The sequence below is a fragment of the Pelophylax lessonae genome (assembly GCF_965119305.1).
Source record: "Pelophylax lessonae genome assembly, chromosome: 13".
Lineage (NCBI taxonomy): Eukaryota > Metazoa > Chordata > Amphibia > Anura > Ranidae > Pelophylax > Pelophylax lessonae.
Window position 1 is genome coordinate 26,299,908 of NC_138780.1, and position 144,179 is coordinate 26,444,086.

The following is a 144,179-nucleotide window of genomic DNA, read 5'->3' on the forward strand; positions in this document are numbered from 1 at the left end:
GATGTATAGTTTCCCTAGATTTTAGGTCCTGCCTTACCTGGGGCTTTTATATACTTTAGGCACATTTTACATTCTAATCATAGGAGTGCGCAGCCTATTGTATTTGCGTGTGCACTCCAAAGCCCAAACACAGATGCGTGTGTGTATATATATATATATATATAATGATTGCAGAGTATTTTTTATTTCATTGGTCTTATTTTTTGTGCAGCCCAATTTGCTGCTAAATAGGAAATTATGAGCACAAATCAGGGATTTGGTTTTGGCCCAGACGGCTCAGCAGGAAAAATAGATGAACTGGGCTTTTTTTTTCACAGTTGATCTATAGTTACAAAGACCTTGACAATTGTCCATAATCACCTGTTTAGTGAATAAACCCCATTGGTGACAATCTAAAGCAGTGGTCTTTTCCTTGCCTTTATCCGGCCCTCAGGGCACTTCTCCCACTATTAGGACACTATTCTGCCAACTGACAACAATGGGAAACCATTTCACCCAATGGCACCAACAATGGGGCGCTATTCCTCCCCCTAATACCAATCATGGCGATGTTTACTCTCACTGATGCCAGGAAATATTCCAATCCCACTGGACACAGTCTGGCCCCACTAATGTCTGAAGGATGATAAACTGGCCCTTTGTTTAGAAAGTTTGGAGACCCCTGATCTACAGACTAGGCGGGTAACAAAGGTCAGATGTTGCAGTGATAATACCGGCACTGTATCTGCATGAATTTGAATACAGGTTGGAAGGGACAACGGGGGGTAAAAGATCTGGGATTCATACCCCATCATCATTTTCTTACCACTCTTTGCAGAAGTCCCGTGATACTGGCTTTCCAACCAATCAGGGAGCTTGGCGTATGGTCACATGAGCTCCTGCCAGCTGTCCTGATTGGTTTTAAAGCCAGTACCACTCATTGACGGTCAAAAAGGAGATCTTTCCCTGCCAGCATATTATGTCCCTGCCTGCAGATTTAGGGTATGGTCCTGGCCACCATGCTGCAGCTCAGTTTCGGGGTCTTGGCAATCTTCTTATAGCCTAGGCCATCATTATGTAGATCCCTAGAGAGTTCTTTGCCACAAGGGGCCATGTTGAGAGTGATAACACCAAATTTAACACACCTTCTCCCCATTCACACCTGTAACACTAACGAGTCACATGACACCGGGGAGGGAAAATGGCTAATTGGGCCCAATTTGGACATTTTCACTTAGGGGGTGTACTCATTTTGTTGCCAGCAGTTTAGACATTAATGGCTGTGTGTTGAGTTATTTTGAGGGGACAGCAAATTTACACTGTTATACAAGCTGTACACTCACTACTTTACATTGCAGCAAAGTGTCATTTCTTCAGTGTTGTCACATGAAAAGATATAATAAAATAATTACAAAAATGTGCGGGGTGTACTCACTTTTGTGAAATACTGAAGCACTGGGATTGTTATTTTTCTGCTCCTCAGGGTAGCGCTGTACCATTACAGTTTATTTAATATGGCTTCCTATGGGACACATTCCCATCTATGCTTTTTTCAGCCGCTGCATTTGTAAAATACAAAACGGTGCTTTTTTGGATCAATAGATGCCAATAGAGAAGCTGTGAAAAGCATGTAATGCATTTTGCTGCGATTTTCATTTTTAATCTGCTCGACAAATTGGCCAAAAAAAGCTTAAAAAAAATGCTAATCGCAGTAAAATCAGGTGTGCAAAAACGTAAAACAAAAAGCACTGCAGAAATGGATCAAAACCAAACTACAAAGATATAAACCGAGCCACACCTATGCATTTTCTGGTACTTTTTGCAAAAACTCACTACAGTTCATTTAACATGGTTTCCTATGGGACACGTTCACATCTATGCTTTTTTCAGCCGCTTTGTCTTTGGAAAGTGTCAGGGACTTTTTTAAATGCAAATTGGTGCTTTTTTGGTTTAATAAACTTCAATAAAGAGGCTGCAGAAAAGCAAGTAGAGAGTTTCTTCACATGCAAATTTATTGCGATTTGCGTATTTTTTAATCTGCCCAACAAATTGGCCAAAAAAATGTAAAAAATGTAAAAAATGTAAAACGCAAATTGCGGTAAAATTGCATGTGCAAAAATGCAAAAAACACCACACAAATCACTGCAGAAAAAGATCAAAAGCAACCTGCATAGATGGTAAACAAGCCTAACAGTTGCTTTCCCTCGGTCACTAAGGGGTTAACTAGCTGTATTCGTGTCATTGTGGCAGCAGAGGCCATAAAAAGTGGGTGGAGCCTATGTGACCAGTAAATGGGGCGGAGCCTATGTGACCAGTAAAGAGGGAGGAGCCTATGTGACCAGTAAAGGGGCGGAGCCTGGAAAGCCAGTAAAGGGGGTGGAGCCTTTGGTTCTATAAAAAGAGGCGGCACCAGGGCGCAGTGTGGGAGTTAGGAGTTGGATTTGAGAAGTAAACATCTTTGTTTCTTCTCTGTGATTTATTCGTGTTGTCCATAGTGTGATTTAGAGATTTACTAGATTTTTGCGATCTGGTAATTTTCTCTATAATTACAGGATATCGAATTTAGCTTGCCAGGAATATTAACATCTTTTTCCAGGCAAAATGGTGAAATTAGATCGCACCGCCTACCTGCGTGTAGGAGAAAGCGGCCCGTATCAACGCCGCAATACCCAAAAACATCAAGAGGTATATTGCCAGGAATCTTTACATCTCCTTCCAGGCAAAATGGTGAAATTAGATCACACCACCTACCAGCGTGTAGGAGAAAGCGGCCCATATCAACGCCACAATAACATAAGGCATCAAGAACGCCAGGCTCAGCCTTCTAAGAAGTAAGTATCAGATATTTTGGATCAATAACCAGTAGGGGGATCAATACAAACTGACAGCATATAAAACAGAATTTATTTATAAGTGATCAGCTAATCATTAGATTTTGTATCTCTCAGTAATGTGAAATACAGATCATACTATTGTCCATTTCACAGTCTGTTATATAACCGACCCGACGAGTCTGCTGTCTGTAGCTAAAAATAGACCAACTGTCAAATAGACCAACTGTCTAGCTAACGGACACAATCTGATCAGTGAGTTGGCTTTAATAATTGTGCAGACTAATAATGACAGATGTATAGTTTCCCTAGATTTTAGGACCTGCCTCACCTGGGGCTTTTATATACTTTAGGCACATTTTACATTCTAATCATAGGAGTGCGCAGCCTATTGCATTTGCGTGTGCACTCCAAAGCCCAAACACACATGCGTGTGTGTATATATATATATATATATATATATATATATAATGATTGCAGAGTATTTTTTGTTTCATTGGTCTTATTTTTCGTGCAACCCAATTTGCTGCTAAATAGGAAATTATGAGCACAAATCAGGGATTTGCTTTTGGCCCAGACGGCTCAGCAGGAAAAATAGATGAACTGGGCTTTTTCTTTCACAGTTGATCTATAGTTACAAAGACCTTGACAATTGTCCATAATCACCTGTTTAGTGAATAAACCCCATTGGTGACAATCTAAAGCAGTGGTCTTTTCCTTGCCTTTATCCGGCCCTCAGGGCACTTCTCCCACTGATAGAACACTATTCTGCCAACTGACAACAATGGGAAACCATTTCTCCCACTGGCACCAACAATGGGGCGCTATTCCTCCCCCTAATACCAATCATGGCGATGTTTACTCTCACTGATGCCAGGAAATATTCCAATCCCACTGGACACAGTCTGGCCCCACTAATGTCTGAAGGATGATAAACTGGCCCTTTGTTTAGAAAGGTTGGAGACCCCTGATCTACAGACTAGGCAGGTAACAAAGGTCAGATGTTGCAGTGATAATACCGGCACTGTATCGGCATTAATTTGAATACAGGTTGGAACAGCTTGGAAGGGAAAACTGGGGGTAAAAGATCTGGGATTCATACCCCATCATCATTTTCGTACCACTCTTTGCAGACATCCCGTGATACTGGCTTTCCAACCAATCAGGGAGCTTGGTGTATGGTCACATGAGCTCCCGCCAGCTGTCCTGATTGGTTTTAAAGCCAATACCACTCATTGACGGTCAAAAAGTAGATCTTTCCCTGCCAGCATATTATGTCCCTGCCTGCAGATTTAGAGTAAAAGAGAAGTGCTGCCTTCCACACTTGACTTCTAAGCGGAGTTGCTCAGTGGGAGATCGTTCCCATCTCCCCGCTGCCCCACAAAGCAATAATGCTAATGCAGACAGGGTGTGCCCAGGCACATCTGGCACACCCTGTGTGCACTCCTATGATTTTCATACAGGTCTATGGGAATGCAGGACCATCTTGAAGTAGGTCATCTGCAGATCTAATGCACCCGTTAATGAATTCTGAATGATCCCAGAAGCATCTCAAACTGATATCAATCTGATACCACTGAAACAAGCCCAGAGCCCTTCAGCACAGGTCCTTACTTTGTCTCTGGTTGGTTCTCAGGGGTGGGAATCGTCATTGTTACTAAAAGACCATATTAACTTTTGATTTCCCTTTCAAACATGGGACCAATCTCCTGATCAGGGTATCATGTTGGGGGAGGATTTTAGGATTAGGGATGTGATCCTCCTATTGAATGTGATCCATATTTTGATTTGTATCTCTTGAAACTGAATAAATATTATTGAAAGACAATAATCCATCACTTAAAGCTTTGAATAGTCCATGCTAACAAATATCTTCTTTCTTTTCAGTATCAGAAATGAGCCTGCCAAGGCCGCTAAGCCTGCCAAGGCTACTAAGCCGGCCAAGGCCGCTAAGCCTGCCAAGGCTACTAAGCCGGCCAAGGCCGCTAAGCCGGCCACTGCACCGAAGACACCGACCAGGGCCGCTAAGCCGGCCACTGCACCGAAGACACTGACCAGGGCCGCTAAGCCGGCCACTGCACCGAAGCCACCGACCAGCCAGCCACAACATCAGCTGACTACAGAGTTGGTTTCCAGCTTTTCCAAAGCTACGGGAATGTACCCAAGCTGGGCCGAACAGTAAGTTTTTCTAACATTTTTTGGGGTTCTTTCATATTTACAATGGAAAGCATTGTCATAAAATTAAAAAGTCCTCAAACCCAGATAAACTTGTGACTGGGTCACTAAATGAAATGAGGCTTTGTTCATAAAGCTTTATCACCAGGATAAATATACGTCTTTTCAAAATTGACGTTATTTCAGATAAGGCCAATGAGGTTTGAACATTACAGTCATATGGCTGAAAAAAAAAAAGAGTTCAGATGTTAAAGCTTTGTGAAATGTCAATAAAAATGTAAATATAAAGTCAAGCCATTGCCAGAAGCGACATGTTAAAAAGCAGTATATAAAAGATTTACAACCTTCATAAAGAAAATGAAAAATCTACGCAGTTCCTTATCACTGAATGAAGGCTTCCTGTCAGCTCTATCCCACAATGTATAGCCATAAGGCAATTATAGAAAATAAGGACGATTGGATCTTAATTAGAACAAATATATTTAAAATATTGATGTTTCTGAAGGCAGCCTGAATTATGCAGGAAACATCATATGAAGACAATGTTTTTTATTAACCACTTTACCACCGGAGGATTTTGCTGTCTTCCGTCCAGACCACTTTTTGTGCTTCGGCACTGTGCGACTTTAACTGACAATTGTGCGGTCATGCAATGTGGTACCCAAACGAAATTTACGTCCTTTTTTTCCCACAAACAGAGCTTTCTTTTGGTGGTATTTGATCACCTCTGCGCTTTTTATTTTTTGCGATATTAATAAAAAAAGAGCGAAAATTTTGCAAAAAAATGACATTTTCAACTTTGTCTTTTAAAAAATATCCAATATACTCAATTTATGTCATTTTTTTTGGCCAAAATATATTTAGCTACATGTCTTTGACAAAAAAAAATTCAATGAGCGTATTTTTATTGGTTTGCGCAAAAGTTATAGCGTCTACAAACTATGGTGTAAATACTGAAATTTTACGCAGCTTTAATTTCTGACTGCCTATCTCAATTCATGAAGTGCTAAAATGGCGGGGCAGTACAAGACCCCCCCAAATTACCACTTTTTGGAAAGTAGACATCCTAAGGAATGTTCTGAGAGGCATGTTGAGCTCATTGAATATTTAATTTTTTTGTCACAGGTGTTTGAAAAATGAATAAAAAAAAAAATTTTTTAACACAAAGTTGTCACTAAAAGATAAATTTCTCACACATGCCATGGGTATATGTGTAATTACACCCCAAAATATATTCTGCTGCTTCTCCTGAGTACAGGGATACCACATATGTGAGACTTTTAGGGAGCCTAGCTGTGTACGGGACCCCGAAAATCAATCTCCATCTTTAGGTTTTCTAATGGCGTAAATTTTTGATTTTACTCCTCACTACCCATCACAGTTTCGGAGGCCCTGAAATTTCAAGATAGCACAAAACCCCCCAAATGACCCCATTTTGCAAAGTAGACACCCCAAGCTATTTGCTGAGAGGCATGGTGAGTCCATGGAATATTTTATATTTTGCCACAAGTTTTGGGAAAATTACAATTTATTTATTTATTTTTTTTTAACACAAAGTTGTCACTAAAAGATAAATTTCTCACACATGACATGGGTATATGTGGAATGACACCCCAAAATACATTCTGCCGCTTCTCCTCAGTATGGGGATACCCCATGTGTGAGACTTTTTGGGAGCCTAGCTGTGTACGGGACCCCGAAAATTAATCTCCATCTTTAGGTTTTCTAATGGCGTAAATTGTTGATTTCACTCCTGACTACCCATCACAGTTTCGGAGGCCCTGAAATTTCAACATAGCACAAAACCCCCCCAAATGACCCCATTTTGCAAAGTAGACACCACAAGCTATTTGCTGAGAGGCATGGTGAGTCCATGGAATATTTTATATTTTGCCACAAGTTCCGGGAAATATATTATTATTATTTTTTTTTTTTGTTTTTTTACACAAAGTTGTCACTAAATGATATATTGCTCACACATGCCATGGGTATATGTGAAATGACACCCCAAAATACATTCTGCTGCTTCTCCTGAGTACAGGGATACCACATGTGTGAGACTTTTTTGCAGTCTAGCCGAGTACAGGTCCTCGAAAGCCAACCCCCACTTTCAGGCTTTCCAAGGGCGTAAATTGTTGATTTCACTCCCGACTACCTATCACAGTTTCGGAGGCCATGAAATGCCAAGACAGCACAACCCCCCCCCCCCCCCCAAATGACCCCTTTTCGGAAAGTAGACACCCTAAGCTATTTGCAGAGAGGCATGTTGGATGTTTTGCAGATCTCACTTTTTGTCACAAAGTTTTGGAAATTGAAAAAAGAGAAAAAAAAAAGCATTTTCCTGTTTTTTCTTCATTTTCCAAAAAAAATGAGAGATGCAAAATACTCACCATGCCTCTCAGCAAATAGATTGGAGTGTCTACTTTGCAAAATGGGGTAATTTGGGGGGGTTTTGTGCCATCTTGGCGTTTCATGGCCTTCAAAAGTGTGATAGGTAGTAAGGAGTGAGATCAACAATTTACGCCCTTAGAAAGCCTGAAGGTGGGGAGTGGTTTTCCAGGACCTGTACGCGGCTAGACTGCAAAAAAGTCTCACACATGGGGTATCCTTGTACTCAGGAGAAGCAGCAGAATGTATTTTGGGGTGTCATTTCACATATACCCATGGCATGTGTGAGCATTATATCATTTACTGACAACTTTGTGTAAAAAAAAAAAAAAAAATAATAATTTTCCTGAAACTTGTGGCAAAATATAACATATTCCATGGACTCATCATGCCTCTCATCTAATAGCTTGGAGTGTCTACTTTGCAAAATGGGGTCATTTGGGGGGGTTTTGTGCCATTTTGGCATTTCATGGCCTTCAAAAGTGTGATAGGTAGTAAGGAGTGAGATCAACAATTTACGCCCTTAGAAAGCCAGAAGGTGCGGATTGGTTTTCCGGGTCCTGTATGCGGCTAGACTGACAAAAAGTCTCACACATGGGGTATCCCTGTACTCCGGAGAAGCAGCAGAATGTATTTTGGGGTGTCATTTCACATATACCCATGGCATGCGTGAGCAATATATTATTTAGTGACAACTTTGTGTAAAAAAAAAAAAAAAACAAAACAAATTGTCATTTTCCTGAAACTTAGGGCAAAATATAAAATACTCCATGGACTCAATATGCCTCTCAGCAAATAGCTTTGGGTGTCTACTTTCCAAAAAGTGGTAATTTGGGGGGTGTTTGAACAGTCCTGGCATTTTATGCTCAATTTTAGCAACACATCACCCACTCTTCTAACCACTTGAAAACCAAGCCTTTTCTGTGAGTTTTTGTTTACATGAAAAAAAATTTTTTTTTTCACAAGAAAATTACTTTGAACCCCCAAACATTATATATTTTTTTAAAGCAGAGGCCCTACAGAACAAAATGGTGGATGTTGCAATTTTTTTTGTTACACGGTATTTGCGCACACATTTTCCAAACGCAATTTTTGCGTAAAAAAAACACTTTTTTTATTTTTAATGCAGAAATACACTATATAATTCCAAATTGTTTGGTAAAATTTAAAAGATGATCTTATGCCGAGTTCATAGACACCTAACATGACATGCTTTAAAAATTGCGAACGCCCGTGCCGCGGCAACAAACTACGTACGGTTTTAAAAGCCTTTAAAAGTCTTTACAGGTTACCACTTTGGACTTACAGAGGAGGTCTACCACAAGAATTACTGCCCTCGACCTGGCGTTCACGGCGATACCTCACATGCATGCTGAAATTGCGGTTTACATATGACACTAGACCAACGCTTGTTGGTCTAGTGTCATATGTAACGCAAGCACGGGGGGACAGGGGGGCTTGATTTTTTTTTTTTTTTTAATTTGCTTTCTTATGTTATTTTGACACCTTTTCTTTCATTTTTTTTTTCTTTAATCATTTTTATTGTTATCACGGTGAATTTAAATTTCCTCTATGATAGCAATCTGTAGTGACAGGTACTCTTTTTAAAAAAAATTGGGGTCTTTTAGACTCTAGATCTTTCCGCTGACCTTAACGCACCTGACCATACCAAAATTGGTGTGATAAAATACTTTCCCAATTTCCCAATGGCGCTGTTTATTTCTGGCGAAACAGAAGTCATGAAATGCTCGTAGCCTCCGGCATCTTAGGCCATAGAGATGATTGGAGCCATTCTCATCTCCAATCAGCTCTATGGTTAGATAACTGAACCACCGGCTGCACTCTCGGGTTAACCGGTGGGACAGGAGAGCCCGAGAAAAACCGTGGAAGGCAGCGGAAGGCGGCAGGAGGGGGGGGGAGTCCCCTCCCACTGCATGTAAAAGCAGTCTAGCGGCCAATTATCCGCTAGGATTGCTTTTACATGTAAGCCGACCGCTTGCTGTAAAAAACGATACCAAGATGATGCCTAAATCTGCAGGCATCATCCTGGTATAACCACTCAAAGTCCAGCAACGTACCAGTACATTGCTGGTCTTTGTTTGGCATATAGGTTTTTTTTTTTCATGCAGCCTATGGGCTGAACGAAAAAAAAGAGAACCTATCAGAAATCAGCACAGGAATAATGCGTAGTATTACTCATCATTAACCGCCCAAACAACCACCCACTGAATTTAATGATGGGTATACACGACACTATCCACGTATACCAAAATAGGATTTTAACTGCAGTGCTGAAATCAGAAAATCACCACAGCTGCTATCAGCAAAGGTATCCATATATGCTGAGCGCAAACGCTGTTTGTGTCAGAATATATAAAATCAATGCATGGTAGCCGACGAGTACCTGCAAGAGAAACAGGTCACAAAAGAATGAAAAAACAAACAAAGTACATTAAAAAAAAGTACATTAGGAAGAGTAGGACATAAAAAATGACTGACACAACAAAAGTTTTTGGATTCTCATCATTAACCGCCCAAACAACCACCCACTGAATTTAATGATGGGTATACACGGCACTATCCACGTATACCAAAATAGGATTTTAACTGCAGTGCTGAAATCAGAAAATCACCACAGCTGCTATCAGCAAAGGTATCCATGTATGCTGAGCGCAAACACTGTTTGTGTCAGAATATATAAAATCAATGTGGCAGCCGACGAGTACCTGCAAGAGAAACAGGTCACAAAAGAATGAAAAACAAACAAAGTACATTAAAAGTACATAGGAAGTGTAGAAGAACATAAAAAATGACTAAGACGACAACTATTTTTGGCTTTTATGTATTTTTTTTTTTTTTTTCTTCAAACGTCGAGTTCCAGGTTCCAGGTTCGGGTCTCTCAAAATGACGATAGCCATCGAACATCTTTTGAGACCCTGTGTAAATGTGCCCTAAACTGTGCCGTGCTGTACCCTATGCTAATAATCCACTAGTGTGTGGTAGCGACGGAAACAGTAGGACAGTCGGGACAATAATTCCGGGTGTCACGCCTAAATCCGCGCTTGCTGCAGACACGGCATCTTTTTTGGGGGTATCGTTTGGTAGGGGTACTCGGGAGGTATTTCGGAAAATGCCTCTCATGCAGCCGGCTCACTGCATCTGGTTGGGGAAGTTGGGCAGGAGCACCAGCTGAATACAGAAGGGCTCTGATTATCTCTTCTTGGAATTGAAAGAAGGATAATGTTCCAGCAGACGCTTTGTATAAGACAAAAGCGTTGTAAACAGCCAATTGAAATAGGTATACAGACACTTTTTTGTACCAGCGTCTGGCCTTACGGGCAATTAAGTACGGTCCCATCATCTGGTCGTTGAAGTCCACCCCTCCCATTTTACGGTTATAGTCGTGGACACAGAGGGGTTTCTCAACAACAACACCGGTGACTGTAGTAATTTGGACTGCCGTGTCTGGGTGAATGGAGGACAGCACGTAAACGTTTTGTTTGTCCCTCCACTTCACTGCAAGCAATTCCTCGCACCTCAAGCAGGCTCTCTCCCCCGAGCTCAGTGGGGCATTCACTAGCCGTTGGGGGAAGCCCGGCGATTAGATCGCACGGTGCCACAAGCGCCAATTTGCAATTGATAGAGGTGTCTAAAAAGTGGCACGCTTGAATAGAAATTGTCCACGTACAAGTGGTACCCCTTTCCGAATAAGGGTGAAACCAAGTCCCAAACTATCTTGCCGCTGCTCCCTATGTAGCCTGGGAAGTCGGGGGGCTCCACAGTGCTATCTTTTCCCTCATAGACACGGAAATTAACTGTATAGCCTGTGGCCCTGTCACAAAGCTTATACAACTTGACCCCGTATCTGGCACGCTTGCTGGGGAGGTACTGTTTGATAGCAAGGCGACCAGTAAACTTAATCAGGGACTCATCAACGCAGACATCTTGTTGGGGGGTAAACAAGGCTGCGAACCGCTGATTGAAGTGGTCTATGAGGGGCCGAATTTTGTGGAGCCGATCATATTCAGGGTCTCCCCGAGGACGACAGAGTTCATTGTCGTTGAAATGCATGAACCGAAATATTTGTTGGTATCGAGCCCTGGACATAACAGCAGAGAACACGTACATTTGATGAATTGGGTCAGTGGACCAATATAACCGCAATTCATTCTTTCTTGTAATGCCCGTGTTGAAGGAAAGGCCCAGATAGGTTTTAAACTCCTGAATCGTAATAGGATTCCAGGCGAATGGTCTGGCAAGGGGTGAATTTGGGTTGGCGGCGATGAATTGTTGAGCGTACAAATTTGATTGGTCCACAATAGATCTGAAAAGATCTTCAGTGAAAAACAGCTCAAAAAAGTTTATGGGATTAAAACCAGCTGTTTCCACTTGGATTCCGGGTTGGGCGGTGAATGGGGGAAGTACTGGCGCTGTGGAATCTGTGGGCTGCCAATTAGGATATGCCAGCGCTTCAGGGAGGACACTATGGGCTCTACGGGCCTGTCTTCGGATACGCGGTGGCTGCGGGCCACTACTCGTGCTAGCCACCGCACCAGCTTCAACTGCACTCAGGTGACTCGCCACGTCACCAGGTGATACTGCAGTGCTGGTTGAAGGTCCAGGGTGTACTAGGCCGCTCGTGCTTGCCAGTTCACGAGAAGTGTGAGCGGCACTAGTACTGGCACTCTGCTGCATACCAGAAACCTCCAGTTCTTGCAAGTCAACAACTCCAGAATGGGGTCGGGTACGCCTGACCCTAGCAGGGACCCCTCTGTCGGAGCTATCTGTCAGGGAGCCGCTGCTGTCATCTGGTTCGTATACTGACCCTGATTCTGACAGTGAGGCTTCCCCATCGCTCTCACGTGCCGCGGTCAGCATTTCGTAGACCTCTTCACCACTGTACCAACGTTTTGTCATTTTAGTAACTAAATTTACCGGTACAGTAGTGCGACTACTAGGTAATAAAAGCACCTGGTTGTCGAGGACTATTTGGTCGCTACAAAGAAAAACTGCTAGTGCTAACAGAGATCAGGCCTGACTCTGCTAACGCAGCGGTTTTGTGTGATGTGTTTTTTGGAAGTGTCAGTAATCTATTGATTACTACACTTGCCTGGGTAAGGTGGGCTGGGCAGGGGGGCTAAACGCAGGTGCTAGCAGGAATCAGTGCTGATTGTGCAAACACTGCGTTTGGGGAACACTAAATTATGAGGACGCTAGTATAGTTCTGATCAGATCAGATATTGATCTGTTCAAACACTATACTAGTAACGGTGGTGTGTGTGTGTGTTAGTGTACTTGACTCTAACTGACGCTAAGTAACGGTGGTGTAGTGGGACCCTGACGCTAACTAGCTAGCCTAAGTTGTGTCACCCGTGACGCTAATACAGTGATCGGTAATCACTGTATATAGTGAACACTGTGACAGGGAAGTGAAGGGGTTAAACTGGGGGAGATCAAGGGGTTAAACCTTTATAGAGGATAGATGGCGGGTGGCCTAAACCTATTCGGGCCTAGCGCAAGCGCAAATTATGGTCACCAGTGACACTAAATACAGTGATCAGTAGTTATCTGATATACTGTATATATTAGTGCACTGTTTTATATGGAGTGAAGGGGTTAACTGGGGAAGATCAAGCGGTTAAAAGTTTATTAGGGAATAGGTGGCGGGTGCCCTAACCCTATATGGGCTTAGCGCAAGCGCAAATTAGGGTCACTAGTGACACTAAATACAGTGATCAGTATTTACCTATATACTGTATTTAGTGCACAGAGTAATAGGTAGTGAAGGGGTTAACTGGGGCTGATCAAGGGGTAAAATTTATTAGGGGATAGGTGGCGGGTACCCTAACCCTATTTGGGCCTAACGCAGGCGCAAACTACGCTCACAAGTGACACTTATACAGTGATCAGTAAAATATCTGTATACCACTGTATATAGTGTTCACTGTGAGGGGTTTGGGGGTGATCAGGGGGTGATCAGAGATGATGAAGGGGTTAAATGTGCCTATGTGAGGTGTGTCAGTGTAGTGTTGGTGGAAACTCACGTTTTTGGTGTGTCTCTTTCTCTCCTGGAACCGAAAGGACTTCAGGAGGGACAGTGACATCACTTCCCCTGTCTGTGTTTACATTACACAGACAGGGGACAGATTGCCATTGGTGGGGACCGATCTACAGACACTGACCAAAAATCATTGGTCAGTATCTGGTGATTGATCGGTTCCCTACCGAATGCCATCGGTATCGGGACCCGCGGCGCGCGGGAGCGCACTCTGGAGCCGCGATCGCGCATGACGTTAATACTACGTGGCTGAGCGGTATCGTGCCGCACTGCCGCAGTAGTATTACCGCGCGGTCCTAAAGTGGTTAACATTTACCTTAAAAAAAGACAATGTCTCCAAAGTTTAGAGGGGTCCTATAGTCTACTCTTGGCCTGCAGTGTCCTGATTTGTTCTCTGGATTCCCCCGTCATCCACATCAATATGGCCACCATTTTGGAGTTTGCCCTCAGTTCTACAACATATTCCGTCCCGTGTCTTTTAGCCTTACTAGAGCAGAATTGAGAAGATGTAGCCTGGTTGAAGAATTTGGTCTGATCACTTTAGGGAAATTCCATCACTAGAATCTCTGTTGTAGGATGGACTTCTCTTTAGAGCTGAATCCACCCAGAACTGCATTTCTCTTTTGGTCCCTTGTGGTTTAGATGGAACCTTTTATGAAATGTAAATTCTTTGTGGATTTAACAGGGCTTCTGGCAATGAATGGGAGGAATTTCACATTCCATTACATATATTCCGAATGTGTTGGGTTTTCGAAACGATATAAATGACTTTCTTTACTTATCCTATTGTTATATTCTCTGTGCCTTTTCTTACCAATATTTTTTTTTTCCAGGTGTCTCAGGCAAAACAATGATGACTACATTCAAGCCATGGTCATCTTCCAGAAGATGAAGGCTGAAGGGAAAATCCCCAGCCATTTCTTTTTCATGGACTCTAACCATGATGAACTCCGGGCCAAGTTCATTGAAGTCACCGGAATGTTTGAAGAATACGCAGACAAGTAAGTTTCTGTTAAATCCCTTGGAACTCTCAGTTTCTGGGGAATGGTTTTCACACACATTTTTGTTTTCCATTCTTTAACATCTAGGACTGACAAGTTCTTATATGAGACTGTCAGTCCCATTTAGCTTTAACAATATGAACATGTGGAAACCCAGCAAATGGTTTACCTGTAATACTTATTTAAATGGGTCCATATGTTATTTATTTTTTACTTTCATCAAAATCAAATATTCTCTATTATGTCTTCTACAACCCGTCCTAACCTCCATATTTCTTTACAGGTGTCTTCGGGAGAACAACTGGGACTGGATAAAGTCTTGGAATGATTTCAACTCCCTGAATTCAGAAGGCCAAATTCCACCACAATGCTTTTACAGGCATGAGGGACAGAACATCTTCCCAACAAACAAAAACTTGATGGTCTTTGAATTTGCCAGCAAGAGCAACATGCGCCCTCAGTGGGCAGAAAAGTAAGTCTGGGTTTCTATTTCTATTTTATTGTTTTTTATGGGATTAACCACTTAAGCCCCAGAAGATTTTACCCCCTTCCTGACCAGGGCCTATTTTGCGATTCAGCACTGCGTGACTTTAATGGACAATTGCGCGGTCGTGCGACGCTGTACCTAAACTAATTTGACATCCTTTTTTTCCCACAAACAGAGCTTTCTTTTGGTGGTATTTGATCCCCTGTGCGATTTTTACTTTTTGCGCTATAAACAAAAAAGCGCGACAATTTTGCAAAAATAACAATATTTTACACATTTTTTATATGAAATTCCCCAAAAAAAAAAAAGTAAAAATCAAAATGTTTTAACATTTTAGGCCAATTTGTTTTATGCTACATATGTTTGGTAAAAAAAATCGCAAAAAGCGTATTTTCATTGGTTTGCGCAAAAGTTATTGCGTTTACCAACAAAGGGAAAGATTTTTGTCATTTTTGTTGTTTTTTTTTTTAACGCATAATGGCGGCGATCTGCGTTTTTTTTGCGGGACTGCGACATTGCGGCGAACAGATCGGCCCCTTGACTGACATTTTTTACACTTTTGGGGTTACCAGTGACATTACTACAGTAATCAATGCTATACATATGCACTGTTACTGTAAAATGACACTGGCAGGGAAGGGGTTAACTTTTTTTGAGAGGGAGGGGTTATGTGTGTCCCTAGGGGCGTGATTCTAACTGTGATTGGCTGTGGCTTGAGGTGTAGGAACAGTGATCAACGGTCCTACATAGTAGAACCGTATGATCACCATTCATACAGAGGGGAGAATGACAGGCGGCTTGTTTACATTAGCCGCCTGCCTTTCTCCCGCTCTAACGGATGATCGCGAGTGACCGGCGGAGATCGGGTCCGCCGGGCACACGCGCGGGTGGTCCGTGACCACGTGGGAGCGCGCCTCCGGCGGCACACGCTCGCTCGCTCCCTAGACCCTCACAGGCTAGCGACGTAGCCCTACATTGCTTTGCCTGTGAGGGACTGACCGTAAATAGTCGTGCGGGTGGTTGGCAAGTAGTTAAAGGTGGGCATATACTAGAGGAATTTCATCAGGAGCCAGCTGAAATTTGCTCCATGTGTGGCCCCCCTCCACCCTCCTGCCTGACATTCTTTGATTAAAAATGTTTGGACCAATAACGACTGAATGCAGCTGCTGTTTGGGTATTCTGAAGGCCATCACCAGCAGCAGTCAGAATCCACTAAGAGCAGAAGAATGGATGGAGGAAACTATTCAATTTTATTATTATTCCACAGAATTACTCTAGTGATCTCCAAGTTTGTATTTTTTATTGAGAGACTTTTGTTCACTTCAGATGGATTCTGCATTCACAAACAAGTCAGTAGGAATGCAAAAACGTATGAAGGAGTCCAAATGCAGGTCATATACACCTGTGAATTAATTCTGAATCCTTTCAGAAATCTCTTCAACTAATATCACACTGATGTCATAGGGCACAAACCCAAAATCTGTCTACACAAGCACTTTGACAACAGTTTTCCTTTTCTATCAGCCTAGTATTTCTTGGTGGTACAAAACCTTTATTGTACTTGTCCATGGTAGAATTGTCTCCTGCTCAGAGCAGAGTGTAGTCCTTTACTGCTCTTCTGTATGAAGTCTAGGCTGTTTACAATATCATCGCCCCTTACCAATGACATAATCCATTCGCTGGATCTCTGACAAAATGGAGATGACCCAGGAAGTCAGAGGGAAATTCTGTGCTTACCATTGTTCCCACTACATACCGTATTTTTCGCCATATAAGACGCACCGGCATATAAGACGCACCCAATTTTAAAGGAGGAAAATCTAGAAAAAAAAGATTCGGAACCAAATACTGCAGTAAAATATTTTATATCAACAGGTGAGGGTATAGGCATGGCACAGGTGATGGTATAGGCATGGTACAGGCATGGCACAGGTGAGGGTATAGGCATGGCACAGGTGATGGTACAGGCATGGCACGGGTGAGGGTATAGGCATGGCACAGGTGATGGTACAAGCATGGCACAGGTGAGGGGTATAGGCATGGCACAGGTGAGGGTATAGGCATGGCACAGGTGATAGTACAGGCATGGCACAGGTGAGGGTATAGGCATGGCACAGGTGAGGGTATAGGCATGGCACAAGTGAGGGTATAGGCATGGCACAGGTGATGTTTTAGGCATGGCACAGGTGAGGGTATAGGCATGGCACAGGTGATGTTTTAGGCATGGCACAGGTGATAGTACAGGCATGGCACAGGTGAGGGTATAGGCATGGCACAGGTGAGGGTATAGGCATGGCACAGGTGAGGGTATAGGCATGGCACAGGTGAGGGTATAGGCATGGCACAGGTGAGGGTATAGGCATGGCACAGGTGATGTTTTAGGCATGGCACAGGTGGTGGTTTAGGCATGGCACAGGTGGTGGTTTAGGCATGGCACAGGTAGGCTTCAATCACTTACCTGCTCTCCTGGGCTGCCTGCGAGACGTCCATGGCGCTGCTCCTCTCGTCCTCTTCTTCTGACGGCGGCGGGATTCCGGGAACCGTCCACGGCGCTGCTCCTCTCGTCCTCTTCTGTCTTCTTTGACGGCGGCTCTCTTTCTTCCGATCGGTCCGGCGGGAAGGAGATCGGGCGGTGACGGTGCGTGACTGACGCACGCACCGGCACCGCCCCCATTGCGACGTCAGCAGGCAAAATGTGTATTTGCTGTATAAGACGCACCAACTCCCCCCCCCCCCCCCCAGTTTTAGGGAAGAAAAAGTGCGTCTTATACGGCGAAAAATACGGTATACATGCTGCTTAGAAAATCCATGCAGAGTTTTGTGTATTAACCTTATAAATATATATATATATATATATATATATATATATATATTTTTTTTTTTTTTTTTTTTTTTTAAGTCCTGTCTATTGTCTGTTACTAATCTCACTGACACTTTTGTTTTTCAGGTGCCTTTCTGATATGAAGTGGAGTTGGGAGGACGCTGAGGCCATCTTTACAAAGATGAAGGTAAGTAAGACTATCAGTATATAACTAAGGGGGACATTTATAAAGTACAGCCATGGGGTTGTGAGAAATAAAAACTGGGGGACAGCCTAGTTATTTGACCGGTCGAACACAAATGACCAGCTCTCCTCCAATCATAGAGCAGCTCAATGAACTATCAAAGAGCACAAACTGTGACCCCCACATTGAAAGTTATCTACAAAATGTGGAGTACGGTGTGCATAGCCCTATGGAGTATAATGGGGAGCAGATAGCGACATCTGCCCTCTGGTATAAATAGCCGCCTAAATTTACTTCTTTCCACAATAGCTTCTTCCTCAGTTTTTTAATCGTATTTCATTTTGATGTTTTGCAGATGGAAAACCAGATTCCAGAGGACTTCTTCTACAACACCAATGGCTATTATGACTTGGACGGCCCAAATGCAGCTGAAGCCTTTATTAAAAAGTTCTCAATGGGATCTGGACTTACGGAGGATTGGGCCAGAAAGTAAGTTTCCATTATTACTTCTCTTTCTATTTTGTTTCTTTTCTATGGGGTTCAGAATCACATCAGCTGTAAATGGATGGAGCTGCCTGGTCTGAACATCCTATAAATTCTATTGCCAGATTTAGTTGTCTGTTCATTATGTTTACATTGTTTACTTCTTTATCTTTCAGATTCTTGGAGAATGCTCAGTGGAATTACATGCAGGCAATGCGTGACTTCTTATATATGAAGGTAAGAATATTCAACTAGAACTAGATTTGATTTTCCACAATACTTTATCACCCAGTAAGCCCTGGTCTGTTGCAATTTCATATGAGTTCCAGAACTCATAGAATCGCATGACAAGTGAAATTACACAACTTTCTATGTTGGCCGTTCACATATATGCAGTCCAAATGCAATGCAGTTTTAAAAAGCGTCCTGTGTGTGTGGTGAGATTTTCATCTCTATAGAGTCTAATGCATGGAAAACGCATAGGTGTTCACTGACTAAGCAATTCCAGTGCCCTTTCTAGCAGGCTATAATGTCTTTATGAGCTAATTTTCATAGAGAGAGAATCGTAACTGTATCCAAATTGCATTGTAATCGCTCGTGAATTTGCATGAAGTCACATTGGAAATTATCCTTGATATCACACTAAAAACCTCCATTAAATTGCACGGCATAAGTGTGAATCTAGGCTAAGAGTTTGTTCACACAAGCAGTGTTGCCCAACACAGTTTAAATGCAGGCACAAGGAAATAGTCTTGTTTCCTATTGTTTCAGATTACCCTAATACCCTCCATTGGTTTGTACTGAAAAAAAGGACATAGTAAAAGAATACATTACAAAAAAAAGAGAAAGGGTAATAAAAAGCACTGAAACACCTGCAAAAAATGCATTATAGTGCAACTTAACCACCTAACGAGCAGCCACGTAGACCTACGTCAGCTGACTTTAGGTGGTTCTAGCTAGAGGCATCACTTTTAGAGCCGGCGGTCAGCTTTCCAGCGGTAATGACGGATGCGGCCGCGACGGGAGCCGCTCGATACCCCTTCCATGGCTCTGCCCGGGTCTCCCGGTGGGATGGAGTCCCGATCAAAGCTGGATGCGGCTTTGGTCGGAACTCCGATGATGTAACCCGGAGGCGGCGTTCATGACGTCACATCTGGATTACTCGGCTGCTAAAGGCGCCGGATTTAAAAAATGAATGTATTCAAAAATGCAGTTTTCTGTGTTTTGAATACATGGAAGTGTAGTGGAGGGGTCTGGGGTCTTTTAGACCCCGATCTCTCCATAAAGATTTCCTGTCACTGCCTATTGCTGTCACAAGCGATGTTTACATTGCTTGTGACAGCAATAAAAGTGATACGATTTTTTTATTTTTTAAAACCTGTGCTAAAATTAAAAAAAAAAAATAAAATAAATAGGAAAAAAGATAAATACTTTTTTAGCCGCCCCCGTCACCGTGAGCTAGCGCACGAAAGAAAACATATACGGAAGTCGCGCCGCACATGAAATCGCTGTTCAAACCACACATGTGAGGTATCGCCGCGATTGCCAGAGCGAGAGCAATAATTTAGAAAAAAGAGCAACACTCTAGCTCTAAACTGGTAACCGTTAAATTTTTTTTTAAGCGTCGCCTATGGAGATTTTTATTGACCGTAGTTTGTCGCCATTCCGCAGGTGTGCGTAAATTTAAACCGTAACATGTTGGGTATCTATTTACTCAGGGTGACATCATCTTTCACAATTTACAAAAAAAATGGGCTAACTTTACTGTTTATTTTTTTTTAAATGCAGTGAAATGTAATTTTTCCAAAAAAATGGCGTTTGAAAGACGGCTGCGCAAATACCACGTGACAAAAAATATTGCAATGACCACCATTTTATTCTCCAGAGTCTTTGCTAAAAATATATATATATATATATATATAATGTTTGGGGGGTCTAAGTAGTTTTCTAGCAAAAAATACTGATTTTAACTTGTGAACAAAATGTGTCAAAAATGGGCTTAGGGCTAAAGTGGTTACAAACACATGCCAGCATGCATGGCAACCATAACTTACACACTTTCTTTTTTATATTTTGCAGGCACAAAACAACATTCCAGCAGATGCCTTCATTCCTTAGTTCCATAGGAGCATTCAAGATTTGGACCCTGTTCTACAGAGACTTTTCATGGAAACAGCCAAGCGTCTTACTCTGTTCTGCAGAGACTTTTAATGGAAACAGCCAAGAGTGTTACCCTGTTCTACAGAGACTTTTCATGGAAACAGCCAAGAGTGTTACCCTGTTCTACAGAGACTTTTAATGGAAACAGCCAAGAGTGTTACCCTGTTCTACAGAGACTTTTGATAGAAACCAGCAAAGCATATTGGACGTTGTTCTAAGAAGAAACCACCAAGCTCAACAATCCAAATATATAAACCAACATATCTGGGCAACATTCTGCATTCTGCAAGCAATAACACATTCTATTAATGTAACACGGCTGATTGTGGATCCAGGGACTAGCCAAGCTAGTGATTTCTTCTGATCTTCCTCTTTATTTTTTATTTTTGTTCTTTATCTGACTTTATACTATGCCAGAAACCCACTAAGAAAACACACAGTTACATAGTCAGTATGGTTGAAAAAAGACACCAGTCCATCTAGATCAACCTGTGGTGTGTGAGTGTGCCTGTGTCCATGTCAGTAGTACATGGTATATGCCTGTATATTGTAACTTCCTAGCATGTGGTTAAATCTAACATTTATGGAAGACTGCCCCAGCCAGACTTTGTTTATTCCATGCCTGCTGCCCAGTTAGACAATGCTGATTCCCTGCCTCCTACCCAGCTGGATTCCGGTACGAAGGTTAAGCTCCCGCCTGCTGATGGGTCTGACACTTCCAAGTTTCCATTACGGTCACATACCTTACATGGGTTGCCTGTCTAGCCTAAGATTCTTCCAATATTTCAATTCCTCAAGTCCCTTTTGGAGCGTATTTCTCCTGTTGTTTCAAAGCCTGGTGGTCCAGACATTTAAACTGTAACCAGTAGCTGTATTTGCCATAACAACCCCAATAATAGCGCTATTCTGGGTAGTGGTCGAGTACCATATGTGCTTTGTCACGACCCAGATGAAATTGCTGTGCATTTGCCATAGCCGCCTAGCAAGTAGCAATCTTTTGGGGGGTGGTCGAGTACCATATGTACCTTGCCACATTCCAGATGCTCTTGCTGCAACTTCAAGTGAACTAGAGGACCTATTCTGGGTAACCAGTGCCTTGGAAAGACCTAGGTGGCAGTTGAAATGCCGAACAATTTTTTGGGGACCAGGCAAGCTACTTGGTTATAACAAGACACCCTGATGTCAGGGCACCGATACTGTCAAATGACTCCAGTGCTAAGTCTTTAGATGACCCATGGTATCCGAGCTTTGGGGTACCTACTGTGTTGAGGGACTGAAAATTTGCAAATTTGTATCTCTTAGGAAATCCAGATGACAGGACACCCAACCAGTTGCCAGACCCCAGCAGTTGAGCATCTAGCCTCATAACTGATTCTGAAGGCAGGGCATCTTGCTGGTTACCAGACTTCAGAAGAAGGGAATCTGGTACGTCTAGAGTATGGAATATTGTCTCTTTCAACTTATTTGGCAAGTGGATATCTCATATGGACTTGTTTAACAAAGTCTGGTTGGAGCATCAGGAGGCCACTCTTTAGAGGTGGGAACTGTCAGGCAGAGCTGCCATCGGTGGGGGGGGGGGGGGGTGGGATGGGGGGAGGTGACCAATACACAAATGAGGGGCCTGGGGCGTCTCCAGGGGCCCAACTGCCGAGCAGGGCCAGGAGGAGCCTGGTTGCCCTGTCTTTCTCTATACATTCATTCCCAAAAGAGTCGGCAGCTGCTGCTCTGTTGTTTTTCTTATATCTGGCTCTTTACTGTCACCTGTGGCTGTTTCCTGCATGTGCAGTCCTCATGTGAGTGCTGCTTGTATGTGTTATGGATTGTGATTGGCTGTAGCTCTTCTCTGAGTCCCAGGGACATGTGTCAACTTTGTAAAAACAAGCTGGGACTAGGAAGACCTAATTTATATGTATGATCTATGTGTATAAGTGAGGGGATGGGTTGTTTCTGTACTGGGGGGGGGGGGGGGCTAGATTGTTGTATGCATGGTGTGTGTGTGTGTGTGTGTGGTGTGTGTGTGTGTGTGTGGTGTGTGTGTGTGTGTGTGTGTGTGGTGTGTGTGTGTATATTTAGATAGATAGATTAGTATAGTGTAAGGACTGGCCAGAGAGGGATTCCTTTGATGCAGCTGGCCAGCTTAAAGATGTATTGCAATGCATGTGAACCAAAAAAAAAAGTTTGCAAGAAATGTATAAAAATGTTTTTGTTGGTAGAAACCACCAAACTTATGTATTCTGTTCTACAGAGAATGTATGTTATCTAATAAAAAATCTGTTTGACTATATGGGAGACAGTCTGATTATTTTACTTGTCAAACACCCATGACCAGCTCTCCTCCAATAACAGGGACACCCTGTGAACTACAATGCAACTTTCCACATGTAGCCACACGCCGAGTGTTGACCTGTGGATGTCCGAGCTGGACAAGGCTATATGGGAATAGCTGAGGCCGTTGTCAGCCTTTCATTACTTTAAAGAGGATGACCGCCCGCTGCTGTTCATATTATTAGGTTATTAACCCTTTCCCAGCCAGTGTCATTAGTACACTGACAGTGCAAATCTTTTTAGCACTGATCACCGTAATAATGTCACTGGTCCCCAAAAGGTGTCAAAAGTGTCAGACAGTGTTCAAATTGTCTGCCACAATATCGCAGTGCCGCAATAAGTCGCTGAGCGCCGCGATTACCAGTAAATAAATAAAAATATCCCATTTTGTAGACACTATAACTTGCGCAAAGCAACCAATATACACTTATTGGGATTTGTTTTTTACCAAGGATATGTAGCTCAATACATTGGCATGAATTAGTAAAGAATTTTGATTTTTTACATTTATTTATTTATTGGATGTTTTATAGAAGAAAATAAAAAAAAAATATGTTTTTTTTTTCAAAATTTTCGGTTTTATAAAGGAAAAAAAAAAACGCAGTGGTGACCAAATATCTCTGTGATCTGTGGGTGTCTGGGGCAATGCAGAGGCTCCCACAGACTATTCCTTTAGCCCCAGGTCTGTATAAAAGGTAAAAACCTTTGGTTATGGAATTGGAGGAAATAATCAATGGACTACGAGTGCAGCAATGTCACCACACTTGTACTCCATTGAATAAATGGTGGCATATGGAACTTGTAGTCTTTCCTAACACAGATCTGAGTGAATGAATGATATGACTTAGGATAGGGGGGGGGGCAGATAGAGGGTAGGGGGCTGGAGAATGGCCCCATGATTCATGTTACACTACAGGTATCAGTGTAACATTGGTATGGTCAGAAAGGTGGAATTAGCCTGTAAGAGAAGCTACAGGTGATATTATCTAAACTATAGCAAAGAAGGATGGCGCACTGTGGCGTGCATATTAAAAATGCTGTATAGATTACTGACAAGAGAGTGTCAAGATGAACCATGGAAGTTTAATAAAGTCAAGTTATAGAAAACAAATATAATATAAATAGTTAGCCAAACCGGTCCTGGAGTATCCGGGTCTCCCTGGGGTGCTGTGGGAATCCCAAGTTGTAAAGGCATATAAAAGGGGGGAGAAGGGCGGGACTTTAAATGAAACGCACGGTGGGAATGGCCGTGCGCCTCCATCCCTAATATCAATTGAGACAATACAAAAAGGTTGGGACTTTGAATGAGAGACATGACTTCGTAAAAAATTATATCACATTTATTGATACATATAAGGGTAATCATGATGTAATACACGTATAGACTGAGATGATATGGTATTAAATAAATAGTAAAGTACATAGTTATACACCCCAACAAAGGCAATCTCAAAAGAACCAGCATAACAATGAGACAGTAGTAACAGAGTAATAAAATGACATCATAACATCCATAGACCGACGCGTTTCGTGGACTACATTCGCCACTTCTTCAGAGTCGGTGTATGATCATATCTATAAAAGTACTGTATTTTCTGGCGTATAAGACTACTTTTGAACCTCAAAAAAATCGCCCAAAAATGGGGGGTCGTCTTATACGCCGAGTATAATATCTCCAAGGTAACCTAAGTATAAGTATTACCGGTAGATGAAAATTAGGGGGGTCGTCTTATACGCCCAGTCGTCTTATACGCCGGAAAATATGGTAAATAAGTATATGCGTATAGGTACATTGTATTAGATGGTAATTTGGAAATTGGGGGAGAAGGGGAGAAAGGGGGGATAGGAAACAGAGTCCCCATGATCCCAAAACTTACACGGTAGTTCCAACAATAACTGGTCCTGGAGGTGGGGGCATCGACCCAGATGTCTTCCCCGGGAGCTGAGGGCACGTGGGGCCCACAGGTGAGGCGAAGGTGTCACATACAGAAAAGGATATGAGTAAGTTTTGTTGAAATGTTGCAGGGTAAGCAGAGTATATCTAAATAGAGTAAATAATAATAATGATAATGGTAAATAGTTGTATTGTATACAGAAGACGTAGTATTACTGAACTGATATGTATGGTGAGGGGAAAGTGACAAGGTGATGTGGGCATAAGGGATGAGTTGGGTGGAGTGGGGTGGTGTGATAAGGAAGTGAACTGTTGAGGAATAATAAGTTGATCATAAATATGGTAAGAGTATTACTGAGTAGCCAGAGTGTGTCTATATAGAATGAGTAAAAATATTGGCAGTCGTAAGTAAGTATGTACTATATAGAGGTCGTAATGCTACTTAAATAGTATGTATAGTAATTATATACCTGCATGATTATATACTATGTAGAGGTCATGATGCTACTTAATGATATGTATGGTAAGGGAAATTGACAAGGTAATGTGAACCTGAGAAATTAATGAATGAATTGAAGTGGGGGTGAATATATGGTAAAGTGGGCTAATTAAGCAAAAAGAGGGTGATGTGAAAGTGGACTGGTGAGGGTTGTGAGTGAGATGAAGGGAATTAGATGAAGTCGGATGCAACCGACTAACAACTGTGCCTGAATTATAGGAAGTGTAGTGGTGACTGAGTGGAAGAAGGGGGTAATGGGGGAAAGGAAAATATATAGAAAATATAAAAGATATTGAAGGTAAGTTGAAGTAACCTGTAGAAGAATGAATCCAGAAGAAGGAAGAGAACGTGACACAATAACGCCAAAACCCGCCGGCCATAAAGCGCCCAGCGTCACGAGGTGCATAGACATGGAGCCGCAGAGTGGAGGCAGACGCCACGAAACGCGTCAGTCTATGGATGTTATGATGTCATTTTATTACTCTGTTACTACTGTCTCATTGTTATGCTGGTTCTTTTGAGATTGCCTTTGTTGGGGTGTATAACTATATACTTTACTATTTATTTAATACCATATCATCTCAGCCTATACGTGTATTACATCATGATTACCCTTATATGTATCAATAAATGTGATATAATTTTTTACCAAGTCATGTCTCTCATTCAAAGTCCCAACCTTTTTGTATTGTCTCTATTGATATTAGGGATGGAGGCTTGAGCACGGCGGATCGGGTGGGCGGTCCCGACGCACATCGGCATCACGCTCTGCGCCGACGTGTGACGTCATTTTGGCGCCGCACGCCGACGGCTGCTGTTCCATCTGGTGCATAAGAGGAAGCCAGCAGGGCGACATTGGCGGCTGCCTCCGCTCTGCGGCTCCATGTCTATGCACCTCGTGACGCTGGGCGCTTGATGGCCGGCGGGTTTTGGCGTTATTGTGTCACGTTCTCTTCCTTCTGTATTCATTCTTCTACAGGTTACTTCAACTTACCTTCAATATCTTTTATATTTTCTATATATTTTCCTTTCCCCCATTACCCCCTTCTTCCACTCAGTCACCACTACACTTCCTATAATTCAGGCACAGTTGTTAGTCGGTTGCATCCGACTTCATCTAATTCCCTTCATCTCACTCACAACCCTCACCAGTCCACTTTCACATCACCCTCTTTTTGCTTAATTAGCCCACTTTACCATATATTCACCCCCACTTCAATTCATTCATTAATTTCTCAGGTTCACATTACCTTGTCAATTTCCCTTACCATACATATCATTAAGTAGCATCATGACCTCTACATAGTATATAATCATGCAGGTATATAATTACTATACATACTATTTAAGTAGCATTACGACCTCTATATAGTACATACTTACTTACGACTGCCAATATTTTTACTCATTCTATATAGACACACTCTGGCTACTCAGTAATACTCTTACCATATTTACGATCAACTTATTATTCCTCAACAGTTCACTTCCTTATCACACCCCCCCACTCCACCCAACTCATCCCTTATGCCCACATCACCTTGTCACTTTCCCCTCACCATACATATCAGTTCAGTAATACTACGTCTTCTGTATACAATACAACTATTTACGATTATCATTATTATTATTTACTCTATTTAGATATACTCTGCTTACCCTGCAACATTTCAACAAAACTTACTCATATCCTTTTCTGTATGTGACACCTTCGCCTCACCCGTGGGCCCCACGTGCCCTCAGCTCCCGGGGAAGACATCTGGGTCGATGCCCCCACCTCCAGGACCAGTTACTGTTGGAACTACCGTGTAAGTTTTGGGATCATGGGGACTCTGTTTCCTATCCCCCCTTTCTCCCCTTCTCCCCCAATTTCCAAATTACCATCAAATACAATGTACCTATACGCATATACTTATTTACTTTTATAGATATGATCATACACCGACTCTGAAGAAGTGGCGAATGTAGTCCACGAAACGCGTCAGTCTATGGGTGTTATGATGTCATTTTATTACTCTGTTACTACTGTCTCATTGTTATGCTGGTTCTTTTGAGATTGCCTTTGTTGGGGTGTATAACTATGTACTTTACTATTTATTTAATACCATATCATCTCAGCCTATACGTGTATTACAAAAAACAATAAGGTGTGACCACCCTTCTCCTGCGCTTGGTATCCAAACCCCTCGACCACACTCCTCACGGGACTGACAACTGGCTTCTCAGATGGCTAGGGTCTTGCTGCCCATATCGGACTGGGGTAGTCCACCGGTACTAGAAGCAAAGAAAACAAAAAAGGGCGCACCGACCTAGCGCATTATCCTCAATAAAAGGCTTTATTATGTAACATTAAAAAATGGCTACTCACAGACTTAGATAAAAGTGTGGCTCTGAGGAAGAGGCTAGACCTCGAAACGCGTCAGCCGTCATCTCATCGGTTATGGACGATTATATGGACTAAACCCGGACATTTGAGCAATCTAGCTTGATATGATATACTTTTATCTACGTCTGTGAGTAGCCATTTTTTAATGTTACATAATAAAGCCTTTTATACGTGTATTACATCATGATTACCCTTATATGTATCAATAAATGTGATATAATTTTTTACCAAGTCATGTCTCTCATTCAAAGTCCCAACCTTCAAGTTGTAAAGGCAGGGCAATCTGATCACAATGGATAGTACCAAGCAGGGAGAGGTAATCCAGTGTGCCAAAGGACATCGTTGCTGTAGTGGTAGACAGGATGGGTACTGTGTGCGGCCGCTACACAGACCCAGAGCCGGATCCTCCGCAATCACCGCATCCTATGCAATCGCCGAAAGTGGCACGCAGGTGACGTCACCGGAAGTGACGGCTGGAAGCTCAGTAGGACGCCGGGCTGGATGTTGGCGGTGACACGCAAGCTTCTGGTTGCCGCAACTACATGTTTCGCGCGCATGTGCTTTGTCAAGTTGCGTCAACTGGCAACCAGAAGCCATATAAAGCCGGAATAGTGGGCGGAATTGAAACAAGGGGCCAATAGCGACCAACAAAAAGAAAAATTGGGGGAGGAGAAAACAAGAAAAAAACGAGGAAAAAACGGGAATCCCAAAGTAACCCTGGAGATATGGGATATACTCCATTGGTTAATGAATTAAATAAATAACAATATTAAAAGATTAAAAAAGAATAAGGCATAGATCTATAAATGTATATTATACATAATTACAAAGTACATCATCATTCAGTCTCTTGTGGTATAAAACTACAATTATTGATAAAAATGTTTAAATATATTAAGAGATGTATAAGAAATACATAAATGAAAAATAATAATAATGGATAAGAAGGGCTATCCATAGCAAATGCCTGTGCATATCTCACCCGAATATACACGCATACCCATAGATGTCCCCTCATTTGTGTACCGAGATAAATAGACCAAGGATCAATACCTAAAGTCCATAAAAAAATGAAAAACTATCAAATTTCATATAGGAAATACATATAAAAATTGGACACATGTAAAAATTTGAATAAAAAATGGAAAGATAAGATTTTTATTGGTCACATTCCTAACATCATAGCCATCTGGATTTATGACCTTTCAGGAATCTGTTCAAAGGGATTAGCGCCTGGACCATTTTTTGTTTGAGGTGATATTATCTGAAGTTCCTAACCAGACACATATACAGAGCTCTACATTTTATAGGCCAGTGTGGAGCAGCAGATGGGTTTGGAGCAGCTCCTCCACACTGGGCCTAAGGGAGTTACTTAGGCCAACCAAACATGGATCAATATTCAGCTGCTTCAGCAGGGACCGGCTGATATTGGCTCCGTGTATGGACACTGTGCTCTATCTACTAATCCACTTCTGTACATCCGCCCTGTCAGATTTCCCCCACTAGATCAGCTCTGCAGGCTATAGCCTACAACACTGATTAGGGTACTATGATGGTGGGGAAGTCTCCCTGTCATCAGAATACAATAGTTCGGAAGGCAGCAAATAGATCAAGTGTGTCGAAGGGGGAATCAAGGCTGTTTTTTTGCCCATTGAACCCATGGTTGAATGGAAAAACTGACTTATCTATGGGCTGCCTTACACAGACAACATCCTTTGGGCCACTTAAAACATGAGGGGAATCTCGTTACCATTTTTCTTAAAAACATAAAACCCTTAAAGATGAACGAAAGCCTTACATTCAGTCTTGCACAGTTGTACAAAATCCTCTCCTATACTTAAAGGATAAGTCCACCCTAACACTAAAATCCCTGCATCTATAGACCTCCACTATCTAACACTAACCTATCTAGCCCTGTAAAGAAGAAATCGGTATAAATACCTTTTTTTGAAGCCGATCCAACCCGATCCCACTCTGAGCTGTCAGTCCTGGCTTCACTGTGCAGGCGGGTGCAGAGGACACAGCCGACAACGGAAGCCCCAAAGTAAGTCTATGGGTGAGGTCCCTTCCCATTCATTTCATAGCCGCTGTCAGCCGTGTCGTCCGCAGAGCTTCCGCCGCTGGAGACCGGATTGGATCCGCTTTAAATAAGATCTGTATATTGATTTCTTCTTTGTAGGGCTAGATAGGTGAGTGTTGGATTGTGGAGGTCTATAGATGCAGGGATTTTACTTTTAGGGTGGACTCATCCTTTAAAGTATAACAAAAGACAAAACTTTTTCTAGTTTTGGAAAGAGTGGAGAGGGATTAGAACATCTTTCAGGTTTTTATTGATGTCCCAGTTAGGCAGAGTCACCCTCTCTTTGTCCTGTTGTCACCAAACGTGAAAGTAAAAGAAAAACACAAATTTTGGGTTGTCCCCAGAACAGGAATAGAGGGGAAATATTCCAATGAAGAAAGCAGTTCTGGTGACAACCAGGGAGTCCTTTACTTTGGAGGGATATTTTCCCACTTCATGTTTTGGCTATAGGACAGTAAATGATGGGAAATTTCCCAATGGGACACAGACAGCAAAAATAAACCTTACAGGGGTATAAACTATTCTCTACATACTCTACTATACTCTAAATACTCTATCCAAAATGAGGGGAGGAAAAAACTTGCCTTTAGTTCTACTTGAAATAGCATTCTCTGATTTCACTGCACACTGTGAGCTCCTCACACTGTGCATTAGAAGCTGCAGGAGGTCAGATAGAGCCGGTCTCGTTTCCTAGCTGTGGAATGTAAAGCATTGTCTAGTCCTTTCCTCCTTAGCCTGACTGTCCCTGGCTGTCCTTTTAATTCCTTGAATTTCAGTTCTTTCGAATATGGAGGCTCAGCATCACATGTGGGCATTACCCAAGGTGGTCGGCATGAAAATCCCAACTGCCTAGGAAGGCCCACTCCTCTAGAATAACAATCTCCCCATTAAAATATTTTTATATTTCCATAACTCCTCCAAAGAGTCAACCCACTGCTTGCATCAGAGCTGAGAGGTCCTGAGAGAAGTACTGAGGGACGGTGCTGGGAAGTTTTCAGGAAGTTATGTACAATATCCTGCCAGATCCACTCAAACTAATCTCAGCCTCAAAGTAGTTTAAAGTCCGATGTCCCTGCCATAGCTATACGTGGGTATCCATACACTATGGCCAAGCTGTATAGAAACCCATCAATCTACCAGAATGTTTCTGAGCCATTACCAACCCATGTCCCTTTACACATTGTCTGACTACTCACAGAGAAAGTAGATGCTGGACTTGGGTCTGCGAAGCTCCTTGATCAATTATTCTACATTTTCCTGTATGGGAAAAAGAAAAACATTGGATTTAAAAAGCCGGTTCCCCTAACACGCATCATGCACAGGTTTAGTTTAAAAGGAATCAAATAAAGAGAAATATTCAGCGCTGGACTCTTGTACACACCACTAATAAATGGACCAGCAGCTAAGCACTCAAGGGCAATATCTCCAAAACACCTTCTGAATACATAATAGAAAAATAGTGCAGCACAATCCTAGTGGTAAAATTATAAAATCATGCAGAGTCCCAGTGTTAATAGGTGTCCATATAAACAGATAAAAGTCTCCAGTGTAAAGTGGTCCTAGGGCAATTCCATAAGGTGCTTGTCTCCACGAGTGCTCATGCAATCCCACCACCTCCTCACACTGCCGCTCACCTTAACAAAGAGACCCTACAGGGTCAACCAGCATTTCATCTGAAAATCAAAGCATCCTCACACTTTCTTCCTTAAGCGTAGTAAATGATTACACCTCCAATGCACTGTCAGCTCCTCAAACAATGTTACCAATATGTGTAGGAGAAAAGAAAGAATGATCTAATGCTCTCTGTATGCAATCAAGCACTCTTTAATCCATATAAGTAAACAACTCACATTTTTGAAGAAAATAACAGCTCATATCTGCAGAGTTTGCAAGTAGGCGTGCATCAGGTCCACCAACCCGGAAGAGTGAGAGGCGGCCGCGGGTCACGTTACATCCCTCGTAGGCGTTACGTCCGTAAAAATAAGCGGGACTTCTTCAGCAAGACCCTTGTTTACTTATATGGATTAAAGAGTGCTTGATTGCATACAGAGAGCATTAGATCGTTCTTTCTTTTCTCCTACACATATTGGTAACATTGTTTGAGGAGCTGACAGTGCATCAGAGGTATAATCATTTACTACGCTTAAGGAAGAAAGTGTGAGGATGCTTTGATTTTCAGATGAAATGCTGGTTGACCCTGTAGGGTCTCTTTGTTAAGGTGAGCGGCAGTGTGAACAGGTGGTGGGATTGCATGAGCACTCGTGGAGACAAGCACCTTATGGAATTGCCCTAGGACCACTTTACACTGGAGACTTTTATCTGTTTATATGGACACCTATTAACACTGGGACTCTGCATGATTTTATAATTTTACCACTAGGATTGCGCTGCACTATTTTTCTATTAGTTTACTTTTCTGGCAAAAAAAATATCAAATAAAAAAATAATATAGCATATACAATTGCTGCACAAGTCATATTGTAATTGCAGGTTATTGTAAATTACGTTTCCTTTTTAATCTACAGCGCTGTCATTGCCCCCCCCCCCCCCCCCAAAAAAAAAAACTATGTAATTTCCTGCTTGTGTGATTGGCTCACTGATTTTCCCAGAAGTCTGCACACTTAGATAAAATCCTTTTTGGTGAGATACTCCCAAAGGTTAATCCCTTCTAAAGGGGTGCAGACGCTGCCACTTTCCTCATTGGAATCCTTCAAGTGCTGCAGCTGATGAGAATTATAAAATCACTCCCGTTCACATTCACTCATGGACACAGACAGACAAACAGCCTTTTCTTCAGAATAACAATTAGTAGGAATCTACTATAAAGTTCACTAAAATCTGTGCAAAGTACACAGATCACCCAAAGGGAAATCTTTTATTCTCAATAAAAGTGGAGTTACTCTTTACAGCCTACATCCAAGATGGGCAGCCCCCCGACCTCTTTGTAGCACCCCCTTTATTCCTTTGTTAAATAAAGGAATATTTATTGGATCGATTAACACAAAGCTACCAGAAAAGGGAATAAACGTTCAGCATGTAATGCAGTGTAAGTAACTCAATATTTCAGATATTCAAAAACATTTTCTATGCACACCTTTATTGAAGCCGTCTTTGCAGCAGTCACACATGACATCCTGGGGTCCATTAGAATGCAGAAAACCCGGATTGAATAAGATGGGGAAATTTTAAACTGTAATTTGTGCTTAATTGTTCGCAGTACAATGGGGGGGGGGGGGGGGGCGAAGAATATAAAGGTGGAAGTTATAAAGACTAAACTTCTACTATAAAGTGAACCTGTCATCGCTGATGTTTAGCGTGTTAGTTCCTTGGCTGTCTTACTGCAATTTCAGAGTCCCTTACATTACATAGGTTTCATGACGGGGACAGGAGGAAAAAGATGGAGGGGTTATGTTAGTGACAGAGTACAGCTCCCTATGCTGAAAAAAAAATGTTAAGATCAATTAAGTTATAAGTGTTGCTGGGCCGATATTGAATCAGTGCCCACCGCTCCCCCACCCTACAGCAACCCAAGACATTGCAGTCAAAGAAGAAAAAGGCATGCTCCAAAACAATACGGTGATAACACCTTTCTCCTGCGCTTAGAATCCAAGCTCCCCGGCCACACTTGCCACGGGACTCACATAAGGCATCTCGGAAGGCTAGAGTCTTGCTGAACAAAAAGGACTGGGGTAGTCCAACGGTACTAGGCAAAAAGAAACAAAGAAGGGCGCACCGACCTAGCGCATTATCCTCAATAAGGCTTTATTATACAACATATAAAAAATGGCTACTCACAAACAATGGTAGAAAATAGTCATATCAAGCTCAGTCGCTCGAGTGTCAGGTGTAGTTCATGTATTAGTCCATATTCCTGTTAAGATGACGGCTGACGCGTTTCGAGGCTCAGCCTCTTCCTCAGAGCCACTGTGTCATGACCAACTCATAAGTTTAAATAACAATGCATTGCTCAAACCTCCTCCCTCAGATCTCGGGAGCCCCTCCCTCTAGGGGCGTGGCAGTGACAATACACCCTTCCCTCTTGTGTCACTGCCATTTAACCCCCAGCAGGGTTGGTTGATGGAACCCATATGATAAATGCACCGTAGTTTCATGCTCAGAACAACATAGCAAAGTTACACATACAATCAAATGATTAAATAAAGTTCATCACCAAAATACAGCTACACTAGTTAACCTCCATATATAAAAACATATTATGCACAAACACAATGTGGATGGACACTGGTATTGAATGTGATTCAAGAATGTACTTCACTACTACTGGGGGACCATTGGTATGTTACTGAGTGTACATAGCATACATTCCCTGCACCTCCACTGATGTTAGTGGCTGGACAGATGGAGATCCCAGAGGACCAATTTTATCTATCCACTGGGGTCTATCCAAGTATTATCCAGGAGATAGGTAAAATATGTAGCGCTAAAACATTAAAAAAGTCCATTTCACTAAAAGATCATCCCAGTGATATTGCACAGCACCCGATATTGCAAGAGTGAAGAAGGTCCACCACCAAGCAGAGTGTTCAAAACACGCTTACCGGACAATTGAATATATTGGACCTTGAATCATCATACAGGCTGCAACACACTTAGTAATGGATTGGACCGGACCTCTTCACAGAGATGGATCTCAAAGATGATACCTTCACAGTACGTCTTACCGGAGCCACTCAAAGGAAGGAAATAATACCCTTCATAGTGTAGTATATTTCTATAAACTTTATTTAAAGTAAAGCATAGTATAGCACTCACATTTGGGAAGGGTAAAATAGGCAAATCACACGCCGACCTGCGTGGTTCCAAAGCGGACAGCAAGGTGGCAGCCAATGTCCTCTATTGCGCATAGGCATCCAACGAGGGCGGCCAGACGCGGCGTTTCGTCACATATGACTGAGGTCCTCAGGGGCGTGGCCCCGCTACTGAAGGACGCCTTGGCTGATCTTGGCAGAACCACTAAACGGGAGATCCACCGGAACCGAAAACGAAGCGTTTTTCTCGCCGCTGTTACTGAACCACCTTCCTACAAGCCCTCTTCCTCCCTCGGCTCCTCCAGCTCCGGGATTCCTTCAGGCATTATCCAGGAGATGTCCATGTTGCTGGATGTTTGAGGTACACTTACCCTTTTGCTGTGTGCCCCACATAAAGTGAATCGGGTATGTGTTGTCTCCCAAGTCTGAAGGATGTTGTAGGATGGCGCCGAGTGAACTGGGAGGGGAGGAACCAGCCGAACGCTGCAAGTGTCCGCAGCATGTCCGATCAATGGCTCCGTGGAACGCATGCCGCTCGGCAACTTCCGGGTTGCCGCGTCATGCGTTCCAGCCCGTTGACCTCCCTTCCGCTGACGTCACTTCCTGGCAGATGAAAACAACAGGACGATCGTCTCGCATACATCCAGACAATTGCTGGGTGTAGCACTCGTCATCCGTACGGCACCATCCAATATGCCTAAAATCCCAGATCCTCTATTCCAACCATCTCATCTTGACCACCAGGGGGGAGCGATCCAGCTTCATAAAATCCAGCACCACTACTTCAAAGTTACTGGTTGAAAAAGGACACATATATGCCCAAAATTGGAATGAGACACACATATGTACGCACACTCTCACACCTGGCCATGTGCATGCATATGATGGAAAACTAATAATAGATAAAATGGGTAAAAGAAAAAAAAATATATATATATATATATATATATATATATATATATATATATATGCATATATACATATATATATATAGAGATGGGTAAAATATATATATATATATATATATACATACACATATGTATACACAAATCATATACAATATGATATATCATATATACATATAAAAATCTATAAATAACCCTCAATGAGCAAATAGTGGCGCCCTCTGTGCTGTGATATAAAATGCATTATAAATAAATGTGTATATAGAGATGGTTAAATATCCATCTACATCATTCCGTGGGTGCCTAAAAACTCCCTAAAATATAAGTTAAAAGTATATTAAATAGTCTATATGTAAAAAATGTATATAAAATATAAATGTATATATATACATGTATATTAAAAAATATGTATATACAGTATATATTTATTGGATAGCTAATTAAAAATAAGCTGATGAAAAAGGCATAGCCTGACCACCAAGGTAGAGTAAACCAGGGGACTCCAAACTTTCCAAATAAAGGGCCCTTTTTTGGTCCTTCAGACTTGGGCCGGACTGTGGACTCTGGGAATAGAAAATGCATCAGGCTTACTGGTCAGTGGGAGTAAAATAATTGCATTGCACCCCAGTGGTTATTAGGAGGAACAGCGCCCCATCGTGGTGTTAGTGGAAGGAATAAATATCTAATCGGCAGTAGTAGGAGAAATAGTGTCCCGTCGGTGTCAGTGGGAGGAATAGCATCCCCATCATTTGACATCAGTGTGAGAAACAGCGCCCCATCACTGGCATCAGTGGGAGGAATATCACCCAATCAGTGGGAGGAATAGCACCTCATTCTTTTGGTGTTAGTGGGAAAAATGGTGCCCCATCATTGGTATCAGTGGCAGGAAAGGTGCCCCATTATTGGTATCAGTGGGAAGAAAGGTTTCCAATCATTGGTATCAGTGGGAGGAATGGTGCCCCATTAATGGTATCAGTGGGAGGTATAGCACCCCATCATTGATACCAGAGGCAGGAATGGTGTCCCATCATTGGTATTAGTGGGAGGAATGGTGCCCCATCACTGGCATCAGTGGGAGAAATGGTGCCTCATCATTGGTATCAGTGGGAGGAATGGTGCACCCTCATTGGTAAAAGTGAAGCAATGGAGAGCCGTCATTGGTATCAGTGGGAGGAATGGTGCACCATCATTGATGTCAGCGGGAGGAATGGTGCCCCATCATTGGTATCAGTGGGAGGAATGGTGCACCATCATTGATGTCAGTGGGAGGAATGGTGCCCCATCATTGGTATCAGTGGGAGGAATGGTGCCCCATCATTGGTATCAGTGGGAGGAATGGTGCTCCATCATTGATGTCAGCGGGAGGAATGGTGCCCCATCAATGGTATCAGTGGGAGGTATAGCACCCCATCATTGATACCAGAGGCAGGAATGGTGTCCCATCATTGGTATTAGTGGGAGGAATGGTGCCCCATCACTGGCATCAGTGGGAGAAATGGTGCCTCATCATTGGTATCAGTGGGAGGAATGGTGCACCCTCATTGGTAAAAGTGAAGCAATGGAGAGCCATCATTGGTGTCAGTGGAAGGAATGGTGCCCCATCATTGGTAAAAGTGAAGCAATGGAGAGCCGTCGTTGGTATCAGTGGGAGGAATGGTGCACCATCATTGATGTCAGCGGGAGGAATGGTGCCCCATCATTGATGTCAGTGGGAGGAATGGTGCTCCATAACTGGCATCAGTAGGAGGAATGTTGCCCCATCATTGGTGTTAGTGAAAAGAATTGTATCCCATCATTGGTATCAGTGAGAAGAATACAGCCCCATTATTGGTGTAAGTGGGAGGAATAGCTCCCCATCATTAATGTCAGTAGGAGGACTAGTGCCCCATCACTGGTATCAGTGGAAGGAATATCACCCCATTATTAGTGCTTGTGAGAACAATGGCTCCCCATCATTGGTATCAGTAGGAAGAATAGTGCCCCATCATTCGTATCGGTGACAGGAATACAGTAGTGTCCCTTTAGGGTCAGTGGAAAGAAAAGTGCCCCATCACTGGCATCAGTGGGAGGATAGGCACGCCATTACTGGTATCAGTGGGAGGAATAGTGTCCCATCATTGGTATCAGTGGAAGGAATAGTGCCCCATCATTGGTGGTATCAATGGGAGAAATAGCGCATCATCAATGATGTCAGTGGGAGGAATGGTGCCCCATCATTGGTATCAGTGGGAGGAATAGTGCATCATCACTGATGTCAGTGGGAAGAATAGTGCTCCATCACTGGTATCAGTGGGAGGAATAGCACCTCATTTTTGGCGTTAGTGGGAAGAATAGTGTCCCAAGAGCCGAATGAAGAAAAGCAAAGGGCCGTAGTTTGGAGACCATTGGCATAGACAATGGTGGTCACAGTGTAAAGGAGGAGCTAAAGGCACCTATAGGGAAAGATTTTCAGAACATCTACCCAAACAATGATAACCAATTCACACTCTACCCTGCTTTTACTTTTTATATTGACCCCGGCTTTAAACTTCACACATATGCTCCGACCTGCAAGTAATAGAAAGCATGACCTGGTGGTAAAGTAGTGAGTGTACAGCTTGTATAACAGTGTAAATTTGCCGTTCCCTCAAAATAACTCAACACACAGCCATTAATGTCTAAACCACTGGCAACAAAAGTGAGTACACCCCTAAGAGTAAATGTCCAAAATGGGCCCAAAGTGCCAATATTTTGTGTGGCCACCATTATTTTCCAGCATTTCCTTAACCCTCTTGGGTATGGAGTTCACCAAAGCGTCACTGGTTGCCACTGGAGTCCTCTTCCACTTCTCCATGATGACATCACAGAGTTGGTGGATGTTACAGACCTTGCGCTCCTCCACCTTCCATTTGAGGATGCCCCACAGATGCTCAATAGGGTTTAGGTCTGGAGACATGCTTGGTCAGTCCATCACCTTTACACTCAGCTTATTTAGCAAGGCAGTGGTCGTCTTAGAGGTGTGTTTGGGGTCATTATCATGTTGGAATACTGCCCTGTGGCCCAGTCTCTGAAGGGAGGGGATCATGCTCTGCTTCAGTATGTCACAGTACATGTTGGCATTCATGGTTCCCTCAATGAACTGTAGCTCCCCAGTGCCTGCAGCACTCATGCAGCCCCAGCCAACAGACTCTCACCATCATGCTTGACTGTAGGCAAGACACACTTATCTTTTTACTCCTCACCTGGTTGCCGCCACACACCCTTGACACCATCTGAACCAAAAAAGTTTATCTTTGGCTCATCAAGCCACAGGACACGGTTCCAGGAATCCAAGTCCTTAGTCTGCTTGTCTTCAACAAACTATTTGCAGGCTTTCTTGTGCATCATCTTTAGAAGAGGTTTCCTTCTGGGATGACAGCCATGCAGAACAATTTGATGCAGTGTGCAGCGTATGGTCTGAGCCCTGACAGGCTGATCCCCCACCCCTTCAACCTCTGCAGCAATGCTGGCAGCACTCATACATCTACTACCCAAAGACAAACTCTGCATATGATGCTGAGCAAATGGCTAATTGGGCCCAATTTGGACATTTTCACTTAGGGGTGTACTCACTTTTGTTGCTAGCTGTTTAGACATTAATGGCTGTGTGTTGAGTTATTTTGAGGGGACAGCAAATTTACACTGTTATACAAGCTGTACACTCACTACTTTACATTGTAGCAAAGTGTCATTTCTTCAGTGTTGTCACATGAAAAGATAGAATAAAATATTTACAAAAATGTGAGGGGTGTACTCAGTTTTGTGAGATACTGTAAATCCAATATTACATAGAAGATGTGAATGCATTGTTGTTCCTGTACAGAGTATTTGATCTGGCTATAATATGGGAGGACATTTGGAGGACTGTCACTTGGGAGTTGTTTTATCAAGGTGTGAGAATGGGGAAAAAAGCACAAGCAATGTCTCCAGCTGTTTCATTCTAACCTACAGAGTGCCAGCAACCATTCTGCCATCTGTTTTAGGGATACTTCATTTACAATAGAGCAATAAATGTTTTCTATAGTGTACCATTCAGCCACACCACCCTTTCTTAAAGTAGAACTGAAGGTAAAACTTTTATCTTTATTTTGGATAGAGTGGAAATAGATTAGAACACCCGCCGGGTTTTATTGCTGTCTGTGTCCCCATTAGGGAGATTTACCTCTTCAGTTGTCCTGGTGACCATTATAAAGAAAAAAAAAGAAAAAAAATATTCTGAATTCCAAGTGGTGTCACCAGAACAGAAATAAAGAGGACATCTTCCAATGGGGACACTAGTTCTGGTGACAACTAGGGATTCCCTTACTTTGGAGGGATTTCCGCTCACTCGCTGTTTTGGCTATGGGACAGGAAGAAAAGGGAAATCTCACTGGGACACAAAAAGAAAAACATGACAGAGGTTCAAACCCTCCCCTACTCTATCCAAAATGATAAAAAAAGAAGCTTTTAATAACAGGATACTTACCGGTCCAGGGATCCAGCGCTGTCCTCACCCAGGCTGGTTCTTTGTGTTCCTATCATCGGCATGTTTAGTGTGGGAAGCCGGCCGTCACTCCTTGCGGCTTCACAACTGGCTTCTCAATGTGCATGAGCAAAATGTGCTGCACAAATGATCCCTCAGCCTCCTAGGACCCGTGACATGTCCCAAAAGGTTGTGGGAGGGAACTTACAGTAGAATGGTCTCGTTTTTTTAAGTACGCACTCCCCCCAAAAATAAAAAGTTTCAAAAGAAGAAGAGCGGAGGAGAACATAAAGTGGAACTTCCCCAATAGTGTGTAATTCTGCTTTAATGATCTGAGAACCCTGCTAATGATACAGGAGAGCTATTCCCAATCACACCCACTGGAAGGGACTTCTTGTCTCTCACATGCAGAAAACCCGATGTAGCCGAGTGTCAGAACAAAGACTTCTCACATTCCACAATTTACCACTTCAGCTCCAGGAGGTTAAACCCCCTTCCTGACCAGGCCGCCATATTTTACGATACGGCACTGCATTGCTTTACCTGATAATTGTGCGGCCGTGTGAAGCTGTACCCAAATGAATAAATATTTGATCACTGCTGTGAAAAAGTAAAACTAATGCAGCCATCACCTCTAAGGACGGGTAATACTCAGCTCCCTATACAGACATCGGCCTCACCTTTCCACTGCTCTGGGATGATGCCGTCTCATCTCTGGAACACGGGTCTGGGAATGATATGTCCAGCTCTCACCGACACTCTCACCGGCTCCCCCTCCTCTGTGTACCACCATTCTGTATCGGTGGGTTTCCTGAAGAACAATCTCCGGTTAGTATGAAGCAATATTCGATCACCGAAATCACACCGCTATGGACGCCGGATATCATGGAAAGGAGGTCAATGATGTCTGACCAGCATAGATGTACAATAGGACAGTCCTGAATAAAATGTATGTGATCCCCTGGACCTTCAATCTTATATCTTCAATCTTATCCTGACAATCCACCTCACCATAGACTCAGGATGATGTGTACACAGATGTTAAAAACGCCACGTTCAGATCTGCATAGTGCTTTTTTTGTACAGATGTGAACGCAGCTCAATGATAGCTGATGTGTCCATACACACAGAAGGGTTTAGCAGAAAGTATGCAAAAAGTATGCAGGGTTTTAAAAGTATGCAAAATCTCAAGGCAATCCATTCAGACATTGGGTTCCCTGTCACATCAGAGACCTCAGTCACTGTCCCCAAACTTCTGTCTATCAGAGTTTAGAGGGGGCCGGACTAGGGCCAGTGGGAGTAGAAAATGTCCTGGCATCCAGTGTGGGTAAGCAATGCCCCATTGTTGGTGTCAGTGGGAGGACTAGTGCCCCATTGTTGGTGTCCGTGGGACAAATTTTGCCCCATCATTAGCATTAGTGGGACAAATTCTGCCCCATCATTAGTGTCAGTGGAAGGAGTTGTGCCCTTTCGTTGCTGTCAGTGGGAGCAGCAATGCCCCATCATTGGTGCCAGTGGGAGGAATTGTGCCCTTTCATTGATATCAGTGGGAGGAGCTGTGCCCCAATGTTAGTGTCAGTGGGAGGAATAGTGGCTCATTGTTGGCGACAATGGAAGGAATTTTTCCCCCACCATTGGCAGTCACAGACGCCCTGCAGACCAACGGGGCCACATCCAGGGAGGCTTTACGGATATACTGCAACCCCTGTATCAACTGGTCCATCAATTCCGCCAGCTCCGGGGGATGTTAACTCCCTTCCAAATCCTGGTGCAGGATTCTAGCCCATTCCATTAAAGTCGGAGAGACCAAGGCAATGGCGAACACCGGCCTCAATATTGAACCTGTCACAGTGAAAAGATGGCGGACCAGGGCCTCAGCCTTCCTGTCTGCAGGATCTTTAAAGGACAGAGTGTCCTCCACCGGTAACAAGGTGACTGTAACGGAACCGCGACCCACACTGTGTCCGTGGGCCTCCGTCAGTATAACGCTTCCTCACAGTCTTAAACATAGATATCAAATATCCTAGCTGCCACCATGCAAAGCTAGCCGACAACTTAGCTTGTACAAGTTCTGGAACCTTCTCTTTATTAAACAGTTTCACACTCAATATATACAGCACAAGGAAACATCCCCCTCCTGATCAATCTACTACCCCAGGTAAGGTGGGCCTGATTACATTATTATATGCAGATGAACTTGTATACAGAATTATAATTACCCTGAACTAATTATCTAAAGGACAGCCAACACAAACAGTATTCTACTTTTCTACCAGTAACTAATAGATGACAATGATTCAATCAACCTGAGCCAATTAACTAGCAGACTGCCGTCCTCGAGCTCCTGAAATACAATACACATTACCATAAGTGTAAACACATAACCCATTGTAGATAACAGGTGAGTAAATCAGCTTATTCAACAATGTCTGGAAGACAGGTAGTTGAGTTGATATTAGCATCTGCCTTGAGTCTTACTGTCTTGGGCAGACATGGACTTGAATCCAAAGTAACATTACTCCAAGTGCCCCACATATAGTGTCTGTCTTTTATTCCCGCTTCTTTCCCTGTCTCTTCTACAGGGTCAAATCTACCTTTGATACCAGCGACTGCAGGACCGACATCATGGCCGCCAGGGCAGACGTAGATTCGGAGGGTCCTGCAGCCTTCCTAGAAATGGGGTACCAGAGGGGTCGGGAGGTCACAGGAAGGAACGACAACCTCAGAATGGGCCGCTTCCACCCAAAGTTTCCCAGAGAAGAAAAAAAGGTGGAACAAACTACTCACCACACCTTTGGAGACCATGTGGGCACCACTCCAGGCAGAACACCTCCCCATCTTGGATTGGGGGAGCTGTGGGCCAGGGGTATGCTGCGACTCAGGCCATGATCTGGTCGTGTGCGTACTTGCGAGGTGTTCCACTCATTGCCCAGCACCCTTCCAGTGGGGCTATGTCGTGGCCGACTGAGGGCAGAGCTACAGTCTACATGTGCTCGCTGGCCAGACTGAGAGGACCGTCAGATCTAGAAAATCCAGTGCGTCACCTAGTCCGGCAGTTGATTGTAGTTCTCACAGGAACAACTTGATTGTAGAAAGAAAAAAACAAAAAAAGGAAAAAAGTTCCATTTAAATTTAGAAAAAAAAGCTAGGGCCAAAGATCCCAGCAAGGAGCTAGGTCATTACTCCTGACTAGGCAGAAAAAAACTGAGGTCCTAGAGCGGGAAGTTTGAGTATACCTCCTGGGACTGCCCATGGGCGTAGTAAAAGCCTTGTTAAATAATGTTAACCCTTTAAAGCATAGTGTCCTACTCCTAGGAAGAGCAGCATAACCCAACGGTCAATGAAGATATGAAGCTGTGTCCGTCAATGAACGAAAGAGAAATATTGTTTTATTTTCAGAATTGTCGCTCTTTTTTTGATTATAGCGCAAAAAATAAAAATCGCACAGGTGATCAAATACCACCAAAAGAAAGCTCTATTTGTAGGAAAAAAAGGACATAAATTTTATTAGGGTAAAGCGTTGTACAACCACGCAATTGTCAGTCATTTAGGGGGTAAATTCTTCCGGTCCAGAAGTTTTTAAATGACTGATAAGCAGTCCTTTATTTACCCAGTGCCGTTCATAGTTAGCACTGGATAAATAGCCATCCAGTGTCTGATGTGCCCCAATAATTGCTGCGTACCGAGCTCTCAGAGGGAAACACCTCAAAAAAGGGGAACCTTTTTTCTGCCGAGGGCCATTTGGGCATTTTTAAAATCATTCGGGGGCCGTACAAAATTATCAACTTAAAAATTAGCCTATTATATTTAGTTGAACATTTAAATAACTCACCCCTAATGTGATGGCTGCAACTGCTTCTCTTTGGTGAGGTGTGTGATGTTAGCTGGTATTGATGATGTTGCTACTCGCAACTGGTTTTCCAGGTTTGCCCGCTTAATGCAGAGTGATGAGTGCCCCAATCAATGCAGAGTGATGAGTGCCCCAATCAATGCAGAGTGATGAGTGCCCCCACATATCAATGCAGAGTGATGGGTACCCCAATCAATGCAGAGTGATGAGTGCCCCAATCAATGCAGATTGATGAGTGCCCCACATATCAATGCTGAGTGATAAGTGCCCCCACATATCAATGCAGAGTGATGAGTGCCCCCCATATCAATGCAGAGTGACGAGTGCCCCCACAAATCAATGCAGAGTGATGAGTGCCCCACATATCAATGCAGAGTGATGAGTGCCCCACATATCAATGCAGAGTGATGAGTGCCCCCCATATCAATGCAGAGTGATGAGTGCCCTAATCAATGCAGAGTGATGAGTGCCCCAATCAATGCAGAGTGATGAGTGCCCCACATATCAATGCAGAGTGATGAGTGCCCCCACATATCAATGCAGAGTGATGAGTGCCCCCACATATCAATGCAGAGTGATGAGTGCCCCACATATCAATGTAGAGTGATGAGTGCCCCCACATATCAATGCAGAGTGATGAGTGCCCCCACATATCAATTCAGAGTGATGAGTGCCCCCACAGATCAATGCAGAGTGATGAGTGCCCCCACAGATCAATGCAGAGTGATGAGTGCCCCCACATATCAATGCAGAGTGATGAGTGGCCCCCATATCAATGCAGAGTGACGAGTGCCCCACATATCAATGCAAAGTAATGAGTGCCCCCACATATCAATGCAGAGTGATGAGTGCCCCCCATATCAATGCAGAGTGATGAGTGCCCCCACATATCAATGCAGAGTGATGAGTGCCCCCACATATCAATGCAGAGTGATGAGTGCCCCCACATATCAATGCAGAGTGATGAGTGCCCCCCATATCAATGCAGAGTGACGAGTGCCCCCACAGATCAATGCAGAGTGATGAGTGCCCCACATATCAATGCAGAGTGATGAGTGCCCCCCATATCAATGCAGAGTGATGAGTACCCCCACATATCAATGCAGAGTGATGAGTGCCCCCACATATCAATGCAGAGTGATGAGTGCCCCCACATATCAATGCAGAGTGATGAGTGCCCCCCATATCAATGCAGAGTGATGAGTGCCCCCACATATCAATGCAGAGTGATGAGTGCCCCCACATATCAATACAGAGTGATGAGTGCCCCCACATATAAATGCAGAGTGATGAGTGCCCCACATATCAATGCAGAGTGATGAGTGCCCCCACATATCAATGCAGAGTGATGAGTGCCCCACATATCAATGCAAAGTAATGAGTGCCCCCACATATCAATGCAGAGTGATGAGTGCCCTCACATATCAATGCAGAGTGATGAGTGCCCCCACATATCAATGCAGAGTGATGAGTGCCCCCACATATCAATGCAGAGTGATGAGTGCCCCCACATATCAATGCAGAGTGACGAGTGCCCCCCATATCAATGCAGAGTGCCGAGTGCCCCCACATATCAATGCAGAGTGATGAGTGCCCCACATATCAATGCAGAGTGATGAGTGCCCCACATATCAATGCAGAGTGATGAGTGCCCCCACATATCAATACAGAGTGATGAGTGCCCCCACATATCAATGCAGAGTGACGAGTGCCCCCCATATCAATGCAGAGTGACGAGTGCCCCCACAGATCAATGCAGAGTGATGAGTGCCCCACATATCAATGCAGAGTGATGAGTGCCCCCACATATCAATGCAGAGTGATGAGTGCCCCCACATATCAATACAGAGTGATGAGTGCCCCCACATATCAATGCAGAGTGATGAGTGCCCCACATATCAATACAGAGTGATGAGTGCCCCCACATATCAATGCAGAGTGATGAGTGCCCCACATATCAATGCAGAGTGATGAGTGCCCCCACATATCAATGCAGAGTTATGAGTGCCCCCGCATATCAATGCAGAGTGATGAGTGCCCCCACAGATCAATGCAGAGTGATGAGTGCCCCACATATCAATACAGAGTGATAAGTGCCCCCACATATCAATGCAGAGTGATGAGTGCCCCACATATCAATGCAGAGTGATGAGTGCCCCCACATATCAATGCAGAGTGATGAGTGCCCCCACATATCAATGCAGAGTGATGAGTGCCCCACATATCAATGCAGAGTAATGAGTGCCCCCACAGATCAATGCAGAGTGATGAGTGCCCCACATATCAATGCAGAGTGATGAGTGCCCCCACATATCAATACAGAGTGATGAGTGCCCCCACATATCAATGCAGAGTGACGAGTGCCCCCCATATCAATACAGAGTGATGAGTGCCCCCACATATCAATGCAGAGTGACGAGTGCCCCCCATATCAATGCAGAGTGACGAGTGCCCCCACAGATCAATGCAGAGTGATGAGTGCCCCACATATCAATGCAGAGTGATGAGTGCCCCCACATATCAATGCAGAGTGATGAGTGCCCCCACATATCAATACAGAGTGATGAGTGCCCCCACATATCAATGCAGAGTGATGAGTGCCCCACATATCAATACAGAGTGATGAGTGCCCCCACATATCAATGCAGAGTGATGAGTGCCCCACATATCAATGCAGAGTGATGAGTGCCCCCACATATCAATGCAGAGTTATGAGTGCCCCCGCATATCAATGCAGAGTGATGAGTGCCCCCACAGATCAATGCAGAGTGATGAGTGCCCCACATATCAATACAGAGTGATAAGTGCCCCCACATATCAATGCAGAGTGATGAGTGCCCCACATATCAATGCAGAGTGATGAGTGCCCCCACATATCAATGCAGAGTGATGAGTGCCCCACATATCAATACAGAGTGATGAGTGCCCCCACATATCAATGCAGAGTGATGAGTGCCCCCACAGATCAATGCAGAGTGATGAGTGCCCCACATATCAATGCAGAGTGATGAGTGCCCCCACATATCAATGCAGAGTGATGAGTGCCCCACATATCAATACAGAGTGATGAGTGCCCCCACATATCAATGCAGAGTGATGAGTGCCCCACATATCAATGCAGAGTGATGAGTGCCCCCACATATCAATGCAGAGTTATGAGTGCCCCCGCATATCAATGCAGAGTGATGAGTGCCCCCACAGATCAATGCAGAGTGATGAGTGCCCCACATATCAATACAGAGTGATAAGTGCCCCCACATATCAATGCAGAGTGATGAGTGCCCCACATATCAATGCAGAGTGATGAGTGCCCCCACATATCAATGCAGAGTGATGAGTGCCCCCACATATCAATGCAGAGTGATGAGTGCCCCCACAGATCAATGCAGAGTGATGAGTGCCCCACATATCAATGCAGAGTGATGAGTGCCCCCACATATCAATGCAGAGTGATGAGTGCCCCCACAGATCAATGCAGAGTGATGAGTGCCCCCACATATCAATGCAGAGTGATGAGTGCCCCCACATATCAATGCAGAGTGATGAGTGCCCCCACAGATCAATGCAGAGTGATGAGTGCCCTAATCAATGCAGAGTGATGAGTGCCCCCACATATCAATACAGAGTGATGAGTGCCCCACATATCAACGCAGAGTGATGAGTGCCCCCACATATCAATGCAGAGTGATGAGTGCCCCCCCCCCATATCAATGCAGAGTGATGAGTGCCCCCACATATCAATGCAGAGTGATGAGTGCCCCCACATATCAATGCAGAGTGATGAGTGCCCCCCCCATATCAATGCAGAGTGATGAGTGCCCCCCCAATCAATGCAGAGCAGGGTTCTTCTACTTACCCGGCGCGGGCGCTCGCATACGAAGTCACACCTCCGGGACCGACTCATATGATAGACGTCACTACTGTGCTGTCTATCATAGGTAGGAGACGTGACTTTGTATGACAGCGGCCGCGCTGGATAAGCAAATGAACCCGCTCTGCGTGTAATCAGGAGGCGCTCCCCCTCCCCTTCCCCTCCGGAGGCAGCCCAATGGCAGGGCCAGATCAGATGGCTTCAGGGGTCGCATACGGCCCGTGGGCCGTAGGTTCCCCTCCCCTGCTGTACAGCATCTAAACTGTGATCTGTGGGTGTCTGCGGCAATGCAGAGGCTCCCACAGACTATTCCTTTAGCTCCAGGTCTGTATAAAAGGTAAAAACCTTTGGTTATGGAATTGGAGGAAATAATCAATGGTCTACAAGTGCAGCAATGTCACCACACTTGTACTCCAATTGAAATCTGCAAGTACCTCTGCCATGGTGGCATATGGAACTTGTAGTCTTACACAGATTCACAGAGTCTTGTAGTCCTAACACAGATCTGAGTGAACGGATGATATGAGTGAGGACAGAGGGGGGCAGATAGAGGGTAGGGGGCTGGAGAATGGCACCATGATTCATGTTACACTACAGGTATCAGTGTAACATTGGCATGGTCAGAAAGGTGGAATTCGCCTGTAAGAGAAGTTACAGGTGATATTATCTGAAGATCCTAACCAGACACATATACAGAGCCCTACATTTTAAAGGCCAGTGTGGAGCAGCAGATGGGTTTGGAGCAGCTCCTCCACACTGGGCCTAAGGGAGTTACTTAGGCCAACCAAACATGGATCAATATTCAGCTGCTTCAGCAGGGACCGGCTGATATTCGCTCCGTGTATGGACACTGTGCTCTATCTACTAATCCACTTCTGTACATCCGCCCTGTCAGATTTTCCCCACTAGATCAGCTCTGCAGGCTATAGCCTACAACACTGATTAGGGTACTATGATGGTGGGGAAGTCTCCCTGTCATCAGAATACAATAGCTGGGAAGGGAGCAAATAGATCAAGTGTGTGGAAGGGGGAATCCAGGCTGTTTTTTAGCCCATTAAACCCAAGGTTGAATGGAAAAACTGACTTATCTATGGGCTGCCTTACACTGACACCATCCTTTGGGCCACTGAAAACATGAGGGGAATCTCGTTACCATTTTTCTTAAAAACATAAAACCCTTAAAGATGAACTAAAGCCTTACATTCAGTCTTCACTCAAAATCTTCTCCTATACTGAACCGCATCCCAACCCCCGCCGCCTTCTTACTGCGACAGTGCGACCCTCCGGAGCCAACCGACATCAGTCTCACACCTACACATAGGGCCGGGGTCTGCAACCTTTAAGACAAAAAGAGCCACTTGGACCCGTTTCCGAAGAAAAAAAAAAAACTGGGAGCCGCAAAACCATTGCAACATTTAAAACAAATATAACACTGCGTACATGCCCCTTTCAATGCAGTGACCAGCGTACATGCCCCTATTAATGCAGAGACCAGTGTACATGCCCCCTTCAAAGCATCTCTTCACTTACCTGCCATCACCATGCCTGGCGTGCTGCTGACGGGAGTCGGGTCTCGGTCGGACGTCTTCTTCTTCTTCCTCGACCTGCATTCGCGCCACTGTCCTCCTCTCTGACGGCGGGCGGGAAGGTGACCACCCCCCACACGACGTCACACGGGATGTCCTCTATGATTGGTCCAGCCTGGACCAATCACAGCCAGGACAGCGCCACAGTGGGGGAGTGTCAGGACGCGTTGCTATGGCAATCGGCGGCTCTGCATGACGTACAGTGCGCCTCCTCCCCTCATCCCCCCCGGAGCCGCGGCAAAGGTTTAATGAGCCGCATGCCGACCTATGAGCTAGGGGGATTATCACATATTACTGATCCCTGCTATTACCCCCCATTACTGATCCCCGCTATTACCCCCATTACTGATCCCCAATATTACCCCCCATTACTGATCCCCACTATTACCCCCATTACTAATCCCCGCTATTACCTCACATTACTGATCCCCGCTATTACCTCTCATTACTGATCCCCACTATTACCTCACATTACTGATCCCCGCTATTACCTCACATTACTGATACCCGCTATTACCTCACATTACTGATCCCTGCTATTACCTCTCATTACTGATCCCCACTATTACCCCCAATACTAATCCCCGCTATTACCTCACATTACTGATCCCCGCTATTACCTCACATTACTGATCCCTGCTATTACCCCCATTACTAATCCCCGCTATTACCTCACATTACTGATCCCCACTATTACCTCACATTACTGATCCCCACTATTACCTCACATTACTGATCCTCACTATTACCTCACATTACTGATCCCCGCTATTACCTCACATTACTGATCCCTGCTATTACCACCTCTCCACTCAGTTCCCCAGTATTACTCCTCCCTCATTGGTCTCCCTCTCAGTGGCTCCTTCTCCATGACCATCACCTTCATCCCTGCTCTATCCTCCATCCCTGCTCTATCCTCCTTCCCTGCTCTATCCTCCATCCCTGCTCTATCCTCCATCTCTGCTCTATCCTCCATCTCTGCTCTATCCTCCATCCCTGCTCTATCCTCCATCCCTGCTCTATCCTCCATCCCTGCTCTATCCTCCATCTCTGCTCTATCCTCCATCTCTGCTCTATCCTCCATCCCTGCTCTATCCTCCATCCCTGCTCTATCCTCCATCCCTGCTCTATCCTCCATCTCTGCTCTATCCTCCATCCCTGCTCTATCCTCCATCTCTGCTCTATCCTCCATCCCTGCTCTATCCTCCATCTCTGCTCTATCCTCCATCCCTGCTCTATCCTCCATCCCTGCTCTATCCTCCATCCCTGCTCTATCCTCCATCATCTTTGACACATTCAACTTCACTTCCAGAACTACATTTGTGGTACCTCACGAACCGCTCAGGACATGGACGCCCCAGAGCATGCCGGTGTTCCGTGAGAATTACCTACCCGTGAGAAAAACCTACCCTCGTCACTTCCGGTTGCACGGCAATGTGTTTAATGCGGCGGTTTCATTAAAACAGCTGGCCTGCAATACGAGTCATCACCGCTCCTGTCCCTGTCACTTCCCTGATCTGGGCTGGTAAATATAAAAGCGGCGGCGGGTGTATGAAAACATAAATCACGGAGCCGAGAGCCGCTTTTATATTTACTAGCCAAGATCAGGGTAGTGACAGGGAGAGGAGCGGTGATGACTCCTAGTGCAGCCCAGCTGTTTTAATTTAACCGCCGCGTCGGTAGGTTTTTATCACGGACACCGTGATAATTTCATACTAGTGCGCATGCGCACTAGTCTGATCCTCAGCTGCTCCATTACATATCAGGGGCTTTGAGCATGCGCACTGCAGCGCTGCTCAGTGACGAGGGTAGGTTTTTCTCACGGGGTAGGTAATTCTCACGTTACACCGGTGTCCCCGTGCTGGTGTGTAGGTCGCCCTCAGGAGAGGTAACATTGGTGTGTATGATGAGGGGGGGACAGAACTTTCTATAACATTGCAGAGCCCTGACAGGGGTCACCCCCTCCCCCCTGGATGTATAGAGGCCTCCCCTCCCCCTCTCATAGATCAGACACACTGCCCTCCCCTCCTCATACATCACATTACACTTTTATCTGACAGAAAGTTCACTTTTTGGTTGTTTGGATGAAGTTAGGCAAAGTTTAGGGGGGGGGGGGGGCGGTAAAAATGCGCCATCAAGCCGTGTATTTAGTACTCCCCTTAGGCTGCAATGGCAGCGGACGGCAGTGTTTACATGGCAAAAAAAAAAATCTGACATGTTGCACTCACTGGGCAACAACAGACGCAACGTACTAAGCGAATGGGGAAATGCAGGAACCGCGTTGTTGTTTGGTAAAAATGGGGTTTAACCTCTTCCCTGCCGGGCGATATCACCCCATTCCTACCCAGGACAATTCTCAGCTTTCAGCGCTGTCACACTTTGAATGACAAGTGGGTGGTCGGTCGGTCAGTCGTGCAACGCTGTACCCAAATTATATTTCTAGCATTTTTTCCATACAAATGTTGCTTTTTTTTGGTGGTATTTATTCACCGCTGGGTTTTATTTTTTACAAAAAAAAAAAAAAAAAAAAACTGAAAATAAAAAAAAAAAAATTAAAAAACTGTCAGTATATTTTGTGAATAAGTAATTTTTTCTCCTTCACTGATGTGCGCTGATGAGGCGGCACTGATAAGGAAGCACTAATATGCTGCAATGATATGTGGCACTGGTGGGCGGCACTGATGTGCAACACGGTTGTGCAGGCACTGATTGGGGGGCACTGCTGGGGCTTTACTGTAATCATGGCACTGATGATCAGTGCCCGGATTACCTGTCCTGGTCACCCCTTTGAGGAGGATCCTCTGATCGGCACTTCCACATTAACATGTGATTAGCTGTGATTGGACAAAGCTGATCACATAGGTAAGAGCCGCGTTATTGGCTCTTTACCAAGAACGGTGGAACCACTGCTATTTTTAGGCCTAGGCCGACACTTTGAAAATAACCCCCCTAGATCCGTTGCACTGGCTGCTAAAAAAAAAAAAAAGAAATGGCCGCAGCTTGCCCGACATGCGCCACCGCCGTTCGAGAAAGCCCGTATACATTCGGCTATTTCCGGGCAGGCGACGCATGCGCGGCAACTTAATGGCGCCAGGCGGGCTACGGGTGGAAAATGGCACACTGCATCTGATGGCCGGCTACGGGTGGCAAGTGACACACTGCATCTAATGGCCGGCTATGGGTGGCAAGTGGCACACTGCATCTGGTGGCCGGCTACGGGTGGCAAGTGACACACTGCATCTAATGGCTGGCTACTGGTGGCAAGTGGCACACTGCATCTGGTGGCCAGCTACGGGTGGCAAGTGGCACACTGCATCTGGTGGCCCGCTACGGGTGGCAAGTGGCACACTGCTTCTGGTGGCCGGCTATGGGTGGCAAGTGGCACACTGCATCTGGTGGCCGGCTATGGGTGGCAAGTGACACACTGCATTTGGTGACCGGCTACGGGTGGCAAGTGGCACACTGCATCTGGTGACCGGCTATGGGTGGCAAATGGCACAGTGCATCTGGTGGCCCGCTACGGGTGGCAAGTGGCACACTGCATCTGGTGGCTGGCTACGGGTGGCAAGTGACACACTGCATCTGGTGGCCGGCTACGGGTGGCAAGTGGCACACTGCATATGATGGCAGGCTATGGTTGGCAAATGGCACACTGCATCTGGTGGCCCGCTACAGGTGGCAAGTGGCACACTGCTTCTGGTGGCCGGCTATGGATGGCAAGTGGCACACTGCATCTGGTGGCCGGCTATGGGTGGCAAGTGACACACTGCATTTGGTGACCGGCTATGGGTGGCAAGTGACACACTGCATCTGGTGGCCAGCTATGGGTGGCAACTGGCCCCCTGCATCTGGTGGCCAGCTATGGGTGGTAAGTGGCACCCTGCATCTGGTGGCCAGCTATGGGTGGCAAGTGGCCCCCTGCATCTGGTGGCCAGCTATGGGTGGCAAGTGGCACACTGCATCGGGTGGCCGGCTAAGGGTGGCAAGTGGCACACTGCATCTGGTGGCTGGCAACTGGTGGCAAGTGGCACACTGCATCTGGTGGCAGGCTACGGGTGGCAAGTGGCACACTGCATCTAAAGGCAGACAGCGGTGGCAGGCGATGGTGGCTACTGATTCTGCATTATAATGAGGTGAAATATTTTATTATATATTACAATGTAATAATAGAAATAATGTGATTGAATGATTTTGATTTTTACATTTTTTTTTTGGGGGGGGGGTTTAATAAAAAAAAAAATGTGAAAAATATTGTTATTTTTTCAAAATTTACGCTCCTTTTTTGTTTATAGCGCAAAAAGTAAAAATCGCACAGGTGATCAAATACCACCAAAAGAAAGCTCTGTTTGTGGGGAAAAAAAATACATTTCGTTTGGGTACGGCGTTGCATGACCGCGCAATTGTCAGTTAAAGTTGCACAGTGCCGAATCACAAAAAGTGGCCCAGACGTAAGACAGCAAAATCCTCCGGTGGTAAAGTGGTTAAAAGAGTGACTGAAAAAAGCAGAAACAATCCTCAATGAACATATATAACACAGAGAAAAGACAGAGACTAAAAACAATGTCCCAAACAGTCCCTAGACCAAACTATGTTTTGCACTGTAGAGAGATACTTGACTGTTACAGAGTTATGTCTGATCAATGGGTCTACGCGTTTCGCAGCGTGCTTCTTCAGGACTGGTTTATATCAGAATAGTTCTGCTCAGGTAGTGCAGCAAATGCCTCCCGGGCGGACATAGAGGATGCGGTAAGAAGGAAGGGATTTTTGTAGGGTCATGTAGAGTTTGCTCAGACAAACACCTCATACTTAAATCCATGTAGATTAATCCTGTCCAAATATATGTTTTTCAGGTGTCCTGTAAGACCCTGAACCTCAAAATGGTGGCATCACACTCACGGACACCTTCTTACTCAGGAAGGAGAGGAGCCCTATAATAGGGCTTGGAGAGAAGGAAATTTATCCATTTCCAGCTGTCAGCATACCTATACCTAATCATTTTGAGGTTCAGGGTCTTACAGGACACCTGAAAAACATATACCGTATTTATCGGCGTATAACACGCACTTTTTCCTCCTAAAAATGGAGGAAAAAGTAGCAGTGTGTGTTATAGGCCGATATATATAAAAAAAAAAATGTCCAAAAAGCAGCGCCCTGAGGTAGAAGGGGGCGGGTGGCGCTGAGGAGAAGGAAGGACGCGCTGTCATCGGAAGTTTCGCCTCCTATGCCGATGTCAATCATAGACGCCGGGACTTCCGATGAGAGCGAGTCCTTCCTTCTCCTCGGCGCTGCCCGCCCCCTTCTACCTCTCGGCGCTGCTTTCTGGATATTTTTAAAAGTGATTTGTATAGTGGCGCTGGCGAGGCTGCAATTATGGGCACTGGCGCTGGCGAGGCTGTAATTATGGGCACTGGCGAGGCTGTAATTATGGGCACTGGCGAGGCTGCAATTATGGGCACTGGCGCTGGCGAGGCTGTAATAATGGGCACTGGCGAGGCTGCAATTATGGGCACTGGCGAGGCTGCAATTATGGGCACTGGCGAGGCTGCATGTATGGGCACTGGCGAGGCTGCATGTATGGGCGCTGGCGAGGCTGCAATTATGGGCGCTGGCGAGGCTGCATGTATGGGCACTGCGGTGGCGAGGCTGCAATTTATGGGCACTGGTGCTGGCGAGGCTGCAATTATGGGCACTGGCGAGGCTGCAATTATGGGCACTGGCGAGGCTGCAATTATGGGCACTGGCGAGGCTGCATGTATGGGTACTGCACTGGCGAGGCGGCATTTAAGAACACTGCGCTGATGAGGCTGCATTCGTGGGCACTGGTAAGACTACATTTAATTTAAAAAAAAATGTTCAAAGCTGTTTATTTTAAATTTCATCTTTTTTCCTGAAATTTCTGCCCTAAAATGTAGGTGCGTGTTATACGCCGATAAATACGGTACTTGGACAGGATTAATCTACATGGATTTAAGTATGAGGTGTTTGTCTGAGCAAACTCTACATGACCCTACAAAAATCCCTTTCTTCTTACCGCATCCTCTATGTCCGCCCGGGAGGCATTTGCTGCACTACCTGAGCAGAACTATTCTGATATAAACCAGTCCTGAAGAAGCACGCTGTGAAACACTACAATCGTCGGTAGAGAGGGAGAAAGGCGGACGGCTTATGTAAACAAGCCGCCTGTCTCCCCTGTGTAAAAATGGAGATCAGACGGTTCTACTATGTAGAACCGTTGATCTCTGTTTTTACAATAGTACACATGTCCCATCACAGTTAGAAGCACACCCCTAGGACACTTAACCCCTCCCTCTCCAATACAGTTAACCCCCTTCCCTGCCAGTGTCATTTTTACAGTAACAGTGCATATGTATAGCACTGATTACTGTAGTAATGTCACTGGTACCCCCAAAAGTGTCAAAAATGTCAGTCAAGGGTCCGATCTGTCCGCCGCAATGTCGCAGTCCCGCAAAAAAAATCGCAGATCGCCGCCATTACTCGTTAAAAAAAAAACACCAAAAATGACAAAAATCTTTCCCTTTGTTAGTAAACGCGATAACTTTTGCGCAAACTAGGGCTGGCCGATTTTGCCTAAAAAGAAAATCTTCGATTTTTAAAGGAAAATTCGAGTTTCGATTCGATTTTCGATTGTTTTTCCAATGCACTTAAAAAATGACTGCAGAGTCTGGAGGGAGGACTGAGGAGAAGGAGAAGCGCTGTATATGTGTGTCTGACTCTGACGGACTACCGCCGCGCCTGGATGTGACGTCAACTGCGGGCGGTGCGTCTGTACAGGGACTGCGCTGTGATAGGTACAGTCCAGAGAACGAGTCCACAGTAACCGGCCACCTTTTTTAGTTTGACTTTGAAACTATTTTTTTTTTTCAAACTCGAGTTTTTTCTACAATACTTTTTTCTGCCTTGTGCAGCCACCGAACTCCCAGGCGGTGCGTCTGTACAGGCCGGGGCTGCGGCGCGCTGTGATAGGTACAGTCTCCCCGGCCTGGATGTGACGTCAGCTGCGGAGCGGGCGGTGCGTCTGTACAGGTCGGTGTTGTAAAATTTTGTCGGACCCGTGAAAAAATCGGACCTCGTCGCTTCCGGTGACAGAGCATCACAAAACAGCTGATAGGAGTCATCCGTGCGCATGCGCAGAAGACATTTTTCGAGGTTTGGAAAAATATAACAGAGAGCGGACAGCTGATTGAGAGGAGGCGGGGCTGAGGTGCGACGGAGGATGGAGGACTCTGCCGCGTCATCGAGACATTAGGGACGGAGGCACATATGCAGAGCTGGCGGAGGAGGCGGGATGGAGGTGAGGCCGTGTAATAAATGCAGGGCTTAAGCGACTCCTTCTGTTTTATTATCTTTAGTAATTATCGTATTATTTATCCTTAGGATTTCATTACATTTAGTATTTCTTATTTTGTATTATAGAAATACTAAATGTTATGAAATCCTAAGGATAAATAATACGATAATTGCTAAAGATAATAAAACAAGGAGTCTCTAAAGTCCTGCATTTATTACACGGCCGCACCTCCTCTATTCAGCTCTGCAGATGACGCGGCGGTGTCTTCCGTCCCGCCTCCTCTCATTCAACTGCCCGCTATGTGTTATAAGTTTACCAAACCAAGATCCTATCACAGCCCCTGGCCTGTACAGATGCACCGCCCGCTTCCTCTCCCGGCAGCTGACGTCACATCCAGGCCGGGGAGACTTTACCTATCACAGTGCGCCGCAGCCCCGGCCTGTACAGACGCACCGCCCGCCCCGCAGGTCCGTTACCGGGGAGTTCGGTGGCTGCACAAGGCAGGAAAAAGTATTGTAAAAAAAACTCGTTTACAAAAAAAAAATTGTTTCAAACTAAAAAATCGATTAAATCGATTTATCGCCCAGCCCTAGGGCAAACTAATCAAAATACCCTTTTTGGGATTTTTTTTTTACCAAACATATGTAGCATAAAACAAATTGGCCGAAAATGTTAAAAAAATTTAGATTTTTACTTTTTTTTTTTGGGGAATTTCATATAACAAAATGTGAAAAATATTGTTATTTTTGCAAAATTTACGCTCTTTTTTTGTTTATAGCGCATGATCAAAAAATCGCACAGGTGATCAAATACCACCAAAAGAAAGCTCTGTTTGTGGGAAAAAAAGGACGTCAAATTCGTTTAGGTACAGTGTCGCACGACCGCGCAATTGTCCGTTAAAGTCACGCAGTAAAAAAACGCAAAAAACCCCCTGGTCAGGAAGGGGGTAAAATCTTCCGGGGCTTAATGCTTAATGACACCCCAGACATGGGCAGCAGTCACACGAGGATCACTGCTATAAAAAAAAAACGTATCAGCTACTATGGCAAGCGTAGGGCAGCTCATTCAAGTAATTAGACGGCTCTATGCTGTCACAGGACAAACGCACGAAAAAAAAGTATTGTGCATAATGCGGCCTGAAGCTGGTACACGCTTGAAGTGGCTTTTTACAGAGTTTCTCATTGGATTTATAATTTTTGAAGATTTTATAATTTTACCCTGTTTTAGGTATACGGTATCAGGCTGCATTCACACCTAAAAAAGACCTGGAAATGCAGGAAAAACGCACCCACAGTACAAGCAAAATCCCGACCTGGGGAGAGAGAGCGGTGCGGGGGCTGTGATGGATGAGTGATCACCAATGGGGGGTAACTGTCAGGGCTGGGGGTTATTTTCGCAGTCACTGATACCAATGCTGTGAGTTTAATATTGTGTGCATTGAAACTAATGCTGGGGGTATTATTTCTTCCGCTGACACCAATGTTGGGGGTTATTAATGCGTCCACTGACACCTATACTGGGGGGCTAATAATGCGTCCACTGACACTTATACTGGGTATACTGGGGGTTATTAATGCGTCCACTGGCACCTATACTGGGGGTTATTAATGCGTCCACTGGCACCTATACTGGGGGCTATTAATTTGTACATTGGCACCTATACTGGGGGCTATTAATGCGTCCACTGGCACCTATACTGGGGGATATAAATGTGTACACTGGCACCTATACTGGGGGCTATAAATGTGTACACTGGCACCTGTACTAGGGGTTGTTAATGCGTCCACTGGCACCTGTACTGGGGGCTATAAATGTGTACACTGGCACCTATACTGGGGGCTATAAATGTGTACACTGGCACCTATACTGGGGGCTATAGATGTGTACACTGGCACCAATATTGAGGGCTATTAATGCGTCCACTGGCACCTGTACTGGGGGCTATAAATGTGTACACTGGCACCAATATTGAGAGCTATTAATGCGTCCACTGGCACCAGTACTGGGGGCTATTAATGCGTCCACTGGCACCTATACTGGGGGCTATTAATGTGTCCACTGGCACCTATACTGGGGGCTATTAATATGTCCATGAACACCAGTACTGGAGGCTATTATTGCATCCACTGACACCCCTGTACTGGGGGCTAATAATGTGCCCACTGACACCAGTACTGGGGGGCTATTATTGCTTCCACTGACACACCCATACTGGGGGCTTATATTGCGTCCACTGACACACCCATACTGGGGACTTTTATTACATCCACTGACACACCTGTACTGGGGGCTATTATTGCATCCACTGACACACCAGTACTGGGGACTATTATTGTGTCCACTGACACACCAGTACTGGGGGTTATTATTGCTTCCACTGACACACCTGTACTGGGGGCTATTATTGCATCCACTGACACACCTGTACTGGGGGCTATTTTTACTTCCACTGACACACCAGTACTGGGGGTTATTATTGCATCCACTGACACACCAGTACTGGGTGCTATTATGTCATCCACTGACACACCAGTACTGGGGGTTATTATTGCGTCCACTGACACACCAGTACTGGGGACTATTATTGCATCCACTGACACCCCAGTACTGGGGACTATTATTGCATCCACTGACACACCTGTACTGGGGACTATTACTGCATCCACTGACACACCTGTACTGGGGATTATTATTACATCCACTGACACACCTTTACTGGGGGCTCTTATTACGCCCACTGATACACCAGTACTGGGGGCTAATATTGCGTCCACTGACACACCAATACTGGGGGCTAATATTGCGTCCACTGACACACCAATACTGGGGGCTAATATTGCGTCCACTGACACACCAGTACTGGGTGTTATTATTGCATCCACTGACACACCAATACTGGGGGCTATTATTACATCCACTGACACACCAGTACTGGGGGCTATTATTACATCCACTGACACACCTGTACTGGGGGCTATTATTGCTTCCACTGACACACCTGTACTGGGGGCTATTATTGCATCCACTGACACACCTGTACTGGGGGCTATTTTTACTTCCACTGACACACCAGTACTGGGGGTTATTATTGCATCCACTGACACACCAGTACTGGGTGCTATTATGTCATCCACTGACACACCAGTACTGGGGGTTATTATTGCGTCCACTGACACACCAGTACTGGGGACTATTATTGCATCCACTGACACCCCAGTACTGTGGACTATTATTGCATCCACTGACACACCTGTACTGGGGACTATTACTGCATCCACTGACACACCTGTACTGGGGATTATTATTACATCCACTGACACACCTTTACTGGGTGCTCTTATTACGTCCACTGATACACCAGTACTGGGGGCTAATATTGCGTCCACTGACACACCAATACTGGGGGCTAATATTGCGTCCACTGACACACCAATACTGGGGGCTAATATTGCGTCCACTGACACACCAGTACTGGGTGTTATTATTGCATCCACTGACACACCAATACTGGGGGCTATTATTACATCCACTGACACACCAGTACTGGGGGCTATTATTACATCCACTGACACACCAGTACTGGGGGCTATTATTGCTTCCACTGACACACCAGTCTTGGGGGCTATTATTACATCCACTGACACACCAGTACTGGGGGCTATTATTGCTTCCACTGACACACCAGTACTGGGGGCTATTATTACATCCACTGACACACCAGTACTGGGGCCTATTATTACATCCACTGACACACCAGTACTGGGGGCTATTATTGCTTCCACTGACACACCAGTACTGGGGGCTATTATTACATCCACTGACACACCAGTACTGGGGGCTATTATTACATCCACTGACACACCAGTACTGGGGGCTACCAGTACTGGAGACTAAACACTTAATGGTTTAATAGGACCGAATTAAGAGGTCCTTAAGAGGGTGATAGAACACAGGGATAGAGAGGGGTGTGTGGCTTTTTTTTTTTTTTTAAGACTAAAACACTAAATTGTTTAATAGGACCGAAGTAAGAGGTCCCCTAAGAGGGTGAGAGAACACGGTGATAAGGGTTTTTTTTTTTTTTTTTACCCTCCCATGGCATAAGAAAAAGAATAAAATGTTAGATTTTTCTTAGAGAGGGGTAGAGGTTGGAGGAAGATTTAATTAATAGGCGTTAGACCAGGGTACCAAGAAGGGAGGGGGGAAATAGTAAAAGATGCAAGGGACACGCCCTGTTCCCTCTCTCTCCTTTCCTTTTTATCCTTCTATTCTTACCGCAATGTTGGAGATGAGGGACACGAGGGGGAGGGAGAGGGATTAGGGGAGGAAGTGAAGGCATATGAAGAAATGCCATTAGACTATGGAAAATACCTGGGTCAGGATCCGGGAGTGTGAGGGGAGAGTTCCTCTTTTAGTTCTTTGTGTTTTCATTTTTTCTTCTTGATATTCTGTAGCCCGATCCATCTATAACCCCATTTAGGAAATTGCTCAAAGAGCCAATAGAAATTGGAAGAGCAACCCAGCGTAAAGCTACATTAGTGACCTCTTATAATTAAGGGGTCAAGCAGGTACCTTCCCCTCTCTCCCCTAAGCCCCCGGGGGTTTTTTTTTTTGTTTTTTTTTTTTTCTTCCTACTCTCTTCTCTTTTTAAAATGGAAAATATACAAATTTTATCTATTAATGCAAAGGGTCTTAATGTGCCGGAAAAAAGGAAAATTTTGTTAGACGATTTGAAAAGATTAAAAGTTGACATTGCCATGATACAGGAGACACATTTTAGAGAGGATAAATGTCCAAGGCTAGGTAATAATTCTTTCCCTATAGTTTACCACGCAACTAACTTGGAGGCAAAATCAAAGGGGGTATCCATCCTGATATCAAGGAATCTGCCTTGGAAATGTAAGCAAATCTTGAATGACCCAAATGGTCGTTACCTATTTATAAAAGGGACTATACGGGAGACCGTAGTTACATTAGCCAACATGTATGTCCCAAACACAAAACAAGATGGATTCCTGAGTAGAGGGATGGAAATACTCAATGAGTTCAGAGAAGGACAACTAATAATAGGGGAGATTTGAATATCCCTCTGATCCCATCAGAGGACACATCACGGGGAGTATCCTCAATCCCTGCTAGGGTACAAAAAAAGTTTGCCAAAATATTACAGGAAGGTCAATTAATAGATGCATGGCGTCTTAGACACCCAGGAGAAAGAGACTATTCATTTTATTCCCCCCTACACCAACAATACTCTCGCATAGATTATTTCCTAATTCCACACAGTCAACTACACGCCATAAAAGATATAAAGATGGGTTCAGTGACTTGGTCCGACCATGCCCCAATTATAATAACTTATGAGTTACCAAATAAAAGAGAAAGGAGAGAAACAACTTGGAGATTGAATGAAAGTCTTTTACAGGATCAAGAGACTATGGTAGAGGTCGAATCAGAAATAGAATTCTTTTTTTTAACTAATACTACGGAAGACTCAGATCCAGGTATAATATGGGAAACTCACAAAGCAGTCATACGCGGGATATTAATCAAGCATGGGTCAAGGATCAAAAAACAACGAAATAAACAACTAAACCACTTACTCCAATCTTTATATAAAGTAGAAGCAAAACTTAAGCATGCACCGACAATAGAGGGAAAGGCAGAACTTTTAAGAATAAGAAAGGACATTAATGAACTCCTATCTTTCAGAGCCAAAGCAGCAATTCAGAAAACGAAAAAGAATATTTATGAATCAGGGGATAAATGCGGAAGGCTACTGGCAAGATCACTTAGAGACCAAAACCAGACATCTTATATACCACACATAGTAAATGATGCAGGACAGAAATTTACCTATCCTAAACAGATAACTCAAGAATTCAAAAAGTATTATGAAACCCTATATAATTTAAAAACCCCGATAGTTCCACATACGCAGTTGGAGGAGTATGTACAAACTTCACAAATGTCCCAATTGTCAGAAGAGGAGAGTAAGATTCTTGAATCCCCAATCACAGCAGCGGAGATAATGGAAACTATAAAAAACATCAAAGTAGGGAAGGCACCTGGCCCTGACGGATTTACCATACACTACTATAAGAAGTTAATCCCACACCTGAAAGAATTCATGAGAGATATGTTTAATGCATGGGGTGCAGGGAATAGTATCCCCAAAGAAACCATACATGCTCATATAACGGTAATCCCTAAAGAAGGGAAAGACCCTTCCTCCTGTAAAAGTTACAGACCAATTTCATTGCTGAATACTGATTTCAAAATTTTTACAAAGATCATAGCAGTAAGATTACAGAAATACCTGATAAAATTGATCCATCTAGATCAGGTTGGATTTGTCCCAAACCGAGAGGCAAGGGACAACACGACCAAGTTACTGAATCTAATACACATAATACATCAGAATAAGATACCGACGGTCCTGCTTAATACCGACGCAGAGAAAGCGTTCGACAGGGTTAGGTGGGAGTATATGTTTGTTGTCCTACGCTATATAGGAATAGGAGAGAAAATGCTAAAATGGATAAAACAGAGTTACTCCATTCCATCGGCTAGAGTGAAGGTAAATGGAGTTCTCTCCTCAGAATTCTTAATTGCAAATGGAGCAAGACAGGGGTGCCCCCTGTCCCCACTCCTGTTCGTATTGTCACTGGAGCCCTTTCTCTGCAAAATTAGCATGAATCCTGATATCTCAGGTATCAAAGTGGGGAAGGACCAATATAAAATATCAGCGTACGCGGATGACGTCCTATTCTCGATTACAAATCCAACCATATCACTTCCCAATTTGTTACATGAATTGGAGAGATATGGTACTCAATCGAATATGAAGATAAACTTCATTAAGTCCGAAACAATGGGAATAGAACTGTCAGAGGCACTTCAACAACAATTATATGTAAACTTCAAGTTGAATTGGACGAAGAAGGCCCTAAAATATCTTGGGACACGGATTACACCAAAAATATTGCAACTATTTATCTTAAATTTCAACCCCTTACTAAAATCAATAAGCCTATTACTGCAAAAATGGAAAGGGGGAATGTATTCATGGATCGGTAGGTGCAATATAGTCAAAATGAGCGTTCTACCAAAATTTTTGTATATGTTCCAGGCACTTCCCATCCATATTCCACCTCGATTCCTGTCACAGATCGAAACCATGATAATGAATTTTGTCTGGAAATCAAAACGTCCGAGAATAGGGAAAAAATATCTAATTAAATCAAAAAAAGATGGGGGTCTGGCGGTTCCGAACATGAGGAAATATTACCAAGCTATTCAACTGGGAAGAGTGATCGATTGGTGCCGTCATGGGAAATATAAGACATGGCCAAACTTAGAGCAGGCACAATGTGAGATCTTATTGAAAAGAGCTCCATGGTGTTATAAAACTCTACCAGCATCCATGAAGAATCACCCTATTATAGGAAACACAATTAAAACATGCGCGAAAATATTTGAACAGGAAAAACGGAATTTTTGTAAAATCTTACCTGTAAAATTCCTTTCTCTGAGTCCTCCGACAGTCGCCGCCTCTTCATATTCGTCACATATGGGGTATTAGACTTTGCTCCGAAGGAGTAGCTAGGCAACAGAATATGTTAACATTAAAGCTTTTAACATATCCCACCCTCAAGGGGTGGTCCCCTCAGTCAATACCCTCCTACTTCCTGCAACCATATCTCAGTTTCAGTGGAATAGCAGTAGAGTATACAACCAAACCCCAAAAGAGGGGCGGGGGCGGCGACTGTCGGAGGACTCAGAGAAAGGAATTTTACAGGTAAGATTTTACAAAAATTCCGTTTTCTCTTACGTCCTCCGACAGTCGCCGCCTCTTCATATTCGTCACATATGGGGACGTCCCAAAGCAGTGCAAACATGAGGGGTGGGAAACGCATCCGCGCCGAAAGGCAACGCAGTCTCCGCATCAAAGAAAGGAACCTTACCAAAGGAAGGAAACCAGCTGGGCTACAGGAAAAACAAGTGCTCAACAGGAGCAACAACCCAGGAAAAGACAAATAACCAGGGGATAAAAAACTTATCCCAACAGCCAGAGGTCCCCAACAAGGGACCCTAGGGAATTGCCGCACTAAGAACCATGCGGCTAAAGGAAGCATCCGCCGATGCCTGAACATCTATTTTGTAGAATTTTGTAAATGTATGCACGGTCGATCAGGTCGCCGCCTTACACACCTGGGCTACAGAAGCCCCATGACGACAGGCCCAAGACGTACTCAGAGATCTAGTAGAGTGCGCCTTCACAGGCACAGGGGGAACCTTCCCCTGCAAAGCATAGGTCTGTTCAATGGTCTGCCTGATCCATTTGGCGATGGTAGAGGCCGATGCCGCCATGCCCTTCCGAGGACCCTCTGGAAGAACAAACAAGGAGTCCGTCTTTCGAAAAGACTCAGTCGATTTAAGGTAAACCCTTATCGTCCGAACAACATCCAAAGAATGTAATCTCACCTCCTTTGGATGTTTAGGCTTCGCGCACAGCGAAGGCAAGACAATATCCTCATTAAGATGGAATTCCGAAACTCGCTTCGGAAGAAAAGAAGGATTAGGTCGCAAGACCACCTTATCCAAATGAACAACCAGATACGGAGACTTGCAGGACAAAGCCGCCAGCTCCGACACTCTGCGAGCCGAAGTGATCGCAACCAAAAAGGCGACCTTTTTGGACAACATAGACAACGAGATCTCCCTGATCTGTTCAAAAGGAGCACGTTGTAACACAGATAGAACGAGATTCAAGTCCCAAGGGGGCAGAGGATCCCTCCTAGGAGGAACCAGATGCCGCACTCCCTGAACAAAAGTGCCAACCAAGGAGTTGGAAGCCACGGGACGTTGAAACAGAACGGCCAGCGCAGACACCTGACCCTTTATCGTAGCCAGCGCCAAACGCTGATCGACACCCGTTTGAAGGAAGGACAGCACTCGGGAAACCGAGTACGTGCGGGGTGAAAACCCCCTGGACTCACACCAGGCAAAATAGGCCTTCCAAGTACGATAATAAACCTTCCCAGAGGAAGACTTCCTCGCGTTGATCAAGGTATGAACGACCTCTGGGGAGAGACCCTTCTCCATCAGGACCTCGGTCTCAACAGCCAGGCCGTCAAAGCCAGCGACTGTAAAGCAGGATGGTATATCGGTCCATGAGACAGGAGATCGTCTCGAAGAGGCAGACGCCACGGGGCGTCGACCGCCAGATTCACGAGGTCTGCGTACCAGGACCGGCGAGGCCAGTCCGGTGCCACAAGAATCACCGTGCTGCGTTCCGAGTGTAACCTGCGAAGGAACCTGGACAGCAACTGAATCGGTGGAAACGCATACATCAGCCTGTACTGATGCCACGGGGCCACTAACGCGTCCGACGCATCTGCCCGAGGGTCCCGCGTCCTTGCCACGAACCTCCTCACCTTGTTGTTGAGACGAGACGCGAATAGGTCCACATCTGGAAGACCCCACTTCGCGCACAACATCTGGAAGACAGCCGGGTGGAGAGACCATTCCCCCTGATCCAGGGTCTGGCGACTCAGATAGTCCGCCTGCCAGTTCTCCACCCCCGGAATGTGAACCGCCGTTATCGCCGGGACATGAGTCTCGGCCCAAGACAGAATGTCGGCCACTTCTCGAGCCGCTCGGGCACTCCTGGTGCCCCCTTGGTGGTTGATATAGGCCACCGCCGTGGCATTGTCCGTCTGCACCCGAACCGGGCAGCCCTGCAGCCGGTCCGTCCAGCGATGAAGACAGAGATTTATCGCACGCAATTCCAGAATGTTGATCGGAAGGGAGGACTCCCCCTCCGACCAAGTCCCCTGGGCGGACAGAACGCCCAGAACACCACCCCAGCCCGACAGGCTGGCATCCGTGGTGATTACCGTCCACGAGATAGGACGAAACGACTTGCCCCCGGACACCATCGGGGACTGGAGCCACCACAGAAGGTCTCTTCTGGTGCGATGACTCAACGAGATTTGAAGATCCAGAGATTGAGGACGCCCGTCCCACATGGACAGGATCTCCGCTTGGAGACCCCGCGTGTGAAACTGGGCGAAGGGAATCGCCTCGAAGGCCGAGACCATCAATCCCAGACATCTCATGCACGTCCGCAGAGACGAGTGCGGAACGTCCCTGAGGGACCTGACTTCCTCCTGAAGAGTTCTGAGTTTGTCTTCCGGCAGGAAGACCTTCGCCTGCACCGAGTCCAGAATCATTCCCAGGTAGGGAAGACGAACCGACGGACTCAGCGTCGACTTTGGAAAATTTATCGTCCAACCAAACTCCTGCAGAGTTTGCATCGTGACAGACAGGTCCTTCTCCAGACCCTGGCTGGTTGCAGACCGAACCAGAATGTCGTCCAGATACCCCAGGACAGAAATGCCCTGGGCCCTCAATAATGCCAGAACCGGTGCAAGCACCTTGGTGAAGACCCGCGGAGCCGAGGCGAGACCAAAAGGCAACGCCACGAACTGGTAGTGATCCTTCGCAATGGCAAATCGAAGGTACCGCTGGTGACCCTCGAAAATGGGGATGTGAAGATACGCATCCTTCAAATCGATGGAGGCCATGAATTCCCCCGGAACCAGGGCAGCCACCACCGACCGCAGGGATTCCATGCGGAACTTGCGAACCTGCACAGAGCGGTTCAGAGCCTTCAAGTCCAGAATTGGACGAACCTTGCCCTCCTTTCTGAGCACGGTGAACAGATTGGAATAAAACCCCCGAAAATCTGTCCCGATGAGGCACCGGAACTACCACTCCCTGAGCCCTCAGGTCCCGCACCGCCAGGTGCAGGTCCCGTAAACGCTCTGGAGACAGTTGAAGATTTGAGGGAAAAAATCTGCTCTCCGGCCGAGAGAGAAACTCGATCTTGTAACCAGATCGAACGATCTCCTGAACCCATCTGTCCCGCCGCGGGCCAACCAGGGCTGAAGAAAACCGAGCAAGCGTCCCCCCACCCCAAAACTGGGTGAGGGCGCCCCTTCAGGCCGCACTGTTATGGGCTGCGGATCCGGATTGACCGGACTTCTGTTTTCCAGACCAGGGCTTCTTCTGAGAGCCTTGACCTTTGAACGGTTTGCCCTTGTAGTGCGACCGAAAGGCACGAAAGGACCCCTGAGGGGGCCGAAAATTAGCATGCTTCTTCCCAGAAGCCCCCTTAGCCTTGGGGAAATGGGGCAAGAGAGTGATCTTACCTCCTGTGATCCCCTTAATCAACACATCCAAGGACTCCCCAAAAAGGCGAGACCCATCATAAGGCAGATTGGCTAAGGTCTTACGTGAAGACTGGTCCACCGACCAACATTTCAACCAAACCAGGCGGCGAGACAACACCGCCACGCTGTGCACACGTGCAGCCAACGGGACTAGGTCCAAGTCCGCATCACACAGATACATGACACCCTGGTGGATTTGATCCACCATATCCAGGGTCGCCGGCGAGGCCGAATCGGCCACTAGGACGCGCCTAAGCATCTGCGTCCAACTTGCGACCGCCTGGGCCGCCATGAGAGAGGCAAACAGAGCCTTAAGCATAGAACCCGTAACAGAATAAGTATGACGGGCAAGAGACTCCAATCTCCTATCTGTGGCATCACGGAACACAGGGGAATCCTCTGCAGGAATCGCAGTGGATTTGTTTAAAACCGCAATTGCGTGATCCACTGGGGGTGGCACACACCACCTTTCATCAGTGGAAGGCGAGAAAGGATAACGCAGCTTGAACCTACTTGGTACAGCAAAAGGTTTGCGCAGATTGCGCCATTGTTCCTTAACAGCGCGCTGAAAATCATCATTGCAGGGAAAAACCTGCGGCGTCCTGCATTTTCTCTGCATCCCATAAGCCGCCAAGGCAGCGGGGGGACACACTTCATCCTGCAAATGCAGCGTTTGTTTTATGGAAGCAATCAATTCATCCATGATTGCAAGCTCTTCAGGCGAGCCAGGGGGAGAATTATCAACCCCTTCAACTTCAGCCTCCACCTCGGACCCCACTAGGTCCAGGGAGGAGCGGGACCCCGATAAGGAGGCCCCCGCCATAACAGCCCCATCACCTTCACCCTCAGAATCAGAGGAAAGAGAAACTCTGGGTCTTTTAGTAGATTGAGCAGCCACCAGCATCTGCACCTGAGCAGCAAGGCCAGCCACAATAGTGGCTAAATCCCCCCCTGGGGGGGAAACAGCGGTCCCCTGGCTTTCCACCAAGGCGGTAGGAAATTTGCCCTCCTGAGAATCCATTGCCCCTATTACAAATGCCGGATAATAAAGGGTTAACTGCCCCTTTAACAAGCGCGGCGAGCGCAGCCCACCGCACCACACACAAGCACAATGAGACCCCCACAGGGACAATAAAACTGACACAGGCAATGGATAAGAAGGATATAACCTGAGGAGACCCTCGCCGCTGCTGCTGCCTCGATCGGTGTTCCTGGAGAAGAGGAAGTGATGCTGCCAGGGCGCTCTATGAAAGCCTATGGGAGGCTACAAGAAAATGGCCGCCATGCATGTAGAACATGCGGCCGGAGCGAGTGTAGGCAAAATGGCGCCGTTTGGTGCCGAAACCGCCGCTCCACAGTACAGTAATGCACACATGTCATCCATGTATAAAAAAACATGTCAGATCGCCGCAGCGATCGCTGTATAGTGCCCAAACATGCCCAAAACATGCCCCACAGCACACAGCTTCTCACACTGACAAGGCTGACACACACAGTGTCACACAGCTCCCCCCCCCCCCCTTGCAGCTCACAGCATGCAGCCGAGTGATAGGGAGACAAACAGTGTGAACAGAGGCAGGTTACACAGTCCCAGACTGACACCCCCCCAGACAGACAGGTCCCCACATAGATACACTTACCTCACAATGGCGTGGGGGACCCGCACAGGCGAACAAGCCGCTGCACATGAGGCAGGGAGAGTCGCATACAAGACGCACAGAATGGGGGTTAAGAAACCGCACAGCGTCCAGTGAGGTAGCCACCTCACCAATCATCCCTGCACCGAACAGGGATGGGTCGTTCACTGTGCCAGGAGCGTTACCTGGCTGAACGCTTGATGGCAGGCTGGGAAGCCACTGACCCACGACCTGCGACCAGGGGGATCAGCCCGAGACCCAGCCCGCATGATCCTCTTCATCAGAAGGACTAACTAACGCTGACAAAAAGAACAGCTAAGTAAAGGTAGAGAGAAAACTCAAACAAAAAATCAAAAAAGAAGAAAGAGTCTGGGGCACAAAGCCCCAGCACAGAGAGAGCCAGCCACTCCTGACAAGCTAGACATTGAAACTGAGATATGGTTGCAGGAAGTAGGAGGGTATTGACTGAGGGGACCACCCCTTGAGGGTGGGATATGTTAAAAGCTTTAATGTTAACATATTCTGTTGCCTAGCTACTCCTTCGGAGCAAAGTCTAATACCCCATATGTGACGAATATGAAGAGGCGGCGACTGTCGGAGGACGTAAGAGAAAACTTATACGAGAGAACTCCCTTCTGTATCCAGTCTTGGGTAACCCCCACTTTGAGATAGGATATCAGGATAAGAAATGTAAGATATTAGCAGAGAGAGGAATATTTCAGATATCTGATTTTATTTCAGAGACAGGATGGGTAACCATGGAGGAATTAACAAACGTTTCAGGCCATTTTGGCCTGGATTTATGGAGAGCATTTCAACTACGCCACTTCCTAGGGACGTTGCAGATGCCCTCTCAGGGGGACAAAACTGTATCACCTTTTGAAAAAATATGTATCCAGAATGGGATTTTGGAACATACCATATCTAAATTGTACTCCTTGATAATGACATCAGCAGAACGGCGAAAACTTCCGTTCCTGAGGGAATGGGAAAGGGAAATGGGTACCATATTTTCATTAGAACAAGAAAACCAAATAATTAAGTCAGTATTCTCAACTTCAATGTGTGTTAGAATTCAAGAACTGAATTATAAGATCTTTACCAGATGGTATTATACTCTAGTTAAACTGAATAAAATTTCTGTATCAAATACCGACCGCTGCTGGAGATGTGGGACAGAGAGAGGGACAATGTTTCATATATTCTGGACATGTCCTGAACTAGAAGTGTTTTGGGAACAGATTTGGAGGACAATACAGAAGATTATGAAATGTGACTTTCTTAAAGAACCATCTCTCTTTCTGCTCCACGCTCCCAGTAAACCGGTGCAAAATTATAGAAAATCCATTATGCCCCATCTAGTAAACGCAGCAAAGATATGTATACCCCTTAGATGGAGAGAGACTGAGCCACCTAACATAAACATGTGGATGAGGAAAGTGGAGGAGATAAGCAATCTGGAGAAACTGGTACTATCTGCCCGTCAACAAGCTGATAAATACGAGAAGAAATGGAAACAGTGGAAAGATTATATTAATTCAGAGGAAGGCCAATCTGTAATCATAGAGCAAGAACCAGCCCAATCAGCATGCAGAAAATATATAAATAAGAATAACAGAGTATTAATTATCATTTTTTTTTTTTTTTGGGGCCCCGGAGGAGAGGGGGGAGGGGGAGAGAGGGAAAAGATAAAGCGGAGTTCCGGGCACAAAAAAGATTTTTTTTTTTTGTGCCCCTCCGCTAGGTATGCCGCACCTGAAAAGGAATTGGATAGTTATTTTTTTTTTTTTTGTTTACTCACCTTTTTATTGACGATCGTAAATACTCACCTATGACAGCTTCCTCCTCCAGCGCTGAGGCTCACCCCGTCACTTCCTGCCTCGCGATGATTCCTGGGACCTAAACGTCATCACTCCCAGGAATCAATGCGCCGCACCGGCCCCACTCGTCATTTCCGGGCGACGCCGCATTCCCCTGCTAAACAGCTTCTGGGCATGCCCAGAAGCTGTTTGGGAATGCGGCGCCGCGCCGGAAGTGACGAGAGGGGCCGGTGCAGTGCATTCTGGGACACGAAGACGCGGAAGAAGACAGAGAAGAGGACCGCGCCGGCTTCAGCTGCCCACAACCGAGATGGAAACGCTGTGGAAGAAAATTTCTAAGTAAGTATTTCTTCTAAAAGGTAAGTGCGAACCGGGACACATCAGAGGCTAGCCATTGTGGAATGTGCTAGCCCTGACTGTCCCGGGGGTATGTTCAACAAAAAAACGTTTCTCTGCCCGGAACTCCGCTATAAGGAAAAAATGGGAGATTTGGGTTCGGTTATAGAATACTAAGAAAGACTTCTGTCCCGAATATGGGACATAGATGTTTTGTATATTATAATTTTGGAAGTTAAAACGTATTGAATTAAATGTTCATGTAACTGAACTTAAAGAAATAAAGATATAATTTGAAAAAAAAAAGAAAAACGGATCAAAAGCAAACTGCATAGGTGGGAACCGAGCCACACCTATGCGTTTTTTGGTGCTTTTTGCAAAAAAGCACTACAGTTCATTTAACATGGTTTCCTATGGGACACGTTCACATCTATGCTTTTTTCAGCCGCTGTGTTTTTGGAAAGTGTCAGGGACTTTTTTAAATGCAAAACGGTGCTTTTTTGGTTCAATAAACGTCAATGGAGAAGCTGCAGAAAAACATGTAGAGAGTTTCTTCACATGCAAATTTATTGCGATTTGCGTATTTTTTAATCTGCCCAACAAATTGGGGAAAAAAATATAAAACATGTAAAAAATGTAAAACGCAAATTGCGGTAAAATTGCATGTGCAAAAATGCAAAAAACACCACACAAATCACTGCAGAAAAACATCAAAAGCAACCTGCATAGATGGTAAACAAGCCTAACAGTTGCTTTCCCTCGGTCACTAAGGGGTTAACTAGCTGTATTTGTGTCATAGTGGCAGCAGAGGCCATAAAAGTGGGTGGAGCCTATGTGACCAGTAAAGGGGGCGGAGCCTATGTGACCAGTAAAGAGGGAGGAGCCTATGTGACCAGTAAAGGGGCGGAGCCTGGAAAGCCAGTAAAGGGGGTGGAGCCTTTGGTTCTATAAAAAGAGGCGGCAACAGGCCTCAGTGTGGGAGTTAGGAGTTGGATTTGAGAAGTAAACATCTTTGTTTCTTCTCTGTGATTTATTCGTGTTGTCCATAGTGTGATTTAGAGATTTACTAGATTTTTGCGATCTGGTAATTTTCTCTATAATTACAGGATATCGAATTTAGCTTGCCAGGAATATTAACATCTTTTTCCAGGCAAAATGGTGAAATTAGATCGCACCGCCTACCTGCGTGTAGGAGAAAGCGGCCCGTATCAACGCCGCAATACCCAAAAACATCAAGAGGTATATTGCCAGGAATCTTTACATCTCCTTCCAGGCAAAATGGTGAAATTAGATCACACCACCTACCAGCGTGTAGGAGAAAGCGGCCCATATCAACGCCGCAATAACAAAAGGCATCAAGAACGCCAGGCTCAGCCTTCTAAGAAGTAAGTATCAGATATTTCGGATCAATAACCAGTAGGGGGATCAATACAAACTGACAGCATATAAAACAGAATTTATTTATAAGTGATCAGCTAATCATTAGATTTTGTATCTCTCAGTAATGTGAAATACAGATCATACTATTGTCCATTTCACAGTCTGTTATATAACCGACCCGACGAGTCTGCTGTCTGTAGCTAAAAATAGACCAACTGTCAAATAGATCAACTGTCTAGCTAACGGACACAATCTGATCAGTGAGTTGGCTTTAATAATTGTGCAGACTAATAATGACAGATGTATAGTTTCCCTAGATTTTAGGTCCTGCCTCACCTGGGGCTTTTATATACTTTAGGCACATTTTACATTCTAATCATAGGAGTGCGCAGCCTATTGTATTTACGTGTGCACTCCAAAGCCCAAACACACATGCGTGTGTGTCTATATATATATATATATAATCATTGCAGAGTATTTTTTATTTCATTGGTCTTATTTTTTGTGCAGCCCAATTTGCTGCTAAATAGGAAATTATGAGCACAAATCAGGGATTTGCTTTTGGCCCAGACGGCTCAGCAGGAAAAATAGATGAACTGGGCTTTTTTTTTCACAGTTGATCTATATTTACAAAGACCTTGACAATTGTCCATAATCACCTGTTTAGTGAATAAACCCCATTGGTGACAATCTAAAGCAGTGGTCTTTTCCTTGCCTTTATCCGGCCCTCAGGGCACTTCTCCCACTGATAGAACACTATTCTGCCAACTGACAACAATGGGAAACCATTTCACCCAATGGCACCAACAATGGGGCGCTATTCCTCCCCCTAATACCAAACATGGCGATGTTTACTCTCACTGATGCCAGGAAATATTCCAATCCCTCTGGACACAGTCTGGCCCCACTAATGTCTGAAGGATGATAAACTGGCCCTTTGTTTAGAAAGTTTGGAGACCCCTGATCTACAGACTAGGCAGGTAACAAAGGTCAGATGTTGCAGTGATAATACCGGCACTGTATCTGCATAAATTTGAATACAGGTTGGAAGGGACAACGGGGGGTAAAAGATCTGGGATTCATACCCCATCATCATTTTCTTACCACTCTTTGCAGAAGTCCCGTGATACTGGCTTTCCAACCAATCAGGGAGCTTGGCGTATGGTCACATGAGCTCCTGCCAGCTGTCCTGATTGGTTTTAAAGCCAGTACCACTCATTGACGGTCAAAAAGGAGATCTTTCCCTGCCAGCATATTATGTTCCTGCCTGCAGATTTAGGGTATGGTCCTGGCCACCATGCTGCAGCTCAGTTTCGGGGTCTTGGCAATCTTCTTATAGCCTAGGCCATCATTATGTAGATCCCTAGAGAGTTCTTTGCCACAAGGTGCCATGTTGAGAGTGATAACACCAAATTTAACACACCTTCTCCCCATTCACACCTGTAACACTGACGAGTCACATGACACCGGGGAGGGAAAATGGCTAATTGGGCCCAATTTGGACATTTTCACTTAGGGGGTGTACTCATTTTGTTGCCAGCAGTTTAGACATTAATGGCTGTGTGTTGAGTTATTTTGAGGGGACAGAAAATTTACACTGTTATACAAGCTGTACACTCACTACTTTACATTGCAGCAAAGTGTAATTTCTTCAGTGTTGTCACATGAAAAGATATAATAAAATAATTACAAAAATGTGCGGGGTGTACTCACTTTTGTGAAATACTGAAGCACTGGGATTGTTATTTTTCTGCTCCTCAGGGTAGCGCTGTACCATTACAGTTTATTTAATATGGCTTCCTATGGGACACATTCCCATCTATGCTTTTTTCAGCCGCTGCATTTGTAAAATACAAAACGGTGCTTTTTTGGATCAATAGATGCCAATAGAGAAGCTGTGAAAAGCATGTAATGCTATTTGCTGCGATTTTCATTTTTAATCTGCTCAACGACAAATTGGCCAAAAAAAGCTTAAAAAAATGCTAATCGCAGTAAAATCAGGTGTGCAAAAACGTAAAACAAAAAGCACTGCAGAAATGGATCAAAACCAAACTACAAAGATATAAACCGAGCCACACCTATGCATTTTCTGGTACTTTTTGCAAAAACTCACTACAGTTCATTTAACATGGTTTCCTATGGGACACGTTCACATCTATGCTTTTTTCAGCCGCTGTGTTTTTGGAAAGTGTCAGGGACTTTTTTAAATGCAAATTGGTGCTTTTTTGGTTTAATAAACTTCAATAAAGAGGCTGCAGAAAAGCATGTAGAGAGTTTCTTCACATGCAAATTTATTGCGATTTGTGTATTTTTTAATCTGCCCAACAAATTGGCCAAAAAAATGTAAAAAATGTAAAAATGTAAAAAATGTAAAATGCAAATTGCGGTAAAATTGCATGTGCAAAAATGCAAAAAACACCACACAAATCACTGCAGAAAAAGATCAAAAGCAACCTGCATAGATGGTAAACAAGCCTAACAGTTGCTTTCCCTCGGTCACTAAGGGGTTAACTAGCTGTATTCGTGTCATTGTGGCAGCAGAGGCCATAAAAAGTGGGTGGAGCCTATGTGACCAGTAAATGGGGCGGAGCCTATGTGACCAGTAAAGAGGGAGGAGCCTATGTGACCAGTAAAGGGGCGGAGCCTGGAAAGCCAGTAAAGGGGGTGGAGCCTTTGGTTCTATAAAAAGAGGCGGCAACAGGCCTCAGTGTGGGAGTTAGGAGTTGGATTTGAGAAGTAAACATCTTTGTTTCTTCTCTGTGATTTATTCGTGTTGTCCATAGTGTGATTTAGAGATTTACTAGATTTTTGCGATCTGGTAATTTTCTCTATAATTACAGGATATCGAATTTAGCTTGCCAGGAATATTAACATCTTTTTCCAGGCAAAATGGTGAAATTAGATCGCACCGCCTACCTGCGTGTAGGAGAAAGCGGCCCGTATCAACGCCGCAATACCCAAAAACATCAAGAGGTATATTGCCAGGAATCTTTACATCTCCTTCCAGGCAAAATGGTGAAATTAGATCACACCACCTACCAGCGTGTAGGAGAAAGCGGCCCGTATCAACGCCGCAATAACAAAAGGCATCAAGAATGCCAGGCTCAGCCTTCTAAGAAGTAAGTATCAGATATTTCGGATCAATAACCAGTAGGGGGATCAATAAAAACTGACAGCATATAAAACAGAATTTATTTATAAGTGATCAGCTAATCATTAGATTTTGTATCTCTCAGTAATGTGAAATACAGATCATACTATTGTCCATTTCACAGTCTGTTATATAACCGACCCGACGAGTCTGCTGTCTGTAGCTAAAAATAGACCAACTGTCAAATAGACCAACTGCCTAGCTAACGGACACAATCTGATCAGTGAGTTGGCTTTAATAATTGTGCAGACTAATAATGACAGATGTATAGTTTCCCTAGATTTTAGGACCTGCCTCACCTGGGGCTTTTATATACTTTAGGCACATTTTACATTCTAATCATAGGAGTGCGCAGCCTATTGCATTTGCGTGTGCACTCCAAAGCCCAAACACACATGCGTGTGTGTATATATATATATATAATGATTGCAGAGTATTTTTTGTTTCATTGGTCTTATTTTTTGTGCAACCCAATTTGCTGCTAAATAGGAAATTATGAGCACAAATCAGGGATTTGCTTTTGGCCCAGACGGCTCAGCAGGAAAAATAGATGAACTGGGCTTTTTTTTTCACAGTTGATCTATATTTACAAAGACCTTGACAATTGTCCATAATCACCTGTTTAGTGAATAAACCCCATTGGTGACAATCTAAAGCAGTGGTCTTTTCCTTGCCTTTATCCGGCCCTCAGGGCACTTCTCCCACTGATAGAACACTATTCTGCCAACTGACAACAATGGGAAACCATTTCTCCCACTGGCACCAACAATGGGGCGCTATTCCTCCCCCTAATACCAAACATGGCGATGTTTACTCTCACTGATGCCAGGAAATATTCCAATCCCACTGGACACAGTCTGGCCCCACTAATGTCTGAAGGATGATAAACTGGCCCTTTGTTTAGAAAGTTTGGAGACCCCTGATCTACAGACTAGGCAGGTAACAAAGGTCAGATGTTGCAGTGATAATACCGGCACTGTATCGGCATTAATTTGAATACAGGTTGGAACAACTTGGAAGGGAAAACTGGGGGTAAAAGATCTGGGATTCATACCCCATCATCATTTTCATACCACTCTTTGCAGACATCCCATGATACTGGCTTTCCAACCAATCAGGGAGCTTGGTGTATGGTCACATGAGCTCCCGCCAGCTGTCCTGATTGGTTTTAAAGCCAATACCACTCATTGACGGTCAAAAAGGAGATCTTTCCCTGCCAGCATATTATGTCCCTGCCTGCAGATTTAGAGTAAAAGAGAAGTGCTGCCTTCCACACTTGACTTCTAAGCGGAGTTGCTCAGTGGGAGATCGTTCCCATCTCCCCGCTGCCCCACAAAGCAATAATGCTAATGCAGACAGGGTGTGCCCAGGCACATCTGGCACACCCTGTGTGCACTCCTATGATTTTCATACAGGTCTATGGGAATGCAGGACCATCTTGAAGTAGGTCATCTGCAGATCTAATGCACCCGTTAATGAATTCTGAATGATCCCAGAAGCATCTCAAACTGATATCAATCTGATACCACTGAAACAAGCCCAGAGCCCTTCAGCACAGGTCCTTACTTTGTCTCTGGTTGGTTCTCAGGGGTGGGAATGGTCATTGTTACTAAAAGACCATATTAACTTTTGATTTCCCTTTCAAACATGGGACCAATCTCCTGATCAGGGTATCATGTTGGGGGAGGATTTTAGGATTAGGGATGTGATCCTCCTATTGAATGTGATCCATATTTTGATTTGTATCTCTTGAAACTGAATAAATATTATTGAAAGACAATAATCCATGACTTAAAGCTTTGAATAGTCCATGCTAACAAATATCTTCTTTCTTTTCAGTATCAGAAATGAGCCTGCCAAGGCCGCTAAGCCTGCCAAGGCTACTAAGCCGGCCAAGGCCGCTAAGCCTGCCAAGGCTACTAAGCCGGCCAAGGCCGCTAAGCCGGCCACTGCACCGAAGACACCGACCAGGGCCGCTAAGCCGGCCACTGCACCGAAGACACTGACCAGGGCCGCTAAGCCGGCCACTGCACCGAAGCCACCGACCAGCCAGCCACAACATCAGCTGACTACAGAGTTGGTTTCCAGCTTTTCCAAAGCTACGGGAATGTACCCAAGCTGGGCCGAACAGTAAGTTTTTCTAACATTTTTTGGGGTTCTTTCATATTTACAATGGAAAGCATTGTCAAAACATTGTCAAACCCAGATAAACTTGTGACTGGGTCACTAAATGAAATGAGGCTTCGTTCATAAAGCTTTATCACCAGGATAAATATACATCTTTTCAAAATTGACGTTATTTCAGATAAGGCCAATGAGGTTTGAACATTATAGTCATATGGCTGAAAAAAAAAGAGTTCAGATGTTAAAGCTTTGTGAAATGTCAATAAAAATGTAAATATAAAGGCAAGCCATTGCCAGAAGCGACATGTTAAAAAGCAGTATATAAAAGATTTACAACCTTCATAAAGAAAATGAAAAATCTACGCAGTTCCTTATCACTGAATGAAGGCTTCCTGTCAGCTCTATCCCACAATGTATAGCCATAAGGCAATTATAGAAAATAAGGACGATTGGATCTTAATTAGAACAAATATATTTAAAATATTGATGTTTCTGAAGGCAGCCTGAATTATGCAGGAAACATCATATGAAGACAATGTTTTTTATTAACCACTTTACCACCGGAGGATTTTGCTGTCTTCCGTCCAGACCACTTTTTGTGCTTCGGCACTGTGCGACTTTAACTGACAATTGTGCGGTCATTCAATGTGGTACCCAAACGAAATTTACGTCCTTTTTTTCCCACAAACAGAGCTTTCTTTTGGTGGTATTTGATCACCTCTGCGCTTTTTATTTTTTGCGATATTAATAAAAAAAGAGCGAAAATTTTGCAAAAAAATGACATTTTCAACTTTGTCTTTTAAAAAATATCCAATATACTCAATTTATGTCATTTTTTTTTTGGCCAAAATATATTTAGCTACATGTCTTTGACAAAAAAAAATTAAATGAGCGTATTTTTATTGGTTTGCGCAAAAGTTATAGCGTCTACAAACTATGGTGTAAATACTGAAATTTTACGCAGCTTTAATTTCTGACTGCCTATCTCAATTCATGAAGTGCTAAAATGGCAGGGCAGTACAAGACCCCCCCAAATTACCACTTTTTGGAAAGTAGACATCCTAAGGAATGTTCTGAGAGGCATGTTGAGCTCATTGAATATTTAATTTTTTTGTCACAGGTGTTTGAAAAATGAATAAAAAAAAAAATTTTTTTTTTTTTTAACACAAAGTTGTCACTAAAAGATAAATTTCTCAGACATGCCATGGGTATATGTGTAATTACACCCCAAAATATATTCTGCTGCTTCTCCTGAGTACAGGGATACCACATATGTGAGACTTTTTGGGAGCCTATCTGTGTACGGGACCCCGAAAATCAATCTCCATCTTTAGGTTTTCTAATGGCGTAAATTTTTGATTTTACTCCTCACTACCCATCACAGTTTCGGAGGCCCTGAAATTTCAAGATAGCACAAAACCCCCCAAATGACCCCATTTTGCAAAGTAGACACCCCAAGCTATTTTCTGAGAGGCATGGTGAGTCCATGGAATATTTTATATTTTGCCACAAGTTTTGGGAAAATTACAATTTATTTATTTATTTTTTTTTTAACACAAAGTTGTCACTAAAAGATAAATTTCTCACACATGACATGGGTATATGTGGAATGACACCCCAAAATACATTCTGCCGCTTCTCCTCAGTATGGGGATACCCCATGTGTGAGACTTTTTGGGAGCCTAGCTGTGTACGGGACCCCGAAAATGAATCTCCATCTTTAGGTTTTCTAATGGCGTAAATTGTTGATTTCACTCCTGACTACCCATCACAGTTTCGGAGGCCCTGAAATTTCAACATAGCACAAAACCCCCCCCAAATGACCCCATTTTGCAAAGTAGACACCCCAAGCTATTTGCTGAGAGGCATGGTGAGTCCATGGAATATTTTATATTTTGCCACAAGTTCCGGGAAATATATTATTATTATTTTATTTTTTGTTTTTTTACACAAAGTTGTCACTAAATGATATATTGCTCACACATGCCATGGGTATATGTGAAATGACACCCCAAAATACATTCTGCTGCTTCTCCTGAGTACAGGGATACCACATGTGTGAGACTTTTTTGCAGTCTAGCCGAGTACAGGTCCTCGAAAGCCAACCCCCACTTTCAGGCTTTCCAAGGGCGTAAATTGTTGATTTCACTCCTGACTACCTATCACAGTTTCGGAGGCCATGAAATGCCAAGACAGCACAACCCCCCCCCCCCCCCCCCCAAATGACCCCTTTTCGGAAAGTAGACACCCTAAGCTATTTGCAGAGAGGCATGTTGGGTGTTTTGCAGATCTCACTTTTTGTCACAAAGTTTTGGAAATTGAAAAAAGAGGAAAAAAAAATGCATTTTCCTGTTTTTTCTTCATTTTCCAAAAAAAATGAGAGATGCAAAATACTCACCATGCCTCTCAGCAAATAGATTGGAGTGTCTACTTTGCAAAATGGGGTCATTTGGGGGGGTTTTGTGCCATCTTGGCGTTTCATGGCCTTCAAAAGTGTGATAGGTAGTAAGGAGTGAGATCAACAATTTACGCCCTTAGAAAGCCTGAAGGTGGGGAGTGGTTTTCCGGGTCCTGTACGCAGCTAGACTGCAAAAAAGTCTCACACATGGGGTATCCTTGTACTCAGGAGAAGCAGCAGAATGTATTTTGGGGTGTCATTTCACATATACCCATGGCATGTGTGAGCATTATATCATTTACTGACAACTTTGTGTAAAAAAAAAAAAATAATAATTTTCCTGAAACTTGTGGCAAAATATAAAATATTCCATGGACTCATCATGCCTCTCATCTAATAGCTTGGAGTGTCTACTTTGCAAAATGGGGTCATTTGGGGGGGTTTTGTGCCATTTTGGCATTTCATGGCCTTCAAAAGTGTGATAGGTAGTAAGGAGTGAGATCAACAATTTACGCCCTTAGAAAGCCTGAAGGTGGGGAGTGGTTTTCCGGGTCCTGTACGCAGCTAGACTGCAAAAAAGTCTCACACATGGGGTATCCTTGTACTCAGGAGAAGCAGCGGAATGTATTTTGGGGTGTCATTTCACATATACCCATGGCATGTGTGAGCATTATATCATTTACTGACAACTTTGTGTAAAAAAAAAAAAAATAAAAAAAAAAAATAATTTTCCTGAAACTTGTGGCAAAATATAACATATTCCATGGACTCATCATGCCTCTCATCTAATAGCTTGGAGTGTCTACTTTGCAAAATGGGGTCATTTGGGGGGGTTTTGTGCCATTTTGGCATTTCATGGCCTTCAAAAGTGTGATAGGTAGTAAGGAGTGAGATCAACAATTTACGCCCTAAAGCCCCGTACACACGTACCGATGGTCGGCTTACAAATGTTCCTCTTTTCTCCCCGGGATGTCGGTGTCTGCTGAAAAGTGCAAAGACAGCACAAGGACAGCACAAGAATTTTGTCCGCCGACTGCAGAAGTGATGTCATGTAATGGTTAACTTTCCCTGTGTTTTCTATTTTCTGAGCATGCCCAGTCTTGCAAATCTGCGGTCTGTCGGCCGAATTGTGTACTGACAGGCGAACAATCGTCCGTTCTGGTGTCGGCATACAAATATTTTCATGTTTGCACGAAAGACTTTTGTCCGCGGATTGTGCGCAGACATCTGTCGGAGGCACCATACTAACACGCGTACAATCGGCAGATCTTTCGTCCACCGACGTTTGTATGCCGACGATCGGTACGTGTGTACGGGCCTTTAGAAAGCCAGAAGGTGCGGATTGGTTTTCCGGGTCCTGTATGCGGCTAGACTGACAAAAAGTCTCACACATGGGGTATCCCTGTACTCAGGAGAAGCAGCAGAATGTATTTTGGGGTGTCATTTCACATATACCCATGGCATGCGTGAGCAATATATTATTTAGTGACAACTTTGTGTAAAAAAAAAAAAAAAAAAAACAAATTGTCATTTTCCTGAAACTTAGGGCAAAATATAAAATACTCCATGGACTCAATATGCCTCTCAGCAAATAGCTTTGGGTGTCTACTTTCCAAAAAGGGGTAATTTGGGGGGTGTTTGAACAGTCCTGGCATGTTATGCTCAATTTTAGCAACACATCACCCACTCTTCTAACCACTTGAAAACCAAGCCTTTTCTGTGAGTTTTTGTTTACATGAAAAAATATTTTTTTTTCACAAGAAAATTACTTTGAACCCCCAAACATTATATATTTTTTTAAAGCAGAGGCCCTACAGAACAAAATGGTGGATGTTGCAATTTTTTTTGTTACACGGTATTTGCGCACACATTTTCCAAACGCAATTTTTGCGTAAAAAAAACACTTTTTTTATTTTTAATGCAGAAATACACTATATAATTCCAAATTGTTTGGTAAAATTTAAAAGATGATCTTATGCCGAGTTCATAGACACCTAACATGACATGCTTTAAAAATTGCGCACGCCCGTGCCGCGGCAACAAACTACGTACGGTTTTAAAAGCCTTTGAAAGTCTTTACAGGTTACCACTTTGGACTTACAGAGGAGGTCTACCACAAGAATTACTGCCCTCGACCTGGCGTTCACGGCGATACCTCACATGCATGCTGAAATTGCGGTTTACATATGACACTAGACCAACGCTTGTTGGTCTATTGTCATATGTAACGCAAGCACGGGGGGACAGGGGGGCTTGATTTTTTTTTTTTTTTAATTTGCTTTCTTATGTTATTTTGACACCTTTTCTTTCATTTTTTTTTTCTTTAATCATTTTTATTGTTATCACGGTGAATTTAAATTTCCTCTATGATAGCAATCTGTAGTGACAGGTACTCTTTTTAAAAAAAATTGGGGTCTTTTAGACTCTAGATCTTTCCTCTGACCTTAACGCATCTGACCATACCAAAATTGGTGTGATAAAATACTTTCCCAATTTCCCAATGGCGCTGTTTATTTCTGGCGAAACAGAAGTCATGAAATGCTCGTAGCCTCCGGCATCTTAGGCCATAGAGATGATTGGAGCCATTCTCATCTCCAATCAGCTCTATGGTTAGATAACTGAACCACCGGCTGCACTCTCGGGTTAATCGGTGGGACAGGAGAGCCCGAGAAAAAACGTGGAAGGCAGCGGAAGGCGGCAGGAGGGGGGGGGAGTCCCCTCCCACTGCATGTAAAAGCAGTCTAGCGGCCAATTATCCGCTAGGATTGCTTTTACATGTAAGCCGACCGCTTGCTGTAAAAAACGATACCAAGATGATGCCTAAATCTGCAGGCATCATCCTGGTATAACCACTCAAAGTCCAGCAACGTACCAGTACATTGCTGGTCTTTGTTTGGCATATAGGTTTTTTTTTTTCATGCAGCCTGTGGGCTGAACGAAAAAAAAGAGAACCTATCAGAAATCAGCACAGGAATAATGCGTAGTATTACTCATCATTAACCGCCCAAACAACCACCCACTGAATTTAATGATGGGTATACACGACAATATCCATGTATACCAAAATAGGATTTTAACTGCAGTGCTGAAATCAGAAAATCACCACAGCTGCTATCAGCAAAGGTATCCATATATGCTGAGCGCAAACGCTGTTTGTGTCAGAATATATAAAATCAATGCATGGTAGCCGACGAGAACCTGCAAGAGAAACAGGTCACAAAAGAATGAAAAAACAAACAAAGTACATTAAAAAAAAGTACATTAGGAAGAGTAGGACATAAAAAATGACTGACACAACAAAAGTTTTTGGATTCTCATCATTAACCGCCCAAACAACCACCCACTGAATTTAATGATGGGTATACATGGCACTATCCACGTATACCAAAATAGGATTTTAACTGCAGTGCTGAAATCAGAAAATCACCACAGCTGCTATCAGCAAAGGTATCCATGTATGCTGAGCGCAAACACTGTTTGTGTCAGAATATATAAAATCAATGTGGCAGCCGACGAGTACCTGCAAGAGAAACAGGTCACAAAAGAATGAAAAACAAACAAAGTACATTAAAAGTACATAGGAAGTGTAGAAGAACATAAAAAATGACTGAGACGACAACTATTTTTGGCTTTTATGTATTTTTTTTTTTTTTTTTTCAAACGTCGAGTTCCAGGTTCCAGGTTCGGGTCTCTCAAAATGACGATAGCCATCGAACATCTTTTGAGACCCTGTGTAAATGTGCCCTAAACTGTGCCGTGCTGTACCCTATGCTAATAATCCACTAGTGTGTGGTAGCGACGGAAACAGTCACCGTGGCAAAGACCAGGTCGGTCAGGACAGTCGGGACAATAATTCCGGGTGTCACGCCTAAATCCGCGCTTGCTGCAGACACGGCATCTTTTTTGGGGGTATCGTTTGGTAGGGGTACTCGGGAGGTATTTCGGAAAATGCCTCTCATGCAGCCGGCTCACTGCATCTGGTTGGGGAAGTTGGACAGGAGCACCAGCTGAATACAGAAGGGCTCTGATTATTTCTTCTTGGAATTGAAAGAAGGATAATGTTCCAGCAGACGCTTTGTATAAGACAAAAGCGTTGTAAACAGCCAATTGAAATAGGTATACAGACACTTTTTTGTACCAGCGCCTGGCCTTACGGGCAATTAAGTACGGTCCCATCATCTGGTCGTGGAAGTCCACCCCTCCCATTTTACGGTTATAGTCGTGGACACAGAGGGGTTTCTCAACAACAACACCGGTGACTGTAGTAATTTGGACTGCCGTGTCTGGGTGAATGGAGGACAGCACGTAAACGTTTTGTTTGTCCCTCCACTTCACTGCAAGCAATTCATCGCACCTCAAGCAGGCTCTCTCCCCCGAGCTCAGTGGGGCATTCACTAGCCGTTGGGGGAAGCCCCGGCGATTAGATCGCACGGTGCCACAAGCGCCAATTTGCAATTGATAGAGGTGTCTAAAAAGTGGCACGCTTGAATAGAAATTGTCCATGTACAAGTGGTACCCCTTTCCGAATAAGGGTGACACCAAGTCCCAAACTATCTTGCCGCTGCTCCCTATGTAGCCTGGGAAGTCGGGGGGCTCCACAGTGCTATCTTTTCCCTCATAGACACGGAAATTAACTGTATAGCCTGTGGCCCTGTCACAAAGCTTATACAACTTGACCCCGTATCTGGCACGCTTGCTGGGGAGGTACTGTTTGATAGCAAGGCGACCAGTAAACTTAATCAGGGACTCATCAACGCAGACATCTTGTTGGGGGGTAAACAAGGCTGCGAACCGCTGATTGAAGTGGTCTATGAGGGGCCGAATTTTGTGGAGCCGATCATATTCAGGGTCTCCCCGAGGACGACAGAGTTCATTGTCGTTGAAATGCATGAACCGAAATATTTGTTGGTATCGAGCCCTGGACATAACAGCAGAGAACACGTACATTTGATGAATTGGGTCAGTGGACCAATATAACCGCAATTCATTCTTTCTTGTAATGCCCGTGTTGAAGGAAAGGCCCAGATAGGTTTTAAACTCCTGAATCGTAATAGGATTCCAGGCGAATGGTCTGGCAAGGGGTGAATTTGGGTTGGCGGCGATGAATTGTTGAGCGTACAAATTTGATTGGTCCACAATAGATCTGAAAAGATCTTCAGTGAAAAACAGCTCAAAAAAGTTTATGGGATTAAAACCAGCTGTTTCCACTTGGATTCCGGGTTGGGCGGTGAATGGGGGAAGTACTGGCGCTGTGGAATCTGTGGGCTGCCAATTAGGATATGCCAGCGCTTCAGGGAGGACACTATGGGCTCTACGGGCCTGTCTTCGGATACGCGGTGGCTGCGGGCCACTACTCGTGCTAGCCACCGCACCAGCTTCAACTGCACTCAGGTGACTCGCCACGTCACCAGGTGATACTGCAGTGCTGGTTGAAGGTCCAGGGTGTACTAGGCCGCTCGCGCTTGCCAGTTCACGAGAAGTGTGAGCGGCACTAGTACTGGCACTCTGCTGCATACCAGAAACCTCCAGTTCTTGCAAGTCAACAACTCCAGAATGGGGTCGGGTACGCCTGACCCTAGCAGGGACCCCTCTGTCGGAGCTATCTGTCAGGGAGCCGCTGCTGTCATCTGGTTCGTATACTGACCCTGATTCTGACAGTGAGGGTTCCCCATCGCTCTCACGTGCCGCGGTCAGCATTTCGTAGACCTCTTCACCACTGTACCAACGTTTTGTCATTTTAGTAACTAAATTTACCGGTACAGTAGTGCGACTACTAGGTAATAAAAGCACCTGGTTGTCGAGGACTATTTGGTCGCTACAAAGAAAAACTGCTAGTGCTAACAGAGATCAGGCCTGACTCTGCTAACGCAGTGGTTTTGTGTGATGTGTTTTTTGGAAGTGTCAGTAATCTATTGATTACTACACTTGCCTGGGTAAGGTGGGCTGGGCAGGGGGGCTAAACGCAGGTGCTAGCAGGAATCAGTGCTGATTGTGCAAACACTGCGTTTGGGGAACACTAAATTATGAGGACGCTAGTATAGTTCTGATCAGATCAGATATTGATCTGTTCAAACACTATACTAGTAACGGTGGTGTGTGTGTGTTAGTGTACTTGACTCTAACTGACGCTAAGTAACGGTGGTGTAGTGGGACCCTGACGCTAACTAGCTAGCCTAAGTTGTGTCACCCGTGACGCTAATACAGTGATCGGTAATCACTGTATATAGTGAACACTGTGACAGGGAAGTGAAGGGGTTAAACTGGGGGAGATCAAGGGGTTAAACCTTTATAGAGGATAGATGGCGGGTGGCCTAAACCTATTCGGGCCTAGCGCAAGCGCAAATTATGGTCACCAGTGACACTAAATACAGTGATCAGTAGTTATCTGATATACTGTATATATTAGTGCACTGTTTTATATGGAGTGAAGGGGTTAACTGGGGAAGATCAAGCGGTTAAAAGTTTATTAGGGAATAGGTGGCGGGTGCCCTAACCCTATATGGGCTTAGCGCAAGCGCAAATTAGGGTCACTAGTGACACTAAATACAGTGATCAGTATTTACCTATATACTGTATTTAGTGCACAGAGTAATAGGTAGTGAAGGGGTTAACTGGGGCTGATCAAGGGGTAAAAACTTTATTAGGGGATAGGTGGCGGGTACCCTAACCCTATTTGGGCCTAACGCAGGCGCAAACTACGCTCACAAGTGACACTTATACAGTGATCAGTAAAATATCTGTATACCACTGTATATAGTGTTCACTGTGAGGGGTTTGGGGGTGATCAGGGGGTGATCAGAGATGATGAAGGGGTTAAATGTGCCTATGTGAGGTTTGTCAGTGTAGTGTTGGTGGAAACTCACGTTTTTGGTGTGTCTCTGTCTCTCTCCTGGAACCGAAAGGACTTCAGGAGGGACAGTGACATCACTTCCCCTGTCTGTGTTTACATTACACAGACAGGGGACAGATTGCCATTGGTGGGGACCGATCTACAGACACTGACCAAAAATCATTGGTCAGTATCTGGTGATTGATCGGTTCCCTACCGAATGCCATCGGTATCGGGACCCGCGGCGCGCGGGAGCGCGCTCTGGAGCCGCGATCGCGCATGACGTTAATACTACGTGGCTGAGCGGTATCGTGCCGCACTGCCGCAGTAGTATTACCGCGCGCGGTCCTAAAGTGGTTAACATTTACCTTAAAAAAAGACAATGTCTCCAAAGTTCAGAGGGGTCCTATAGTCTACTCTTGGCCTGCAGTGTCCTGATTTGTTCTCTGGATTCCCCCGTCATCCACATCAACATGGCCACCATTTTGGAGTTTGGCCTCAGTTCTACAACATATTCCGTCCCGTGTCTTTTAGCCTTACTAGAGCAGAATTGAGAAGATGTAGCCTGGTTGAAGAATTTGGTCTGATCACTTTAGGGAAATTCCATCACTAGAATCTCTGTTGTAGGATGGACTTCTCTTTAGAGCTGAATCCACCCAGAACTGCATTTCTCTTTTGGTCCCTTGTGGTTTAGATGGAACCTTTTATGAAATGTAAATTCTTTGTGGATTTAACAGGGCTTCTGGCAATGAATGGGAGGAATTTCACATTCCATTACATATATTCCGAATGTGTTGGGTTTTCGAAACAATATAAATGACTTTCTTTACTTATCCTATTGTTATATTCTCTGTGCCTTTTCTTACCAATATTTTTTTTTTCCAGGTGTCTCAGGCAAAACAATGATGACTACATTCAAGCCATGGTCATCTTCCAGAAGATGAAGGCTGAAGGGAAAATCCCCAGCCATTTCTTTTTCATGGACTCTAACCATGATGAACTCCGGGCCAAGTTCATTGAAGTCACCGGAATGTTTGAAGAATACGCAGACAAGTAAGTTTCTGTTAAATCCCTTGGAACTCTCAGTTTCTGGGGAATGGTTTTCACACACATTTTTGTTTTCCATTCTTTAACATCTAGGACTGACAAGTTCTTATATGAGACTGTCAGTCCCATTTAGCTTTAACAATATGAACATGTGGAAACCCAGCAAATGGTTTACCTGTAATACTTATTTAAATGGGTCCATATGTTATTTATTTTTTACTTTCATCAAAATCAAATATTCTCTATTATGTCTTCTACAACCCGTCCTAACCTCCATATTTCTTTACAGGTGTCTTCGGGAGAACAACTGGGACTGGATAAAGTCTTGGAATGATTTCAACTCCCTGAATTCAGAAGGCCAAATTCCACCACAATGCTTTTACAGGCATGAGGGACAGAACATCTTCCCAACAAACAAAAACTTGATGGTCTTTGAATTTGCCAGCAAGAGCAACATGCGCCCTCAGTGGGCAGAAAAGTAAGTCTGGGTTTCTATTTCTATTTTATTGTTTTTTATGGGATTAACCACTTAAGCCCCAGAAGATTTTACCCCCTTCCTGACCAGGGCCTATTTTGCGATTCAGCACTGCGTGACTTTAATGGACAATTGCGCGGTCGTGCGACGCTGTACCTAAACTAATTTGACATCCTTTTTTTCCCACAAACAGAGCTTTCTTTTGGTGGTATTTGATCCCCTGTGCGATTTTTACTTTTTGCGCTATAAACAAAAAAGCGCGACAATTTTGCAAAAATAACAATATTTTACACATTTTTTATATGAAATTCCCCAAAAAAAAAAAGTAAAAATCAAAATGTTTTAACATTTTAGGCCAATTTGTTTTATGCTACATATGTTTGGTAAAAAAAATCGCAAAAAGCGTATTTTCATTGGTTTGCGCAAAAGTTATTGCGTTTACCAACAAAGGGAAAGATTTTTGTCATTTTTGTTGTTTTTTTTTTTAACGCATAATGGCGGCGATCTGCGTTTTTTTTTGCGGGACTGCGACATTGCGGCGAACAGATCGGCCCCTTGACTGACATTTTTTACACTTTTGGGGTTACCAGTGACATTACTACAGTAATCAATGCTATACATATGCACTGTTACTGTAAAATGACACTGGCAGGGAAGGGGTTAACTTTTTTTGAGAGGGAGGGGTTATGTGTGTCCCTAGGGGCGTGATTCTAACTGTGATTGGCTGTGGCTTGAGGTGTAGGAACAGTGATCAACGGTCCTACATAGTAGAACCGTATGATCACCATTCATACAGAGGGGAGAATGACAGGCGGCTTGTTTACATTAGCCGCCTGCCTTTCTCCCGCTCTAACGGATGATCGCGAGTGACCGGCGGAGATCGGGTCCGCCGGGCACACGCGCGGGTGGTCCGTGACCACGTGGGAGCGCGCCTCCGGCGGCACACGCTCGCTCGCTCCCTAGACCCTCACAGGCTAGCGACGTAGCCCTACATTGCTTTGCCTGTGAGGGACTGACCGTAAATAGTCGTGCGGGTGGTTGGCAAGTAGTTAAAGGTGGGCATATACTAGAGGAATTTCATCAGGAGCCAGCTGAAATTTGCTCCATGTGTGGCCCCCCTCCACCCTCCTGCCTGACATTCTTTGATTAAAAATGTTTGGACCAATAACGACTGAATGCAGCTGCTGTTTGGGTATTCTGAAGGCCATCACCAGCAGCAGTCAGAATCCACTAAGAGCAGAAGAATGGATGGAGGAAACTATTCAATTTTATTATTATTCCACAGAATTACTCTAGTGATCTCCAAGTTTGTATTTTTTATTGAGAGACTTTTGTTCACTTCAGATGGATTCTGCATTCACAAACAAGTCAGTAGGAATGCAAAAACGTATGAAGGAGTCCAAATGCAGGTCATATACACCTGTGAATTAATTCTGAATCCTTTCAGAAATCTCTTCAACTAATATCACACTGATGTCATAGGGCACAAACCCAAAATCTGTCTACACAAGCACTTTGACAACAGTTTTCCTTTTCTATCAGCCTAGTATTTCTTGGTGGTACAAAACCTTTATTGTACTTGTCCATGGTAGAATTGTCTCCTGCTCAGAGCAGAGTGTAGTCCTTTACTGCTCTTCTGTATGAAGTCTAGGCTGTTTACAATATCATCGCCCCTTACCAATGACATAATCCATTCGCTGGATCTCTGACAAAATGGAGATGACCCAGGAAGTCAGAGGGAAATTCTGTGCTTACCATTGTTCCCACTACATACCGTATTTTTCGCCATATAAGACGCACCGGCATATAAGACGCACCCAATTTTAAAGGAGGAAAATCTAGAAAAAAAAGATTCGGAACCAAATACTGCAGTAAAATATTTTATATCAACAGGTGAGGGTATAGGCATGGCACAGGTGATGGTATAGGCATGGTACAGGCATGGCACAGGTGAGGGTATAGGCATGGCACAGGTGATGGTACAGGCATGGCACGGGTGAGGGTATAGGCATGGCACAGGTGATGGTACAAGCATGGCACAGGTGAGGGGTATAGGCATGGCACAGGTGAGGGTATAGGCATGGCACAGGTGATAGTACAGGCATGGCACAGGTGAGGGTATAGGCATGGCACAGGTGAGGGTATAGGCATGGCACAAGTGAGGGTATAGGCATGGCACAGGTGATGTTTTAGGCATGGCACAGGTGAGGGTATAGGCATGGCACAGGTGATGTTTTAGGCATGGCACAGGTGATAGTACAGGCATGGCACAGGTGAGGGTATAGGCATGGCACAGGTGAGGGTATAGGCATGGCACAGGTGAGGGTATAGGCATGGCACAGGTGAGGGTATAGGCATGGCACAGGTGAGGGTATAGGCATGGCACAGGTGATGTTTTAGGCATGGCACAGGTGGTGGTTTAGGCATGGCACAGGTGGTGGTTTAGGCATGGCACAGGTAGGCTTCAATCACTTACCTGCTCTCCTGGGCTGCCTGCGAGACGTCCATGGCGCTGCTCCTCTCGTCCTCTTCTTCTGACGGCGGCGGGATTCCGGGAACCGTCCACGGCGCTGCTCCTCTCGTCCTCTTCTGTCTTCTTTGACGGCGGCTCTCTTTCTTCCAATCGGTCCGGCGGGAAGGAGATCGGGCGGTGACGGTGCGTGACTGACGCACGCACCGGCACCGCCCCCATTGCGACGTCAGCAGGCAAAATGTGTATTTGCTGTATAAGACGCACCAACTCCCCCCCCCCCCCCCCCAGTTTTAGGGAAGAAAAAGTGCGTCTTATACGGCGAAAAATACGGTATACATGCTGCTTAGAAAATCCATGCAGAGTTTTGTGTATTAACCTTATAAATATATATATATATATATATATATATATATATATATATATATTTTTTTTTTTTTTTTTTTTTTAAGTCCTGTCTATTGTCTGTTACTAATCTCACTGACACTTTTGTTTTTCAGGTGCCTTTCTGATATGAAGTGGAGTTGGGAGGACGCTGAGGCCATCTTTACAAAGATGAAGGTAAGTAAGACTATCAGTATATAACTAAGGGGGACATTTATAAAGTACAGCCATGGGGTTGTGAGAAATAAAAACTGGGGGACAGCCTAGTTATTTGACCGGTCGAACACAAATGACCAGCTCTCCTCCAATCATAGAGCAGCTCAATGAACTATCAAAGAGCACAAACTGTGACCCCCCACATTGAAAGTTATCTACAAAATGTGGAGTACGGTGTGCATAACCCTATGGAGTATAATGGGGAGCAGATAGCGACATCTGCCCTCTGGTATAAATAGCCGCCTAAATTTACTTCTTTCCACAATAGCTTCTTCCTCAGTTTTTTAATCGTATTTCATTTTGATGTTTTGCAGATGGAAAACCAGATTCCAGAGGACTTCTTCTACAACACCAATGGCTATTATGACTTGGACGGCCCAAATGCAGCTGAAGCCTTTATTAAAAAGTTCTCAATGGGATCTGGACTTACGGAGGATTGGGCCAGAAAGTAAGTTTCCATTATTACTTCTCTTTCTATTTTGTTTCTTTTCTATGGGGTTCAGAATCACATCAGCTGTAAATGGATGGAGCTGCCTGGTCTGAACATCCTATAAATTCTATTGCCAGATTTAGTTGTCTGTTCATTATGTTTACATTGTTTACTTCTTTATCTTTCAGATTCTTGGAGAATGCTCAGTGGAATTACATTCAGGCACGACGTGACTTCTTATATATGAAGGTAAGAATATTCAACTAGAACTAGATTTGATTTTCCACAATACTTTATCACCCAGTAAGCCCTGGTCTGTTGCAATTTCATATGAGTTCCAGAACTCATAGAATCGCATGACAAGTGAAATTACACGACTTTCTATGTTGGCCGTTCACATATATGCAGTCCAAATGCAATGCAGTTTTAAAAAGTGTCCTGTGTGTGTGGTGAGATTTTCATCTCTATAGAGTCTAATGCATGGAAAACGCATAGGTGTTCACTGACTAAGCAATTCCAGTGCCCTTTCTAGCAGACTATAATGTCTTTATGAGCTAATTTTCATAGAGAGAGAATCGTAACTGAATCCAAATCGCATTGTAATCGCTCGTGAATTTGCATGACGTCACATTGGAAATTATCCTTGATATCACACTAAAAACATCCGTTAAATTGCACGGCATAAGTGTGAATCTAGGCTAAGAGTTTGTTCACACAAGCAGTGTTGCCCAACACAGATTAAATGCAGGCACGAGGAAAATAGTCTTGTTTCCTATTGTTTCAGATTACCCTAATACCCTCCGTTGGTTTGTACTGAAAAAAAGGACATAGTAAAAGAATACATTACAAAAAAAGAGAAAGGGTAATAAAAAGCACTGAAACACCTGCAAAAAATGCATTATAGTGCAACTTAACCACTTAACGAGCAGCCACGTAGACCTAGGTCAGCTGACTTTAGGTGGTTCTAGCTAGAGGCATCACTTTTAGAGCCGGCGGTCAGCTTTCCAGCGGTAATGACGGATGCGGCCGCGACGGGAGCCGCTCGATACCCCTTCCATGGCTCTGCCCGGGTCTCCCGGTGGGATGGAGTCCCGATCAAAGCTGGATGCGGCTTTGGTCGGAACTCCGATGACGTAACCCGGAGGCGGCGTTCATGACGTCACATCTGGATTACTCGGCTGCTAAAGGCGCCGGATTTAAAAAATGAATGTATTCAAAAATGCAGTATTCTGTGTTTTGAATACATGGAAGTGTAGTGGAGGGGTCTGGGGTCTTTTAGACCCCGATCTCTCCATAAAGATTTCCTGTCACTGCCTATTGCTGTCACAAGGGATGTTTACATTGCTTGTGACAGCAATAAAAGTGATACGATTTTTTTATTTTTTAAAACCTGTGCTAAAATTAAAAAAAAAAAATAAAATAAATAGGAAAAAAGATAAATTCTTTTTTAGCCGCCCCCGTCACCGTGAGCTAGCGCACGAAAGAAAACATATACGGAAGTCGCGCCGCACATGAAATCGCTGTTCAAACCACACATGTGAGGTATCGCCGCGATTGCCAGAGCGAGAGCAATAATTTAGAAAAAAGAGCAACACTCTAGCTCTAAACTGGTAACCGTTAAATTTTTTTTTAAGCGTCGCCTATGGAGATTTTTATTGACCGTAGTTTGTCGCCATTCCGCAGGTGTGCGTAAATTTAAACCGTAACATGTTGGGTATCTATTTACTCGGGGTGACATCATCTTTCACAATTTACAAAAAAAATGGGCTAACTTTACTGTTTATTTTTTTTTAAATGCAGTGAAATGTAATTTTTCCAAAAAAATGGCGTTTGAAAGACGGCTGCGCAAATACCACGTGACAAAAAATATTGCAATGACCGCCATTTTATTCTCCAGAGTCTTTGCTAAAAAAAAATATATATATATATATAATGTTTGGGGGGTCTAAGTAGTTTTCTAGCAAAAAATACTGATTTTAACTTGTGAACAAAATGTGTCAAAAATGGGCTTGGGGCTAAAGTGGTTACAAACACATGCCAGTATGCATGGCAACCATAACTTACACACTTTCTTTTTTATATTTTGCAGGCACAAAACAACATTCCAGCAGATGCCTTCATTCCTTAGTTCCATAGGAGCATTCAAGATTTGGACCCTGTTCTGCAGAGACTTTTAATGGAAACAGCCAAGAGTGTTACCCTGTTCTACAGAGACTTTTAATGGAAACAGCCAAGAGTGTTACCCTGTTCTACAGAGACATTTGATAGAAACCAGCAAAGCATATTGGACGTTGTTCTAAGAAGAAACCACCAAGCTCAACAATCCAAATATATAAACCAACATATCTGGGCAACATTCTGCATTCTGCAAGCAATAACACATTCTATTAATGTAACACGGCTGATTGTGGATCCAGGGACTAGCCAAGCTAGTGATTTCTTCTGATCTTCCTCTTTATTTTTTATTTTTGTTCTTTATCTGACTTTATACTATGCCAGAAACCCACTAAGAAAACACACAGTTACATAGTCAGTATGGTTGAAAAAAGACACCAGTCCATCTAGATCAACCTGTGGTGTGTGAGTGTGCCTGTGTTCATGTCAGTAGTACATGGTATATGCCTGTATATTGTAACTTCCTAGCATGTGGTTAAATCTAACATTTATGGAAGACTGCCCCAGCCAGACTTTGTTTATTCCATGCCTGCTGCCCAGTTAGACAATGCTGATTCCCTGCCTCCTACCCAGCTGGATTCCGGTACGAAGGTTAAGCTCCCGCCTGCTGATGGGTCTGACACTTCCAAGTTTCCATTACGGTCACATACCTTACATGGGTTGCCTGTCTAGCCTAAGATTCTTCCAATATTTCAATTCCTCAAGTCCCTTTTGGAGCGTATTTCTCCTGTTGTTTCAAAGCCTGGTGGTCCAGACATTTTAACTGTAACCAGTAGCTGTATTTGCCATAACAACCCCAATAATAGCGCTATTCTGGGTAGTGGTCGAGTACCAAATGTGCTTTGTCACGACCCAGATGAAATTGCTGTGCATTTGCCATAACAGCCTAGAAAGTAGCAATCTTTTGGGGGGTGGTCGAGTACCATATGTACCTTGCCACATTCCAGATGCTCTTGCTGCAACTTCAAGTGGACTTGGGGACTTTGCTGGGTAACCAGTGCCTTGGAAAGACCTAGGTGGCAGTTGAAATGCCGAACATTTTTTTGGGGACCAGGCAAGCTACTTGGTTATAACAAGACACCCTGATGTCAGGGCACCGATACTGTCAAATGACTCCAGTGCTAAGTCTTCAGATGACCCATGGTATCTGAGCTTTGGGGGACCTAGTTCATTGAGGGACTGAAAATTTGCAAATTTGTATCTCTTAGAAAATCCAGATGACAGGACACCCAACCAGTTGCCAGACCCCAGCAGTTGAGCATCTAGCCTCATAACTGATTCTGAAGGCAGGGCATCTTGCTGGTTACCAGACTTCAGAAGAAGGGAATCTGGTACGTCTTTAGAGTATGGAAGATTGTCTCTTTCAACTTATTTGGCAAGTGGATATCTCATATGGACTTGTTTAACAAAGTCTGGTTGGAGCATCAGGAGGCCACTCTTTAGAGGTGGGAACTGTCAGGCAGAGCTGCCATCGGGGGTGGGGGGGGGGGGTGGGATGGGGCTAGGTGACCAATACACAAATGAGGGGCCTGGGGCGTCTCCAGGGGCCCAACTGAGCAGGGCCAGGAGGAGCCTGGTTGCCCTGTCTTTCTCTATACATTCATTCACAAAGGAGTCGGCAGCTGCTGCTCTGTTGTTTTTCTTATTTCTGGCTCTTTACTGTCACCTGTGGCTGTTTCCTGCATGTGCAGTCCTCATGTGAGTGCTGCTTGTATGTGTTATGGATTGTGATTGGCTGTAGCTCTTCTCTGAGTCCCAGGGACATGTGTCAACTTTGTAAAAACGAGCTGGGACTAGGAAGACCTAATTTATATGTATGATCTGTGTGTATAAGTGAGGGGATGGGTTGTTTCTGTACTGGGGGGGGGGGGGGGGCTAGATTGTTGTATGTGTGGTGTGTGTGTGTGCTGTGTGTGTGTGTGTGTGTGTGTGTGTGTGTGTGGTGTGTGTGTGTGTATTTAGATAGATAGATTAGTATAGTGTATGGACTGGCCAGAGAGGGATTCCTTTGATGCAGCTGGCCAGCTTAAAGATGTATTGCAATGCATGTGAACCAAAAAAAAAGTTTGCAAAAAATGTATAAAAATGTTTTTGTTGGTATAAACCACCAAACTTATGTATTCTGTTCTACAGAGAATGTATGTTATCTAATAAAAAATCTGTTTGACTATATGGGAGACAGTCTGATTATTTTACTTGTCAAACACCCATGACCAGCTCTCCTCCAATAGCAGGGACACCCTGTGAACTACAATGCAACTTTCCACATGTAGCCCCACGCCGAGTGTTGACCTGTGGATGTCCGAGCTGGACACGGCTATATGGGAATAGCTGAGGCCGTTGTCAGCCTTTCATTACTTTAAAGAGGCTGACCGCCCGCTGCTGTTCATATTATTAGGTTATTAACCCTTTCCCAGCCAGTGTCATTAGTACAGTGACAGTGCATATCTTTTTAGCACTGATCACTGTAATAATGTCACTGGTCCCCAAAAGGTGTCAAAAGTGTCAGAAAGTGTTCAAATTGTCTGCCACAATATCGCAGTGCCGCAATAAGTCGCTGAGCGCCGCGATTACCAGTAAATAAATAAAAATATCCCATTTTGTAGACACTATAACTTGCGCAAATCAATCAATATACACTTATTGGGATTTTTTTTTACCAAGGATATGTAGCTCAATACATTGGCCTGAATTAGTAAAGAATTTTGATTTTTTACATTTATTTATTTATTGGATGTTTTATAGCAGAAAATAAAAAAAAATATGTTTTTTTTTTCAAAATTTTCGGTTTTATAGAGGGAAAAAAAAACGCAGTGGTGACCAAATATCTCTGTGATCTGTGGGTGTCTGGGACAATGCAGAGGCTCCCACAGACGATTCCTTTAGCCCCAGGTCTGTATAAAAGGTAAAAACCTTTGGTTATGGAATTGGAGGAAATAATCAATGGACTACGAGTGCAGCAATGTCACCACACTTGTACTCCATTGAAATCTGCAAGTACCTCTGCCATGGTGGCGTATGGAACTTGTAGTCTTTCCTAACACAGATCTGAGTGAATGGATGATATGACTTAGGACAGAGGGGGGCAGATAGAGGGTAGGGGGCTGGAGAATGGCACCATGATTCATGTTACACTACAGGTATCAGTGTAACATTGGTATGGTCAGAAAGGTGGAATTAGCCTTTAAGAGAAGCTACAGGTGATATTATCTGAAGTTCCTGAATACAAGGTTTTTGGTGCCTCAGGCCAAGAAAAAGTGGGACGTTTTGGGCAAAAAGTGGGGATTACTTCAATAAGATATATAAGTAAAACAATGTATTTAAATAAAATTTAAACTATATACGTATTATGTGTGCTGGGCTAAAGGCCCATTGGTGTAAAGAGGTGATTAGATTGAAAGTTTGTGACAAAAGGTGATATGGTGACTTCTGAACATATTTCTCTGTTTTCCGTGCTTTAACAAAGGGCTTAGATTGGGACAGAGAAAACATCCAACGCGTTTCGGCTTAGATCAATGGAATGCCTTTATCAAGGATATCACCATATATATGATTTATTTTGCCTGATCCATGTAGGAAGACCTTTTCCTCTGGTCCCCAAATTGCATCGAGAACTATGTGGAAGGGCTGGTTTGACAAAACTGTAGAGTATTGCAGCTGTGCTGGGAAATTCCTACAGCTTGCTTCTGCTGTGGTCAAAGATTGTCTATACCAGGAATGTTAGGCCGGCTTCTAGGTAGTTGGTTCGGTCAGGCTATCTGAAGATCCTAACCAGACACATATACAGAGCTCTACATTTTATAGGCCAGTGTGGAGCAGCAGATGGGTTTGGAGCAGCTCCTCCACACTGGGCTTAAGGGAGTTACTTAGGCCAGCCAAACATGGATCAATATTCAGCTGCTTCAGCAGGGACCGGCTGATATTGGCTCCGTGTATGGACACTGTGCTCTATCTACTAATCCACTTCTGTACATCCGCCCTGTCAGATTTCCCCCACTCGATCAGCTCTGCAGGCTATAGCCTACAACACTGATTACAAAAAGGGGTAATGGTCTGGTTCCCACCAAAGCACTCCTCCATCCCAAAATATATATCAAAACAAGAAAATTGGCCCGCGGGACTTTGTATGAGGTACGTGCTCAGTGGCTGGAAATGAATGACATGCATAGTATGTGAATAAAATAATGATTGATTTTATTGCATAATACATAAAAATGGCAACGTATGCTCAATGGCACATAATATAGCTCAATGGCTCAAATACAAATGACATGTAACATGAATAATAATATCACATTTTAGTAGACAACTTGGTGTAACCTCTTGCTTTTAAAGGTAACATGAATGATGTAATGAGATGACATGGCAGTAGAATATATGTTGTGATCTGGCTGACGCGTTTCGGGAGAACATCTCTGTTCTTCAGAGATCAATATATTCAAGGTGTCTCTATAAGAAGACAATATATTACAGTATGCAGTAGGAATGGAATATAAATGAAAAAAGGTTCAGTAAAATAATGAGAGCTAAAGGAGTACTAAATACTCACAGATCAATAAAGCTCAAATGGCAAAAGTGGACTCCTATATGGCAGCGGTGCGTCGTGTCTAACCCGGGAGCTGAAGGGTCCCAGAATGCCAGCAACCAGAGAGGGGGGTCCATGGCAGGCAAGTGTGTATGTATGAAAGAGAACCTTCCAGACCTGTTGTATATATATATAAATATCAAAATAGTGAAAATGTAGCATATGTGCTAACAATGGTAATAAACTTGTGTGATTTTATACCAGGTGGGAAGGGCTGGTGTGACGAGAATATGGGGTTCCCAAAAAGGGTGTAGGAAACGTGAGAAAGTGAAGGCAGGGGGGGGGGAAGAGGGGGAGGAAGGGAAGGGGGGGGGAGGGGGAGGAGGGAAGGAGGAAAAGCGGAGGGGGAGCCCAAAAGCCAAAGGGTGGATGGGGAAGATGGAGAGGCAGTGTGTGGTGAAGAGGTGATGTGAAGGGTGGAAGGAGTGAAATAGGGAGTGAGTGAGGTGCTAGCCTGAGGAGAGTAAGTGTAAAGAGAGGATGTGACCGTGAAGGGAAAGGTGGGGATGTCCCAGTGACTGACCTGTCAGGTTGCTCCCTGGCTGGCAGCAAGAAAGGGACCCTAGCGTCATGCAGCGGGTAAAAGTAGATCAGACAGAGCCGAGGCATCTGTGATCTCGTGGAGGAGAGGAACGCTGAAGGCGGACCTCCCCGTCCCACAGATATGACGGCACGCAGTGGCGCGGGTACGTCAGTGGAGGCACTGACGCACAGCGCTGAAGGTGCAACATGACGCCGATGTAACAGGTGGACCCGCTCATCCCAGACAGGGGGGAGGGGCGGGGACAGCAAGGGGGGGCGGACCCTCCCTCTTCGTACATCGCAGCTCCCGGGATAAGACCAGAACACCACCTGGCACAAGGGGCCACTATCTCCAAACAAATATAACATAAATTAATTGTAGAGGAGAACTCTGTATTAGTTAAACACTGCATACTGTAAGGACAAGAAAATAATAAGAAGTGAAAAATAGGCAAAAAAGAGGGGGGGGGGGGGCACCAAGATTGCATTGTCAGCTGGGATGGGCACAGTGGGTGTCTTCCCGGGTTAGACACGACGCACCGCTGCCATATAGGAGTCCACTTTTGCCATTTGAGCTTTATTGATCTGTGAGTATTTATTACTCCTTTAGCTCTCATTATTTTACTGAACCTTTTTTCATTTATATTCCATTCCTACTGCATACTGTAATATATTGTCTTCTTATAGAGACACCTTGAATATATTGATCTCTGAAGAACGGAGATGTTCTCCTGAAACGCGTCAGCCAGATCACAACATATATTCTACTGCCATGTCATCTCATTACATCATTCATGTTACCTTTAAAAGCAAGAGGTTACACCAAGTTGTCTACTAAAATGTGATATTATTATTCATGTTACATGTCATTTGTATTTGAGCCATTGAGCTATATTATGTGCCATTGAGCATACGTTGCCATTTTTATGTATTATGCAATAAAATCAATCATTATTTTATTCACATACTATGCATGTCATTCATTTCCAGCCACTGAGCACGTACCTCATACAAAGTCCCGCGGGCCAATTTTCTTGTTTTGTTACAACACTGATTAGGGTACTATGATGGTGGGGAAGTCTCCCTGTCATCAGAATACAATAGCTGGGAAGGGAGCAAATAGATCAAGTGTGTGGAAGGGGGAATCCAGGCTGTTTTGTTTGCCCATTGAAGCCATGGTTGAATGGAAAAACTGACTTATCTATGGGCTGTCTTACACAGACACCATCCTTATGGCCACTGAAAACATGAGGGGAATCTCGTTACCATTTTTCTGAAAAACATAAAACGCTTAAAGATGAACTAAAGCCTTATATTCAGTCTTGCACAGTTTTACAAAATCCTCTCCTATACTGATTTCTTCTTTATAGGGCTAGATAGGTTAGTGTTAGATTGTGGAGGTCTATAGATGCAGGGATTTTAGTTTTAGAGTGGACTCATCCTTCAGTATTTAATAGTTTTTTATTGAGTTTAAACCAAGCAGTACAAGTACAAAGCATAAAAGAAAAGGTACAGAAAATGTAGAAAATATAGCATAAAAAAAGGGGGGGGGGGGGTGGCAGCATACAGAAAAGTACCACACGGCAGAACAGTGCATATCAAAACATGACTTAAAACAGTATTGGTGACTAAGAAGTCGAGTACTAAAAGGTAAACAGCAAATACAACAAGTCCCAAGACTGATTCCCATCGAAAGGAGGTACATTAAGAGCCCAGAGGACTCACCAATCCCATTAACAGACTAGCCAGCAGGGGGCCCCACCCCGTCCCAGACACCCCTAATGGGCACAAACTGTGTCCACGAAAAGGCGAAGCCCCCCCCAGCCCCCCTCCCCCAAAAGAGGAAACCAGTGGGCTCCCACCAATGGCCAAATAATAGAGAACAACCCAGACCCAGAGCAGGAAACCCGAACCAGAGCTCTGAAGTCAGAACTAACAGCGCCTCTCCCACCACCAGACCCCTAAAAGAACAGATAGACGGCAAAGAAAAAGGACCAAAGAAAAGATAAGGAGAACAGTCCGTCCCACCGTGGGCAGAGAGAGAGGAAGAACAAGGAAAGAGAAGAGAAAGAAGAGGAAGAAGAAAAGAATAAGAAAGAAAAAGAGGCCAGGACAATAGCCACAGAAAACAAAATAAAATAGTTATCACATGTCCCCCCACGCCGGACCCCAAGCCGCCCAGTCGCACCTACGGAGCCTGCAAATACTCTATCCAGGGGGATTCATCCTTTAAAGTATAACAAAAGACAAAACTCATTCGTTTTAGAAAGATTGGAGAGGGATTAGAACATCTTTCAGGTTTTTATTGATGTCCCAGTTAGGCAGATTCACCCTCTCTTTGTCCTGTTGTCACCAAATGTGAAAGTAAAAGAAAAACACAAATTTTGGGTTGTCCCCAGAACAGGAATAGAGGGGAAATATTCCAATGAAGAAAGCAGTTCTGGTGACAACCAGGGAGTCCTTTACTTTGGAGGGATATTCTCCCACTTCATGTTTTGGCTATAGGACAGTAAATGATGGGAAATTTCCCAATGGGACACAGACAGCAAAAATAAACCTTACAGGGGTATAAACTATTCTCTACATACTCTACTATACTCTAAATACTCTATCCAAAATGAGGGGAGAAAAAAACTTGCCTTTAGTTCTACTTTAAATAGCTTTCTCTGATTTCACTGCACACTGTGAGCTCCTCACACTGTGCATTAGAAGCTGCAGGAGGTCAGATAGAGCCGGTCTCATTTCCTAGCTGTGGAATGTAAAGCATTGTCTAGTCCTTTACTTCTTAGCCTGGCTGTCCCTGGCTGTCCTTTTCATTTCTTGAATTTCAGTTCTTTCAATTATGGAGGCTCAGCATCACATGTGGGCATTACCCAAGGTGGTCGGCATGAAAATCCCAACTGCCTAGGAAGGCCCAATTCTCTAGACTAACAATACCCCCATTAAAATATTTTTATATTTCCATAACTCCTCCAAAGAGTCAACCCACTGCTTGCATCAGAGCTGAGAGGTCCTGAGAGAAGTACTGAGGGACGGTGCTGGGAAGTTTTCAGGAAGTTATGTACAATATCCTGCCAGATCCACTCAAACTAATCTCAGCCTCAAAGTAGTTTAAAGTCTGATGTCCCTGCCATAGCTATACGTGGGTATCCATACACTATGGCCAAGCTATATAGAAACCCATCAATCTACCAGAATGTTTCTGGGCCATTACCAACCCATGTCCCTTTACAGATTAATAACAAAAGTGTACAGCGCCAAACCAATAAACACAAGCAAATAAAGGTCATAGATTAATAAGAAGAAAGTCCAAAAAGTCCAAAATAAATAGATATTAACAAGTGTGGAAACCAATTGATGGTGAGAAGAAAAGGGAATCCAACACCAAGGGACTTCTTTTCACAAATGGTGCAACACCCCGTGCTCTAATAGGGATGTCTCCTTACCAGAATGTTTGATCCCCGGTTAGGAGAGGTCAAACGAGCATTTGTCGAGATGACGAACTCTGGATATATAATACACATCCGGTGGTCAATGGCACTCGGTCCGTGAAAAGTAATAATTCCAAACACCTCCACACCTCCTAGTACTCTTCGGTAGGATGGTTTGAATATACCTCCGAAACAAAGGAGACTCAAATGGTGCAGTACGTTCAATTTATTGTTAAAATGGTAAAAAGTAAAAAACTCACGTGTCAGCAGATGATACAAACATGATGCACAAAATGGCCGCGGCTGTGGGCATGTCTACGTGTGGGCATGACTGACGCGTTTCGTCAGAGGTGGAGGTGTTTGGAATTATTACTTTTCACGGACCAAGTGCCATTGACCACCGGATGTGTATTATATGTCCAAAGTTCGTCATCTCGACAAATGCTCGTTTGACCTCTCCTAACCGGGGATCAAACGTTCTGGTAAGGAGACATCCCTATTAGAGCACGGGTGTTGCACCATTTGTGAAAAGAAGTCCCTTGGTGTTGGATTCCCTTTTCTTCTCACCATCAATTGGTTTCCACACTTGTTAATATCTATTTATTATGGACTTTTTGGACTTTCTTCCTATTAATCTATGACCTTTATTTGCTTGTGTTTATTGGTTTGGCGCTGTACACTTTTGTTATTTATCCTATATGGTCTGATCTTACCCATGTACTGGCTGCCTTTAATTGACTAAGCGCGGCTACTCCTAGCTTCTATTCCCTTTATACATTGTCTGACTACTCACAGAGAAAGTAGATGCTGGACTTGGGTCTGCGAAGCTCCTTGATCAAATATTCTACATTTTCCTGTATGGGAAAAAGAAAAACATTGGATTTAAAAAGCCGGTTCCCCTAACACGCATCATGCACAGGTTTAGTTTAAAAGGAAGCTCCACTTTTCTGGCAAAAAATAGCAAATAAAAAAATAATATAGAATATACAATTGCTGCACAAGTCCTATGGTAATTGCAGGTTATTGTAAATGATGTTTCCTTTTTAATCTACAGCGCTGTCATTTTCTCTAACATGCAATGCAATATGGCGACAGAACAACCCCCCCCCCCCCCCCCCAAAAAAACGATGTAATTTCCTGCTTGTGTGATTGGCTCACTGATTTTCCCAGAAGTCTGCACACTGAGATAAAATCCTTTTTGGTGAGATACTCCCAAAGGTTAATCCCTTCTAAAGGAGTGCAGATGCTGCCACTTTCCTCATTGGAACCCTTCAAGTGCTGCAGCTGATGAGAATTATAAAATCTCTCCCGTTCACATTCACTCATGGACACAGACAGACAAACAGCCTTTTCTTCAGAATAACAATTAGTAGGAATCTACTATAAAGTTCACTAAAATCTGTGCAAAGTACACAGATCACCCAAAGGGGAATGTTTTATCCTCAATAAAAGTGGAGTTACTCTTTACAGCCTACATCCAAGATGGGCAGCCCCCCGACCTCTTTGTAGCACCCCCTTTATTCCTTTGTTAAATAAAGGAATATTTATTGGATGAATGAACACAAAGCTAACAGAAAAGGGAATAAACGTTCAGCATGTAATGCAGTGTAAGTAACTCAATATTTCAGATTTTAAAAAACATTTTCTATGCACACCTTTATTGAAGCCGTCTTTGCAGCAGTCACACATGACATCCTGGGGTCCATTAGAATGCAGAAAACCCGGATTGAATAAGAGGGGGAAATTTTAAACTGCAATTCGTGCTTAATTGTTCGCAGTACAATGGGGGGGGGGGGCAGAAGTATTTAAAAGGTGGAAGCTATAAAGACTAAATTTCTACTATAAAGTGAACCTGTCATCGCTGATGTTTAGCATGTTAGTTCCTTGGCTGTCTTACTGCAATTTCAGAGTCCCTTACATTACATAGGTTTCATGGCGGGGACAGGAGGAAAAAGATAGAGGGGTTATGTTAGTGACAGAGTACAGCTCCCTATGCTGAAAAAAACAAAAATGTTAAGGTCAATTAAGTTATAAGTGTTGCTGGGCCGGTATTGAGTCAGTGCCCACCGCTCCCCCACCCTACAGCAACCCAAGACATTGCAGTCAAAGAAGAAAAATGCATGGCCTGACCACCAAGGTAGCGTAAACCAGGGGGCTCCAAACTTTCTAAATAAAGGGCCCTTTTTTGGTCCTTCAGACTTTAGGTGGGCCGGACTGTGGACTCTGGGAATAGAAAATGCATCAGGCTTGGTGGTCAGTGGGAGAAAAATAATTACATCGCACCCTAGTGGTTAGTAGGAGGAATAGCGCCCCATTGTTGGTGTTATTGGAAGAAATAAGTATCTAATCGGCAGTAGTAGGAGAAATAGTGTCTCGTCGTTGTCAGTGGGAGGAATAGCATCCCCATCATTTGACATCAGTGGGAGAAATAGCGCCCCATCACTGGCATTAATGGGAGAAATAGCGCCCAATCACTGGCATCAGTGGGAGGAACAGCACCCAATCACTGGCATCAGTGGGAGGAACAGCACACCATTCTTTTGGTGTTAATGGGAAGAATGGTGCCCCATTATTGGTATCAGTGGGAAGAAAGGTTCCCAATCATTGGTATCAGTGGGAGGAATGGTGCCCCATCAATGGTATCAGTGGGAAGAATTGTGCTCCATCACTGGCATCAGTGGGAGAAATGGTGCCCCATCATTGGTATCAGTGGGAGAAATGGTGCCCCATCATTGGTATCAGTGGGAGGAATGGTGCTCCATCATTGGTATCAGTGGGAGGAATAGTGCCCCATCACTGGCATCAGTGGGAGAAATGGTGCCCCATCATTGGTATCAGTAGGAGGAATGTTGCCCCATCATTGGTGTTAGTGGGAAGAATAGTATCCCATCATTGGTATCAGTAGGAGGAATGTTGCCCCATCATTGGTGTTAGTGGGAAGAATTGTATCCCATCATTGGTATCAGGGTGAAGAATACAGCCCCATTATTGGTGTAAGTGGGAGGAATAGCTCCCCATCATTAATGTCAGTAGGAGGACTAGCGCCCCATCACTGGCATCAGTGGGAGGAATAGCACCCCATTATTGGTGCTTGTGAGAACAATGGCTCCCCATCATTGGTATCAGTAGGAAGAATGGTGCGCTGTCATTTGTATGGGTGAGAGGAATAGTGTCCCTTAAGGGTCAGTGGAAAGAAAAGTACCCCATCACTGGCATCAGTGGGAGGATAGGCGCGCCATTATTGGTATCAGAGAAATGGAATAGTGTCCCATCATTGGTATCAGTGGAAGGAATAGTGTCCCATCATTAGTATCAATGGGAGGAATAGTGCCCCATCATTGGTATCAGTGGGAGGATAGGCGCGCCATTATTGGTATCAGAGAAATGGAATAGTGTCCCATTATTGGTATCAGTGGAAGGAATAGTGTCCCATCATTAGTATCAATGGGAGGAATAGTGCTCCATCATTGGTATCAATGGGAGGAATAGCGCATCATCATTGATGTCAGAGGGAGGAATAGTGCCCCATCACTGGTATCAGTAAGAAGAATGGTGCCCCATCATTGGTATCAGTGGGAGGGATAGTGCATCATCACTGATGTCAGTGGGAAGAATAGTGCCCCATCACTGGTATCAGTGGGAGGAATAGCACCTCATTTTTGGCGTTAGTGGGAAGAATAGTGTCCCAAGAGCCGAATGAAGACAAGCAAAGGGCCGTAGTTTGGAGACCATTGGCATAGACAATGGTGGTCACAGTGTAAAGGAGGAGCTAAAGGAACCTATAGGGAAAGATTTTCAGAACATCTACCCAAACAATGATATCCCATTCACACTCTACCCTGCTGATGCTTTTTATATTGACCCCGGCCTTCAACTTCACAAATATGCTCCTACCTGGAAGTAATAGAAAGCATGACCTGCTACAATGTAAAGTAGTGAGAGTACAGCTTGTATAACAGTGTAAATTTGCTGTTCTCTCAAAATAACTCAACACACAGCCATTAATGTCTAAACCACTGGCAACAAAAGTGAGTACACCCCTAAGAGTAAATGTCCAAAATGGGCCCAAAGTGCCAATATTGTGTGTGGCCACCATTATTTTCCAGCACTGCCTTAACCCTCTTGGGTATGAAGTTCACCAAAGCGTCACTGGTTGCCACTGGAGTCCTCTTCCACTTCTCCATGATGACATCACAGAGTTGGTGGATGTTGGAGACCTTACGCTCCTCCACCTTCCATTTGAGGATGCCCCACAGATGCTCAATAGGGTTTAGGTCTGGAGACATGCTTGGCCAATCCATCACCTTTACACTCAGCTTATTTAGCAAGGCAGTGGTCGTCTTAGAGGTGTGTTTGGGGTCATTATCATGTTGGAATACTGCCCTGTGGCCCAGTCTCTGAAGGGAGGGGATCATGCTCTGCTTCAGTATGTCACAGTACATGTTGGCATTTATGGTTCCCTCAATGAACTGTAGCTCCCCAGTGCCTGCAGCACTCATGCAGCCCCAGCCAACAGACTCTCACCATCATGCTTGACTGTAGGCAAGACACACTTGTCTTTGTACTCCTCACCTGGTTGCCGCCACACACGCTTGACACCATCTGAACCTAAAAAGTTTATCATTGGCTCATCAAGCCACAGGAGATGGTTCCAGTAATCCATGTCCTTAGTCTGCTTGTCTTCAACAAACTATTTGCAGGCTTTCTTGTGCATCATCTTTAGAAGAGGTTTCCTTCTGGGATGACAGCCATGCAGACCAATTTGATGCAGTATGCGGCGTATGGTCTGAGCCCTGACAGGCTGACCCCTCACCCCTTCAACCTCTGCAGCAATGCTGGCAGCACTCATACATCTATTTCCCAAAGACAACCTCTGCATATGATGCTGAGCAAATGGCTAATTGGGCCCAATTTGGACATTTTCACTTAGGGGTGTACTTACTTTTGTTGCTAGCTGTTTAGACATTAATGGCTGTGTGTTGAGTTATTTTGAGGGGACAGCAAATTTACACTGTTATACAAGCTGTACACTCACTACTTTACATTGTAGCAAAGTGTCATTTCTTCAGTGTTGTCACATGAAAGGATATAATAAAATATTTACAAAAATGTGAGGGGTGTACTCAGTTTTGTGAGATACTGTAAATCCAATATTACATAGAAGATGTGAATGCATTGTTGTTCCTGTACAGAGTATTTGATCTGGCTATAATATGGGAGGACATTTGGAGGACTGTCACTTGGGAGTTGTTTTATCAAGGTGTGAGAATGGGGAAAAAAGCACAAGCAATGTCTCCAGCTGTTTCATTCTAACCTACAGAGTGCCAGCAACCATTCTGCCATCTGTTTTAGGGATACTTCATTTACAATAGAGCAATAAATGTTTTCTATAGTGTACCAGTCAGCCACACCACCCTTTCTTAAAGTAGAACTGAAGGTAAAACTTTTATCTTTATTTTGGATAGAGTGGAAATAGATTAGAACACCCGCCGGGTTTTATTGCTGTCTGTGTCCCCATTAGGGAGATTTACCTCTTCAGTTGTCCTGGTGACCATTATAAAGAAAAAAAAAGAAAACAAATATTCTGAATTCCAAGTGGTGTCACCAGAACAGAAATAAAGAGGACATCTTCCAATGGGGACACTAGTTCTGGTGACAACTAGGGATTCCCTTACTTTGGAGGGATTTCCGCTCACTCGCTGTTTTGGCTATGGGACAGGAAGAAAAGGGAAATCTCACTGGGACACAAAAAGCAAAACATGACAGAGGTTCAAACCCTCCCCTACTCTATCCAAAATGATAAAAAAAGAAGCTTTAAATAACAGGATACTTACCGGTCCAGGGATCCAGCGCTGTCCTCACCCAGGCTGGTTCTTTGTGTTCCTATCATCGGCATGTTTAATGCCGGAAGCCGGCCGTCACTCCTTGCGGCTTCACAACTGGCTTCTCAATGTGCATGAGCAAAATGTGCTGCACAAATGATCCCTCAGCCTCCTAAGACCTGTGACATGTCCCAAAAGGTTGTGGGAGGGAACTTACAGTAGAATGGTCTCGTTTTTTTAAGTACGCACTCCCCCCAAAAATAAAAAGTTTCAAAAGAAGAAGAGCGGAGGAGAACATAAAGTGGAACTTCCCCAATAGGGTGTAATTCTGCTTTAATGATCTGAGAACCCTGCTAATGATACAGGAGAGCTATTCCCAATCACACCCACTGGAAGGGACTTCTTGTCTCTCACATGCAGAAAACCCGATGTAGCCGAGTGTCAGAACAAAGACTTCTCACATTCCACAATTTACCACTTCAGCTCCAGGAGGTTAAACCCCCTTCCTGACCAGGCCCCTGTGTTTTGCGATACGGCACTGCAATGCTTTACCTGATAATTGTGCGGCCGTGTGAAGCTGTACCCAAATGAATAAATATTTGATCACTGCTGTGAAAAAGTAAAACTAATGCAGCCATCACCTCTAAGGACGGGTAATACTCAGCTTCCTATACAGACATCGGCCTCACCTTTCCACTGCTCTGGGATGATGCCGTCTCAGCTCTGGAACACGGGTCTGGGAATGATATGTCCAGCTCTCACCGACACTCTCACCGGCTCCCCCTCCTCTGGGTACCACCATTCTGTATCGGAGGGTTTCCTGAAGAACAATCTCCGGTTAGTATGAAGCAATATTCGATCACCGAAATCATACCGCTATGGACGCCGGATAACATGGAAAGGAGATCAGAGATGTCTGACCAGCACAGATGTACAATAGGACAGTCCTGAATAAAATGTATGTGATCCCCTGGACCTCCAATCTTATCCTGACAATCCACCTCACCATAGACTCAGGATGATGTGTACACAGATGTTAAAAACGCCACGTTCAGATCTGCATAGTGCTTTTTTGTACAGATGTGAACACAGCTCAATGATGGCTGATGTGTCCATACACACAGAGGGGTTTAGCAGAAAGTATGCAAAAAGTATGCAAAATCTCAAGGCAATCCATTCTGACATTGGGTCCCCTGTCACATCAGAGACCTCAGTCACTGTCCCCAAACTTCTGTCTATCAGACTTTAGAGGGGGCCGGACTAGGGCCAATGGGAGTAGAAAATGTCCTGGCATCCAGTGTGGGTAAGCAATGCCCCATTGTTGGTGTCAGTGGGAGGACTAGTGCCCCATCGCTGGTGGCGGTGGGACAATTTTTGCCCCATCGTTAGCATTAGTGGGACAAATTCTGCCCCATCATTAGTGTCAGTGGGAGGAGTTGTGCCCTTTCGTTGGTGTCAGTGGGAGGAGCAATGCCCCATCATTGGTGTCAGTGGGAGGAATTGTGCCCTTTCATTGATGTCAGTGGGAGGAGCTGTGCCCCATTGTTAGTGTCAGTGGGAGGAATAGTGGCTCATTGTTGGCGACAATGGAAGGAATTTTTTCCCCACCATTGGCAGTCACAGATGCCCTGCAGACCAAAGGGGCCACATCCAGGGAGGCTTTACGGATATACTGCAACCCCTGTATCAACTGGTCCGTCAATTCAGCCAGCTCCAGGGGATGTTGACTCCCTTCCAAATCCTGAAACAGGATTCTAGCCCATTCCGTTAAAGTCGGAGAGACCAAGGCAATGGCGAACACCGGCCTCAATATTGAACCTGTCACAGTGAAAAGATGGCGGACCAGGGCCTCAGCCTTCCTGTCTGCAGGATCTTTAAAGGACAGAGTGTCCTCCACCGGTAGCAAGGTGACTGTAACGGAACCGTGACCCACACTGTGTTTGTGGGCCTCCGTCAGTATACCGCTTCCTCCCAGTCTTAAACATAGATATCAAATATCCTAGCTCCCACCATACAAAGCTAGCCGACAACTTAGCTTGTACAAGTTCTGGAACCTTCTCTTTATTAAACAGTTTCACACTCAATATATACAGCACAAGGAAACATCCCCCTCCTGATCAATCTACTACCCCAGGTCAGGTGGGCCTGATTACATTATCATATGCAGATAGCCTTGTATACAGAATTATAATTACCCTGAACTCATTATCTAAAGGACAGCCAACACAAACAGTATTCTACTTTTCTACCAGTAACTAATAGATGACAATGATTCAATCAACCTGAGCCAATTAACTAGCAGACTGCCGTCCTCGAGCTCCTGAAATACAATACACATTATTATGAGTGTAAACACAGAACCCATTGTAGATAACAGGTGAGTAAATCAGCTTATTCAACAATGTCTGGAAGACAGGTGGTTGAGTTGATATTAGCATCTGATGAGTCTTACTGTCTTGGGCAGACATGGACTTGAATCCAAAGTAACATTACTCCAAGTGCCCCACATATAGTGTCTGTCTTTTATTCCCGCTTCTTTCCCTGTCTCTTCTACAGGGTCAAATCTACCTTTGATACCAGCGACTGCAGGACCGACATCATGGCCGCCAGGGCAGACGTAGATTCGGAGGGTCCTGCAGCCTTCCTAGAAATGGGGTACCAGAGGGGTCGGGAGGTCACAGGAAGGAACGACAACCTCAGAATGGGCCGCTTCCACCCAAAGTTTCCCAGAGAAGAAAAAAAGGTGGAACAAACTACTCACCACACCTTTGGAGACCGTGTGGGCAGAACACCTCCCCATCTTGGATTGGGGGAGCTGTGGGCCAGGGGTGTGCTGCGACTCAGGCCATGATCTGGTTGTGTGCGTCCTTGCGAGGTGTTCCACTCAGTGCCCAGCACCCTTCCAGTGGGGCTATGTCGTGGCCGACTGAGGGCAGAGCTACAGTCTACATGTGCTCGCTGGCCAGACTGAGAGGACCGTCAGATCTAGAAAATCCAGTGCGTCACCTAGTCCGGCAGTTGATTGTAGTTCTCACAGGAACAACTTGATTGTAGAAAGAAAAAAACAAAAAAAGGAAAAAAGTTCCATTTAAATTTAGAAAAAAAAGCTAGGGCCAAAGATCCCAGCAAGGAGCTAGGTCATTACTCCTGACTAGGCAGAAAAAACTGAGGTCCTAGAGCGGGAAGTTTGAGTATACCTCCTGGGACTGCCCATGGGCGTAGTAAAAGCCTTGTTAAATAATATTAACCCTTTACAGCATAGTGTCCTACTCCTAGGAAGAGCAGCATAACCCAACGGTCAATGAAGATATGAAGCTGTGTCCGTCAATGAACGAAAGAGAAATATTGTTTTATTTTCAGAATTGTCGCTCTTTTTTTGATTATAGCGCAAAAAATAAAAATCGCACAGGTGATCAAATACCACCAAAAGAAAGCTCTATTTGTAGGAAAAAAAGGACATAAATTTTATTAGGGTAAAGCGTTGTACAACCACGCAATTGTCAGTCATTTAGGGGGTAAATTCTTCCGGTCCAGAAGTTTTTAAATGACTGATAAGCAGTCCTTTATTTACCCAGTGCCGTTCATAGTTAGTACTGGATAAATAGCCATCCAGTGTCTGATGTGCTGCGTACCGAGCTGTCAGAGGGAAACACTTCAAAAAAGGGGAACCTTTTTTCTGCCGAGGGCCATTTGGGCATTTTTAAAATCATTCGGGGGCCGTACAAAATTATCAACTTAAAAATTAGCCTATTATATTTAGTTGAACATTTAATTAACTCACCCCTAATGTGATGGCTGCAACTGCTTCTCTTTGGTGAGGTGTGTGATGTTAGCTGGTATTGATGATGTTGCTACTCGCAACTGGTTTTCCAGGTTTGCCCGCTTAATGCAGAGTGATGAGTGCCCCACATATCAATGCAGAGTGAGGAGTGCCCCAATCAATGCAGAGTGATGAGTGCCCCAATCAATGCAGAGTGATGAGTGCCCCACATATCAATGCAGAGTGATGAGTGCCCCAATAAATGCAGAGTGATGAGTGCCCCAATCAATGCAGAGTGATGAGTGCCCCCACATATCAATGCAGAGTGATGAGTGCCCCCACATATCAATGCAGAGTGATGAGTGCCCCAATAAATGCAGAGTGATGAGTGCCCCAATCAATGCAGAGTGATGAGTGCCCCCACATATCAATGCAGAGTGATGAGTGCCCCCACAGATCAATGCAGAGTGATGAGTGCCCCCACATATCAATGCAGAGTGATGAGTGCCCCCACAGATCAATGCAGAGTGATGAGTGCCCCCACATATCAATGCAGAGTGATGAGTGCCCCCCCCCATATCAATGCAGAGTGATGAGTGCCCCACGTATCAATGCAGAGTGATGAGTGCCCCCCCCCCCCATATCAATGCAGAGTGATGAATGCCCCAATCAATGCAGAGTGATGAGTGCCCCAATCAATGCAGAGTGATGAGTGCCCCACATATCAATGCAGAGTGATGAGTGCCCCACATATCAATGCAGAGTGATGAGTGCCCCCACATATCAATGCAGAGTGATGAGTGCCCCCACATATCAATGCAGAGTGATGAGTGCCCCAATCAATGCAGAGTGATGAGTGCCCCAATCAATGCAGAGTGATGAGTGCCCCACATATCGATGCAGAGTGATGAGTGCCCCCACATATCAATGCAGAGTGATGAGTGCCCCCACAGATAAATGCAGAGTGATGAGTGCCCCCACATATCAAAGCAGAGTGATGAGTGCCCCCACATATCAATGCAAAGTGATGAGTGCCCCCACAGATCAATGCAGAGTGATGAGTGCCCCCACATATCAATGCAGAGTGATGAGTGCCCCCACATATCAATGCAGAGTGATGAGTGCCCAACCCCCATATGAATGCAGTGTGATGAGTGCCCCCACATATCAATGCAGAGTCATGAGTGCCCCACATATCAATGCAGAGTGATGAGTGCCCCCCCCCCCCATATCAATGCAGAGTGATGAATGCCCCAATCAATGCAGAGTGATGAGTGCCCCAATCAATGCAGAGTGATGAGTGCCCCAATCAATGCAGAGTGATGAGTGCCCCCACATATCAATGCCGAGTGATGAGTGCCCCAATCAATGCAGAGTGATGAGTGCCCCACATATCAATGCAGAGTGATGAGTGCCCCATATATCAATGCAGAGTGATGAGTGCCCCCCATATCAATGCAGAGTGATGAGTGCCCCCACAGATCAATGCAGAGTGATGAGTGCCCCACATATCAATGCAGAGTGATGAGTGCCCCCCATATCAATGCAGAGTGATTAGTGCCCCACATATCAATGCAGAGTGATGAGTGCCCCCCATATCAATGCAGAGTGACGAGTGCCCCCACAGATCAATGCAGAGTGATCAGTGCCCCCACAGATCAATGCAGAGTGATGAGTGCCCCCACATATCAATGCAGAGTGATGAGTGCCCCACATATCAATGCAGAGTGATGAGTGCCCCACATATCAATGCAGAGTGATGAGTACCCCAATCAATGCAGAGTGATTAGTGCCCCACATATCAATGCAGAGTGATGAGTGCCCCCACATATCAATGCAGAGTGATGAGTGCCCCACATATCAATGCAGAGTGATGAGTGCCCCCACATATCAATGCAGAGTGATGAGTGCCCCCACATATCAATGCAGAGTGATGAGTGCCCCAAACAATGCAGAGTGATGAGTGCCCCAATCAATGCAGAGTGATGAGTGCCCCACATATCAATGCAGAGTGATGAGTGCCCCACATATCAATGCAGAGTGATGAGTGCCCCACATATCAATGCAGAGTGATGAGTACCCCAATCAATGCAGAGTGATTAGTGCCCCACATATTAATGAGGAGTGATGAGTGCCCCCACATATCAATGCAGAGTGATGAGTGCCCCACATATCAATGCAGAGTGATGAGTGCCCCCACATATCAATGCAGAGTGATGAGTGCCCCCCACATATCAATGCAGAGTGATGAGTGCCCCAAACAATGCAGAGTGATGAGTGCCCCAATCAATGCAGAGTGATGAGTGCCCCACATATCAATGCAGAGTGATGAGTGCCCCACATATCAATGCAGAGTGATGAGTGCCCTCACAGATCAATGCAGAGTGTTGAGTGCCCCCACATATCAATGCAGAGTGATGAGTGCCCCCACAGATCACTGCAGAGTGATGAGTACCCCACATATCAATGCAGATTGATGAGTGCCCCCACAGATCAATGCAGAGTGATGAGTGCCCCCACATATCAATGCAGAGTCATGAGTGTCCCACATATCAATGCAGAGTGATGAGTGCCCCCACATATCAATGCAGAGTGATGAGTGCCCCCCCCATATCAATGCAGAGTGATGAGTGCCCCCACATATCAATGCAGAGTCATGAGTGCCCCACATATCAATGCAGAGTGATGAGTGCCCCCCCCATATCAATGCAGAGTGATGAATGCCCCAATCAATGCAGAGTGATGAGTGCCCCAATCAATGCAAAGTGATGAGTGCCCCAATCAATGCAGAGTGATGAGTGCCCCAATCAATGCAGAGTGATGAGTGCCCCCACATATCAATGCAGAGTGATGAGTGCCCCACATATCAATGCAGAGTGATGAGTGCCCCCACATATCAATGCAGAGTGATGAGTGCCCCACATATCAATGCAGAGTGATGAGTGCCCCACATATCAATGCAGAGTGATGAGTGCCCCACATATCAATGCAGAGTGATGAGTGCCCCACATATCAATGCAGAGTGATGAGTGCCCCACATATCAATGCAGAGTGACGAGTGCCCCCAAAGATCAATGCAGAGTGATGAGTGTCCCCACATATAAATGCAGAGTGATGAGTGCCCCCCATATCAATGCAGAGTGATGAGTGCCCCCACATATCAATGCAGAGTGATGAGTGCCCCCCATATCAATGCAGAGTGACGAGTGCCCCCACAGATCAATGCAGAGTGATGAGTGCCCCACATATCAATGCAGAGTGATGAGTGCCCCACATATCAATGCAGAGTGATGAGTGCCCCACATATCAATGCAGAGTGATGAGTGCCCCACATATCAATGCAGAGTGATGAGTGCCCCACATATCAATGCAGAGTGATGAGTGCCCCCACATATCAATGCAGAGTGATGAGTACCCCACATATCAATGCAGATTGATGAGTGCCCCCACAGATCAATGCAGAGTGATGAGTGCCCCCACATATCAATGCAGAGTCATGAGTGTCCCACATATCAATGCAGAGTGATGAGTGCCCCCACAGATCAATGCAGAGTGATGAGTGCCCCCACATATCAATGCAGAGTGATGAGTGCCCCCACAGATCAATGCAGAGTGATGAGTGCCCCACATATCAATGCAGAGTGATGAGTGCCCCCACCCCATATCAATGCAGAGTGATGAGTGCCCCCCCCCCATATCAATGCAGAGTGATGAGTGCCCCCACATATCAATGCAGAGTCATGAGTGCCCCACATATCAATGCAGAGTGATGAGTGCCCCCCCCCCCCATATCAATGCAGAGTGATGAGTGCCCCCCCCCCCATATCAATGCAGAGTGATGAGTGCCCCCACATATCAATGCAGAGTCATGAGTGCCCCACATATCAATGCAGAGTGATGAGTGCCCCCCCCCCCCATATCAATGCAGAGTGATGAATGCCCCAATCAATGCAGAGTGATGAGTGCCCCAATCAATGCAGAGTGATGAGTGCCCCAATCAATGCAAAGTGATGAGTGCCCCAATCAATGCAGAGTGATGAGTGCCCCAATCAATGCAGAGTGATGAGTGCCCCCCCCCATATCAATGCAGAGTGATGAGTGCCCCCCCCCCCCATATCAATGCAGAGTGATGAGTGCCCCCACATATTAATGCAGAGTGATGAGTGCCCCACATATCAATGCAGAGTGATGAGTGCCCCCCCCCCCATATCAATGCAGAGTGATGAGTGCCCCCCCCATATCAATGCAGAGTGATGAGTGCCCCACATACCAATGCAGAGTGATGAGTGCCCCCCCCCCCCATATCAATGCAGAGTGATGAATGCCCCAATCAATGCAGAGTGATGAGTGCCCCAATCAATGCAAAGTGATGAGTGCCCCAATCAATGCAGAGTGATGAGTGCCCCAATCAATGCAGAGTGATGAGTGCCCCCCCCCATATCAATGCAGAGTGATGAGTGCCCCCCCCCCCCCATATCAATGCAGAGTGATGAGTGCCCCCACATATCAATGCAGAGTCATGAGTGCCCCCCATATCAATGCAGAGTGATGAATGCCCCAATCAATGCAGAGTGATGAGTGCCCCAATCAATGCAAAGTGATGAGTGCCCCCACATATCAATGCAGAGTGATGAGTGCCCCAATCAATGCAGAGTGATGAGTGCCCCCACATATCAATGCAGAGTGATGAGTGCCCCACATATCAATGCAGAGTGATGAGTGCCCCCACATATCAATGCAGAGTGATGAGTGCCCCACATATCAATGCAGAGTGATGAGTGCCCCACATATCGATGCAGAGTGATGAGTGCCCCCACATATCAATGCAGAGTGATGAGTGCCCCACATATCAATGCAGAGTGATGAGTGCCCCACATATCGATGCAGAGTGATGAGTGCCCCCACATATCAATGCAGAGTGATGAGTGCCCCACATATCAATGCAGAGTGATGAGTGCCCCCACATATCAATGCAGAGAGATGAGTGCCCCCACATATCGATGCAGAGTGATGAGTGCCCCCACAGATAAATGCAGAGTGACGAGTGCCCCCACAGATCAATGCAGAGTGATGAGTGCCCCACATATCAATGCAGAGTGATGAGTGCCCCCACATATCAAAGCAGAGTGATGAGTGCCCCCCATATCAATGCAGAGTGATTAGTGCCCCCCATATCAATGCAGAGTGACGAGTGCCCCCACAGATCAATGCAGAGTGATCAGTAGCCCCACAGATCAATGCAGAGTGATGAGTGCCCCCACATATCAATGCAGAGTGATGAGTGCCCCACATATCAATGCAGAGTGATGAGTGCCCCCACATATCAATGCAGAGTGATGAGTGCCCCACATATCAATGCAGAGTGATGAGTGCCCCCACATATCAATGCAGAGTGATGAGTGCCCCCACATATCAATGCAGAGTGATGAGTGCCCCAAACAATGCAGAGTGATGAGTGCCCCAATCAATGCAGAGTGATGAGTGCCCCACATATCAATGCAGAGTGATGAGTGCCCCACATATCAATGCAGAGTGATGAGTGCCCTCACAGATCAATGCAGAGTGTTGAGTGCCCCCACATATCAATGCAGAGTGATGAGTGCCCCAAACAATGCAGAGTGATGAGTGCCCCAATCAATGCAGAGTGATGAGTGCCCCACATATCAATGCAGAGTGATGAGTGCCCCCACAGATCAATGCAGAGTCATGAGTGTCCCACATATCAATGCAGAGTGATGAGTGCCCCCACAGATCAATGCAGAGTGATGAGTGCCCCCACATATCAATGCAGAGTGATGAGTGCCCCCACATATCAATGCAGAGTCATGAGTGCCCCCACAGATCAATGCAGAGTGATGAGTGCCCCCACATATCAATGCAGAGTGATGAGTGCCCCCACAGATCAATGCAGAGTGATGAGTGCCCCACATATCAATGCAGAGTGATGAGTGCCCCCCCCATATCAATGCAGAGTGATGAGTGCCCCCCCCCATATCAATGCAGAGTGATGAGTGCCCCCACATATCAATGCAGAGTCATGAGTGCCCCCCCCATATCAATGCAGAGTGATGAGTGCCCCAATCAATGCAAAGTGATGAGTGCCCCAATCAATGCAGAGTGATGAGTGCCCCAATCAATGCAGAGTGATGAGTGCCCCCACATATCAATGCAGAGTGATGAGTGCCCCAATCAATGCAGAGTGATGAGTGCCCCCACATATCAATGCAGAGTGATGAGTGCCCCCACATATCAATGCAGAGTGATGAGTGCCCCACATATCAATGCAGAGTGATGAGTGCCCCACATATCAATGCAGAGTGATGAGTGCCCCACATATCAATGCAGAGTGATGAGTGCCCCCCCCATATCAATGCAGAGTGATGAGTGCCCCCACATATCAATGCAGAGTCATGAGTGCCCCACATATCAATGCAGAGTGATGAGTGCCCCAATCAATGCAAAGTGATGAGTGCCCCAATCAATGCAGAGTGATGAGTGCCCCAATCAATGCAGAGTCATGAGTGCCCCACATATCAATGCAGAGTGATGAGTGCCCCCACATATCAATGCAGAGTGATGAGTGCCCCAATCAATGCAGAGTGATGAGTGCCCCACATATCAATGCACAGTGATGAGTGCCCCCACATATCAATGCAGAGTGATGAGTGCCCCCCATATCAATGCAGAGTGACGAGTGCCCCCACAGATCAATGCAGAGTGATGAGTGCCCCACATATCAATGCAGAGTGATGAGTGCCCCACATATCAATGCAGAGTGATGAGTGCCCCCACATATCAATGCAGAGTGATGAGTGCCCCCACATATCAATGCAGAGTGATGAGTGCCCCCACAGATCAATGCAGAGTGATGAGTGCCCCACATATCAATGCAGAGTGATGAGTGCCCCACATATCAATGCAGAGTGATGAGTGCCCCAATCAATGCAAAGTGATGAGTGCCCCAATCAATGCAGAGTGATGAGTGCCCCAATCAATGCAAAGTGATGAGTGCCCCAATCAATGCAGAGTGATGAGTGCCCCAATCAATGCAGAGTGATGAGTGCCCCCACATATCAATGCAGAGTGATGAGTGCCCCAATCAATGCAGAGTGATGAGTGCCCCCACATATCAATGCAGAGTGATGAGTGCCCCACATATCAATGCAGAGTGATGAGTGCCCCACATATCAATGCAGAGTGATGAGTGCCCCACATATCAATGCAGAGTGATGAGTGCCCTCACATATCAATGCAGAGTGATGAGTGCCCCCACATATCAATGCAGAGTGATGAGTGCCCCCCATATCAATGCAGAGTGATGAGTGCCCCCCATATCAATGCAGAGTGATGAGTGCCCCCCATATCAATGCAGAGTGACGAGTGCCCCCACAGATCAATGCAGAGTGATGAGTGCCCCCCATATCAATGCAGAGTGACGAGTGCCCCCAAAGATCAATGCAGAGTGATGAGTGTCCCCACATATCAATGCAGAGTGATGAGTGCCCCCCATATCAATGCAGAGTGATGAGTGCCCCCCATATCAATGCAGAGTGATGAGTGCCCCCCATATCAATGCAGAGTGACGAGTGCCCCCACAGATCAATGCAGAGTGATGAGTGCCCCACATATCAATGCAGAGTGATGAGTGCCCCACATATCAATGCAGAGTGATGAGTGCCCCACAGATCAATGCAGAGTGATGAATTCCCCACATATCAATGCAGAGTGATGAGTGCCCCCCCAATCAATGCAGAGTAGGGTTCTTCTACTTACCCGGCGCGGGTGCTCGCATAAGAAGTCACACCTCCGGGACCGACTCCTATGATAGACGTCACTACTGTGCTGTCTATCATAGGTAGGAGACGTGACTTTGTAAGACAGCGGCCGCGCCGGGTAAGCAAAGGAACCCGCTCTGCGTGTAATCAGGAGGCGCTCCCCCTCCCCTTCCCCTCCGTAGGCAGCCCAATGGCAGGGCCGGATCAGATGGCTTCGGGGGTCGCATACGGCTCGCCAATGCAGTGACCAGCGTACATGCCCCTTTCAATGTAGTGACCAGCGTACATGCCCCTTTCAATGCAGTGACCAGCGTACATGCCCCCTTCAATGTAGTGACCAGCATACATGCCCCCTTCAATGCAGTGACCAGCGTACATGCCCCTTTCAATGCAGTGACCAGCATACATGCCCCCTTCAATGTAGTGACCAGCGTACATGCCCCCTTCAATGTAGTGACCAGCATACATGCCCCCTTCAATGCAGTGACCAGCGTACATGCCCCTTTCAATGCAGTGACCAGCATACATGCCCCCTTCAATGTAGTGACCAGTATAAATGCCCCCTTCAATGCAGTGACCAGCGTACATGCCCCCTTCAATGTAGTGACCAGCATACATGCCCCCTTCAATGTAGTGACCAGCGTACATGCCCCTTTCAATGCAGTGACCAGCGTACATGCCCCTTTCAATGTAGTGACCAGTATAAATGCCCCCTTCAATGCAGTGACCAGCGTACATGCCCCCTTCAATGTAGTGACCAGCGTACATGCCCCCTTCAATGTAGTGACCAGCATACATGCCCCTTTCAATGTAGTGACCAGTATAAATGCCCCCTTCAATGCAGTGACCAGCGTACATGCCCCCTTCAATGCAGTGACCAGCGTACATGCCCCTTTCAATGCAGTGACCAGCATACATGCCCCCTTCAATGTAGTGACCAACGTACATGCCCCTTTCAATGTAGTGACCAGTATAAATGCCCCCTTCAATGCAGTGACCAGCGTACATGCCCCTTTCAATGTAGTGACCAGCGTACATGCCCCTTTCAATGTAGTGACCAGTATAAATGCCCCCTTCAATGCAGTGACCAGCGTACATGCCCCTTTCAATGTAGTGACCAGTATAAATGCCCCCTTCAATGCAGTGACCAGCGTACATGCCCCTTTCAATGTAGTGACCAGCGTACATGCCCCTTTCAATGCAGTGACCAGTATAAATGCCCCCTTCAATGCAGTGACCAGCGTACATGCCCCTTTCAATGTAGTGACCAGCGTACATGCCCCTTTCAATGTAGTGACCAGTATAAATGCCCCCTTCAATGCAGTGACCAGCGTACATGCCCCTTTCAATGTAGTGACCAGTATAAATGCCCCCTTCAATGCAGTGACCAGCGTACATGCCCCTTTCAATGTAGTGACCAGCGTACATGCCCCCTTCAATGCAGTGACCAGCGTACATGCCCCTTTCAATGCAGTGACCAGCGTACATGCCCCCTTCAATGTAGTGACCAGCGTACATGCCCCTTTCAATGCAGTGACCAGCGTACATGCCCCCTTCAATGTAGTGACCAGCGTACATGCCCCCTTAAATGTAGTGACCAGTGTACATGCCCCTTTCAATGTAGTGACCAGCGTACATGCCCCTTTCAATGTAGTGACCAGTATAAATGCCCCCTTCAATGCAGTGACCAGCGTACATGCCCCTTTCAATGCAGTGACCAGCGTACATGCCCCTTTCAATGTAGTGACCAGTATAAATGCCCCCTTCAATGCAGTGACCAGCGTACATGCCCCTTTCAATGCAGTGACCAGCGTACATGCCCCTTTCAATGTAGTGACCAGTATAAATGCCCCCTTCAATGTAGTGACCAGCGTACATGCCCCCTTAAATGTAGTGACCAGCGTACATGCCCCTTTCAATGTAGTGACCAGCGTACATGCCCCCTTCAATGCAGTGACCAGCGTACATGCCCCTTTCAATGCAGTGACCAGCGTACATGCCCCTTTCAATGCAGTGACCAGTGTACATGCCCCCTTCAATGTAGTGACCAGCGTACATGCCCCCTTCAATGTAGTGACCAGCGTACATGCCCCTTTCAATGCAGTGACCAGCGTACATGCCCCCTTCAATGTAGTGACCAGCATATATGCCCCCTTCAATGTAGTGACCAGTATAAATGCCCCCTTCAATGTAGTGACCAGCGTACATGCCCCCTTCAATGCAGTGACCAGCGTACATGCCCCCTTCAATGTAGTGACCAGCGTACATGCCCCTTTCAATGCAGTGACCAGCGTACATGCCCCCTTCAATGTAGTGACCAGCATATATGCCCCCTTCAATGTAGTGACCAGTATAAATGCCCCCTTCAATGCAGTGACCAGCATACATGCCCCTTTCAATGTAGTGACCAGCGTACATGCCCCTTTCAATGCAGTGACCAGCGTACATGCCCCCTTCAATGTAGTGACCAGCGTACATGCCCCCTTCAATGTAGTGACCAGCGTACATGCCCCTTTCAATGTAGTGACCAGCATACATGCCCCCTTCAATGTAGTGACCAGCGTACATGCCCCCTTCAATGTAGTGACCAGCATACATGCCCCCTTCAATGTAGTGACCAGTATAAATGCCCCCTTCAATGCAGTGACCAGCATACATGCCCCTTTCAATGCAGTGACCAGCGTACATGCCCCCTTCAATGTAGTGACCAGTATAAATGCCCCCTTCAATGCAGTGACCAGCATACATGCCCCTTTCAATGCAGTGACCAGCATACATGCCCCCTTCAATGTAGTGACCAGCGTACATGCCCCCTTCAATGTAGTGACCAGCGTACATGCCCCCTTCAATGTAGTGACCAGTGTACATGCCCCCTTCAATGCAGTGACCAGCGTACATGCCCCCTTCAATGTAGTGACCAGCGTACATGCCCCTTTCAATGTAGTGACCAGCGTACATGCCCCCTTCAATGCAGTGACCAGCGTACATGCCCCCTTCAATGCAGTGACCAGCATACATGCCCCCTTCAATGTAGTGACCAGTATAAATGCCCCCTTCAATGTAGTGACCAGCATACATGCCCCTTTCAATGCAGTGACCAGCGTACATGCCCCCTTCAATGTAGTGACCAGTGTACATGCCCCCTTCAATGCAGTGACCAGCGTACATGCCCCCTTCAATGTAGTGACCAGCGTACATGCCCCTTTCAATGTAGTGACCAGCGTACATGCCCCCTTCAATGCAGTGACCAGCGTACATGCCCCCTTCAATGTAGTGACCAGCGTACATGCCCCTTTCAATGTAGTGACCAGCGTACATGCCCCCTTCAATGCAGTGACCAGCGTACATGCCCCCTTCAATGCAGTGACCAGCATACATGCCCCCTTCAATGTAGTGACCAGTATAAATGCCCCCTTCAATGTAGTGACCAGCATACATGCCCCTTTCAATGCAGTGACCAGCGTACATGCCCCCTTCAATGTAGTGACCAGTGTACATGCCCCCTTCAATGCAGTGACCAGCGTACATGCCCCCTTCAATGTAGTGACCAGCGTACATGCCCCTTTCAATGTAGTGACCAGCGTACATGCCCCCTTCAATGTAGTGACCAGCGTACATGCCCCTTTCAATGTAGTGACCAGCGTACATGCCCCCTTCAATGTAGTGACCAGCGTACATGCCCCCTTCAATGTGGTGACCAGCATACATGCCCCCTTCAATGTAGTGACCAGTATAAATGCCCCCTTCAATGTAGTGACCAGCATACATGCCCCCTTCAATGTAGTGACCAGCGTACATGCCCCCTTCAATGCAGTGACCAGCGTACATGCCCCCTTCAATGTAGTGACCAGCATACATGCCCCCTTCAATGTAGTGACCAGCATACATGCCCCTTTCAATGCAGTGACCAGCGTACATGCCCCCTTCAATGCAGTGACCAGCGTACATGCCCCCTTCAATGTAGTGACCAGTGTACATGCCCCCTTCAATGCAGTGACCAGCGTACATGCCCCTTTCAATGTAGTGACCAGCGTACATGCCCCCTTCAATGTAGTGACCAGCGTACATGCCCCCTTCAATGTAGTGACCAGTATAAATGCCCCCTTCAATGTAGTGACCAGTGTACATGCCCCCTTCAATGCAGTGACCAGCGTACATGCCCCCTTCAAAGCATCACTTCACTTACCTGCCATCACCGTGCCTGGCGTGCTGCTGACGGGAGTCGGGTCTCGGTCGGACGTCTTCTTCTTCTTCCTCGACCTGCATTCGCGCCGCTGTCCTCCTCTCTGACAGCGGGCGGGAAGGTGACGTCAGGACGGTGTGTGACTGACGCACGCACCGCCCCCCACGCGACGTCACACGGGATGTCCTCTATGATTGGTCCAGCCTGCACCAATCACAGCCAGGACAGCGCCACAGTGGGGGAGTGTCAGGACGCGTTGCTATGGCAATCGGCGGCTCTGCGTGACGCACAGTGCGCCTCCTCCCCTCATCCGCCCCGGAGCCGCGGCAAAGGTTTAATGAGCCGCATGCCGACCTATGAGCTAGGGGGATTATCACATATTACTGATCCCTGTTATTACCCCCCATTACTGATCCCTGCTATTACCCCCCATTACTGATCCCTGCTATTACCCCCCATTACTGATCCCCACTATTACCCCCCATTACTGATCCCCACTATTACCCCCCATTACTGATCCCCGCTATTACCCCCCATTACTGATCCCCACTATTACCTCACATTACTGATCCCCACTAATACCTCACATTACTGATCCCTGCTATTACCCCCCATTACTGATCCCCGCTATTACCCCCCATTACTGATCCCCGCTATGACCCCACATTACTGATCCCCAATATTACCCCCCATTACTGATCCCCACTATTACCTCACATTACTGATCCCTGCTATTACCTCACATTACTGATCCCCACTATTACCTCACATTACTGATCCCTGCTATTACCTCACATTACTGATCCCCACTATTACCTCACATTACTGATCCCCACTATTACCTCACATTACTGATCCCTGCTATTACCTCACATTACTGATCCCCACTATTACCTCACATTACTGATCCCCGCTATTACCTCACATTACTGATCCCCACTATTACCTCACATTACTGATCCCCACTATTACCCCCCATTACTGATCCCCACTATTACCCCCCATTACTGATCCCCGCTATTACCCCCCATTACTGATCCCCACTATTACCTCACATTACTGATCCCCAGTAATACCTCACATTACTGATCCCTGCTATTACCCCCCATTACTGATCCCCGCTATTACCCCCCATTACTGATCCCCGCTATGACCCCACATTACTGATCCCCAATATTACCCCCCATTACTGATCCCCACTATTACCTCACATTACTGATCCCTGCTATTACCTCACATTACTGATCCCCACTATTACCTCACATTACTGATCCCCGCTATTACCTCACATTACTGATCCCCACTATTACCTCACATTACTGATCCCCGCTATTACCTCACATTACTGATCCCCACTATTACCTCACATTACTGATCCCCGCTATTACTTCACATTACTGATCCCCGCTATTACCTCACATTACTGATCCCCGCTATTACCTCACATTACTGATCCCCACTATTACCCCCCATTACTGATCCCCACTATTACCTCACATTACTGATCTCCGCTATTACCTCACATTACTGATCCCCACTATTACCCCCCATTACTGATCCCCACTATTATCTCACATTACTGATCTCCGCTATTACCTCACATTACTGATCCCCACTATTACCTCACATTACTGATCCCCACTATTACCTCACATTACTGATCCCTGCTATTACCTCACATTACTGATCCCCTCTATTACCTCACATTACTGATCCCTGCTATTACCTCACATTACTGATCCCCTCTATTACCTCACATTACTGATCCCCGCTATTACCTCACATTACTGATCTCCGCTATTACCTCACATTACTGATCCCCGCTATTACCTCACATTACTGATCCCCACTATTACCCCCCATTACTGATCCCCACTATTACCTCACATTACTGATCTCCGCTATTACCTCACATTACTGATCCCCACTATTACCCCCCATTACTGATCCCCACTATTACCTCACATTACTGATCCCCACTATTACCCCCCATTACTGATCCCCACTATTACCTCACATTACTGATCTCCGCTATTACCTCACATTACTGATCCCCACTATTACCTCACATTACTGATCCCCACTATTACCTCACATTACTGATCCCCGCTATTACCTCACATTACTGACCCCTGCTATTACCTCACATTACTGATCCCCGCTATTACCTCACATTACTGATCCCCACTATTACCTCACATTACTGATCCCCACTATTACCTCACATTACTGATCCCCGTTATTACCTCACATTACTGATCCCCACTATTACCTCACATTACTGATCCCCGCTATTACCTCACATTACTGATCCCCGCTATTACTTCACATTACTGATCCCCGCTATTACCTCACATTACTGATCCCCGCTATTACCTCACATTACTGATCCACACTATTACCCCCCATTACTGATCCCCACTATTACCTCACATTACTGATCCCCGTTATTACCTCACATTACTGATCCCCACTATTACCTCACATTACTGATCCCCGCTATTACCTCACATTACTGATCCCCGCTATTACTTCACATTACTGATCCCCGCTATTACCTCACATTACTGATCCCCGCTATTACCTCACATTACTGATCCACACTATTACCCCCCATTACTGATCCCCACTATTACCTCACATTACTGATCCCCGTTATTACCTCACATTACTGATCCCCACTATTACCTCACATTACTGATCCCCACTATTACCTCACATTACTGATCCCCGCTATTACCTCACATTACTGCTCCCCGCTATTACCTCACATTACTGATCCCCGTTATTACCTCACATTACTGATCCCCGCTATTACCTCACATTACTGTTCCCCACTATTACCTCACATTACTGATCCCCACTATTACCTCACATTACTGATCCCCTCTATTACCTCACATTACTGATCCCCGCTATTACCTCACATTACTGATCCCCGCTATTACCTCATATTACTGATCCCCTCTATTACCTCACATTACTGATCCCCACTATTACCTCACATTACTGATCCCCACTATTACCTCTCATTACTGATCCCCACTATTACCTCACATTACTGATCCCCACTATTACCTCACATTACTGATCCCCTCTATTACCTCACATTACTGATCCCCGTTATTACCTCACATTACTGATCCCCGCTATTACCTCACATTACTGATCCCCGTTATTACCTCACATTACTGATCCCCGCTATTACCTCACATTACTGATCCCCGTTATTACCTCACATTACTGATCCCCACTATTACCTCACATTACTGATCCCCACTATTACCTCACATTACTGATCCCCGCTATTACCTCACATTACTGATCCCCACTATTACCTCACATTACTGATCCCCGCTATTACCTCACATTACTGTTCCCCACTATTACCTCACATTACTGATCCCCACTATTACCTCACATTACTGATCCCCGTTATTACCTCACATTACTGATCCCCACTATTACCTCACATTACTGATCCCCGCTATTACCTCACATTACTGATCCCCACTATTACCTCACATTACTGATCCCCGCTATTACCTCACATTACTGATCCCCGCTATTACCTCACATTACTGATCCCCGCTATTACCTCACATTACTGATCCCCGCTATTACCTCACATTACTGATCCCCACTATTACCTCACATTACTGATCCCCACTATTACCTCACATTACTGATCCCCGCTATTACCTCATATTACTGATCCCTGCTATTACCTCACATTACTGATCCCCACTATTACCTCACATTACTGATCCCCACTATTACCTCACATTACTGATCCCCACTATTACCTCACATTACTGATCCCCGCTATTACCTCACATTACTGATCCCCGCTATTATCTCACATTACTGATCTCCGCTATTACCTCACATTACTGATCCCCACTATTACCTCACATTACTGATCCCTGCTATTACCTCACATTACTGATCCCCTCTATTACCTCACATTACTGATCCCTGCTATTACCTCACATTACTGATCCCCTCTATTACCTCACATTACTGATCCCCGCTATTACCTCACATTACTGATCTCCGCTATTACCTCACATTACTGATCCCCGCTATTACCCCCCATTACTGATCCCCACTATTACCTCACATTACTGATCTCCGCTATTACCTCACATTACTGATCCCCACTATTACCCCCCATTACTGATCCCCACTATTACCTCACATTACTGATCCCCACTATTACCCCCCATTACTGATCCCCACTATTACCTCACATTACTGATCCCCGCTATTACCTCACATTACTGATCCCCACTATTACCCCCCATTACTGATCCCCACTATTACCTCACATTACTGATCCCCACTATTACCTCACATTACTGATCCCCGCTATTACCTCACATTACTGATCCCCACTATTACCCCCCATTACTGATCCCCACTATTACCTCACATTACTGATCTCCGCTATTACCTCACATTACTGATCCCCACTATTACCCCCCATTACTGATCCCCACTATTACCTCACATTACTGATCCCCACTATTACCCCCCATTACTGATCCCCACTATTACCTCACATTACTGATCCCCGCTATTACCTCACATTACTGATCCCCGCTATTACTTCACATTACTGATCCCCGCTATTACCTCACATTACTGATCCCCGCTATTACCTCACATTACTGATCCACACTATTACCCCCCATTACTGATCCCCACTATTACCTCACATTACTGATCCCCACTATTACCTCACATTACTGATCCCCGTTATTACCTCACATTACTGATCCCCACTATTACCTCACATTACTGATCCCCACTATTACCTCACATTACTGATCCCCGCTATTACCTCACATTACTGCTCCCCGCTATTACCTCACATTACTGATCCCCGTTATTACCTCACATTACTGATCCCCGCTATTACCTCACATTACTGTTCCCCACTATTACCTCACATTACTGATCCCCGCTATTACCTCACATTACTGATCCCCGCTATTACCTCACATTACTGATCCCCGCTATTACCTCATATTACTGCTCCCCGCTATTACCTCACATTACTGATCCCCGTTATTACCTCACATTACTGATCCCCGCTATTACCTCACATTACTGTTCCCCACTATTACCTCACATTACTGATCCCCGCTATTACCTCACATTACTGTTCCCCACTATTACCTCACATTACTGATCCCCGCTATTACCTCACATTACTGCTCCCCGCTATTACCTCACATTACTGATCCCCGTTATTACCTCACATTACTGATCCCCGCTATTACCTCACATTACTGTTCCCCACTATTACCTCACATTACTGATCCCCGCTATTACCTCACATTACTGATCCCCTCTATTACCTCACATTACTGATCCCCGCTATTACCTCACATTACTGATCCCCTCTATTACCTCACATTACTGATCCCCACTATTACCTCACATTACTGATCCCCACTATTACCTCTCATTACTGATCCCCACTATTACCTCACATTACTGATCCCCACTATTACCTCACATTACTGATCCCCTCTATTACCTCACATTACTGATCCCCGTTATTACCTCACATTACTGATCCCCGCTATTACCTCACATTACTGATCCCCGTTATTACCTCACATTACTGATCCCCGCTATTACCTCACATTACTGATCCCCGTTATTACCTCACATTACTGATCCCCGCTATTACCTCACATTACTGTTCCCCACTATTACCTCACATTACTGATCCCCACTATTACCTCACATTACTGATCCCCGTTATTACCTCACATTACTGATCCCCACTATTACCTCACATTACTGATCCCCGCTATTACCTCACATTACTGATCCCCACTATTACCTCACATTACTGATCCCCGCTATTACCTCACATTACTGATCCCCGCTATTACCTCACATTACTGATCCCCACTATTACCTCACATTACTGATCCCCACTATTACCTCACATTACTGATCCCCGCTATTACCTCATATTACTGATCCCTGCTATTACCTCACATTACTGATCCCCACTATTACCTCACATTACTGATCCCTGCTATTACCTCACATTACTGATCCCTGCTATTACCCCTCATTACTGATCCCCGCTATTACCTCACATTACTGATCCCCACTATTACCTCACATTACTGATCCCCGCTATTACCTCACATTACTGTTCCCTGCTATTACCTCACATTACTGATCCCCACTATTACCCCTCATTACTGATCCCCGATATTACCTCACATTACTGATCCCCGCTATTACCTCACATTACTGATCCCCGCTATAACCTCACATTACTGATCCCCACTATTACCTCACATTACTGATCCCCGCTATTACCTCACATTACTGATCCCCACTATTACCTCACATTACTGATCCCCACTATTACCTCACATTACTGATCTCCGCTATTACCCCTCATTACTGATCCCCACTATTACCTCACATTACTGATCCCTGCTATTACCTCACATTACTGATCCCCTCTATTACCTCACATTACTGATCCCCACTATTACCTCTCATTACTGATCCCTGCTATTACCTCACATTACTGATCCCCACTATTACCTCACATTACTGATCCCCACTATTACCTCACATTACTGATCCCTACTATTACCTCACATTACTGATCCCCGCTATTACCTCACATTACTGATCCCTGCTATTACCTCACATTACTGATCCCCTCTATTACCTCACATTACTGATCCCTGCTATTACCTCACATTACTGATCCCCGCTATTACCTCACATTACTGATCCCCACTATTACCTCACATTACTGATCCCCACTATTACCTCACATTACTAATCCCTGCTATTACCTCACATTACTGATCCCCACTATTATCTCACATTACTGATCTCCGCTATTGCCTCACATTACTGATCCCCACTATTACCTCACATTACTGATCCCCGCTATTACCTCACATTCCTGATCCCTGCTATTACCTCACATTACTGATCCCCGCTATTACCTCACATTACTGATCCCCACTATTACCTCACATTACTGATCCCCACTATTACCTCACATTACTAATCCCTGCTATTACCTCACATTACTGATCCCCACTATTATCTCACATTACTGATCTCCGCTATTGCCTCACATTACTGATCCCCACTATTACCTCACATTACTGATCCCTGCTATTACCTCACATTACTGATCCCCGCTATTACCTCACATTACTGATCCCCACTATTACCTCACATTACTGATCCCCACTATTACCTCACATTACTAATCCCTGCTATTACCTCACATTACTGATCCCCACTATTATCTCACATTACTGATCTCCGCTATTGCCTCACATTACTGATCCCCACTATTACCTCACATTACTGATCCCCACTATTACCTCACATTACTGATCCCCACTATTACCTCACATTACTGATCCCCACTATTACCTCACATTAATGATCCCCGCTAATACCTCACATTACTGATCCCTGCTATTACCCCTCATTACTGATCTCCGATATTATCTCACATTACTGATCCCAACTATTACCTCACATTAATGATCCCCGCTAATACCTCACATTACTGATCCCTGCTATTACCCCTCATTACTGATCCCCACTATTATCTCACATTACTGATCTCCGCTATTGCCTCACATTACTGATCCCCGCTATTACCTCACATTACTGATCCCCGCTATTACCTCACATTACTGATCCCCGCTATTACCTCACATTACTGATCCCCGCTATTACCTCACATTACTGATCCCCGCTATTACCTCACATTACTGATCCCCGCTATTACCTCACATTACTGATCCCCGCTATTACCTCACATTACTGATCCCCGCTATTACCTCACATTACTGATCCCCGCTATTACCTCACATTACTGATCCCCGCTATTACCTCACATTACTGATCCCCGCTATTACCTCACATTACTAATCCCTGCTATTACCTCACATTACTGATCCCCGCTATTACCTCACATTACTGATCCCCTCTATTACCTCACATTACTGATCCCCACAATTACCTCACATTACTGATCCCCACTATTACCTCACATTACTGATCCCTGCTATTACCTCACATTACTGATCCCCGCTATTACCTCACATTACTGATCCCCGCTATTACCTCACATTACTGATCCCTGCTATTACCTCACATTACTGATCCCTGCTATTACCTCACATTACTGATCCCTGCTATTACCTCACATTACTGATCCCCACTATTACCTCACATTACTGATCCCCGCTATTACCTCACATTACTGATCCCTGCTATTACCTCACATTACTGATCCCCGCTATTACCTCACATTACTGATCCCCGCTATTACCTCACATTACTGATCCTTGCTATTACCTCACATTACTGATCCCCTCTATTACCTCACATTACTGATCCCCACTATTACCTCACATTACTGATCCCCGCTATTACCTCACATTACTGATCCCCGCTATTACCTCACATTACTGATCCCCGCTATTACCTCACATTACTGATCCCCGCTATTACCTCACATTACTGATCCCTGCTATTACCTCACATTACTGATCCCCGCTATTACCTCACATTACTGATCCCCGCTATTACCTCATATTACTGATCCCCACTATTACCTCACATTACTGATCCCTGCTATTACCTCACATTACTGATCCCTGCTATTACCTCACATTACTGATCCCCGCTATTACCTCACATTACTGATCCCCGCTATTACCTCACATTACTGATCCCCGCTATTACCTCACATTACTGATCCCCGCTATTACCTCACATTACTGATCCCCGCTATTACCTCACATTACTGATCCCCACTATTACCTCACATTACTGATCCCCTCTATTACCTCACATTACTGATCCCCGCTATTACCTCACATTACTGATCCCCTCTATTACCTCACATTACTGATCCCCGCTATTACCTCATATTACTGATCCCCACTATTACCTCACATTACTGATCCCTGCTATTACCTCACATTACTGATCCCTGCTATTACCTCACATTACTGATCCCCGCTATTACCTCACATTACTGATCCCCACTATTACCTCACATTACTGATCCCCGCTATTACCTTATATTACTGATCCCTACTATTACCTCACATTACTGATCCCTACTATTACCTCACATTACTGATCCCCACTATTACCTCACATTACTGATCCCCACTATTACCCCCCATTACTGATCCCTGCTATTACCTCACATTACTGATCCCCACTATTACCTCACATTACTGATCCCCGTTATTACCTCACATTACTGATCCCCGCTATTACCCCCCATTACTGATCCCTGCTATTACCTCACATTACTGATCCCCACTATTACCTCTCATTACTGATCCCCTCTATTACCTCACATTACTGATCCCCACAATTACCTCACATTACTGATCCCTACTATTACCTCACATTACTGATCCCCGTTATTACCTCACATTACTGATCCCGCTATTACCTCACATTACTGATCCCCGCTATTACCTCACATTACTGATCCCCGCTATTACCCCCCATTACTGATCCCTGCTATTACCTCACATTACTGATCCCCGCTATTACCTCACATTACTGATCCCCGCTATTACCCCCCATTACTGATCCCTACTATTACCTCACATTACTGATCCCTACTATTACCTCACATTACTGATCCCCACTATTACCTCACATTACTGATCCCCGTTATTACCTCACATTACTGATCCCCGCTATTACCTCACATTACTGATCCCCACTATTACCTCTCATTACTGATCCCCTCTATTACCTCACATTACTGATCCCCACAATTACCTCACATTACTGATCCCTACTATTACCTCACATTGCTGATCCCCGCTATTACCTCACATTACTGATCCCCGCTATTACCTCACATTACTGATCCCCGCTATTACCTCACATTACTGATCCCCGCTATAACCTCACATTACTGATCCCCACTATTACCTCACATTACTGATCCCCGCTATTACCTCACATTACTGATCCCTACTATTACCTCACATTACTGATCCCTACTATTACCTCACATTACTGATCCCCACTATTACCTCACATTACTGATCCCCGCTATTACCTCACATTACTGATCCCCACTATTACCTCACATTACTGATCCCCACTATTACCTCACATTACTGATCCCCGCTACTACCTCACATTACTGATCCCTGCTATTACCTCACATTACTGATCCCCACTATTACCTCACATTACTGATCCCCGCTATTACCTCATATTACTGATCCCCACTATTACCTCACATTACTGATCCCCGCTATTACCTCACATTACTGATCCCCGCTATTACCTCACATTACTGATCCCCGCTATAACCTCACATTACTGATCCCCGCTATTACCTCACATTACTGATCCCCGCTATTACCTCACATTACTGATCCCCGCTATTACCTCACATTACTGATCCCCACTATTACCTCACATTACTGATCCCCGCTATTACCTCACATTACTGATCCCTGCTATTACCTCACATTACTGATCCCCGCTATTACCTCACATTACTGATCCCCACTATTACCTCACATTACTGATCCCCGCTATTACCTCACATTACTGATCCCCGCTATTACCTCACATTACTGATCCCCGCTATTACCCCACATCACTGATCCCCACTATTACCTCACATTACTGATCCCTGCTATTACCTCACATTACTGATCCCCGCTATTACCTCACATTACTGATCCCCGCTATTACCTCACATTACTGATCCCCACTATTACCTCACATTACTGATCCCCGCTATTACCTCACATTACTGATCTCCGCTATTACCTCACATTACTGATCCCCCCTATTACCTCACATTACTGATCCCCACTATTACCTCACATTACTGATCCCTGCTATTACCTCACATTACTGATCCCCGCTATTACCTCACATTACTGATCCCCACTATTACCTCACATTACTGATCCCTGCTATTACCTCACATTACTGATCCCCGCTATTACCTCACATTACTGATCCCCGCTATTACCTCACATTACTGATCCCTGCTATTACCTCACATTACTGATCCCTGCTATTACCTCACATTACTGATCCCTGCTATTACCTCACATTACTGATCCCCACTATTACCTCACATTACTGATCCCCACTATTACCTCACATTACTGACCCCCACTATTACCTCACATTACTGATCCCCGCTATTACCTCACATTACTGATCCCTACTATTACCTCACATTACTGATCCCCACTATTACCTCACATTACTGATCCCCACTATTACCCCCCATTACTGATCCCTGCTATTACCTCACATTACTGATCCCCACTATTACCTCACATTACTGATCCCCGCTATTACCCCCCATTACTGATCCCTGCTATTACCTCACATTACTGATCCCCACTATTACCTCTCATTACTGATCCCCTCTATTACCTCACATTACTGATCCCCACAATTACCTCACTTTACTGATCCCTACTATTACCTCACATTACTGATCCCCGTTATTACCTCACATTACTGATCCCGCTATTACCTCACATTACTGATCCCGCTATTACCTCACATTACTGATCCCTGCTATTACCTCACATTACTGATCCCTACTATTACCTCACATTACTGATCCCCGCTATTACCTCACATTACTGATCCCCGCTATTACCCCCCATTACTGATCCCTGCTATTACCTCACATTACTGATCCCCGCTATTACCTCACATTACTGATCCCCACTATTACCTCACATTACTGATCCCCGCTATTACCTCACATTACTGATCCCTACTATTACCTCACATTACTGATCCCTACTATTACCTCACTTTACTGATCCCCACTATTACCTCACATTACTGATCCCCACTATTACCTCACATTACTGATCCCCGCTATTACCTCACATTACTGATCCCTACTATTACCTCACATTACTGATCCCTGCTATTACCTCACATTACTGATCCCCACTATTACCTCACATTACTGATCCCCGCTATTACCTCATATTACTGATCCCCACTATTACCTCACATTACTGATCCCCGCTATTACCTCACATTACTGATCCCCGCTATTACCTCACATTACTGATCCCCGCTATAACCTCACATTACTGTTCCCCACTATTACCTCACATTACTGATCCCCGCTATTACCTCACATTACTGATCCCCGCTATTACCTCACATTACTGATCCCCACTATTACCTCACATTACTGATCCCCGCTATTACCTCACATTACTGATCCCTGCTATTACCTCACATTACTGATCCCCGCTATTACCTCACATTACTGATCCCCACTATTACCTCACATTACTGATCCCCGCTATTACCTCACATTACTGATCCCCGCTATTACCTCACATTACTGATCCCCGCTATTACCCCACATCACTGATCCCCACTATTACCTCACATTACTGATCCCTGCTATTACCTCACATTACTGATCCCCGCTATTACCTCACATTACTGATCCCCGCTATTACCTCACATTACTGATCCCCACTATTACCTCACATTACTGATCCCCGCTATTACCTCACATTACTGATCCCCCCTATTACCTCACATTACTGATCCCCACTATTACCTCACATTACTGATCCCTGCTATTACCTCACATTACTGATCCCCGCTATTACCCCACATTACTGATCCCCGCTATTACCTCACATTACTGATCCCCGCTATTACCTCACATTACTGATCCCCACTATTACATCACATTACTGATCCCCACTATTACCTCACATTACTGATCCCCACTATTACCTCACATTACTGATCCCCACTATTACCTCACATTACTGATCCCCACTATTACCTCACATTACTGATCCCCACTATTACCTCACATTACTGATCCCCGCTATTACCTCACATTACTGATCCCTACTATTACCTCACATTACTGATCCCCACTATTACCTCACATTACTGATCCCCACTATTACCCCCCATTACTGATCCCTGCTATTACCTCACATTACTGATCCCCACTATTACCTCACATTACTGATCCCCGCTATTACCCCCCATTACTGATCCCTGCTATTACCTCACATTACTGATCCCCACTATTACCTCTCATTACTGATCCCCTCTATTACCTCACATTACTGATCCCCACAATTACCTCACTTTACTGATCCCTACTATTACCTCACATTACTGATCCCCGTTATTACCTCACATTACTGATCCCGCTATTACCTCACATTACTGATCCCGCTATTACCTCACATTACTGATCCCCGCTATTACCTCACATTACTGATCCCCGCTATTACCCCCCATTACTGATCCCTGCTATTACCTCACATTACTGATCCCCGCTATTACCTCACGTTACTGATCCCCACTATTACCTCACATTACTGATCCCCGCTATTACCTCACATTACTGATCCCCACTATTACCTCACATTACTGATCCCCACTATTACCTCACATTACTGACCCCCACTATTACCTCACATTACTGATCCCCGCTATTACCTCACATTACTGATCCCTACTATTACCTCACATTACTGATCCCCACTATTACCTCACATTACTGATCCCCACTATTACCCCCCATTACTGATCCCTGCTATTACCTCACATTACTGATCCCCACTATTACCTCACATTACTGATCCCCGCTATTACCCCCCATTACTGATCCCTGCTATTACCTCACATTACTGATCCCCACTATTACCTCTCATTACTGATCCCCTCTATTACCTCACATTACTGATCCCCACAATTACCTCACTTTACTGATCCCTACTATTACCTCACATTACTGATCCCCGTTATTACCTCACATTACTGATCCCGCTATTACCTCACATTACTGATCCCCGCTATTACCTCAAATTACTGATCCCCACTATTACCTCACATTACTGATCCCCACTATTACCTCACATTACTGATCCCGCTATTACCTCACATTACTGATCCCCGCTATTACCTCACATTACTGATCCCCGCTATTACCCCCCATTACTGATCCCTGCTATTACCTCACATTACTGATCCCCGCTATTACCTCACATTACTGATCCCCACTATTACCTCACATTACTGATCCCCGCTATTACCTCACATTACTGATCCCCACTATTACCTCACATTACTGATCCCCACTATTACCTCACATTACTGACCCCCACTATTACCTCACATTACTGATCCCCGCTATTACCTCACATTACTGATCCCCCCTATTACCTCACATTACTGATCCCCACTATTACCTCACATTACTGATCCCCACTATTACCCCCCATTACTGATCCCTGCTATTACCTCACATTACTGATCCCCACTATTACCTCACATTACTGATCCCCGCTATTACCCCCCATTACTGATCCCTGCTATTACCTCACATTACTGATCCCCACTATTACCTCTCATTACTGATCCCCTCTATTACCTCACATTACTGATCCCCACAATTACCTCACTTTACTGATCCCTACTATTACCTCACATTACTGATCCCCGTTATTACCTCACATTACTGATCCCGCTATTACCTCACATTACTGATCCCGCTATTACCTCACATTACTGATCCCCGCTATTACCTCACATTACTGATCCCCGCTATTACCCCCCATTACTGATCCCTGCTATTACCTCACATTACTGATCCCCGCTATTACCTCACATTACTGATCCCCACTATTACCTCACATTACTGATCCCCGCTATTACCTCACATTACTGATCCCCACTATTACCTCACATTACTGATCCCCACTATTACCTCACATTACTGACCCCCACTATTACCTCACATTACTGATCCCCGCTATTACCTCACATTACTGATCCCTACTATTACCTCACATTACTGATCCCCACTATTACCTCACATTACTGATCCCCACTATTACCCCCCATTACTGATCCCTGCTATTACCTCACATTACTGATCCCCACTATTACCTCACATTACTGATCCCCGCTATTACCCCCCCATTACTGATCCCTGCTATTACCTCACATTACTGATCCCCACTATTACCTCTCATTACTGATCCCCTCTATTACCTCACATTACTGATCCCCACAATTACCTCACTTTACTGATCCCTACTATTACCTCACATTACTGATCCCCGTTATTACCTCACATTACTGATCCCGCTATTACCTCACATTACTGATCCCCACTATTACCTCACATTACTGATCCCTGCTATTACCTCACATTACTGATCCCCGCTATTACCTCACATTACTGATCCCCGCTATTACCTCACATTACTGATCCCCGCTATTACCTCACATTACTGATCCCCGCTATTACCTCACATTACTGATCCCCACTATTACCTCACATTACTGATCCCCTCTATTACCTCACATTACTGATCCCCGCTATTACCTCACATTACTGATCCCCACTATTACCTCACATTACTGATCCCCTCTATTACCTCACATTACTGATCCCCGCTATTACCTCATATTACTGATCCCCACTATTACCTCACATTACTGATCCCTGCTATTACCTCACATTACTGATCCCTGCTATTACCTCACATTACTGATCCCCGCTATTACCTCACATTACTGATCCCCACTATTACCTCACATTACTGATCCCTACTATTACCTCACATTACTGATCCCTACTATTACCTCACATTACTGATCCCCACTATTACCTCACATTACTGATCCCCACTATTACCCCCCATTACTGATCCCTGCTATTACCTCACATTACTGATCCCCACTATTACCTCACATTACTGATCCCCGTTATTACCTCACATTACTGATCCCCGCTATTACCCCCCATTACTGATCCCTGCTATTACCTCACATTACTGATCCCCACTATTACCTCTCATTACTGATCCCCTCTATTACCTCACATTACTGATCCCCACAATTACCTCACATTACTGATCCCTACTATTACCTCACATTACTGATCCCCGTTATTACCTCACATTACTGATCCCGCTATTACCTCACATTACTGATCCCCGCTATTACCTCACATTACTGATCCCCGCTATTACCCCCCATTACTGATCCCTGCTATTACCTCACATTACTGATCCCCGCTATTACCTCACATTACTGATCCCCGCTATTACCCCCCATTACTGATCCCTACTATTACCTCACATTACTGATCCCTACTATTACCTCACATTACTGATCCCCGTTATTACCTCACATTACAGATCCCCGCTATTACCCCCCATTACTGATCCCTGCTATTACCTCACATTACTGATCCCCACTATTACCTCTCATTACTGATCCCCTCTATTACCTCACATTACTGATCCCCACAATTACCTCACATTACTGATCCCTACTATTACCTCACATTACTGATCCCCGCTATTACCTCACATTACTGATCCCCGCTATTACCTCACATTACTGATCCCCGCTATTACCTCACATTACTGATCCCCGCTATAACCTCACATTACTGATCCCCACTATTACCTCACATTACTGATCCCCGCTATTACCTCACATTACTGATCCCTACTATTACCTCACATTACTGATCCCTACTATTACCTCACATTACTGATCCCCACAATTACCTCACATTACTGATCCCTACTATTACCTCACATTACTGATCCCCGCTATTACCTCACATTACTGATCCCCGCTATTACCTCACATTACTGATCCCCGCTATTACCTCACATTACTGATCCCCGCTATAACCTCACATTACTGATCCCCACTATTACCTCACATTACTGATCCCCGCTATTACCTCACATTACTGATCCCTACTATTACCTCACATTACTGATCCCTACTATTACCTCACATTACTGATCCCCACTATTACCTCACATTACTGATCCCCGCTATTACCTCACATTACAGATCCCCACTATTACCTCACATTACTGATCCCCGCTACTACCTCACATTACTGATCCCTGCTATTACCTCACATTACTGATCCCCGCTATTACCTCATATTACTGATCCCCACTATTACCTCACATTACTGATCCCTGCTATTACCTCACATTACTGATCCCCGCTATTACCTCACATTACTGATCCCCGCTATTACCTCACATTACTGATCCCCGCTATTACCTCACATTACTGATCCCCGCTATAACCTCACATTACTGATCCCCACTATTACCTCACATTACTGATCCCCGCTATTACCTCACATTACTGATCCCCGCTATTACCTCACATTACTGATCCCCACTATTACCTCACATTACTGATCCCCGCTATTACCTCACATTACTGATCCCCGCTATTACCTCACATTACTGATCCCCGCTATTACCTCACATTACTGATCCCCACTATTACCTCACATTACTGATCCCCGCTATTACCTCACATTACTGATCCCCGCTATTACCCCACATTACTGATCCCCGCTATTACCCCACATCACTGATCCCCACTATTACCTCACATTACTGATCCCTGCTATTACCTCACATTACTGATCCCCGCTATTACCTCACATTACTGATCCCCGCTATTACCTCACATTACTGATCCCCACTATTACCTCACATTACTGATCCCCGCTATTACCTCACATTACTGATCCCCCCTATTACCTCACATTACTGATCCCCACTATTACCTCACATTACTGATCCCTGCTATTACCTCACATTACTGATCCCCGCTATTACCTCACATTACTGATCCCCACTATTACCTCACATTACTGATCCCTGCTATTACCTCACATTACTGATCCCCGCTATTACCTCACATTACTGATCCCCGCTATTACCTCACATTACTGATCCCCACTATTACATCACATTACTGATCCCCACTATTACCTCACATTACTGATCCCCACTATTACCTCACATTACTGATCCCCACTATTACCTCACATTACTGATCCCCACTATTACCTCACATTACTGACCCCCACTATTACCTCACATTACTGATCCCCGCTATTACCTCACATTACTGATCCCTACTATTACCTCACATTACTGATCCCCACTATTACCTCACATTACTGATCCCCACTATTACCCCCCATTACTGATCCCTGCTATTACCTCACATTACTGATCCCCACTATTACCTCACATTACTGATCCCCGCTATTACCCCCCATTACTGATCCCTGCTATTACCTCACATTACTGATCCCCACTATTACCTCTCATTACTGATCCCCTCTATTACCTCACATTACTGATCCCCACAATTACCTCACTTTACTGATCCCTACTATCACCTCACATTACTGATCCCCGTTATTACCTCACATTACTGATCCCGCTATTACCTCACATTACTGATCCCGCTATTACCTCACATTACTGATCCCCGCTATTACCTCACATTACTGATCCCCGCTATTATCCCCCATTACTGATCCCTGCTATTACCTCACATTACTGATCCCCGCTATTACCTCACATTACTGATCCCCACTATTACCTCACATTACTGATCCCCGCTATTACCTCACATTACTGATCCCTACTATTACCTCACATTACTGATCCCTACTATTACCTCACTTTACTGATCCCCACTATTACCTCACATTACTGATCCCCACTATTACCTCACATTACTGATCCCCGCTATTACCTCACATTACTGATCCCTACTATTACCTCACATTACTGATCCCTGCTATTATCTCACATTACTGATCCCCACTATTACCTCACATTACTGATCCCCGCTATTACCTCATATTACTGATCCCCACTATTACCTCACATTACTGATCCCCGCTATTACCTCACATTACTGATCCCCGCTATTACCTCACATTACTGATCCCCGCTATAACCTCACATTACTGATCCCCACTATTACCTCACATTACTGATCCCCGCTATTACCTCACATTACTGATCCCCGCTATTACCTCACATTACTGATCCCCACTATTACCTCACATTACTGATCCCCGCTATTACCTCACATTACTGATCCCTGCTATTACCTCACATTACTGATCCCCGCTATTACCTCACATTACTGATCCCCACTATTACCTCACATTACTGATCCCCGCTATTACCTCACATTACTGATCCCCGCTATTACCTCACATTACTGATCCCCGCTATTACCTCACATTACTGATCCCCACTATTACCTCACATTACTGATCCCCGCTATTACCTCACATTACTGATCCCCACTATTACCTCACATTACTGATCCCCGCTATTACCTCACATTACTGATCCCCGCTATTACCTCACATTACTGATCCCCACTATTACCTCACATTACTGATCCCCGCTATTACCTCACATTACTGATCCCCACTATTACCTCACATTACTGATCCCCGCTATTACCTCACATTACTGATCCCCGCTATTACCTCACATTACTGATCCCCGCTATTACCTCACATTACTGATCCCCGCTATTA